At 40.9% G+C, this 144,179-nt stretch overlaps 1 protein-coding gene and 1 long non-coding RNA gene across 2 annotated transcripts; one reads left to right on the top strand and one right to left on the bottom strand.

Annotated features, from left to right (window-relative positions):
* Window positions 1–34,016: 34,016 nt before the first annotated feature.
* Window positions 34,017–131,695, top strand: LOC109027949 (uncharacterized). The gene is made up of 3 exons (XR_008667991.2): window positions 34,017–34,112; window positions 123,837–123,971; window positions 131,445–131,695. It is a non-coding gene; the product is annotated as an uncharacterized lncRNA (long non-coding RNA).
* Window positions 127,843–128,970, bottom strand: POU5F1B (POU class 5 homeobox 1B). The gene is given in 1 exon segment (XM_019039405.4): window positions 127,843–128,970. A coding segment is annotated over 1 exon segment (1,080 nt). The 5' UTR covers window positions 128,938–128,970; the 3' UTR covers window positions 127,843–127,857.
* Window positions 131,696–144,179: the final 12,484 nt, after the last annotated feature.

Genomic DNA, 144,179 nt, shown 5'->3' with positions numbered 1-144,179 from the left:
TCCTTTTGCCCTTTCATCTCAAAAATTCTGATGGAGGACTTCATTCTCTGGGGGTGGAAATGAGGACTGAGAAGGACAGGGGAAAAGGTTGCTACCTGTTCAGCCTCATCATCGTTCTTATCTGAGTGACTGGTTCAACGTCCCCATAGAATGGATTAAAGTGACAGCTCATTGGAACCAATATAGCACTGACTCCTTCAGAGGATGGTATGGGACTGACTCCTCGGACAGCAAACTTTCTCAGGATGGCTCTATATGCAATGTCTGCTTTTATTTTACTGATGGTTTTAGCTTTATTAATGACTTCCAGAATACAGGAACAATATTGCTATAGTTTTTCCTGCAAATGGATGTTTGATTGTGAATATTATTTGGTTAATTTTCAAACTCTTTTTAGTATTTAGTTATGGCTAATTAGAAAAGTTAATAATATATTCTTAGTCTGGGATATGTAGTTATCCTAGATATATAGAAGGTACTTTACCAATATAAAGTAACGCCTTATATTACCGTGGTCATATAGAGCAGGAGTCAGCAAACTTTTTCTCTAAAGGGCAAGATGGTAAATATTTCAGGCTTGCAGACCATGTGGTCTCTGTCACATTACTCAACTTTAGTATGGCAGCGTAAAAGCAGACATAGACTACATATAAACAAATGAGCATGGCAGTGTTCCAATGAAACTTTATTTACAAAATTAACCAGCAGAATGAATTTGGCACTCAGGCTATAGTTTGCCAAACCTTGCACTAGAATGTGTTTATTTTTCTAACCTTTCCTCTATGCCACATGCACACACATACTCACATTCTCATTGACTTTGTGTAGGAAGCAAGATTGCCTAGTCTTTAAGGAGGGCTTGGACTGGGATAAGACCTTTCTGTGTACTCAACCTGATGTCCTGTGAATCATAAAATGAATTAAAATTTTGTGCCTTTTAGAACTCATAAGAATTAAATAAGATACAAATGTAATGTACCTGACATATGGTAACTACTCAGTAGGTATTATATTCCAAGCTCTAATCCGCATCCCACCCCCTTTCCCACCAACGTAATATCAAACCAGAATTGTAGAATTTATGTCTCCCTCACAAATTCCTTGTAGAACAGCTCTTTCCACCCTACGTGAGCCTGGGTCGCGCAGACACAATTTTCTCAGGTGGCGTGTGTGGCTATTCTTGGCTTTCTGGCTTGCTCCTCTGAGTCTAGGGTGTGGAGAAAATCAAGCAGCCTCTTCCAGGAATTCAGTGGAAAAGAATTTCTAGGCAGATTGCCTAAAAGCTACACTGTATTCTTAGAAAGTGGCTTTTGTATCTGTTAAGAGTTGACTATGTGATACCATTGGCAGGAGTTGTTCTTTGAGGACTGACCCTGGGTCTTAGTGCTCCAAGGGCTGTGAATAACAACAGCACCACCATTTCCATGACCAAAGACCCATACCGCCACCCAAAAAGTCCTGGGATGGGGTGCTTCTGCCACTTCCTACAATCTGGGGACACATTAGTTCTGCCCAATCTAAAGCTAAAAACAGTGGAAGAGAAACAGCAAAGAAGATAGGACTTCAGCAGGTGACGTGGGCTTCCTTTCTTCAGCTCTGCCTCAGAAGGGCCCTGTGTTAGACCAGCTGAATTCCATTGCCTCCCTGCCATGTTGGTACAAGACCTCCAGAAAGCTCACTCCCTTGGAGTCATCGAAAGGTAGAGCTGAAATGCAGCCTTTGAAAATGCTCTAGTCTAAATTCCTCATTTTCTAGCACTGGAGGTGGGGCAGGGGCAGGGGGTTATGTCACTTCCTAAAAATCACACAGATGTGATATTAAAACCAGATCTCCTGGATTTTTCAGTTCAGGGCTATAGTCACAGTGAGATATTTGAATTTGAGAATCTTCCTGTGATTTAGAAGGAATGCTTCTCTTTTCTTATTTTATAACCCAAATTACCAACCAGCCCCCTATACCTGTATATGTCTATAATTAATATACATTTTATAGAGGCATATGTGTCTATGTGCATATATAATATATATCTACCTCTGTGTGTGTATGTAGAGGTATATAAATACATAATTTATATATTTACATATATAATTTATATATATATATAAAATTTACTTTATTCATAAACTTATTTTTCATCTACTTTGTAAATATTGAGTGACTTCTATGTTTCGAGTACTATAATTATGACCCTGGTAGTATGTGTGCATATACATGCACATGCATTCATGTGTGTGGTGGGGAGTATGCCACAATAGTAAGCAATTCACAGTACTGGCTCTCAAGGAATTTATAGTCTCATGGTTTCTGTAGGTAAGAACTTTAAAAGGGATTAGCTGGGCTGATCTTGCTTGTGGCCTCTCACTGGATTGTGGTCAGATGTTGGCTGAAGCTTCATTCTTCTGAAGACTTCATCAGGACTGGAGGACACCTTCCAAGTTGGCTCATTCACAGAGCTAGAAAGCTGGTGCCAGCTATTTGTTGGGGTCCTTAGCTCCTCTCTACAAGGACACATGAATGTCCTCAGGGCATGGTGTCTGGTTTCCCTAGAGTGGGCAATTTATGAACCCCAGGTGGAAGACACAACACCTTTTATGACCTAACCTTGGGAGTCACATATCTTCATTTTTGCCATATTTTATTGATCACATAGCACTGGCCATACATTCACATGGGAAGTGTCTCCAAAAATCATGAATACCAGTAGGTGGGAATCATTGGGGAACATATTGTGAACTGGCCACCACATATTCTAAGTGGGAAATGTATGGATAATTATAATTATGTGTGGTAAATACCATGAAAGCAGAAGTATACAGTGTAAGACAGTTAATCATGGGTATAAATAACCTTATCTGAGATTGGGGAAGGTGGCGGTAGTGGTGTCATTAAAGACTTTTTGGAGAAAGTAGTATTCATGCTGAGACATGATAGTTGAGTAGAAATTGGACAGTTTGGTAGTGGATGGTGTGGGAAGAGTATTCCAAGCAAAGGAAAGAACATTCTTTGGGTTGCAGCTAGAATGACATTTCTTCCAAAACTCTAATCCCAGGAGATGCAGGACAAAAAAGAGCCCTGGGCTTAAGTAAGTTGGGAAAATGCCCATGCCTATGTCCTGAATGGTATTGCCTAGGTTTTCTTGTCTAAAACACTAAAAGCAATGGCAACACAAGCCAAAATTGACAAATGGGATCTAATTAAACTAAAGAGCTTCTGCACAGCAAAAGAAACTACCATCAGAGTGAACAGGCAACCTACAGAATGGGAGAAAACTTTTGCCATCTACTCATCTGACAAAGGGCTAATATCCAGAATCTACAATGAACTCAAACAAATTTACAAGAAAAAAACAAACAACCCCATTAAAAAGTGGGCAAAGGATATGAACAGACACTCCTCAAAAGAAGACATTTATGCAGCCAAAAGACACATGAAAAAATGCTCATCATCACTGGCCATCAGAGAAATGCAAATCAAAACCACAATGAGATACCGTCTCAGACCAGTTGGAATGGCAATCATTAAAAAGTCAGGAAACAACAGGTGCTGGAGAGGATGTGGAGAAATAGGAACACTTCTACACTGTTGGTGGGACTGTAAACTAGTTCAACCATTGTGGAAGTCAGTGTGGCGATTCCTCAAGGATCTAGAACTAGAAATACCATTTGACCCAGCAATCCCATTACTGGGTATATACCCAAAGGATTATAAATCATGCTACTATAAAGACGCATGCACACATATGTTTATTGCAGCACTATTCACAATCGCAAAGACTTGGAACCAAGCCAAATGTCCAACAATGATAGACTGGATTAAGAAAATGTGGCACATACACACCATGGAATACTATGCAGCCATAAAAAATGATGAGTTCATGTCCTTTGTAGGGACATGGATGAAGCTGGAAACCATCATTCTCAGCAAACTATCGCAAGGACAGAAGACCAAACACCACATGTTCTCACTCACAGGTGGGAATTGAACAATGAGAACACTTGGACACAGGAAGGGGAACATCACACACTGGGGCCTGTTGTGGGGTGGGGGGAGGGGGGAGGGATAGCATTAGGGGATATATGTAAGGTAAATGACGAGTTAATGGGTGCAGCACAGCAACATGGCACACGTATACATACGTAACAAACCTGCACGTTGTGCACATGTACCCTAAAACTTAAAGTATAATAAAAAAAAAGATTTGTATTCCCCATTCTATTAATAAAATTGTGATTTTAAAAGAAAAAAAAGTTGGGAAAATGTCGTATACTGCAGCTCTTATGAGAGATTAACAGTTCTCACTGATATCAATATCAAAAAGCTCGAGAAATTTTGCGCTAAAGATAGCTTTTAAACAAGTTAACCCTAAACTTACTTGGACATGGACAAATTTAATGTTCTGTGGAGCACATCATGGGAAAATTGCATTAGACAAATGTCAGCACTATCGGTTATTGCCAGATCCTTTTTAGTCTTTCTCGGTAACTTGGAGGGATAAGGGAAGAAGCTATGCTTGTTTTCTTAAGTTTTCTTACTTGAAGAGAAGGGAGCAAAGAATTCATTTATTTATCCAGTGTGGTAGTGAACAGTCTTTTAACTGCAAGAGAGAAAATCTGATTTAAATAGGCTGAAATCAAAAATGGAGGATGAGGCCGGGCACGGTGGCTCACGCCTGTAATCTCAGCACCTTGGGAGGCTGAGGCAGGTGGATCATGAGGTCAGAAGATTGAGACCATCCTGGCTAACACGGTGAAAGCCCATCTCTAGTAAAAAAAAAAAAAAATAGCCAGGCATGGTGGCGGGTGCCTGTAGTCCCAGGTACTCGGGAGGCTGAGGCAGCAGAATGGCGTGAACCCGGGAAGCAGAGCTTGCAGTGAGCCTAGATCGCATCACTGCACTCCAGACTGGGCGACGGAGCAAGACTCTGTCGCAAAACAAAAACAAAACAAAACAAAACAAAGATGGAGGATGATTATCCCACATAATAAAAAGGTCAGGGGTAGATCTTCAGTCTCAACTGGATCCAGGTATTCAAACCAGATCAGCAGGATTCTGAGTTGATCTTGTTTCCAGCCAGTCTCTCCCCAGCTGGTGGCTAAGAAGACCACCAGCACCTCTAATTTGCCATATGCTAGCTTAACAGCCATGGGCAAGAATGACGGCTGATTGTTCCAGCAAAAGGCCAATGATGGACATTGATTGTCCTGGCCTGTGTCCTAGGCAAGGAGAATACAGTTTCACATATTAGCCTGATCTTGGGCAGGTGCCACTTTTTGCTTCCAAGAGTTTGAGGCAGCTCCACCCAGACAACATGGATTTAGAGAGAGGATGGAGGAGTGGTTCACCAAATGGTAGAGAAGGCTCTTTGGAAGAAGAGATCCAGGTAAATACAAACAAAGGTACCTACTACCACTCTCATTAATTACTTGATTACTTATTAAGTATCAGTTCTTGGCTATACACAGGGAAAGCACCGACTGATGTTAAACCTTCTTTCAAAGGACATGGAGTCATGAATGCCAAAGAGTGACCCAGGCTTCATCACTAGCTGATGACTTTACCTCTACACCCAGTCTTCCAATTCAAGAGTTCCAATTCATGCCTCAGAGAAGCTGCAAATGACATCTGACTCTCATACAGACAAAATGACAAGGGTCTTCCTGCAGGTACTAAGGGTCTGATAAGATTATAGTGAAATAGTCTAACAAAGTATGAAGGCTGTACCAAGGGCAGAGAGAAGGAGGTAATTCCTTTTTTCCTGACCAGTGGTTATCAACCCTCTCTAGATACCAGAACCATCTAGGGAAATTAAATAAACATTGGTGCCCTTCCATCACAGATTTTGTTAATTAGTCTGGGTTGGGGGCACTGGGAATGGGTCTTTTTAGAAGTGTTCTAGGCTACTGAGATGTGCAGCCAGATGGAGATCCACTGCTCTAAAGACCATCGGCTGCTCATGGACAGGAGCTGTGGTTTGTTCACCATTGAATCCTCAGTCTCCAGCACAATGCTTGTCAAACAGTAAGTGCTCAAAAATTATTTTTGAACAAATAAATGAATGAAGAACATATATAAGCACAATTCAATGCCAAACTTTGGTTTCTCCCTCTCCTGCATACACCCTTTGCATCCTGACACTCAAGGGACAGGTTTTCTCTGACGGGGATGATGTATCTTCCAAGTGCAGTGTGCAGGAATCTTGTGAATTCTCACAGCACTGTGGTGAGGAAGGTTTTTTCTTTTTTTCCCTTTTCCCCACTTAACTAACAGGGCACTCAATCAGAGAGCACACAAATGATTTGCCTTAGGGCCTCCGAGAGGAATAATGATAGGTTTGTGGGGTCTCTGATGCAATTATAAGTAAGCTGATGGAAAGAGATTAAGGCTGCAATTTGGAAATGTAAAAGGTTAATACAGGCTAGATGTTTTTGTCCCAAATTTGATTTCTGGGACAGCTGACCAATGCTAGATTCACATTACCTCCAGTTTAGAAATGTCCTTTGTGTCAGGACTGCCTGGAGCTGCTGTCAGACTTTCTCAGCTGCTCTCACCCACCCCAGCTGTTCCTCTGGAGCATCCAGTGAGATGTAGATGATTCTAGTTCTTTCTGGATCTAGAGAGGCCACTGTTTGACAGTCCTGGTTTCAGAAACTGGTGGGTTTAGAATTAAGCTCCTTGTTGCACTATTTCTGAGGGGCTGGCTGTGGGGTCCAGGCCAAATAGCCACAACAAAAGGTACTGGCCCCCAAATTGGGGAAGGGGGTACTTCTGTTAGCTCCTTTCTGCTGGACTGCATAGGTCCTTGGGAATTGACCATTTACCTCTTCCCAAGGAACTGGTTCTCATGGCTTCTGGAGCCAGACTCCCTGGTTTTTGCTCTAGCTCCATTCCTACTAGTTATGTGACTTTTGACAGCTACTTAACCTGAGTCTTCATTTTCTCATCTGTTAAATGGGGATAAAGATCCTTCTTGAGTATAATGGCTAGGTTGGAACTTGATTGCATTTACCCTGTTGCTCAGGGATGTGGTCTCCAACCAGGTGCCATCTCCTGCTGCTGCAACTGTGGCCATAAGCTTCATTTCAGCAAATTTTCTCCCATTTGCACCCACTCCCCCTTTACTCCTAATACTTTATCAACAGCAGTGCTTTGAAGAATTGCTTGTTAGTGTTTGTCTTCATGGTCACACTATAAGCTCCCTGAGGGCTGGGCCCATGCCTGTCTTCTGAGCTCTGTGTTTTCTATGCCAAGCTCAGTGCCTGGCATATGAAAGATCTCACTCAATTCATATTTATTAAATTGTCCTAATTCTTTGATGGGTGTTGTGGTCAATCCTGACTACTCACATTGCCATCTATGCATTGGGTACAAATAATACTGTCAGAAGGAGGAAAAAACAACAGTAGTTAAAATTAGAACAATTCAAACTCATATGTAATTGTTACTGAAGTTCACGCAATCACTGAAATTGTATCTCATGGATCCCTCTTGGGGTGGGTACCTACAGAAAGATGTAATGACTCTGTGAATTTGTTCTTACTCACCTGAGGGCCCTCAACATCCAAAGATTTAACAGTCTAAATAGCAAAGCTTAATCAAGACTTGAAGACTTTACTCTCTGATCCAGATTCATGGGGCCTCAGTTCAGATCTCTGGGTGTTTTAGGGCAACTGTCTAGGATGGGAACTCTATACTGATGTTGAAAATGACTCTCTCACAGAGTTAGGAAAGACTAATAAAAATGCTGTGTTTAAGGAACAGAGCATAATTTCTGGCACTCAATGAATACTCCACTTCTTCACATTGATGAACATGCCTTTCACTTAGTGTCATTCCTCATGTTGTATTTATTTGCTTATTCATTCACTTGGGCTCTGTTATCCAAATTCTACCACTATCTGTGTAAGTTTGGACAAGTTACTTGATTTCTTTGCCCAATTTCCATATCTGTGACATAGAAATGGTAATGATATCCCTTTTGAGAGTTGTGGAGAGAATTCAATAAGATAACACACATGACTGAAACATCATAAGTACTTTATAAGAGTTATTAATTAGTAATTGTCATTTTATTTGTTAGGTACTAAGTATAGAGTGTTAAATGTCTCAGAGCACAAGTGTGGACTAAGACTTGAGAACAGAATTAAGTGGTTACATGAGCGAGAGTTGACACACTTTGAGCATTTCCAGTATTCTCAAAAGTTTTAATTGGAGCCTAAAAGAATGCTAGTCCTTAGATAATTTCACATTCAAGTTGACAAAAAAGTGGGGTTGATCTTTGTGGGATGTGGCAAGAGAGATGAAAGCATGGATGTGTAGGCTGAACCTGGATCATAAAGTTAGGGTTGATGAGAGACAGGGGTCAGAACCATGGAGAGCTTTAAGAAGGGGTGGGGAGGGGCTCCACACACTGGGAGAAAAGAGTCTTGTGGGATTAGAGGCTGTTGCCTCACTCTTTTCTTCACATTGACATCTGTATTTCCAATAGTGAGTCCTCAATGGAAACAATCTTTTCCTTGAAGGAAATATCTGCTTTTCCTTTGTTCCGGAGATGCTGTAGAACATTGTTCTTCCATCACATAAAACCTTTTATTGGAAGTTTCTCATGAAAATTTTTATTTAGAGGTATGTTCAAGGAAAACACCTATCTCTTTTTGCCCTATGGATAATAAAAGATATACCTTCTGTCTGTATTTTCTATTAATTTCTGGCCCACAGGGAGCTCAGAACACAAATCTCAGCTCAACTGCAGCTAATGGTAAAAACCTTATGATTGTTGTTTGCAGTCTCTTTCTCTCCCAAATCTATTAATTCTTTTATCTATCTTTTGTAATCTCCACCTATACTAATTTATATTTTTCTCTAGTCCAGGTTTTAGAATTTATATTTAACAATTTTATTTTGTATTTTTTTTTCTGTTAGCATCTTCAGATCTGTCATGGGAAAAGTTGGGCTCTAAAAAATTAGCTAACTGAATAAGCAAACATGTTCCTTCTTACAGGAGGACTTGATGAGTAAAAGAAGCGAGGCGAGAGACGAATGGAGAGTGTGGCTAGATAAAAAACCTCAGCAGGCACGTTATCACATGGACCAGAACTGTATGTGTGATTATTTACAACTCTCCAAATTACTCTTATTTCTGACTACAGAGTTCTCTTTCACATAACTTGCACCTGTGACTTTTACCAGACTTAACAATTTGCTTAATTATTCTGATAAAACTTTTGGATTCTTCCTATGTCTTTTCATTTAATTTCTGTTACTGACCCATTTCCAGCTCCTGGTCCTCATCTTTGTAGTCTATATTGAATACATGTTCATTCATCCATCTTCGTTTAACTTCCATGATTGATTCCTGGGTTGTTTCCACCTCTGACCCTCATCTGTACCTGCTAATACCATTCTGTCCAAGGTTCTAAGGTTGAGCTTCACTCTTGGCCATAATTCTCCGGGCTACATGTTCAAATCCATACCACCATGGCAGCTTGACACCTGCTTTAAAGAAGAAACTAGGAAAGGATGGTTATTTAGCTCAAGGGGATGTGCCTGGTCTTTGGGAGTCCTTAAGATCCACTCCAATTCTGAGGTTCTATATTAGAATAGCAAAGAATAGGTAACATGCATTGCCTCAGTGCATCACCCACAGCAAGCACTCAGTGAACATTCATTCTAAAAATAATAAAAGAACTTACAGTTTTAGAATATTTATATTTTTTTAAAAAAATTGATCCACATATGTAGTATTTGCAGTTCCATGTCATGGATGAGAAAGGCTGAGTCTCAGATACCTTAACTGATTTACTCAAAGTCAACAGTAGTAGGAAGTGAAGATTCCTTTGCACATGAGCACAGATATTCTGTTTCCAAAGTTCATTCTCCTCACATTGATTACATGGACACATTTGAAGAGAAGTAAGAAAAGAGATATTTTGGAAGGCAGGAGGGTGAACCACTTCATGTATTCCCTAAAATGTAAGAGAATCTTTAAAATATCGTATAGTTTCTCAAGAATGGGTACTGCATGAATACACCACTTGAAAGGGGGAAAATCTGCATAGTCTGAGGATGAGAAGCCTTGCTTACAGAAAAACATTCTTGCTCTTCTTTAATTATGCCATTTCCAAAAAAAGGATAAGTATATATTATTACGCTTTTACCAATCCTGACAATTAAGATTTTAATCTGGATGACTACTAGAGCTTGTAATGAGATTGTATCCCCTATTAAAAGAATGATCCAGTAGTGTAATAAAAAACATTTCAGTTCTACTTAGTATGCTACTGGTCTTAGAGGAAAGTGCTAATGGCATTGACATGCATTCTAAGTGAGGAAGAGCCACAACAGAATGTTTATGGTGCTTGTAAGGTGTAAAGTACTTAGAATTAAAACCTCATGGGGTTTATTTTGTATATTTTTCTCCAATCCAGTTGTTCCAGATTTGGAAATTTTAATTGTCTTTTCTTCTTTGTTAGTATATTTCTGAAAGAAAGTACTATAATTTTAAAAAAAAAAAAAAGAGCAGAACCAGTAGAGAAATGTGCCAGCTTTTGATACATTGAAGGCTATTGGTAAATTCTCTAAGTAACATTACAATGAAAGACATCTTTATTATTATCTTGTATGTTTATTTTAACCCCTTATGGTAAGTGAGATATCTTTTTTGATTTCTTCTGAATCTAAAGATTTTCAGTTGTTTTCAAAATACATTGGTCTAAAAACTTTGCTGATAGTGACCTATTGTCTGGGAGTTGCTTCTCATTTTATGCCTGAATTTTCTTCCTGTACAGGTAGCCACAAGAGGAATTCTTTGGGGGTTGGGGAGCAGATAACAATAGACCTATCTCAAACTGACTGGCTAAAAAAAAAAAATAGATCAAAAGATCACAGGTGATAATGAAATCTTGGAGTGTAACTACTCTGAGGGACAGCTATATCTAAAGGCTCTCTTGATCATGTCCTTGAGTCTTTCTCTCTCTCTCACTCTTACTTTCTACCCTCTTAGCTACACCACACAGAGAGAGAGCAAGCCTTCCTTAATTGTTTCTGCAAAAATTCTAATGAGGAGCCTCTTTCCATAATTTAGATCACATGCTCATCTTGGGGCCATTCTCTGAGACTTTTTCCTGTGCAGGCTGAAGCCACAGGACCACCCTTGGTGCAGGAGAGAAGAGCCTTGATTCCATCTGAATCAAGTAACTGACAGAAGGAGGCTTTGGTTCCCTGAAGAACAATCAGGATGGGGTAACAATCAGGACATTACTAGAAGAAGCAAGCTGAGAGGACAGCAGTGAAAATCTCTAGATGTCCTTCATGGTAGCTGTCCATTATCTCCCTAGGCGCTGTCTTGATGAGCTTCTACCTCCTGCGGAATGTTAATTTTTGGATAACAATGAGTCTCAGAAAATTATTTCTGCCATTCAGGCAAAATCATTCTGAACTTCTACTCTTTGTTCCAGTTTAAAGCTTTGGGACCATATAGAACACACCTAGTACTTTTTTTCACATGATAATGTCCTTGATACATGGGAACAACAGCCTTGCCTCCCTGTAGTCTTTTTTTGTTTGTTTGTTTAATGCCAAACTTCCCTTGTTCCTCAATCCTTTCTCTTATTTGAAGCTAGAGTCATCTTGGATGTCTTTTCCTCTACATTCCCCATCATACTTATCCAGTCGGTGAGTTCTCATGATTCTACCTTCTAAACTAGCTCTCAGAATATCTTTTCTTCTCGATTTTCATCACCCCTACTTTAGTTTGTGATGTTATCATTTTTCACGGAAATTACTGCAAGGGTTCCCAGTGGCTTTCTTTTACTTTTAGTCTCACTCTCTTATTTCCATTATTTATTCTGCCATTAGAGTTATTTTTTCTAAAACATACCTCTGTAAAGGCACAAAACAGCACTATCAACTCAGAAGCTGCTTCTTTATACTTGGTGCTTGCATAACTCTTAGCTATGCAACAGTCCCACTATTCAATATAGCCCTGTGTCTATTGCCATGATATTCTATTGCACACTGGCTCCCTCTACTAGAATGTAAGTTTCTAGAGGGAAGCGTCAATGTGGCATCCAACTCCGTCTCTACAGCTCCTGGAACATAGGAGTCAACATGTTCAGTAACGTTTCTTGAATCACTGTGGAATAGAGTGGACCTGGTCTGTTGGCCTCTCCTCATTCTGGCTGCTCTCCTTTGCACCATTACTCTTGAAATGAGGTTCCCAGAACTAGGTCTAGTATACTTGGTGTGTTGTGATGCATGCAGCATAAGGTATAAGGATTCTTCCACCTTTCTGGTTTCTTTGCTTTAATGAAAGCAACATGAAGTCAAATTGATGTTTATGTCAGATTCATTATGCAGTTACCTTAACTGAGATAATTCTATGTTAAACCTAAGGGTTCCTTCCCCCCTCATGTACTGTAACTTTCAGACTTTTTTTGCATAATTGATCTGTAGTTGTTTTAGAGTAGTTTCTAGAGTGCAACAGCCTATTTATTTTATTTTATTTTATTTTTAGGGAAAAGAACTGAGACTGAGAAAGAAAGTATATGTTAATTTTGGAAGTATATTATTTTCCATAGACCGGTCTTTAGTAATTTTATTTAAGTCTACCCTGTGGTTTTCAACTGTGCGTGTTTGGGAGGGGGCAGGGCACTGTTACCCACCTAGGGGACATTTGGAAATGTCTGGAGACAGTTTTGTTGTCACAGTCTATGTTTACGGGTGGGTGCTACTGGCATTTAGTGGGCAGAGACCGGGAATCCTGCTAAATATCCTACAGTGCACAAGACAGCCTGCACAACAAACAATTATCTGGTCCAAACTGTCAATGCTGCCAAGGCTAAGAATCCGATTTAAGAGCTAAAACCCACACCATTACCCCAACACATTGACCAGGAGAAATAAAACAAATACTTAAAATGACACGCTTGTTGGTGGTGGAACAGAACTCTCAGTCTTTCAGTTTCTAATTGTTGTTGTTTTTCTAATAATGTTGTATCATGGGAATTATTCTCAGTTCATGTTTCGGGACGTTAAAAAGAACACATATCTTTTGATTTTGTTTTTTTCATCCTTCTTTCTCTCTTTTTTTTTTGTTGTTGTTTATTTGTTTGTTTTGTTTGTTTGTTTTGTCTCACTCTGTCACCCCATCTGGAGTGCAGTGGTGTGATCATAGCTCACTGCAGCCTCAAACTCCCAGGCTCAAGCAATCCTCCCACTTTAGCCTCCTGAGTAGTTGGGACCACAGGTGCCTACCACCATGCCTGGCTAATATATATAATATTATATATTTGTGGAGACAGAGTCTTGCTGTGTTGCCCAGGCTGGTCTCAAGTTTCTGGACTCAAGCAATCTTTCTGTCTTGGCCTCCCAAAATGTTAGGATTACATTAGGCATGAGCCACTGCACCTAGCCTCATCCTTCTCTCTTTCACCAAGAGCACGTAAATACGGACTGCTTTATCTTTTCTAAACTTGTCACTACACACTCTGGATTATTGGCTTCTCAATAAGTATTAACCTTCAATTATTGTGTTGAACAAGTTGTATTATTGTGTTGAACAAGTTGTATTATTGTGTTGAACAAGCATTGACCAAGGACCCAATTAATATGTGCCATATGCTGCCCATAGATATTGAGTGAGTCAACAAAGAGAACCATATATCTATTCTATTCCCAAGTCATGCACAAAATGTTATATTATCATTTTGCCAACTATGTCTTGTAATGTTCATCAAACATTCTAGTTCCCTGCATAGAAATAAGGGATTGAGATCTAATATTTTGAAAAATTTGGGGAAGATGATGATATCTAAGGCTTTATATTTTTCCTCAAGGAGTTCACACTTCAGTGGTAGAGACGTGCAAACAGACTAATTTCAACACAGCAAGAATTTCTGTGAAAGCAGTATGCACCAACTCTTACGATAATTCAGCAAAAGGGGATCTAACCCAGCCTGGGGGGTCAGGAAGGATTCTTTTATGAAGTAATATTTGAACTGAGTCTTGGCAAGGTGAAAAATGGGCAAGAAGAAGATTTGGAGAGAGAAAACTGTATAATCAAAGACATGGAGGAATGAGATGCTTGTCTTGGCTCCTTACACTAGAACAGAAGCTTGGTTCAGAGAAAAGCCATTCCCTGTCTCATCTCTGCCCTGGGGAATTTAATCCTGCTGTAGATGCAGGTACTAAGAGAGCCTACTCCCGTTCTTCTCTAATGGGTCAAGGTTCTCAGGAAAACCTTATTCTATTTTTTTTTGTCTATCTGATTCAGTCAGAAGTTATTAAACATTTCTGGCTTTTTTTTTTAATCAGCCAGACACTCTGCTAGCTATTTCATATCCATGCTCTCCGTGTACTCTCCTAACAAAGCTTTGAGCTATATCTTGGATTAGAGACAGCTAGGCGTTTTCTGATTTCCACTTCCCACTTCTTTTTTTTTTTTTTTTTCTTTGAGACGGAGTCTTGCTCTGTCACCGAGGCTGGAGTGCAGTGGTGCAATCTCTGCTCATTGCAAGCTCTGCCTCCCGGGTTCATGCCATTCTCCTGCCTCAGCCTCCCGAGTAGCTGGGACTACAGGCAACTGCCACCAGGCCTGGCTAATTTTTTTGTATTTTTTTTAGTAGAGACGGGGTTTCCCTGTGTTAGCCCGGATGGTCTCGATCTCCTGACCTCGTGATCCACCCTCCTCGGCCTCCCAAAATGCTGGATTACAGGCATGAGCCACCGTGCCAGGCATCCACTCACCACTTCTTATTAGTGATAAAATCCCTTCTGCTGGACACATGGCAGTCCAGAATAACACTACATTTTCCCACCTCCCTTGCAGCTAGATGTGGCCATATGACTAGCTTCTCCAGTGGGATGTAAGATGAAGTGTTGTGTGGAAACTTCCAGATACTTTCCTTAACAGAGATCTGGTGTAGATGCTTTTCCCCTGTTTCTTTATACATTTGTTCCTGCTGGTTTGAACTTGGGCATGAAGGCTAGGATTTGAGAAGTCTTTTTAGACTATAGCATGGAGGAAAAACAACATAGAAGGAACCTAGGCTCTGAAATTTCTGTGGAGCAGAGCTGCTGTGAGTTCTTGACTGTCTACCTTTGGATTTTTTGCAAGTTACAAAAATAAACTCCTGTCTTGCTTAGTCCTCTCTTACTTTTGGGCTTCTTTTACTTGCAGCTGAACTGATCATATCCATTTTATAGATGAGAAAAATGAAGCCCAGAAAAATTAGATTATCTTTCACTAGTTTCCACAGTAGTAAATGTTTAGAGCATAGGTATTCTGATTTTAAGACAAAGGCTTTTGTCACTCTTCCAGGCTGTTTCACTTGGTATGATTTTTTTTCTCTCTCTTGCTTTAATTAAATTATGATTGCCTGTGGCTGGCCCTCAACATAGTTTGACCCAGAAGTCCTTTAATGTTGATCTGATTTAACTCTAATTTTCAGGAAATGGCTCTCGGGGATCTTTACTTCAGAAATTAAGGAGCTGAAAGATTGGTAGGGCAATAGGTAAAGAATGCTCATTAGACACCATGACAGTAAATTTTGCTATCTTCATTTTGTAGTACAATCCATTGTTTATCCAATCATCTTTTAATTAATTAGCAATTAAGCTTGCTAAGGATATGAAGATGCCCATTAATAAAGCTTGGTAAATTGCTCTCATGGTCTGAGGAAAAATGAGTTTTAGTCATCTATTATTTTAAAGTCAAAATAAGTTACCTTTCTTATTATAAGTTATTTATTTTTGCCAGGAGTCCTCAATGTGGCAAATACTCCGAACAAAGAACATGTTGTCATCCCAGCTATGTCTTTGTGAGCTCGAGTAACATGCTAATCCTAATTGCTAGTTAAGATGACACCCCAAATAACTGGATAGTAAAATGAGATATGATTATTTCATCTTGTCTTAGGACAAAATCATATATGCACAGAATAACAAGGACCTAACAGTTTGTTATCTCCAATATCCTCATTTTGGAAAATGCCAAATTAAACAAGCAAAACATACGAAGAAAGAAAACCAAAATGAGTGCCAAATAACTGGGTATTTGACAACCCAAATTGACCTATATTTTGGTTAAACCGCATAGGCATAACTCCATTTTCCACTTTATAGAAACAAGCTTTAAAATGCATCTGTTACAGGCTAATAAAAGCAATACACTATAACGAATGAGATTAAAGCCTGTTCCTTAAGATGTCGGCAGGTGTCCTTATGCAAATTATGTTGATCATAGTACAGATGTTTCATCTCTTCAACTATCTTTGCTCAGCAATATGGACCCTAATATCACCAATTAGTTTGTGCCAGTTTTGATCCAATTCTGGATCATAACTAGGTAAGCTAGAGTCTTTGCCATCCTCTTCTTTATCTTCCTGTCCCACAAAACAAGCTTTTCTCGGGAGCTTGGCTTGTGTGGTTTTCTCCAAATGTAAAAGCTTCCAGCCTCTCCTGATCCCAATCTTCCTCTTGTTCTAAGGGTCACTAGTCTCATCTCTGCACAAATATTTGCCCTTTTTGTCAAAACCTTTTGAGAATCCAGAAGGTACTGGATTAATATTTACTGATGAAACAAATGGAAAGTAGGTGGCTGTGTTATTCTAAGCTCATGTTCACTTTCTTGGCTCTAGATATGGCCAAAATGTGTCTATTTTATTGGGCAGAGATTCTGTGTTGGTTTATAATGCCATTGAAACAAACTGAGTAGAAAGTGTGATAAATACCAGCTGATAATATATTAAACAATGGGCCGGGCATGGTGGCTCACACCTATAATCCCAGCACTTTGGGAGGCTGAGGCGGGTGGATCATGAGGTCAGGAGTTCAAGACCATCCTGGCCAATATGGTGAAACCCCATCTCTACTAAAAATACAAAAATTAGCCGGGCTTGGTGGCACGCACCTGTAGTCCCAGCTACTCGGGAGGCTGAGGCAGAAGAATCGCTTGAACCAGGGAGACAGAGGTTGCAGTGAGCCGAGATCGCACCATTGCACTCTAGCCTGGGCCACAGAGTGAGACTCCATCTCAAAAAAAAAAAAAAATATATATATATACACACACACACACACATATACACATAATATATGCACAAATATATATACATATATATACACACATGTATACATATATATGCACAAATACATATACACATATATATGTATACACACATATATATACACACATATATATATAACAATGGAAAGAAATACTGTTCAAAATGTAGTGGTTAGGGTCTTATTACTATTTGGGATTACTGCTGCTCTCTATGTGACTGCTTAACACCAAGTCATAGCTGAGATTTTCCAGGTTGATCTTCAAATCCTTGGGATTCCTAAAAAGAGAAGGTACTCACCTTCTCTTAGAATGGCAAAATCCAAAGCACCAACAACAGCAAATGCTGATGGAGATGTGGAGCAACACAAACTCTCATGCATTGCTGGTGGGGATGCAAAATGGTACAGCCACTTTAAAAGACAATTTGGCAGTTTCTTACAAAACTAAACTGATTCTTATCATGCAATCTAGCCATTGCACTCCTTGCTATTTACCCAATGAGTTGAAAATTTATGTCTACGCAAAAACTTGCACATGTATGTGTATAGCGGCTTTATTAAAAGTGCCAAGTCTTGAAAATAACCAAGATGTTTTTCAACTGGTGAACAGATAAGTCAACTGTGGTATATCCAGACAGTGGACTATTATTCCACTCTAAAAAGCAATGAGCTATCATGCCATGCAAACACGCAGAAGAATCTTAAACGCATATTACTAGGTGAAAGAAACCAGTCTGAAAAGGCTACATGATGTATAATTTCAACTATATTACATTCTGGGAAAGGCAAAATATAGAGACAGTAAAAAGATCAGTGGTTTCCAGGAATTAGGGTAGAGGGATGGATAAATACATAGGGCACAGAGAGTTTTTGAGGTAATAAAACGACTCTATTTGATACTATAATGGTGGATATATGCCATTATACATTTGTTCAAACCCATACAATGTGCAATGCCAAGAATGAACCCTGATGGAAACTATGAAAATGACGTGTCAACATAGACCCAGTTGTACCAAATGCACCACTCTAGTGGGAAATGTTGGTAATGAGGGAGGCTGTGAATGTGTGGGGGTAGGGGATATATACGAGCTCTTTGTACTGTCTGCTCAATTTTCCTGTGAAGATAAATTTTCCCTAAAAAATAAGGTCTATTTTTAAAAAGAGAAAGAATGGATATTTTTGCACCTACAATGTGCCAGGCATTCTGGTGGGCACTTTGATTAAACGATCACATCTATCCATTCAAAAGCTGTGGGCTGAGCGTGGTGGCTCAAGCCTGTAATCCCAGCACTTTGGGAACTTCAGGCAGATGGATCACTTGAGCTCAGGAGTTTGAGATCAGCCTGGGCAATATGGCAAAACCCCATTTCTACCCAAAATACAAAGTTAGCGGGGCGTGGTAGCGCACACCTGTGGTTCCAACTACCTGGGAGACTGACTTAGGAGGATCACTTGAGTCTGGGATGTGGTGGTTGCAGTGAGCCGAGATTTCACCCCTGCACTCCAACCTGGGGAGTGACAGAGTGAGACCCCACCTCAAAACAACAACCACAACAACAACAACAACGAGCAGCAGATTAGAGAACTCAGGCTCAGAAAGCTTAAGCAACTTTTCCAAGATCATAGGCGAAATAAGCAACAGGAAAGAGATAAGAATTCACACCTGTCAGGTTCTGAAGTCCTGTTTGTCTTTATTCAACCATGGCACCCCTCAAACCTACAAAGTTTGGAAAAACGTCCCCCAGCCCTCCACTCTTCTCCCTGGCAGATCCACTCTATGAGCAAGCTGGGCCCATTGTCCATATGACTCATGGACAGAAGCCGGAAACTCTACCTGAGAAGTCCTATAAAAAACAGTCTGGCTTTCTGCCTTTCTCATTACTGCACCTGGGATAATTATACCAGCCCTTTGTCTGTGGAAACTGACATCAAAGGTCCTGATGAAGAGTATCTCTGGTGGGAACTATGATTATCCCTATTTTATGGCTGGAGAAGCTGAGGAATGGATTCGTTAAGTGGCTTGCCCAAGGTCAGCTGGTGAGTCAGGGAATTGACTCTGCATCTGTTGGACTCCCATGCTACGTGTAAGCTCTTGCACCATAATTCTGCTCTTAGCCTCAAATACCTGCCATGTTCATTAGACTATTACCATTCCCTGGGTAAAACATTAAGGGATTAAATCCAGCAAACCATAGCATCTGTATCATTCTGAGGTCTGCAGGAAAGACACCTCTGTTTCTGGGAACAAGGTCAGCAGTCTCAGTGTTTTGACTGAGTTTCTGGAGTAGGGATCTTGGGAATGAAATTGCACCAGCTCTAGAAACCCTCAGCCCCATAATCAGTGGCCACATTCATCCCCCAGCGAAGTTCACTCTGCTGGTCATTGAGGAGCCTCAGTTCATTTTGCCTTTGGCTCACACTTGGGTTTTAAAGTACAGTGGCACATGATGATTCTGTAATTGAGGAGAGTTTGGGATGTAGAGAAGCCACAGGGGATAATGCAGTTTTCTGACCTAGGACAGTGGGGCCATATTACCCCCTTGTCTGAATGAGTGAAGTGCTGCCAGAATGGTTTCAGAACACTGGAGAAAGAGCCTCCTTGAGATGGAAGTTCAGACCTTGGGTTGAGGGACACAGCTAGCTCTAAATCAAAAACCCTGACTTTTCTGTCTTCCTGCTTCCAATCTGTGGCCACCTGGCAGTGAGGGAGATGTGGAGAGACCACTGATGTAGCCCACACTTGTCAGTCTCTTCGGCTGAGAACAGGTGGAGAAGGGGCAAGAATGGAGGTGGATGAGCACACAGAAGGTACCCAGTACATTACCTAATTTCCTGTGGTCCCACCTATAAGCCCTCCCCAATGTCTACACTCTAAGGAATGATGACAAGAATTCATAGTGGAGTGAATTAGACAGATTTAGACTATGCATGTATCCTTAGACAAATTACTTGATAGTTACTATCTCAGAACCTGTTTCCTCCTCTGCAAAATGGGGATAGAAATAAATATCTCATAGGATAGGTGTGAAGTCTCTATGAGAAAATATACGCGAAGTGTCCATGGTGGTGGCTGGCACCATAATAGGTGTTCACAGTTCATTTATTACTTTGCATTTGGCTTACTTACCCACCCCACCCCCTTTTTGCATTACAAGCCCTGCTTCAGTGAATGTTTCTGTGCATGGATTTCCCTCTTGTATTGTAGATTTTATTGTATTGTGTATTGGGTTTTATTCTTAAGACAGTTGTAGAATTGGACTCACTAGAAATATAGACTGGCATCTGCATCATTGTACCCTCCCTCCATTATCCTCTCCCATTTTGTAAGATAAGGATACGGCCTCATCAGAATTAAACATTTTGGTCAGCCTAAGTACAAATCTGACCTTGGTTTGGAAAAGGGTAGATTACAAAAATCTTAGTTTTTGCTCCTTGGATATTGGTTGGTTTTCCATAGGAAAAAGGACCGCAACCTGGAATTTTGTTTGATGGCTCCAGATTTAAGTATATGTGATTGCCCATTTAAATTGGTCTGAGCTGTTATGCTATCTGTTCGTTTTTTTCATATAATAAGCCATTTGATGCTTCTACAGACCCATGGGTCTGTAGGTAGGCATTTTACATGATTATACTTGGAAAGAGCTAAGGTCAATGGTTTGCCCAAAGTAGCACAGTTGCTGAATTATAGTAGTTAGTGTAGCACCCATTTCTTCTATTTCCCATGCACTGCGCTATGGCCATCATGTAAAACTGTCAGAAATTATTAACCTATGCTTAATAAATATAGGATTAAATGAGTTTACCCAGTACTAAAAATTCTGGCATAGACCTAACTTCAGGGTGCACATAAATCATCCTGTAAACTGGCAATTCTTCCCTCTGAGGACCTGTTGTGTATGGAAAGTACATTTCATTAGGCTCTCTAAAGCCCCATTTATTTAACAGCTTTCTTCCAATTTAATATCTTGCATCTAACGGCCCTGGTGGCATGATGATAGACATCATGGAAACACAAAGCGATGGGAAGAGGCGGATAAATACACTGGCTTATATGGGGTGAATTAGACATTAGAATTGCCCTTTCCCTATCTGCTTGTAAGTTCATTTCCTCATCTGATTCACCTGTTCAGCGTTATTTCATTTTAAGACCACCTTTTAAGGGGCAGGATGTTTGGATGGCTTGGTGCAGAATGGATTTTGGTAACAGGCTTATTTCTCCAAAATAGCATTTTCCTTTTAGAACACTGTGCTTTGAGGAATCATTATCAACATATAAATTGAAATTCCCAGAGCCTAGGGCAAAGGTGATTAGAGCTTATGTAGAACTCAGTAAAGAAGACATTAAGGTATTAATTCTCAAATAATTGACTCCAATGTGCACAATTATCTATTCTACTCTCTCCCTCTCCTTGTTCCTCATCAGCCACCCCTCCCCGACTTTCCTCTACCCTTTGCCCCCCACCTCTTTTTTTTTTTTGAGACAGAGTTTTGCTCTTGTTGCCCAGGCTGTAGTGAAATGGCGCAATCTCGACTCACTGCAACCTCCACCTCCCGGGTTCAAACGATTCTCCTGCCTCAGCCTCCCGAGTAGCTGGGATTACAGGTGCCTGCCATCACACCAGGCTATTTTTTTTGTATTTTTAGTAGAGACGGGGTTTCACTATGTTGGCCAGGCTGGTCTTGAACTCCTGACCTCAGGAGATCCAGCTGCCTCGGCCTCCCAAAGTGCTGAGATTACAGGCGTGAGCCACCGCACCTGGCCCCCATTTTTTTTTTTTTTTAAATATTCATTTATTTGAGAGGGAGTCTCTGTCGCCCAGGCTGGAGTGCAGTGGTGCGATCTAGGCTCACTGCAAGCTCCGCCTCCCGGGTTCACGCCATTCTCCTGCCTCAGCCTCCTGAGTAGCTGGGACTTACAGGCGCCCCCCACCACGCCCGGCTAATTTTTTTTCTTAATTTTTATTTTTAGTGGAGTCGGGGTTTCACCGTGTTAGCCAGGATGGTCTCGATCTCCTAACCTCGTGATCCACCTGCCTGAGCCTCCCAAAGGGCTGGGATTACAGGCGTGAGCCACCACACCCGGCCTGGCCCCCATTTTTCTTTGACCAAATTGTAAGCAAATGTAAAACTCTCTATTTTTATTTTACTATTTCTTTATAAGTTTGTCACCTATGTACAATTTCTTAAATGATATAAGGCTTAGTTCTGTCTGTTTGGGCTTTATGTGAACAGAATCATACCACATATGTTTTTCTGTGACTTGCTTCTTTCTCCTGCCATTGTGTTTTGAAATTGATCCATATTAATGTGCATAGCTGTATTCATTCCTTTTGACGAGTGAAGCAGTGGTCACCAGAAGTTGTTATCTGTTCTTGTGCTTGTCTGTAGGGGTTCACCTGCAGGACCTGGAGGACACTGTTTGTAGGGATGTTGGGGTAGAAAAGTCTATGGCAGCTCCAGACCTTGCCTGTTTGCCTCAAGAACTCAGATATTATAATTTTGTGGTATATCCACTGTACATGTTCACGTTTGTTGCTCAGTGCCAAAACATTCCACAAATGGCTGTGCCAATGTACTTTCTCACCAGCCATGTGTTATAGTTCTCATTGATCCACAATTTAACTGACACTTGGTGTTGTACACCTTTAAAATTTTTGCCATTCTGTCATGCATGAAATGGTAGCTGTCTGTTTGTGGGTTCAATATATATTTCCCTGGTTACCAAAGAGGCTAAGCATTATATGTTTTTGGACCATTTGTGTGTCCTTTTCTCTGTGCAATGCTTGTTTATAACTTTTTCCCAATCTATTTGGCTGTCTTTTTAAAACATTTGGTTTCTAGGAAATATTTATAGATGCTAGATACAAAGCCTTTATTGATTGTTTAAAAACGTCTTCACTCAGCTTGAGGCTTTTTGCTTCTTTATTGTGTCTTTTGATGAAGAAAATTCTTAACTTCAATGTAGTGAAATTTGTCTATTTTTTCTTTTAAGGTTTGTGTTTTTTTAAAAACATACTTCTACACCCCAAAACCACAAATATATTCTCTTATGTTCTTCTAGTAGCTTTATAGTTTGCTCCTTAACCTTCAAATCATTCCACTTGAAATAGATCTTTGGCTGGGATCAAATATCGATGTAATACTTATAAATAATCATTATTCCGGTGCAACTTATTAAAAAGTTATTTTTCCTGTGATCTGCAATGACCATTTTGTAAATAACAGTTTCCATTTTGGGTATATGTTTGTTCATAGGCACTCTATTTTTTTCCATTTGTCATTTTGTTAATTTCTGCACCAGCACCACGCTGGCTTAATCCCTAAATCTCTGTAACAATTATTGATATCCTACTGGGGATGTCCCGTAACTTTGATTTACATCCTCAGGAGCATCTTGACTATTCTTGAACTTTTGTACAAATTTTAGAATCAGTTAAGATATATGAAAACATGCTGTTAGGATTTTTGGTAAAATATCATTAAATTTATAGATCTATTTGGGGAAAATTCACATCTTTAAGATACTGTCTTACTTACAATATTATATAGCTTACCATTTATTTAGATTTCCTTTAATGTCTTTCCATTAAGTTTTACAATATAATCCATAAAAGGCTTACACTGTTTCTTATTGTGTGCATTATATTTAATAATACCACTATGAATATATCTCTTTAGAATTATATTTTCTATCTGATTTTTACTGGGAAAAATTGATTTATATTTTCTGTCTTTCTGACTCTTTTTGTTTATAAATTCTGACCCAAACTTTAACATTTCCACAATAAAAAAAATTTAATTTTAGTATATCACATGTAAACACCAATTACATTTTTTGAGGATGTATAAGTTTTTTTGATAAGCCAAGATTTCCATTTTAAAGTCATAAGAATCAATTGAGTCTGATTCTTAAAGATTCATTAAAAATTCTTTCTCGGAAAACTGCAAGAGGTATCTTGTGAAATATTAGGATACCTCAGTAAAATATTTGTACAAGTATTGCTTTTTTAAATTAACCTTTTCTTTTGAAATAATTGTAGATTTACATGGGGTTGAGAAATAATACAGAGAGATCCCATGTATTCTCTACTAACTTTCTGCTAATCCTAACATCTCTCAAAACGATAGTACATTATCACAGCCAGGATATTGATACTGATACAATCAAGATAAGAACATTTTCACCACGGAAGTTTCCCTTATGTTGCTATTTTGTAGCCACACTCCCTTCTCCTAACCCCCACCCTTTCCATAACCCCTAGCAACCACTGATCTTTTTTCTCCATTTCTATAATTTTATCATTTCAAGAATGTTATGTAAAGAGAATTTTACCGTGTGTAGCCTTTTAGGAGTCACTGTTTTTGCTCAGCATAATTCTCTGGAAGTTCATCCAAGTTGTTGTGTATGTCAATATTTTATTCCTTTCTATTGCTGAGTAGTATTCCATGGTGTGGATGTACCACAGTTGATTTAACCATTTACCTATTGGTTATTGTGAATACACACACACAAACACACACACAAACACACACCCTCTTTGGTGAAACATCTTTTCATGTACTTTGTCCATTTTCTAATTGTATTATTTGCATTTAATATTGAGTTTTGAGAGTTCTTTATATATTCTAGATATTGGTTGTTGCTTGGATAGGTGGATTGCAAATATTTCCTACAACTGTAGCTTATCTTTTTAACCCCTTAACAGGGTCTTTCAGAGAGCAAAATTCTTAATTTTAATAAGATCCATTTTTATGAGTGTTTCCTTTCCCTGTCCCTCTCTCTCTCCTGCCGCCTTGTGAAGAAGGTGTTGGCTTCTCCCTGCTTTCTACCATGGTTGTAAGTTTCCTGAGGCTTCACCAGCCATGCAGAACTGTGAGTCAATTAATTTTCTTTTATTTATAAATTATCCAGTCTCAGGTAGTATCTTTACAGCAGTGTGAAAACGGACTAATACAATGCCTCTGCCAATACCACAGTCTGGACTACTCTGGCCATATAGTAAGCCTTGGAATACCACTTCACTATTTTTTTTCCAATATTGTTTTAGCTATATTTACAAAAAAATCTTGCAGAGATTTTTATAAGAATTGCATTAAAGCTGTGTATCAATCTGGAGAGAATTGACTATGTTGAGTATTTCAATCCATGGACATGCTATGTTATTCCATTTATTTAGATCATTTTTAATCAGTATTTTATAGTTTTCACCTACAAGTACTGTGGGGGTTTTGTTAGATTTATGCCTAAGCATTTTATATTTTTAATAAACATAAATTATATTGTATTGTTAATTTTAATGTCCATATGTTTACTGTTGATACATTCAAATACAATTGATTTTCCTTTGTTTGTCTTATAGTTTACAACCTTACTGAACTAACTTATTAGTTTCAGAAATCTTTTTATATATTTATCTTGATTATCTGTGCTGATAATCATGTCATTTGCAAATAAAGACAGTTCAATTTCTTCCTTTCAACACATATGCCTTTTTATTTAACTTTTTCCTCTTAATTGCACTGGCTAGAACTTCTAGTACCCTTACATTGAATGAAGCTTCCCATTGTGTTCTCTGTTTTTTTTTTTTTCCTCTCAGATTTTCATGTATCTGTTTTCTTTTTCTGTTTTTCTTGTGGGTTAGTTAAACATGGTTTATAATTTCATGTTGACTTACCTATAATATTTTTGATGGTATCTTTTTGTATAGCTTTTTAAAATAGTTGCTACTATATATGTTAAATTGTATATACATAGCTTATCATAGTCTACTGGTATTGAAATTTTACTAGTTCAAGTGAAGTGTAAAAACATTCCTTCCTTTCTATCTTCATTTATAATATATTGTCTCAAGTATTTTCTGTACTTACATTCAGAACCACGTAAGACAATATTAAAAATGTTGCTTCGACTATCAAACATAAATTAGAAAACTCAAAAGGGGAAGCAAAATATATTTACCTGTAATTTTCCTCTTTCTGTTGTTCTTTCTTCCAGATGTCCTTGCTGTTTGGAGAAATTCCTTTAGTCATTTTTTTAGGGTAGTTCTGTTGACAAAATATTCTTGTTATTTTTCGTCTGAGAATGTCTTGATATCCCCCTCATTGCAGGGAAATTTTTTTTTTGGTTACAGAATTTTGAGTTGACATTTTTTTTCAGCACTTTAAATGTGTTATGTCACTTCTTTCTGGCTTTCATGGTTTCTGATGAGAAATCAGTCATTCATATTTTTTTCTCTATAAAAAGTCATTTTTTCCCACTGTTTTCAATTTTTTTATTTGTCCTTAATTTTCAGAAGTTTGTCTATAATGAACCTTGCCATAGATTTCTTTGGGTTTGTCCAGCTTGTGGTTTGCTGAGCTTTTTGAATCTATAAGCGTATATCAAGTCCTTTGCAGAGATATGGATGTTGATTTAGAATGTAATTGCTTTCTGATTTTGTCATTGTTCTCTTTTCATGTGTACATTCTTTGTCATTTTTCTAATCCATTAACTGTTGGTTGTTATTCTTTCAACATAAAGATTGAAGTTTATAAATATTACTTTATATCACTTAGCTGTTACCCAATACACTTGGCGACTTACTGTCAGTCATATATTTACAGGTCTCTCTGGGGCTGGCTGATACAGGTTTATAAATATAGCTCTGTATCAGTTAGCTGTTGCCACAAAATATGCTGTGTAAGGAACTACTATAAAACTCAGTGTCTCATTCTGATTCACACTGATTCACATGTGTGAATTGGCTGGGTTTGGCTGATCTAGGTGGGATTCTGCTGTTTGTTTTTTTTCCAAATTACAGGTTAAGCTCAGGTCTGTTCCATGTGTCTCTCACCCTTTTTAGACCATAGACTAGAACATGTTTTTCTCATCATTATGACAGAAGTATAAAAGGCCAAACCCCATTTTATATATATAAACACATTTAAGCCTTTGCTCCAATTATATCTATCCTTATACTGTGTTAGTCTGTTTTTGTATTGCTGTAAAGGAATACCTGAGACGGGGTAATGTATAAAGAAAAGAGATTTTATTTTGGCTCACAGTTCTGCTGGCTGTACATGAAACAGGGCCAGCTATGCTTCTGGTGAGGGACTCAGGAAGCTTCGACACATGGCAGAAGGCAAAGGAGGAGGCAGGGTATCATAGAGCAAGAATGGAAGCAAGAGAGAAAGGGGGAAGGTGCCACACTTTTTTAAACAACTGGATCTTGCGTGCAACACAGAGTGAGAATATGAAGCCATCAAGCCATTCCTGAGGGATTCATCTGAATGACCCAAACACCTCCCACCAGGCTCTACCTCCAACACTGGAGATCACATTTCCACATGAGACTTGGCAGGGACAAACATCCAAATCATATCATATACTGTTGGTTAAAACAAGTCACCTCAGTGGGTGGGGCACTTATCACACCCATGGTAGAACTGGCAAAAGGGTGAATATTTCTGAACAATAAACCAAACTGTCACAAAATCCAGGCACTGATTTGTTTGCCATCCTATTTTGTTGTTCAGTACCATTTATTTTGCTGTGTCTCTCTCTCTCTCTCACCCCATGCACACACAGAGGGAAGGCCATGTGAGCACACAGTGAGAAGGTGGCTCTCTGCAAACCAGGAAGAGTCCCTTCACCACAGCTTGGTCATACTGGAACCCTGATGTCAAATTTCCAGCCTCCAGAATTGCGAAAAGTAAACTTCTGTTGTTTAAGTCACCTAGTCTATGATATTCTGCTATGGCAGCTGGAGCAGACTAGGCACTGATATATTTGGATTTATTTGAAAAATTTGGTTATGTGCTTTCCACTTCGTCTGTCTTTTATGTTTCTTTTCTTTTCTTTTTTTTCTTTCTTGCCTTCATTGTGATTGATTTAGTTTTTTTCCATTTTTTCCCCCTCTACTTATTTGGCAATTATATGCTGTGTGACTATCATTTTAGTAGTTACCTACCTATTTTAACACACACACCATATTAACAAAGTTTAAATGTATTATCTTTTCTATACACTTGAACAATATAAAAATACATAATATTTTAACTGATTATTTTTCATCCAAACTCCCTTGCTATTGCTGCCCTATATTTTAATTCTATTGTGTCAACCTCTAGTTCCCACAAGTTACCCCTCTTTGTGCATACAACTGAAGATTGAGCGTGGTTTTCTCTTAGCTGGTTGATGATATTACTTCACTATCCTAATTCACAATGGTTTGACTTAGATGTTTGGACTTCATGATGGTGTATAAGTGATATTCATGCAGTAGAAAGTGTACTTTCAGCATTCAATAAATTACATAAGACATTCAACACTTTATTATACAATAAGCTTTGTGGTAGATTTTCCTCAACTGTAGACAAATATAAGTGCTCTGAGCATGTTTAAAGTAGGCTAGGCTAAGCTGTGGTCTTCAGGAAGTGAGGTGTATTAAATGTTTTTTAACTTAAGATAGAGTTATTGGAACATACTCTCATTATAAGCTAAGAAGCATCTGAATGTCCTGGGTTCCCATTTTTTGCTATTTAGAAGTTAGATAAGAATGCAATTTTTATTCTCTCTTAAGCAGCCTTTTTTTATTTACACAAATAACTATGCAAAATAACTACATAATATTTTGTTGAATTTATGTTGTCTTTAATCTATTTTTGGATTTGTCCTTGTATCTATCTACATCTACCTAATATTTAGTCACTAAATTATGATCATACTGATATTTAATATTATTTATTCACTACTTTTATTTAAAATTATATCAAGAGCAAGCCTTGTTATTAAATATTCTTCTCTTTCTAAACATTTAGTCTTCTTTCCTCTTCTTCTTCTTTTTCCTTCTTCCTCTCCTCTTTCCTCCTCCTTCTCCTTTTATTCTTCTTTCGATACTATATAAATAATAGTGTGACAAACATTTCTATAGATAAATCCTTGTCTATGGCTCTCCTATTTCTATATTGAAGGCTTTTAGGGGTAGAATTATTGAGTCAAACTACACAGATCATTCAAGGCTTGTAGTAGTGCTGAAAAGTGGCTTTCCAGAAAGGCTAGTAAATGTCCATTCTGACTAACTGTGCCTGAATTGCTTCATCTCACGACACCCAAACAATCATAGGATGCTATTAGTTTAAAAATCTTTTACAACTCGGTAGTGAATAATGCTTTAGTCTGCATTTGTGTTTATACAACTATGTATTGTTTGAACATTGGTTTGCTCAAAGGCTTATTGGTAATTTCAAATTCCTCTTCTCTGAGTTGTTCTTTCAATCCTTTGGCAATTGTACTTTTTCAGTTTTGTCGGTCTATGTAAGCTTTCTTTATATTAATACTGCTTTGTCTTATGCAGGTTTATAGACTTAAAATCTGCCTATATCATGTATTAAATTAATTAGCTCAATAATTTATCTAAACATTCAACAAAATTTCCTGAATATCTACTCTATGCCAATTAAGAAATCTGTAGAAAATCTTAAATAGTAATTATTTTATTTTATGGATGCCATTTCTTCAAACATTTCTTTTAGCGTATTATGACTTTCATGTTGTAGGATTATTATTTTTGTTTTTAAAGCACACCATACTTTACTAAATAAATGGCCTGGGAACTCATCTTGAGCATTAAGCTATGCATAATTTTAATAATAGGGTATATTGAGTACACATTAAATACTGTGCTTAGCATTTAGAATATATTACCTATTCATTAGAATATATTACCCATTTTATAGATGAGAAAATGAGGCTTAGGAAAGTTTAGCATGTGCCCTAAGGTCACCCAGGAGGTATGGCTTGGGACCCAGTTTTCGACCCACATTTATCTGCCTACAAGACCCATACTTTCCTTTTTGATGACGCTACCTCTCAGCAGCAATGAGTCCTTTTTGGGCTTCTGTGCATGTCAAACCGCAACTGGGTCCTGTTCTCTCTTCCATGACACTCTGAAGTTTTAGGAGCAAAAATAAAAAATTGTCCTTCTTGGTCAAGTGGTGCCATTAGCAGAAGGTCCCATCAGGAGAGAGAGCTTTGGCACTGTCCCACATGGGCATCCTTCCCATGGCAATTCTTTTTATATCAATCACTTCCTAGTCCTCTTTTCCTCTAAGGTGGAGAAGATATCAATCAAGTTTTTGGAGGTGAGAGAACAACACAAACCCTGATCCACTGTGTAAACCCAAATCAAGAAATTATCTTGCTCTTTCCATCCTCTCCTGAATATCTTGATTGTTTTCTTTCTTGCTTGATAAATATTGGCTATCCAGATTACGTTTGGAGAAGATACAGGTCTGGGAAATGTGAAACATGGCACAGATACAGGCACGGTTTCTTTTGTAGGCAGATGTCCCAGGGCTGGGGGTCAATTTAGGGGGATTATTCAAGGGTGTTTCATGTGCCGTCATTCTTTTCTCTTGTCCAGCTGCTTCTCCCCAATGGCTGCTAGGACGATGACTATGAGTGGTAACCTTGACTTGCCTGAAATGGAAAGGTCATTGAAAGTTCTGCCATGACCAGTCTTAAGCTCTGCCCCCCTCATTCATGCAGGGGAGGAAAAGCTGGAATCTCAACTAACAGTCTGATCAATGGAGACATTTGTGACCCAGTTCTGACTATGTCTTTCCTGGATGCCAAATCCTTCAAAGGCTTACTACTTCGAATGGATAAAGTCCAAGTTCCTTAGCATAGCATAGAAAACCTTTCATTTCCTCCCTCCATCTTTTGCTTCATTTCTGTTTGCATCCACAGTTGGCTTCTAGGTGCCACTCACTTTGAACTACATTAGGCCTTTGCACTTGCTGTACATAGAAAGCAGCTTCATCTCCTTCCTCAGCATCATGATCTTTTCTTCCTTGCTGGGAACCCTTCCTATGGACCCTTTTCCTGACAGCCTACTTCTTCTCAAGCTGAGTGGTTTCCTCCCTACTTTGCTTTATGTGTGAACTTGGCACTGCCGTTTGCATCCCATCTTTCCTTCTAGTCTATCGGCCTTAATCTCCCTCATCTCTGGATTCCTCTGGCACAACAGGCACTAAATATATTTTTTTCATTGAGTAAGTGAATGAGTGATGTCAGACCTTTGTAAAATATTTTATTTATTTAATATATTTTTTCTCTATTATCTAAATTTTACGTTCATAATAAGCCCACAGGTGGGATTATTTACCCCATTTTGGACATTAGAAATTTAAAGACCACAGTGGCATTGTGACTCTCTAATTTGGCAGACTGGTGACCAGCATACAGTTCTTAAGTCTTAGGCAGTTGAAGCCAGAAGAGAGCTTGGTTGATTAAACATGCCAGTAGTGTTCTTATTGTTCATGTGCCACATTGATTGACACTGTCGAGTTCTTTGATTGGTTTTGAATTATGCTTATGTAGAGAAAAATTTTAGGCTATTTGCATGGATCCTTACTGCCTGCAGAGAAAGTTCTAACACCTTAGCAAGGCATTCAAAATTCTGGCCCTGATACAGAATGTCAGCTTTATCTTTAGCCACTTAGCATCCATATTGCAATACTCCTTTACTATAGACTAGGGTGGCAAACCTTTTCTGTCAAGGGCTAGATAGTTAATATTTTGGGTTTTGTGAGCTAGATAATCTTTCTTGCAACAACCCTGCAACTATGGTTTGAAAGCAGGCATAGATATTACTTAAATGAATAGGTGTGGCTGTGATTTAACAAAGGTTTATTTATAGAAACAGTATACTGAATTTGGCTCAGGGTCATAGTTTACCAATCCCTGTTATAAATCATTTCTGAAAATATCATGGATTATTTCCTTTTTCCCTTTCCTCAGTTCCCTGTCCTTATCTATGTTTCTCACATCTATCTCCTTTCCTTCCTACCTTTCTTTCATCTTTTTAAGGTGTGTTCAACAGGTATCCATCCGTATGAGTCATCCTTAAATCACTGCACCTGCCCTGTTGCTGGTTCTAGGCATCATACAAAGGGAAACTCCATTAAGGAATCTCATTGTTCATGGTCTTAGTTTCAAATCTTTTGCCCCAAATCAATCTTCACACTGTATTCCACTTTGTTTTTAATTTTCTTTCTGATGTCCTGGCTCATTTTTCTTCTATCAGTTTGGCCTCCTTCATCCTTTAGAATTGATGGCTCTTCTAACCTTCACAGTGATGATTCTGAGTTCCCCTTTGTAGGATCAGAGTCAGGCCCCTCTGGCTCTGCTGCCTGGGGCCACCTCAGGTGAATCTCTGCTTAGTTTTATCTGGTGCTGTGATGCCCTAATTTGGTGCCATTTTTTCACCATTTTCTAGGTAACCTGTCTGCCTGATTGCCATGGCCTTGCCAGTTGAAATCAAACACTGTGCCTGATCCCATGCCAAATTCCAAGAGGATAGAGGGGTTGACATAGTCTGTGTTCTTATTCTGTAGCCCAGTCTAGCAAATAAGTGATACAACTAATTCTAATATCATATGAGAAGGGAGCATCTCTGGGGAGCCATATTTGAGAGTGATGACTCCAAGATGAAAGGGTATGGTAGAAGATGGTTTCAGTTCCAACATCTGAGTTTTACTTCCTTGTTGAAAAAATTGCTACAGTTCCTGTTGTCTCCTATGCCACTTCCAGCTTCCACCACCTCTCCTTCAATGTCTTCAGTTGCCTCTCATTGGTTTGCTAGACCATTGAATTATACTTCTCAATAGTCCCCAATGTAAATTTCTTCCTCAGGTACCTGAGCCATTTTAGTGTTCCCTGCATACAGCGTGCCAGTTGCTACCTACATGCCCAACACCCAGCATCTTGTGTCACCTCGAAATGTCATGTAACCAGCCTGAATTTAAAAAACTTTAAATATTTGGCTGGGCACAGTGGCTCACGCCTGTAATCCCAGCACTTTGGGAGGCCGAGGCAGGCGGATCACAAGGTCAGGAGATCGAGACCATCCTGGCTAACACAGTGAAACCCCGTCTCTACTAAAAAATACAAAAAATTAGCCGGACGTGGTGGCGGCCGCCTGTAGTCCTGGCTACTCGGGAGGCTGAGGCAGGAGAATGGTGTGAACCCGGGAGGAAGAGCTTGCAGTGAGCCGAGACTGCGCCACTGCACTCCAGCCTGGGCGACAGAGTGAGACTCCGTCTCAAAAAAACACAAAAACAAAAACAAAAACAAAACTTTAAATATTTACTAAAACACCATATCTAAAACTTTTTGTCTTGTTCTTGCCACTTAATAAGTCCTTGATAAATACCCATTTCTTCCTGCTCACAACTCTTTTCTTTCTTTCTACCTGTCTAAATCCTAACCATGCTCCAAGACAAGATTAACTTTTTCTTCCTTCGTGAAGATTTCTAGCCAATGTAGCCAACACTGACTTTTCTTCCTGTTCTTAAGAAGCTACGAAACAAAGGCTTAAAGCATAATACATCTAATTCTTGACTATATTCTGCTGTGTATGCTATTTTATTGCTTCCTATTTAGACAGACTTGCTCTGTCCGTGGGTAGCTATGTGATCTTGGAGAAGTTATGTAATTTCTCTGAGCCTCTAATGCCTCATTGATGAGACCAATAAGTTTTCTCCTACCTAACACAGAGTTCACCTTTCAGTCACTTTCTGTCACATGTTAGAAAATGCGTTATCATGTTCTCACTCATAGGTGGGAGTTGAACAATGAGAACACTTGGACACAGGAAGGGGAACATCACACACCGGGGCCTGTCATGGGGTGGGGGGAGGGGGAGGGATAGCATTAGGAGATATACCTAATGTAAATGACAAGTTAATGGGTGCAGCACACCAACATGGCACACGTATACATATGAAACAAACCTGCACATTGTGCACATGTTCCCTAGAACTTAAAGTATAACAAACCTGCACATTGTGCACATGTACCCTAGAACTTAAAGTATAATTAAAAAAAAAAAAGAAAAAGAAAATGTGTTATCTAGTGCGGTTACTTTTTTTTTTTTTTTTGTCTGTTGTCTTTCTTCTCCCACCAGCAAACAATAATTGACATGAGACTGAAGATCTCGTCTGGTGTGTTCAGTGCTATATCCCCAGTGCCTAGAAGGTGTTATTAAATATTAGTTGAATAAAAGATGGTAAGTCACTTGCAGGTGAGTTTTGAAGATTAACTGAGATGTAGTTAAATGATTGGCCAGTACATGGTCATTGATGAGATTTCAATAAATGTGAATTTCCATAACACAACCATTGCTACCTATTTCTGTCACCACCATTGCTACTAATATTACTACTGTTGACTAAGGCAGATGGAACACTCTCCCCTTCTAAGGCAATGATGCTGATAAGAGCAAATCTACCTACAGTGGAAGTGATCTCCTTGGAGCTGCCAGACTCTGAGAGTGAGCTGTGTGGGCCTCTCAGTGAATAAAAATACTAATAAACAAATGCAAACACCAACAAATGATGTGATTGAACAGCATCTGGAAGGATAAGGAGAGTTAGAGTAGTCATGATTTCATTCAGTGAGTTTCTACCTTCTTATTTCTCTGTTCTTCATTATTCTGAGACTAAATGACCATTTGGATGTAAATTCGAATTGATTGCTCAGCAAATTGGCCAAAAGGTTAGACCCTCCTCTTATCCTACCAGTTGATACCATCTTCTGTTTTTTCCTTCTTATCACTTTGTAGCAATGAATCAGTGTTGCTAAAAGTACATGTTGCAAATTCCTTTCATGTCTTTATTAATTCATTGTTGACACAATTAATCAAATATTTCCTCCTAGCTTTTTATTGCCTAATCTTGACTTTGTTATTAATATGTAAGGTAGACAAAATACTCCCACTTTCTAAATGAAGAAATAGATGCTTGCTGAAGTGTCCATGATTTCAAGGGCACAGAGTGGTGGGGCTGGAATACTTCAAGCTTCAATTCTTGCCTCCTTCCACTTCCTCACAGTTTCCTTCCAACCAGATTTTCCCCTGAGATTTACCATCTCCAGCAAACACTTGTTGAATGTCTACTACATGTCAGACACTCTGATAGGTGCCTGGAGAAAACAGAAAAGAGTTAGACATCATGCCTGTCCATTCAACTATCCAGACTGGTTGGAGAAACAGAGAAGAACATAGAGTATGTCAACAGAATGTAACATGTGCTATATTAATAATGCATACAAAGAGTTACAGTTGCAAAGCAAAAAGAGTGGCTTCCTGACACTAAAAAAACACTTTGGAGAAATTGTTACACATGAACTGACATTAATAGCTAAGTATGGCACATGGATAGGGGTTTTCCAGGTGGAGAAAGTGGGAGTGGCACACCAGGAAGCAGGAAGTGGAATTATAAGCAAGCCCAGGTATATGGTGAGTAATGTACTGAGCGTCTCATATTGGTGGGACACTGAAAAGCAGGAGTTGACACAGAAAGATTGCCCCAGTGAATGGGGACCAGGGCACAGATATGTCACACTAAGGATGTGAACTTTATTTCTAAGGGCCAAGGCAAATGACTTCATTTCTTCTCCCATTTCCATGGTGACTTCCTCATCAAAGGGAAGTCCTTTTGCCAGACTTGTCATGGTGACTGCTACAGTTCACCCTATGGACATGCTTGGCTCAAGTGGGCCATAACAGCGGGCGTCTACTCTACCACAACATGGAGACCTCCTGCATATGTAGGCAGAATACTGTGTACATACGTGTGCGGCACACCCAGATATCCTTTGTCATTCAGGAGCTTACCATCCCAGCGGCCTGTGAGTGTAGATGACAAACAGCATGGGCCACGGGGACCTGGGAGCATGACCCCAGAGAGAAGCCAGAATTCTTCAGAACTGCCAACAAAGGGCTGCATATTCTTGATCAATTGTTCTTTGTCTAGTTCATTTACTGAACTTGATAAAATTGACAACCCTCACAGTGCTACTTCCTTCCCCTATCAGGATAGCTGTGTTTTAATCTCAAAGCTGCCTTTGACCTGAGCTCCTGGAAGGAGCACTCTTCAGGGACAGCATTCAACTTGTGTCCTCATTTCCTTTACCCTTGGCTGCACCATCCTTGAGCTAAGGAGAAATGTTACTGTCTGTGCATGGAAAGGATTTCCTGGCTGCTGTTTGCTTTGGAACAGATCTGGAGTTTTCTGTGGTTATCTCAGTTTAAGTCTGTCAAATGACATTATTTTATTTTTAATGACAATGTGGTAGTAGAAAGAGCCCTGGAGTAAAAATCAGAAAGAGGGGGTAAGGGGAGAAAATAAAAAAGAAAAAGAAAAATCCCGCCCTTGTTTCAGGCCTGCTGCTCTCCTCACAGGCTGTGTGTTCCAGGTCTCAGGTGACTTGACATCCCTTGCTGGAATTCACTGAAACTGAGCTAGTCCTGATGACACTGGAAATTACAGAATTTTGATGAATATTAAAGAAGATCACATAGTGAGAATGACTTCTAAGTTTTAAAGTGTTTTTTACATTTGATCAACTTTCACTGTTTTTAATTTTTATTGAACACAGTTATAAATTATAATGGCTTTTCTCCCCCCTCTAGGAAGTGACTCTCAGCTATCCCAGTCCTTATGATATATTCTTTCTCTGAGCTGATAAGAAGATAAAACTTCATATTACATAATACTTCTTTTGTTATTTCTATATTTATGTATTTCACGCATAGGATGAGGTCCTGGCAGGTATCCGGTAGGTCTTTATTTTTCTTTCTGCTTGGCACAGTGCTGAGCACAAAGTAGACACTCTGTATTATCCAGTTAAACTGAATTTCCATTTGTACGCTTACTTGAACTAAGAGAGAGTACATAGCTCTGAGAAAATTTATTAATTGAGGTCATGTTTATTCTAAGATTATCAACTAACATAATACATTTGTTTAAACTCAGGGATCAGTAGTTTATGTTGGTCATTAATGCATCTCAGTGAGATATGGTTGTTTATAGCACTTTGCAAGAATATATGAGTTTTCCATTCTAAGGAAACCAAAGGATGATAATCAGCAAAAGGAAGTTCCTCCAGAGCCATGGATGGATGTGTGGCGTAGACTGTGGGTTCTCAGCCTTATCCACCATTGCCTGCATGCTTCCCAGCTTTCCTGCAGTGAGTGGGGCCGTGAGTCTGAGTCTTGACCAGTGAACAGTGTGTGGCCACAGGAAGGGCATGCATCAGGTCCAGCTGGTGACAAACCTCTCGTGTGAGCCCTCTTACTTTCTCTTTTTTCTCATTGGCCAATAGAAACATGAAATCCAGTGAGAGACTCCAAGGAGAGCTGAGGGCAAGGGTCAGCAAACTGTTCCAGCAAACGGCCAGATAGTAAATGTTGTAGACCTTATGGATGATACAGTCTCTGCATCTGTTGCAATTATTCAACTCTGCTGTTGTAATATGAAACCCCCATAGATAATACATAAACAAATGAGCATGACTGTGTCCCAATAAAAAATGTGTTTACAAAGACAGGCAGTGGCTGGATTTGGCCCACAAGCAGTGCTGGATTTGGTCCACAGGCAGTAGTTTGATGACCCCTGACCTAGAGTAGGCCGATGCCACAAGATGCAGGGATTTTGAATCCCTGAGTCACTTCTTTGAAGGCTGCTGGCCAAACACGCAATTGGACCATCATGGGTGAGAAATAAAACTTATTATTAAGCTGCTGTGATAGTTAGTTGGTTTGTGAAACCAGTTGATATTAAGTATTATGACTAATTGTGGAATATTCTAGAATTTTAAAAAACTCCCTAGTTCAATCAATCATGAATCCTGTCAATTTTGTCTTTAATTTTTGTTTTTTTTTTTTAAAGACAGTGTCTCACTCTGTTGCCTAAGCTGGAGCATGGTGGCATGATCTTGGTCTTGGCTCACTGCAACCTCCGCCTCCCAGGTTCCAGAGATTCTCCCGCCTCAGTCTTTTGAGTAGCTGGGATTACAGGTGCCTGCCACCACGCCCGGCTAATTTTTGTATTTTTTAGTAGAGATGGGGGGGGGTTTCACCATATGGGCCAGGCTGGTTTCGAACTCCTGGCCTCAAATTATCTGCCTGCCTCGGCCTCTCAAAGGGCTGGGATTACAGGCGTGAGTCATTGCCCCCAGCCTAAATAGTTTTAGTATCTTCTATGTCCCTACTCCCACTGCTTAAGTGCAGACCCTTGTCATTTATCATCAATACAACTGCAGCAGCCTCCGGACGTCTGTGGCCTCTCGCCAGCCCATCTTCTACACCATGGACAGGGAAATCGCTGGAGTGATGCTCCACACACAGAGGTCAAGGCTGACTGTCTCTTGAGCCTCAGCTCCATCATCCTGTCCTTTGAAAAATCCCCTGCTTGAGGCGTGATGTCAGGCTAGTTAAAACCCAGCCTCAGAGTCAGAATGTCTGGATTCAAATAGTAACTCTGGCAGGGCGGAGTGCACTTTGGGAGTCTAAGGTGAGAGGATTGCTTGAAGCCAGACATTTGAGACCAGCCTGGGCAACACAGTGAGACCCAATCTCTCTAAAAAAAAAAAAAAAAGAAAAAGAAAAAGAAAAAAGAGAGAGAGTAATTAAAATATAAATAAATAAAATAAATAATAAAATAAATAAACAATAACTGCCACATTCAATGGCAACTTGGCTTTGCTTGCATTTGTTCATTTCATTGAGGGTCATGAATCCTTCCTCACCCGCCTGTTGTGGAGATAGCAGCTGACTGTGTTTGTAAAGCAGCTTCTAGCATGGGACTGTCATCTTCCATTGCCCTCTGCTATTGTGATATCCTGCACTTCTTTCTCAGGAGGTGAGAATAGGAGATGATTTTGCTCCCCAGGATACATTTGGCAATGTCTGGGGACACAGTTAATTGTCACCACTATGGGGGTGCTACTGGTATCTAGTGTGCAGAGTCCAGAGATCTTGCTAAACATCCTACAATGAACATATCAGTGCCCACCCCCCAACCCAAAAATAATTATCTGACTCCAAATGTCAATATTGCTGGAGATGAGAAACTCTGCTCTAAGGAGACCTGTGTGAGATTTTGAAAATTCACTACCCCGGGGGTATTTATCTGCTAGTCATGAAATGTAAAATGTTTCTGAAATTGAGGGTGTTTCAGGTGGCCCTGGACTCTCTGGTTTTTCACAAGCCACCCACCTCCTTTGTCATGATAGGTATTGATGGTATCTGCTGGACCCAGAAGGCATTTAAATTTGTTATTTGTTACCCCTAGTGGATTTTCACTTCCCCTAACAGACAGTAATTTACTCAAGGCAGGAACTTTCTCTTTCCAAATTAACGTGTGTGTAGTTGAATGGATAATGACCCCTTGAGAGGCCATTTCCCACGCATGTATGCCAAGATCTATGCTCAGGGTCTACTTCTTTCTCAGTGTTCTTTACTGAACTCGTCCTTCTCTGATGTCCTTTGGATTTAATGTCTGAACAGCTCAACTGTGATCAATTATGTGCAGGAAACTGCAGAGTTACATATGCCTGATTTATGAACATCTGCATAGAGGGATGCTGTCAAGCTCTCTTGGGGATCCTAGAGAGGGAAGTGGAGTTTTTAAGGTACCTGAGACCTTGTTTTTGCATCATAAGCCTTCACTGACCCCCTAAGGGCCCATGGTGGTCTTCCTATTATGTTCCTAGGTTCTCTGTGTTTCTTTTTCACCAACTGCCTGATTCTTGATGGGCCTGTGGGAAGATAACTAGAGGGACAAAATGTTCCCTGGGTTACCTCTTTTTCTTTATGACAGAGGGAAACATCTTTTTGTATTTTCTCAACAGAAAGCGTGTGGGCTTATTACTTAATATAGCCCAAATATGGAAAAATGGAAGAATTCCTGGGTCCAGGGCCAGGGGTGTGTAGGAGAAACATACAAGATCTTCTTGATGGCTGGTCAGAGAGAAAGGTGGAACAAGTACTGGACGTTGCCTGAAATCAGAAGCTAGTGAAGGGGTGGGTGGGTTAATTAGAGGTGAGGGATTGGGAAGTTGCAGGGGAGAGCACAGGAATGGAAAAGAGAATTGTCTTTTTAGAATCTGATTCTTATCTCTAGTTTTTGTGTCCTCACCAATGCTTTCGGGTATGCTATAAGGAGTGCAATAAAAATGTTGCGGGCTGTCACTTTTTCTGTGATGCCTATCCAAATCTCCTATACTTGAAGAAATCGTATCCCATTCTGTGACCACATTGTCCTCTGTTCGTACCCCCAGGGTGACCCTCATCACTTATTTTTTTTTTGTCTCTGCTGGTTCCCCTCTTTGCACCCACGTCCTCAAGGCAGGTTCCAGGTTGTATGTGATTTGTGCCCTGAGCATCTCCTGGGTTGGCTTATGAGTGGATGTGAGTAGACAGCTGCTCATCCCTATCGCGGGTGGCCAGGTCTGCATCCTCAGCTTCCTGCTCTTGACTCCTCCCTCCAATAGCTCCAACAATAGACAAATCCTATTAATTCTACTTCTGCATTGCTCTGTTAATTTATCAGCTCATCTCTACTTGCACTGCCTCTCCCCTGGCCCAGCCTCATTACCAGTCAGCTGTGGGGGGATCAATCTCCTTACAGGGTCTCCCTGCTTTCAGACTTGCTCCCTGCTGGGCCCCCTCCTGCCTATTTCCAGCGGCAGAGCTAAAAGCTTTTTTATTACACAATGCTGTCAACATGGGGAGAATATCCTCATGGTGATGCATGTGTCAGATACAGTTCAAAGTGCCCAACATATACTCACTCATTGAATAGGCATCACAACTCTAGGTACAGCTGTTTTTATTTCTCTTACATCTTCTATTTTAGAAGAGAAAACACGTGCAGAGAATTTAAGACTTGTCTAGAATCATGGAGTAAATGGTGAAACTAGGATTTGGAATCACTTCTTGAAGGTTTTCTTCATCCTTTGATGATTTAGGGTAGACGGGTCAAGGAGGCACTGCACTTAGTAATGTACTGAAGAACAACAGCATTTCTGTGATTTTGGGTTCCACTTAAGCTTGAATTTGTTTTATTCATTCATTCAGGAATGCATTAAAAACATATGAATTGATATTGCCAACGTCCTAGGTACTGGGGATACAGCTTTAAATTGTCAAGATCCTTAGTCTCTTATGGGTTTTGCTTTCTTACAGAGGGAAACAGACTGTAAAGAACAATATACTTCAAAGTTAGGAATAAATCTCTTAAGAAATATTTTTTAAAATTTAAATTTAAATTTTTATTTTGGGTTTGGGCGTATATGTGCAAGTTTGTTATATTGGTATATTGTGTGATGCTGAGGTTTTGGGTATGATTGACCCTGTCACCCAGTTACTAACCATAGTAACCAGTAGATAGTTTTTCAGCCGTTTCCCCACTCCCTTCCTCCTTCTTAGGAATAAATCTTAAACAGAGAATTGAACTAGATGGACCCTGGAGATCCTATTTGTGGTCAAGAGCTGAAAGCTTATCAAGAACAAACTAAAAGAAGATTGTAAGTGAGAATGGGGAGCCTTTTTTTAAAAAAAAATTATTATACTTTAAATTCTGGTATACATGTGCAGAGTGTGTAGGTTTGTTACATAGGTATACATGTGACATGGTGGTTTGCTGCACCCATCAACCCGTCATCTACATTAGGTATTTCTCCTAATGCTATCCCTTCCCTAACCCCCCACCCCCAACAGGCCCTCGTGTGTGATGTTCCCCTCCCTGTGTCCATGTGTTCTCATTGCTCAGCTCCCACTTATGAGTGAGAACATGCGGCATTTGATTTTCTGTTCCTGTGTTGGTTTGCTGAGAATGATGGTTTCCAGATTCTTCCATGTCCCTGGAAAGGACATGAACTCATCCTTTTTTATGGCTGCATAGTATTCCATGATGTATATGTGTCACATTTTCTTTATCCAGTCTATCATGGATGGGCACTTGGGCTGGTTCCAAGTCTTTGTTATAGTGAACAGTGCTGCAAGTTTCATACGTGTGCATGTGTCTTTATAGTAGAATGATTTATAATCGTTTGGGTATATACCCCGTAATGGGATTGCTGGGTCAAATGGTATTTCTGGTTCTAGATCCTTGAGGAGTTGCCACACTGTCTTCCACAATGGTTGAACTAATTTACACTCAGGTGGGGAGCCTTTTTGGCAGACAGAGTTGTCAGTGCAAGGGTCCCAAGGTAGGAACAAGCTAGGTAGGTTTGCAAACAGCATGGCTAGAACATAGAAAAGGAGACAAGTAGCTCAAGGGGGTGTCAGGAAGGAAGCTCAAGTCCAACAGCCCTTTGCATGCCAATGTGGAGAGTTCTAAGTTATTTTAAGCAGGGGAGTGATGTGTGATCTCAATTCTGTTTCTGTAAGCTCACTCTGGCTACCAGTGGAGAATGGAAGAGAGGGGGCAAGGGTAGAAGCCAGCAGTGCAGGAGAGAGGTGAGGGAGACTAGGCCCTTGAACACGAGTAGTGAGAATAGAAATAGAGAGAGGCAGAACTGTATTTTAAAGCCTTGCTAAAAAGAAGTATTGTGCTTAGAAGACTGTAGTTGTACATTAGGGCAAGGGGCAGAAAGTAAGTGTCCAGAGAAATGACGCTCCTCGTTCCATACATTGTTGCTCTTGCTGGGCTCGCTGAGCTCAAAGAATGGCTGTTTTCTGTTGCAAAGGTTTAGACTATAAAGTACTGGCACTAACTCATGTTAATAGACAACCAGAGACAGAGCCATAAACCAGAGTGGGCCACGTGGAGCAGAAGGGTCCAGATCTTCACTTCAAAATGAACATCCCCTGATGGACTGATGGGGCCTGCAACGTTCCATCACTCACTAAAACCTCTGCAAGCCATATGAAATGCCCAGCCTGAGCATATCTGTATTCTCCACTCATCCACACTCGGCCCCATCTCTTTATCTTCTTTGGTCCCATAGGAAATGTGTTGGAGATTTCAGAAACATGCTTATTTATAAGTCGCAACTAATTGAGAAAGCTGGCTATGGAGACACAGACAAAGTGACCGCACAAGGAGCTTCTAGGTCTGTTCATCCCTTTAGATTCCAGCTTCACTTGAATAACCATGGCTGTGGGTTTCTGCTGCTGTGCACCTGCAAATCTTGCCTGTCTTGCGATATTCCTGACAATGCCATTCCCCCCAGCCTGTGTTTCTTGAATAATCTGCACTAAAGAAGCATATGGGACTTTGAGCATGTCTGCTGTGCAGCTGTAGGGTTGGGGAAGGCAAGTTCAAGTGTATAATATGGCTTTGGAATATGACTCAGGGCTAAACGTCTGCTCTAATGGTGTGCAGTGGGTAGCTCACAGCCGAGATCCCCACACCCAAGCTGCTCAGACTCAGTGACCTCCTTATGTTAGGACTTGGGTTTTTAAGCTGGACTCTGTGAATAGTTTTATTTTTCATTTTTTCCTGATTATCCATTAACAACTGATCATTGTGGAAAATTTAAAGAATTCAGAAAAAACTGAATGGGGCAGAAAAATGATTTCCTCATTACTCTATTATTCAGAGGCAAACCACTCTGTGTTTTGTGTATTTCCTTCTGGGCTTAAATTCTTTTTCTCTCCTACGTATTTCTTGCTTTTTTATGGAGCTGGGTTTATACCATATGAGCAAATTTGTATCCTACATTTTTCCACCTACCTTTTTCTCAAAATTCCTTTTGCATTGTATTAAACATTCTTGGTGATGCATTCCTTTATTCTCCAAATGTATACAAACAGTGATAACTACTTGGCATTACAGATACAGTGGCGACCAATCCAAACACCATCCTTGTTCTAAGGGCGTTTTCAGTCTGGCAACAATATGAAAATTTATTTTTATTTGTTCTTTCTTTCTTGTTTTTATTTTCAGTAAGTCTTACTTTTATCAGCCATCAGAATGCCACTAAGCATGTATAAATGTGCATTGTAGGAATATGCCTCAGTGGGTTTATGTAACCTTTTATCTTGGTGTCTTAAAGTTAAGCAGAAACCACTATGCCCTTTTTACAGATGAAGAAATGGCCACAGAAAAGGAATCAGTTTTGATGGTGAAGTATGAGTCAAGATCTTCTCATTTTGAGTCAAACTGTCATTCTTTCTTCAAATAATATTACTTGAGCAACAATCATGTACAAAATGTTCTGCTAGAGTATATGGGCCTAGCCATCATAATTGCAAAGAACTTGGGCAACTCGTTCTTGCCAAGCGTTGGCTCATAACAATTTAAGCCTTAAGCAGCTTCCAATTTCAAAAACTTCCCCACCTGCAACATCAAAACATTGGGGAGGAGCTCCTCAAGCTTCCTTTAATCTGGAATATCTCTGATTCATACATTATCAATTTTCTTCTTACCCTAACCCAGAGTATTGGCTAAGGGCCTGGACTTTGAATTTAGGCCACTTGGATTCAAACCCAGGCACCACTATTTAACTAGCCATGGGGATTTGGGCCATATCACTTTATCTCTGAGCCTGTGTCCTCACCTCTAAAATGGAGATGGTAATAATGCCTGTCTCCTAGGTTTGTTGTGAAAATTAGAAGCAATAAGACTTGTAAAGTGCTTAGCACAGTCTCTAGCACATGACAAGCATGCACAAACATGTAAACTCACAAGGTTGTCCACATTATACCACCACTGGAGAGTTTAACAGTCTCCACTTATTGGTTGATGCCACTGAGACTTTACATACTCAAAAGAAGCTGATCCTTCTTCTTTGTAACTTTAAATGGAAGTGTGTATTCTTACTTTAATATATGAGGGAAGTGGAATACAGAGAGATGGCCCACCTGTCCCTGATAGAAACCAGACCTGTTTTAGGCATTATACCGTTTTTGAGGGGTGGAGCAGATTGAGAGTATAAATGTTTATGTTTTCTCCCCTAATGCATGCATGTCTGGGTAATGTGGAGAACAGAAAGATCCTATGGTTTACCAGATGTTCCCACCAGAAATCCTTGGCTCCAGTGGGCTGAGGAACCAGTGCCGGAAAGGTTGCTGCAGACCAATGCCATCCCAACAAAGCCAGGTTTCAGTGACAGCAATGGACTGGTGATGTCTTGCATTGGATGGTCTGATCCTACGGTCACCCAGAGACTTCTGCAATCCACTTAGGGATATATTTTAGAAGAGTAACTCAAGGATGTGTCAGCAAGTTAATAGCTGCTGTGATTGTGTGCTTTTACAATTATGAGGGCCATCAGGTACCATTACTGGGGAGAAAGTAAGGGTAAAATTGGCGCCTTTTCCCCATGACCGAAATTACCATCAGGACAGAGCAGCCTGAGGGCAGGGCTATCAAGAGGGGAGAGCCCCAAGTTGTCTGATTGGTGATGATGGCAGGTTGGTGATGCTTCTTACCACGTTGGTATCCTAAGCAGCAAGTGGTCCCGCCTCAGATTTGCCTCTACCATCCCTGCCAGGAAACCAGATGGCAGGAAGAGCCCATGAATCACCTCCCTGGGATAAGCAGAACAGTACTTGTGTATTCTTGCCTTTGTGGTTGCTTATTCTTTCGCAGTTCCAATAAGCAGGCCGGTGTCAATTGCCTGCTGGAGAATGCACTTGATTCTTCTGTGTACAGTATTAGAATATGATTTTTAGTTTTAATGGTAAGAAATACGAATAGTATTCACTCTTTTCCTCATTCCCACAGCTGTGACTGGACTTTTGGCCTCTGATGATCAACATAAATCCCACCTCCATCCCACTGATGCTTTTTAACTTTAAGAGGCTCTTCAGTACCACCGGAGTTTTCAGGGGATAGAGTGGATCCCTAGAAACCGATTGAGGGCCAATCTGCAGTGAGTTACCCAGGAGTTTAGAGATTCCCTTTGTTTAGGTCTGTTGAGTTTAATCAATATTTATTATCTGAGCACATCCTTTGTGAACATCCCTCTGCTAGAGTCAGGAAATTAGAGATGAAACACTCATGGCCTGTGCCTTAGAGGAACTCTCCATTGAGCAGCGGAGACAGGAGAAAATGGAGAAGGAGAATGTGCTCTGCTGGACCCAGAGGAGAGACTTGGGGAGCCCTCAGCAGAGGCCCTTAACTCCTTTTTAGAAACAGGGAAAACTTCCTGGAAAAGGAGACGTTTTCATCTAATCATTCATCATGTCATATATTCATTCAATAAACATTTATTGAGCCCTTGCTATATGCCAAGCTCAGCACTACGTTCAAGGGACTCAGGAGCCAATGAGTCAGACAGTGTCCTGCCTTCATGGAGCTTTATATGATCTTGAGGAAATCCAGAAGGAATTCCAAGGACAAAATAAGTGATGGGATGGAGAAGAGGGAATGACATTTAGATAGAGCAACAAGGACAAAATAATAATATGCTCTGCTTCACTTGTGCAGAGAACTAGAGTGACTTTCAGTTAATACTTATGGATTGAAATACCAGTAGTCTCTGACTATAGAAGGTAGGCAAACGCAGAACCTTCAACCCCTCTAGATGAGGTTAGAGAATTTACTGTTTTACCACAGATGTCCGTGTGTTAAAATCTAGCACTTCATTAGTAGGTAGTCAATGGATTCTAGCACTCAGCACCTAGTAGATGGTCAATAAATTTTTGTTGAAACATTAAGTGAATTAATGTTGGGCCAAACTGAACCCTTTGGATACATGATACTTGTTTCAACTCCCATAGAGAGCAAAGGAAAAAAATATTTAATCATTAATGAATTTCAGAGATGAACACTGAATTAGAGCTGATCTTAGCCACATGGCTGACACTCTCTATTTACATCTTAAGTGCTAAATGCCAGCATAGATTTGCAAATTCTGAGTTGATTTTCATGGCTGATGCAGTTGAATGGGGCTGTGAGTAATTTTCAGTTCAGCTGTCCAGCAATTTTTAGTGGTTTAACAAGAATTTATTGACCACACACTAGGTGCTAAGTACTGTTCTGAGATATCCCCTAGTCCAGAATATTCAGAAAATGGGGAAAAACCCTGTGTATTGATATCATTCATTCATTTATTTAGCCAACATTTTCAGAGCCCAGTTGTGACAGATGCTGTAGTAGATGCTGGGTCATGGAGATTAACAAGGTGAGGTCCTGACCCTTGAGGTGCCATCTCTTTGGGAAGCTTCTTTGGACCTCTTATTCTTCCCAACAGAGAAAACCCCAACATCTCTGTGCTTCATGTCTGTAATGAATCTCTCTTGTTCTGTGTCCATCCCTGAACTGTGGGCTGCTCCAGTGTAGATATTCCATGTTGTTCAACTTTGATTCTTCTGTGGTTTGGTAAAGACTCTGCAACAAGAAACTGAATTCAACTGAGAACTCACAACCTGCTGGGGAAACAGACGTGGGACACAACAGTGCATCAGCATCTTTCAGAGTCTGTGGACAGGGCATTGTGGGGTTAAGAGCTTGAATAACTGGGATTACTTGGGCAATGAGTGTTGCAAAAACATCACAGAAGAGACAGCATTTGAGCTGGGCCTCAGAGATGATAAGGATTTTGCTGGGAAGAAAAGAATCCTGTGAAATGGAAGGAAGTTTTTGAAGGAGCACTGGCATACTTATTGTACTCCTGTAGGGTTCACTCCATCCATTATCCTATAGGTCTAGCGTATGTGCTCACATACCCTAGGATGTGCTCACACTCCAGGATTGTGCTGGAAGTAGCTGACCTGATGTTGAGATTGTTTCTTACTCTTCATTATTTCTGACTGCCCATTTTACAGGTGGGAACCCTGGTTCCCAGAGTGGGAAATACATAGTTGAAGCAGAGGTGGCTGAAAATTCTTGATTTCTATGCTCCTGTCTTTAAACCTAGCCGCTTCTTATTCCCTGTGTTCTCTTGCCAGCTGTAGTCTTGGAGTTTCCTGTAGGCTTGGAGAGGATTTCCTTTTGGATGGTGTTCAGATGGAGCAGACACGTTACTTCCTTATCTGCTGCTGTTGTTGAAGAGTGGCCAGCTGCATCTTTGGGTTTCCAAGATACAGCTGAACAGCCAGAGAAGACCTACTCTCCTCTAACTCTCTTTCAGATTTATGTTAATATGGGACAATCCTAGACTGAGTGAGTACAGCTTTAGTATATGGTCAAAGAGACTGGGAATGAGGAGGTTAAGGATGGCTGTAACTGGAGGAATTGTGTCTTCTAGCCAGTTGTTTATCAGGGTCATGGTTGTCCTCTTCCCAAAGCCATACCTTATATCCCATACACAGGTACACACACAAAAAATACTGCATCAGGATTTGGTCCAGGGTTCATCTTGGAAAGTGAATTAATATGCAAATTAAAATGCAAATTGAATTATGTAAACAGATATGAAAATGAGATAGTAAGAAATAATTTAGCCTCCTTTCACTTTATTGTATCACACACAGTAACATGAGCAAAGTTCTTGGAGTCTTATTAAACTCCAAACAAGAATCTTATTTTCAAATCATTTTTTATATAGTCACTGCCCAGTCTTCCCCGCTAGGGGCAGGGCAGCGAGGGAAAGCCCTCACTCACTGAGCACTTATTTGCCAGGCCTTGTGGTAGGCAACTTGACAATAGTTACCCAGTTCAACACTCACCACGGCACTATAAGGAGTAAGCGATTGATCCCTATTTTACAGATGAGGAAACAAAAGCTCAGAGAAGTTAATGGCCACACCCAAGCTCACTCAGTCTTGAAAGTGCAGAGCTGGAATTTGTATGTGACTTGATTTAAAGCTAAATTGATATGAAAAAAAATCCATTTCTCTTTCTAGTTTTAATTCTGCTTTCATGAAGTGAGGATTCGTCTTCTCTCCCTCACTCAAAACTCTTAAGTCTACTGTTGATAGCTTTAGTGGCTTTAACTATTATTGTTCACATCCAGTGGGGAAGATAAATTTGCCCATGGAAGATGACGAGAACTTGTGTTTTGCAGAAGTTCTCACAAATGTCTCACTGACACTGATTGTTTCATGTGATGATTGGCTAAAGCTCATGTTTGAGAATGAGGATGGGGACAGGATGATGTTCCCACGTGGAAATCAGGATCTCATTAAGAGAAATGGAAGAATTCCTGCTGTGCAGGCAACCACAGATGTCTGCTATATGGTGTCTGGAAGATACTGGTTGTGAAAGTAAATTTTGGGAAATAAACCAAAAAAATTAGAGGCTAACAGAGCCATTAAGCTTGTACAGTGACACCATATAAATCCTCAATAACATAATTAACCTAATGTAAATAAATTAAGCCCCACTTTGCTAATATATTGGGTTTCTTAGCTTACAAAATGTTTTCTAAACACTTTGAGCCTCAAGGTATTACTTTGATGTAGGTTTTATTATTTTCATTTCATATGGTAAGGAAAAAAAGACTTGAAGATGTAAAGTCAAGAAACAATGTGGTAGGAACTTGAATTGAGGGCTTTATATGCATTTTCTTGGAGGTCTTTTCACTATCACACTCCCAAGTTTGAATACTAGAACCACTTTCCAATCAATGCAGAACCATTACAACTGGCAGGTAGATTATAAAATAAGCTGGTGTGAAGCAGTTTACACCGCCCACCCACAATTCCTGAGAATGTTCAGGGCATTCAAGGAGTCAGTGTTACATGACACAGTTCTGGATTCACAATGCCTTGGGTCCTGGCTCCAACACACATTGGCTGTGTGACTTGGGCAAGTTATTGGATCACTCGGAACTGAGTTTCCTCACCTCATCAAGTGGAAATAACCCTACCTCATCTATATTTCCAAATGAATAAGTAGAACATTGTAAATAAAGAGCTCAGAACAGTGCCTGGCATATTGTAGACATTCAGAGAAATATGGACATTTGGGATGGATGACTGTCTCAGTTTTCTTGGGACTGAGGAAGTTCCTGGCATGAGGAACTTTCCGTGTTCAAAAAGGGAAGGCCTCAGATAAATTAGAGCTAGGTGTTCCCTTTGGGTGACATCAATAATTGTAATTCTGAGAATGAGATGGCTCAAAAGGAATACTCTTATGCTTTGGTTGAATTATTTGGTTTAAACTAAGATATGATAAGTCCAAACACACTGGGATTTCCCATCTAGATGTTAACTGCTGTACTACTGGTCAGAGTCGCTGCCCTCAGGATTGAGTTTGACACATTAGGTAAACATAGCCCTGCTGGAGGAGTGTCAATAACTGGAAGGTCATGTGCAGAGGTGAAGGTGCTCTGAATTGGGAGCTGGGACTCTAGATGGTCACCAGGCTGCTGCTCTGGGTAAGTCCTGCACCTCTGTTTCCATTTTGGGAAAAGGGGCAACCTAGATAGCAAAAATCAATATGCATTCCTCTAGTTATTTACAGTTCACAGGTACATTTTCTTGCCACTATCTCGTGACCCTCACTACAATGCAGTGAAGATGATGTCACCCTCAGTATTTGCTGCCCCCAATTTACAGATGTGGAAAATGAGGCTCAAATGAGACAGAGCATCTTTCCCAAGGCCTCACAGCCAGGAGGTGCCCCCGACGGAACTCAAGCCTAATTCTAGAGCACATATCTTTTTCTTGTTACCTCTCTGCCTGGCTGAACACAGAGGTCCCTTCCTCTTTCATGATCTCATGACACTGAAACTCAAAATTGTGGCCTTTTAGTCTAAGGGGTAAAAGTCAAAGACTTGAGCTAAAGTTCCTTTGGCTAAACATCTTTTTGGAGTATTATTTCATCATCTCTCTGACCTTTGCAGGCATGGGAGAAAATGGGCAAGGGTTTCTTTCTCCATTAGAAGAAAAGAACTTCTATGACCTCTGTGGAATAAGAAAACGTGATGGTTTCATGGGCAGTGATTGCTCCGAGCAGAAGTTAGCAGAATAGAACAGATTATCTAAGTGCAGACCGTGACTTGGGAAAATTTTTAATTTAGCAGAAACCTAATTACTCATTTATATGTAGTACACTTTCTCTCTTTTCTCCAGAACATATGTGTGTGCGCACACACATAAAGCTAATTATGATCCAAAGGTTCCTCTGGAAAGGGTAGTTAATTGGTTCTAAGAATACCTCCATCAACAAAAACAGTGACACCCTTGTCCTGGGTTCTGTGGAGTCAGCAGGAAGCCTTGCCTATGAATTCTCAGTTGCAAAGTAAACCTTTATTTCAGTACAACATGTTTTATGGTGCCATAAAAGAGGAGGAAAGTCAATAGTTCTATCTAATATCAACGGAACCAAGAAAATACTTTACTGATTCTCTACTGTTTAAAGGGCAAAAGAATATGAATAGTTACACTTAACAAAGTATTTGAAAATCTTAGAGGTTTGACTTCAGCTTTTGCTCAAGCAATTGAGGCTGCCATATTGAGGTAGATAATGCATGATTACTTCCCCCATGAATGTGTGAAACCTAGGAACCAAGACAAAATTTCTTTGCTAGAGAATTTGGAGGTGGCTTGCATCTCTAATTGTATTCAACTGTCGAACTATTGAGACTCATTAATTGAACAAATATATTGAGACTCATTAATTGAACAAATATTTATTTGTGCAGGGCTGTATTCTGGGCCCTAATGGTTTGGTTTGCAAAGGGAAAGGAGACCAGGGTTAGACAGGAATTTCCAGTAATGAGACTCCAAACTCGACCCGTGAGAATTGCCTGGCTATATCTTTAATACATACATTTCTTACCCTTGCCACTATCATAGCCCCAACTCAAGATCATTGCTTCCTGAGGCAGCTTCCTGTCTTCAGATCTGCCTTTCATTCTCTCTAAGCATTCAGAGAGACTGCTCCAAAATGAGCACATGGTCTTGACCCTCCTTCTGGCTTGAATCCTTTCCTGGTTCCTTATTGTCCTTAGAATAACACACAAGCTTCTATGCAGCCTGCGCAACATGGCCCCCTGCTTACCCTCCCTGCCTAATATCTTCCCTCCCGCCCTCACCTCCCTCTGCACTTGATCTCTCTCCTTCTTGATCTCCCTTTCATTTTGGAAACATATTCTCCCCTCTCTTGCTTCCAGGTCTTTGCATGTGCTTCTTCTAAGGAAATGTTCCAGCGTTGCCAGTGCAGGTTATGCATGTATGAACTTTAAGTGGCCAAACAGAAAGATTTGGTGATTGCAACCATGAACTTGTGATGAGGAACAGGGCAAGTGACACTCTTTTCTTGTCAAATGACTTTAAGCCAATATTCTCCCCCTTCTTCTATGGTATTTATTGGTTCATATAATTATGGAGGCAGCTAAAGTCATGCATAGAATAGCTCAGGACTTTCACTGGAGGGACTGTATCATTTTTGGCTTTTGAAGGTGAAAGGAAAATCCATTAATGATCCTCTCAGGACAATAGGTGTAAACTGAGATAATCCAAGGCTGCTCCCACAAGGTGGCCACAATCTCCCCCAGCCACTTGTTGATTACTGTGGCTGGAGTGAGGGGTGCTCTGATTGGCCAGGCCTGAGCCCCATGTCTACCCCTGGAATCACCCCACCTGAATGCCAAAAACTGTGAGTTGGGGTGGGGTTGTTCCCCAAACTGGAAATTAGGTGCTTGTGTGCCATTTGAAGGAAGGGTTCCTGGGTGGTCAACACAATAAAGGTGTACATACCTTTGGTAGCTGTAGTTTTGGATTAGCAGTGAGGAACAGAAACGGCATAATAACTTTACAAAAGAAAGAGTGTACATTTTGATGACTTCTACAAAATGGGAGATTATTTTGTTCCAGATTAAATGCCTTACGGTTACATCAAAAAGCCAGCAACTGTTAACTATAAGGGAAACCTGATGTGGGGTATATGAGAATTCTGTACTGTCGTTGAGATTTTTCTGCAAATATGAAGCTGTTTTAAAATAAGAAAAGTTTACTTACAAAAAGACCGGCTACCAATGTAACACATATCTTATTACAGACAATAAATACTTTCAATTCAAAGTCATATCACACAGCTTTCAGGTAAACAAAATAAAATTCTGTATTTTTCAGGGGACAGAGAGAGTGACTTCATCTTTGATGGTGACAATAAGCATATAGCAAACATTTTTGCAGAGGGTAGTGGAAATGGAAAGAACTTTAAAAATTCGATTCAGTTTACCTTGGTTTAAGAAATGCTCTCTTCTTTTTCTGAATGTCTGTGTTTGTCAGAAAAGGAAAAGTAGGGACCCAGGACTTATTCTGTATTTTGGTTTTATTTGTACATACATTTGTTTGTCTCAGCTGTACTATATCTTGTAGTTATAGCACTTAATTATTATACAAACTGATGAAATATGAGTGCAAAAGGAGAGTCGATGAAGTATAAGATAAATGCTCCACACAGGCTTGATAAAGACAACTTACTAACAAAATTAATGTTGAATTAGGTGTGAGGAAGACAACTGTAAAAGTTCGAGGAAAACGTCATAGGAATCTACTGGGGTCTTAGTCAGATTTCGTTCCAAGTGTTTTAAGTAATCAGTCCCCTCCAGTGAAAAACCAGGAGTTATGGCTTACAGAAGAAACATGATTTGAATGTCAATGACCAAACCCATCATCAAAGAGAAGATCTGAGCCTTAAAATAAAAGATTTGTGATGACATAAATATTTACATATTTTTCAGCTAAATAGATGTTAACGCATTGCAACAAATTTTCCAATTAAACAACAAACTTTGAATCCATTCATATTGAATAGAAAGGTTTTATTCTATTGATGAATTGTAATAAATAAGAAAAATCTAGTTGTTGACTTCTTTTCTAGCTTGTAAAAGCTGTTCTACACGTGATGTGTTTTTCCTGAACGCCATTAACCTAAGAACCAGAGTTATTTCTGATAGTACAAAGCAGAGCTTTGGAGAGATGTACAGTTTTGGTTTGGAGGCAATACATTTCCACAGTTGTTTATCTTTCCTCTATCCTTATTACTGGAGAGTGCGTTATTCTTGTCAAATGAGTCAATTGAAATGAGAAAAATAAATTATTTGAGCTCATTTATATGTCATAGGGGTACGTAACTTCACAAAAATCCCACAGTGTTTATATTTTTAGAAACTTCCTGCCATAGATTTGGTTCTAGATTTGAGACTTTGTGTCCAAAATTTGCGGATTATTTACACTGCAGATCACTCATTATGGATTCCTCTTAGGCCATTCCCTTGCCCTTATGACTAATAATTGTGCTGACTCTCTTACCACCTCTTTCTTACTATCAGTGAGAGGTCCTTAGATAAGGTATAATTCTTTGAAGATAGGCCTGAATTTGCTACTGTTTAAATAGTAGCCCCATAATAACATTGTTTCCTGTGTGTATAGTACTTGTTTGGCTTACAAGTGTTTTTACATGCATTTTCTTATTTGAGCCACATAATAAACCTCTTTACATCCTTGTTATAATTGAGAAATCTGAAATTCAAATACTGCAAGTAATTCATTTGATATTCCTTAATTAATCATTGGTAGACCTAGTATTCAGATTAGGAACTTCTGAATTTAAAGCCAAAGCTCTTTTCTGAAACACCAATACAAACATAAAGTAATTCAAGTTTATTTGTTCCTTTTGGTTTACTCATGTCACAAAAATCTTTTGTTACCTTCTGTGAATGCATTTAACAAAGAGTTTATAGAGCATTAATTATACACTAGACAATTGGTTAAAATAGATATACATTGTTAAAAAGCAGAAGCCTTATTCTGGGGATGTTTGGGGACGGAGATTGGACCACAAACAACACTCATACGCTGAAGTTCATACTTGAAATTCCCTATGCTTGGTTTTCACATGCATCGCACGTAGCATGCAAAACTCAGGGAAACACAAATATCCATTTTAGCACACTGCCATTGGTTAACTGCACAGTTATCAGTAAGCAATATGATGGTGTGAATATGTGCTCTTAATAATTGCCACCATTTCCCATGGAGTGAGCATGTATTTATTTACTACATTATTACTGAAAAAAAAAGTCTGTGACTTTCTGGTAACTATGTAATTAACTTGTACCTCACTATGTTATTGTAGCTTAAACTGCATCTGGTGACTTCTAAAGAGCTGTTAGGAACAATGCAGACCATGCTTTGTGGTTCTGTCCAAGAGAATGCTTATGTGTTGAGCATATTTGTAGTTGATTATTTTTGAGCCAACTGTTGGTGTCAATTTCAATTTATTGTGGGCTTGTGCCAGAGAATACATGCTTCAGCAGAAAATATCCCTTCTTTCTCTACTTATTTCTTGCACTTTTTTTCTACTGACTCTATTACTCTTCTCATTCAAATATCTGCTAGATTTGTTCAACAAAGCAACCCCAATGCCTGTCCTTTATATACTTCATAAACTGTGAAGTTTACGATGTAGTTTTATGAATGAGCAGCATAGCCATCCTGAAATGGATCTCTTTGCTTTTCTTGTCTGAGTGGCTGAATACTTTTTGTTAATCTAATTTATATGTTTAATATAATCTTGCTATCATATAGAACACTGAAATAGAAGAGAATTGCTTTATCCCTCTTTCTGCTTCGCTAACTCAGTGCATATTAACATCTGTCATATTTTCTTTCAGTGTTTTTTCTTGCATATCTGTGATTTAAAAAATACATGCATAGTAGTAACCATAGTTTGCAGATTTTTTTTTTTTTTCAGACCATGTGTCTGTCGCCCAGGCTGGAGTGCAGTGGCATTATCTTGGCTCACTGCAACCTCTACCTCCCAGGTCCATCAGTTCTCATCTCTTAGCCTCCCGAGTAGCTAGGATTACAGACGTGCACCACCATGCCCAGCTAATTATTTGTATTTTTAGTAGAGATGCGATTTTGCATGTAGTATGCAGAACATTTTATATCATTTTTCTTCCCTTAATATTATAACTTTATTTTTCTGTGCTCCAACATCGTCTTACAAACATCTTTTGAAATGTAATGGATGGATATTTTTTCCCATTCTTTTGGATAAGTAAAGCTAAAAACTTTGGATATTATGTATAATATAAGCACGAGAAGACATTGAAAGGTGGAGAAAAGAAGGCAACTTGTTGGAGGCCTCAGGACTCAGAGTATGACATGACAATGGGATTCCTGGGTTTTCTTTTGGTCTCATCTATCCCAGGACTGGCCTCTTGAGGAGTTGGCAACCTGGAAGTGTCAATGAATGCAAGTGAAAAGAGTCCCAAGACAAGATTGCTTACAGCCAGAGGACCAGGAAAGGGCAGCCCAGCAAGAAAAAAAAACTTTCAGACATCAACTACCAAACACCATTGTAAAAACAGTAGCCCATTCCATCTTATCAGCCAGGGCTGTGCAGGAAGCTTTGACTTTCACCCTCACCAAGATGTAAGGAGGTGCCCAACCCCCTTGCCTGGGTGGCATCAGAAAAGGTAAAGTAGGACCTTGAGAATTTCATCCTCGATGGTCAGCAGGGAGTCCAACTCCCCCACACCCCTCACCTCCCTACCACCATCCACCCCACTACCAGCCAGAGTGGTACCAGCAGAGGCCTGGCAGGGGCCTGAATTCCCACTTCCGCCCAGCAGTCATGAGGAATCCTCCCCCTTTCTGAGTCTCAACGGAGGCTGAGTGGAGTATCTGGACATCTACCTTCGCCTGATAGTGTCAACATAGTGCCATTCTTTTCCCTCTGGCTTGGTATCAGAGGAAGCCCTCTAAAACAAGGACTTTAAAGGAAATCTAGAGTTTCATAATCCAAATGTCTAGGATTCCATTAAAAAATCACTTATTATATAAGAAATCAGAAATTTTGAATAAGAAAATATAATTAAAGAACACCATTACCTTGATGACAGAGATTCTAGAATTGTCTGGCAATGATTTTAAAGCAGCCATTACAAAAATGCTTCAGTGAGAAATTATGAACATGTTTGGAAAAAAAGAGAAAAAAGTAGAAAGTATTGGCAAAGAAGATATAAAGAACTGAATAAAAATTTTAGAGCTGAAAAATACAATAAACTGAAATAAACAACTCATTAGATGGTCTCAATAACAAAGTGGAAGGACACAGTAAAAAATATCAGTGAAACAGAAGACAAAATAATGGAGAATTTTCAAATCTGAATAACAGAAAAAAAAATTGGAAAAGAATTGAACAGAGCCTTAGAGAGCTTTGGGACTACTACAAAAGACTGAATATTAGTATTGTTGAATTCCCAGAAGAAGAGAAAGAAGGCATGGCTGAAATGTCTTTAAAGAAATAATTGCTGCATTTCTTAAATTTGACAAAACACATAAACCTACAGATTCAAGATACTGAGTGAACCTCAAACATGATAAACCCAAGAAATCTGAACACGATAAGCCCAAAGAAATCCAAAGTACAATAGTACAAGACATAACAGATAGCCAAGACACACCATAGCAAAACATTTAAAAACTAAAGACAAAAATTCTAGAAATCAGTGAATTAGAAACAACATTTTATTTACAGAGAAAAAACTATACAAATGACAACACACTTCTCATCAGAAACCATGGAGGCCAAAAGAAAATGGCATATTTTTTAAGTGCTGAAAGACAAGAACTATGTCTTTCCAAAATTAGTCTATATCCAGAGACAATATCCTTCTAGGATGAAGGTGTAATAAAGATATTCTCCGATGAAGTAAAACTAAGAGAATATGTTGCTAGCAAGGGAGGTGCTCAGAAAGAATTCCTCTAAAAAGAAAGTAAATGACAAAAGAAGTCTTGGGTCATCAGGAAGGAAGAACAACAGAAAGAGTAAAAATACCAGCAAATACTGAAGACTTTTTTCTCTTGATATTTCTAGATCATGTTTGATGATTGGAGAAAAAAAATATAACACTGTCTAATGGGGTTAAAAAAGTATATCAAAGCAGGAAATGTCTAAAATAATTACATTATTGTTGGGAGAAAGCAAACAGAAATAAGCATGGGGGTGTGTAGCTGTAAAGGAGTAGCATAATAATCTTTGTGGGAGGTAATACTTCTGTATCTTGCAGAAGCACTTACAGAAATCTACACAAGTGATAAAATGACATAGAACTACACATGCACACCCGTGCAAATTTGTGCATGTGCATGCCTGTCCCCCCCACCCCCAACACTGTACCTCTGTCAATTCCTGATTTTGATATTGTATGATAGTTGTATAAGGTGGAACCATAGAAGGAACCTTGGTGAAGCGTATACAAGACCTCTCAGTGCTATCTTTCAAATCTATAATTTAGATAACTAATAATTATGCACTGAAAATCAATAATTATATCAAAATAAAATGAATCGTTAATAGATAAACAAATTTTGTTGCATCCATACAGTAGAATGTTACCCAATAACAACATGGATAAATCTCATATGCATCATGCTAGGTGAAAAAAGGCATACACAAAAGTTTGTGTACTGTATGATTTCATTTATACAATGACCTAGAAGATGCAAAACCGTAGGGAAATAACTATACCAGCGGATTCCCTGGGGCAGGAAGTGAGTATTGACTATTTGAAGGAAATTTCGAGATGATGCAAGTTTTATATATCTTTTCTTAAATTAAAAAATAATTTAGAGATAAAGTCTCATTATGTTGTCCAGGCTGGAGTGCAGTGGCTATTCGCAGGCATGATTACAGTGCACTGCAGCCTGGAACTCCCGGGCTCACGTGCTCCTCCTGCCTCACTCTTCCCAGTAGCTGGGACTCCAGGCAAGCGTTACATACCTTGATGACAATGGTTACATGACTGTATACATTTCTAAAAATTTACGTTTTTAAAATGTATAAAACTCTATGCAAATTATATGTCTACACACCAAGTTTAATAAAAATGAAAAAAAAGCATCTTGAAATCCTAAACTATACCCACAATAATTATGTATGTTGTTTTTTATTTTTTACCATAAAACATTATGTGGTCATAAACACCTATGAGCAAAATAACATTGTTTCCCCAGGATCTTTGTATTACTTCTGTAGACTGCACTCCCAGAAGTTGTATTACAGAGGTGGATGGAGAAGAGTAGAGGAATAAATTTTAGGCACATTTTTACAGGAATATTTGCATATGCAAGTATGCAAAATTACTTTCCAGAAGTATATATATTTTTAGCCAGTTTATAATGCCACTAAAGTTTTGAAAGTACTTCTTTCCCCCACACCCTTGTGGGCAATAGAATTTTGATTGCTACTGTCAGTTGGTTCCACTTGGCTCAGATATCTCTTCCTGATAATTGAAGGGTTTGCACTTATTTGAGACCTTGTAATTATGGCATATAGGATTAGCAGAGCAGAACTGAACCCACACTATTTACAGTTTACTAAACATCCCCTTGAACATTCACACACACATATGACAAGCTACAAACACTCTTCATTGATAACTATAGTGTCATTCTGGTAATTATCATTAATTTTATTTACCAGAATATTGGTGATGTCTGCAGACAGGAGAATTAGTGGGGTATCTTATTTCGGTTCTGGAGTAAGTCCCCTCTTTTAATTTTTATTCTTTGTCCTCTGCCTCTCTGTTATTTTCACATTGTCTCCTTGTCCTATTCAATTGTGTCTATCATTCCATTTTGCATTTAAATGATATCTTGATTTTGCTTTGGGTTAATTCTCACTCTGTCATAAATGTGACTTGATCTGTCACAAACTGCCCAAAATACACATTTTAGGATCTTGCATCTTCATCTACTATTTTCCTATATTTGCAATGATGTCTTTTTCTATTTTCTGTTATTGGATACCTGTGGCACTTTACTCCAAGGAGATGTAGTTTTCTCCAATTTTTTTTTTGCAAAATATGCCTACTGTAGTAGACACATTTGGAGGTGCTTTGTCTTTGGTCTACAATGATGAGCTGTGTTTTATAGTCGCTCCCGGCTTTTGCTTGAATATTAATAATTCTGGGGTAAGCATCTCCCTAAAAGAATTATCCGCTACTCAGGAGAATCCTTCTACTTCCTTTTTGCTTCCTCCCTTGACCTAATACATGAGCATGTTTTCACTTGCTTTACCTCATTTAACTTTCAGATTACTCTCAGAAGGAGATTCAAATACTCCCATTTTGCATGTGAGACAGCCAGATGGGAAAGAGTCCACAGAGAAACTCCAACCAGCCTGCATACTGGGAGGAGTGCACACTGGGGTGGAGCCACAGAAGTTCTCACCATTTGCAGTGGGGAAGAGCCTGGCCCTTCCTATTCCTGGGTGGTAGCTGGGATTCAATTGTGAGGCAGGAAGCACATACTAGGAAGACTCTGGCTCTGCTGAGTCCCTGTTCTGCCCCCATTTTTCCTTTTGCTCAATAAATCCCATTATTCTCACCCTTCAAATTGTCTGCGAGCCTAATCTTTCATGGCCTTGTGACAGGGAGCTTGTCTTTAGCTGAACTAAGGAAGAGTCCCACACCACATGCACACAATATAATGACAAAGCCCTCCCCACCAGCACTACTACTACTGCCAAGAACTGTCCTCTAAACAGTGTGACCCAGCTTTGTGGAGAGTTGGCCAGGTGGGCGTCACCTGAGCTGAGCTCAAGGACAATCTCCTCTGCTCTGGTCTTGCCTCATTCCCAAGCTGGATTTGATCCCAGGTCTCTTGATTTCCCTTCCTTCCTCTCTACTTATTCCCATGCTGGATTTGAGCCCAGGTCTCTTGACTTCCCTTCTTTCCTTCCTTTCTTCCTTCCTTCCTTCCTTCCTTCCTTCCTTCCTTCCTTCCTTCCTTCCTCCCTCCCTCCCTCCCTCCGTCCCTCCCTCCCTCCCTTCTTTCCTTCCTTCCTTCCTTTCTTCCTCTAATGTCTATTGAGCACATATTAAATGCCAGCTTCCTTCTAGGATTTGGAGTTTTTCAATGAAAAAAAAAAGTGGGTTCCTGCTTTTGTGATATTTGTATTCTAGTGAGTGGACACAGACAGACTACAAACATAAATGTTATAAAGTGGTGAGGGGTGGTTGCTGTAGACAAAAAAGTATAAGGGAGTGTAGGGGATATCAGGAGTTCTGGGGCATGATGGGATTGCAATTTCAAATGCAGAGGTTAAGATAGACCTCATTGAAAAGGTGACATTAGAGCAGAGGCTTGATGTCTATGTGAAGAGCATTCTGGACACATGGAGCAGCTGGTGCAGAGGACTGAAAGTGGAACATGGGTTGATTGTGGTTTAGCAATGAGGGGCAGTGCAGACAGAGGTGCAAAGAGGCATCAGGGGGGCCTAGTCAGGAGAGGCTCTGCAGATCATGGTTGGAATTAGATCTGGTGCTGTCCCTCTATGTTGTGGTCAGCAAGATGATTTCACCAGCAGCTTATTCAATACGCTTTCTAAGAAAATCATCATTTAACCAGTTAGTGTGGATTCTCCTGGCCAAATCCTAGTGTGCAAATATGCTGGAAACATTCAATCTTGTTTCCAGCAAGGCTTGGGATAATTTAGAAACTGTTCAATCAACTCAGTAAATATGAATTAAACATTTACAGTTGTATTAAATATTTGAAAGATAGGAACCAAAACAGTCTATCAAGTAATTGTACATATTTGTGCATTTACAAAATGCATATTCATGAGAGCTATGTAAATATATATTTAGTCATTTCCTCTTTCATGTGAAGTGCTATGGCTGAACTACAGATGGTAACTTTCTTGCGTCTGATTATGAAAATGGCACAGTAAAGCATTCTGACATTGTCCTTAGAAAAAGATCATTGTTTGGCCATTACCATGAGTTCAGTGTTCTTGGAACTGGGGAGAAGAAAGTTCTAGAACATGTCTGTTTTTGTGGCAGGCATCTAGGGAGGAAAGGCAGTTATTTCTAAGATACGTGGCTCTCATACTTTTTCCACCAAGAGTCACAAAAAGGAGGAGGTTTATGTGTAGGACATGCTGAAGTCCTGTGGGCTCTGTATTCCAGCCACAGTGCCACCCTTTCTTTCTCTGTCAGGAAAGCATATTGGGAGGGTAGGGAGTGAGCATAACGACATTTTGGGTTAATATTTAATTCATTCTAATTTATTCAAAAACGTGTCTAACTTCTCATGATATCTATTAATACTAACATGACTGGCAACCCCTCACAACTGCCTCTGACAACTCTTGTGGGTCCTTCTGCCACATCTAAGGACTCTCTGGATAAGGAGATGGTGAGAGAACACACATTATAATTTTGTCTTTCTGTGAAGGTCTTATGTGAAAATCCTTCTGGGAATTAGAGTTTTCTAAAGGAATCTCTATTTCCTAAGGTCCTGATACTCTTACTAGCATTTGCCAGTTAATTCTGTGAGACCCAACTGTGTGCAGGGCCTGGACATTTTATCTCATACTAGGTCTCTTCCTTAACCATCCACTATTCCCCAAATATTTACACAGGTGGACTGCGTAGTTAGACTGATATTTGTGTCAGCCTTGAAAACTCAGGATGACTCTCGAAGCCAACTGCGCATGAAGTATCGTTGCTTGGATCTCCTCTTTTGGAGACTAAGGGAGCTAGACTGTGTGCAAGTTAGCAATAAGGACTGACTACTGGATTAGGTGGACCACGTGGATATCATCTTGTGGTGGCCTTTTGGGATCTTCTGATCTCACTCAGAGTAAAAACCGAAGTCCTCACTATGACTTAGAAAGCCCTTTGTCATCTGTGCCCCCAGGTCTATGACTTCACCTCTAACTAATCCCCCTCACTTGCTTAACCTCCTTCCTCAATGGCATCTCTGCTGGCTCCTTGAACCACCCCAGGCCCTTTGCACCTGCTATTCCCTCTCCTCAGTGTGCTCTGCCCCAGACAATTGCAATGCTAACTTCTTACTTCCTTCAGGTTTCACTCAGAAATGACTTTCTCAGTGGGGTCTCCCATGACCATTTTATTTAAGATTTCAACTACTTTGCCAGCATTTCACTTCTCCTCCCTTGATCTTTTCTTCCAAGCACTCACTGCCTTCTTGCACACTGTATCTTTTACTTATTTATCTTGTTCAGTTTCTGCCTGCCTCACCACAGTGTACATTTCACGAGGGCAGGGATTTTGTCTGTTTTGTTGATTGCTGTAGCCCTGGCATCTTGGGCAGTGCCAGCACCTGTTAGCATTACATACATATTTACTGAATGAATGAGTGGCTTCATGCTTAAAAGCAAGAAGAGAGACCTTCATAGAGAAGTAGGAAAATGAATTGTTGCACAAATAAAGGGCCATGTAATGAGAGAGAGAGAGAGAGCAAGAGAAAGAGGTGAGATGCTGATAGATTTTCCAAAAACATTCCAGTTCCTACTTCCCATCTTTCATGAACCAAGATTTTTACTTCCTATCCATGGGCTATCCCTAAAAATTCCATTTTCTCAGGCTACTGTAATTGGGCTTGTCTTTATCGCTACCAAAAATCTCTAAGCAAAAAAAAAAAAAAGAGTCAAACTAGAAGATGCTAATTGTTTTCTCAACATCCAGCATGTCTTTGGAGAATGGGGTTCTCATGTAGCAAACAGTTTTGTGGGTTCTCTTCCGTGTTTCCTTTCTTGGATAACTAGGTCACAGACAGCTGGTGTTTCCCATGTGGCAAAGGGAGCATGCACAGAAATCCCCGCCTCCTCTCTCTTTGCTTTTCAAGCCCTGCTGAATGCCTCCTAATGATTTCATCTGCTCAGAGGTCTGCTGGCTTTTCCACTCTCGTAGAAGCTGGTGGCGCCGGGGGCTGATGCACGCTCTGACTACTGACTTGAAACATGCTTTGATGAATTAGTGCAACTCGGCCAGCCATTTACTTTAAATTTTACCCTTGATTCTTCCTCTTGCAAACAATTAAGGAGCAGCAGTGGCTTCCTGTAGGGGAGACCAATGCCTTCTGTCCTCAGCGGAAACAGCTTGGCATTCTTCCAATTGATGAATGGCATGGACCAGGAGCACTAGTTATCTTCAGCTTCTGAGCATCCGAATAAATAAACATACAAATGCATAACATAAAATAAATTCAAATTACAAATGAGAAAACCAATCTAGGTTACCAGCAAGTCCTATGACTTGATGTGGAGGCCTGGAAGTGCATCCTTGAACCTTGCAATGCAGTGAGCCAAGGAGCAATGAGAGGCCACATGAATAACCGGGCCAGTGACAAGACACATGTCCTCCTCCTTGCTGGGTGAGTAGCCCAGTCCAACCCCAAAAGCTCCTGAGTAAGAGGAAAATGTCTCTTTAACAGTATTAAGGGACAATTTATTATGTGTATCCATCCAGGGAAGCACAATGTCAGTAAAGGCCCATTGCATTTGCATTATTTCCAGACAACAGCAGCAGCAGAAAGGGACACTGATTTATTTCAGAGCAAGCACAGGTGAATTTAGTGTCTGTTGGGAATGAGCCAGGGAGAACTTAACCCGTTCTGAGTCTTTCTAATGCTTTAGGGGGAACCATAGGTTTTTGGAGTAGTTCTATTGGCTTCTTTGGTCAAATTCAGTGTCCCTGAGCCTGTGTTTCTCAATCGCTTGGTAATAAAAGCTCTTACAGGGTGGAGGGCAGAGAAAAAAATATGTTTAAAAACAGAAAATCTGGTTTTATGCCGTGGCCACATTAATTTCTTTCCGTGTGACCTGGGCAAATAATTTAATCCTTTTACAACTCAGTTATCTCTTTTGAAAAACGAGTGTAATAATGCTCCCTGCAGGATTTTAATGAAAATCAACTAAGCAAATGTATTAATGAGTGACTTATATAATGAATTGTATAAATGACATTGTTTTGGTGTGACATCAATTTGGGATTTCTGGGACACAAACAGAACTTTAGGTATTATCTTCAGGTATGGTGTCTTGGCTAGTTTAGCTAGCAGAGAGCTTTTTCATCAGAAGAATCATTCAGTGGGAGGTAAAACAGTCACTCTTTGAATTCTGGAATTAGAGAGTTATGAAATTCAAAAGGTCATGGTAGAAAGTGTCTTGGAGACATCTCTTCCGAGCTTCTGTTTTGGCAGAGGGAAAAACTGAAGCTTAGGGAAGCAAAGTAGACTGTAAACATCTCGGAGGGTGAGGTCAATCTTAATTATCTTTGGTTGTTGTTTCTTATCAGTATACACCAGAATGCCATGCATCCAGCGAATGCTCAAAAAGTGTTGGTGGAAGTGACAGAATTCCATCACCATTAAACACAACCAGTGTTACGGTTGACAATGGTGGGTTGGAGTACTTTCTCTTCTGATCCAGATTAGATCAGAATTTGATACTATTTTAATATTAAACCTTGAAATTCGGAATGTGTTTACTGGTCAACTGAGGCATCTTGGAAAGGGACATGACCCCTATAGAGCCAGAAACATCCTGGTAAATCCTCTAGTGTCAACTTTTGACAGAAACTCCTTGAAGTCTTAAAGAACAATTCCTTTTATTAAACCTTCATACAATTTTAACTTACACAGTAGCACACAATTACAAAATGTTACCCAATACATTACCTTATTTAATTCTCCTAATGATCTGGTGAAGTAGGCATTATTATTTCCATTTCTCAGAGTAAGAAATTGAGGCTCTGAGAGTCTGAGTGATGACCCAAGGATGTATAGGCACTGTCAGGACTGGAACTTGAACCCAGAACTCTTGATTTAAGTGTATTTCATTAACACTACCTTGTAAAGTACCAAGTAGATATCCCTTGCGCCTGTTTCTTCCTTCCTCCTTTTTCTCTCCCCTTCTCTCCCTTGTTCCTCTCTAGGCACTGAAGCAGGTGAAAAATCAATACAGCAGCTTCTGTCTTTGAAGAGTTTGCAGCCTCTTGAAGAGGGTTTAGAGGTAAAAAAAGGTAATTCTAAATGCAGAGGATCTTTATTATGCACTAACCCTGATTGAACACAGCCCAAAAGGGTTAACTGACCTGCCTGGGAGATGGGAAAGAGAGATAAACCACAGTCCAAGATACAGTTGCTGCTGGAAAAAGAAATCGCTGAAATCCCAAAACACCCCTTTCAAAATATCTAGGCTTTCAAAGCCGTGTCTTTCCTTCTCCCCTCTCTTAGATGTGATGAATGAGAGATGTGTGTGTGTGACACATCCAACTGGAATCTGCAAATCACTGATCCTTTAAAACCTATTTTTGTAAATACCAATAAAACAAGTCTTGACGCTTGTTCCTGAGTTCAGGGAATTCATTCAACCTGGAGCCCTGGAGGAGGAAAGCTATTCCCTAGGAGTTTTTCCCCTTTCAGGTATCTCACCTGAAACTGAAACTTGTCTCTCACTCTTCCATTTTTCTGCCTTTCTTTGATTCAGAGCCTGTAATCCCTTCTGGTTTTTCTCCTTTGTCTGCCTTCACTTTGTCTAAGCAACAGAATAGTTTAGTTTGCCAAATGAATAATACCACAAAGTGTTGAAGTCCGGAAATAATGCCTCATGGGCACTCCATAACTATTTGTTTAATGAATAAATGAATCGGTGAATAAATGAATGAATAATGGCCAAGTTTAAATACTGGCTCTATCATTTACCAGTTGCCCAGCTTTAAGACAGATATTTAACCTGTTTGTGCCTCAATTTCTTATCCTTCCATATTATGTATAGGAGATTATAAAAATGTATATACAAGCATAACTTGAGATATTGTGGGTTTGGTTACAGACCACTGCAATAAAGCAAATATTGCCATAAAGCAAGTCACGTGAAGTTTTTGGTTTTCCAGTGCATATAAAAGTTATGTTTACACTGCTGTAGTCTACTGTGTGTGAAATAGCATTATGTCTAAAGCATGTACACATCTTATTTTATTTTTTTAATTTTTTTGAGACTGAGTCTCAGTCTGTCACCCAGGCTGGAGTGCAGTGATGCGATCTCAGCTCACTGCAACCTCCACCTTCCAGGTTCAAGTGATTCTCCTGCCTCGGCCTCCCAAGTAGCTGAGATGACAGAGGTGCATGCCACCACACTCAGCTAATTTTTAAAAACTTTTTTTTTTTAGTAGAGGCAGGGTTTCACCATGTTGGTCAGGCTGATCTCAAACTCCTGACCTCAAGTGATCCTCCCGTCTCGGCCTCCCAAAGTGCTGGGATTACAGGTGTGAGCCACCATGCCCATTCTTAAATGTACACATCCTAATTAAAAAATATTTTATTGCTGGCTGGGCGTGGTGGCTCATCCCCGTAATCCCAGCATTTTGGAAGACTGAGGCAGGAGGATCACCAGAAGTCAGGAGTTCTAGCCTGGCCAATATGGTGAAACTTTGTCTCTACTAAAAATACAAAAATTAGCCAGGTGTGGTGGTGGGCGCCTGTAGTTCCAGCTACTAGGGAGGCTGAGACAGGAGAATCCCTTGAACACGGGAAGCAGAGGTTACAGTGAGCCGAGATCATGCCACTGGATTCCTGCCTGGGCAACAGAGCGAGACTCCATCTCAAAAACAAACAAACAAACAAACAAAAAAACTTTATTGCTAAATAATAAACCTGGGCCTTCAGCAAATCATAATCTGTTTTTGCTGGTGGAGGGTCTTGTCTCAATGTTGATGGCTGCTGACTGATCAGGGTGGTGGTTGCTGAAGGTTAGGTAGCTATGACAATTTCCTAAAATAAGACAAGAATGAAATTTAGTGCATTGATTGACTCTTCTTTTTACGAAAGATTTCTCTGTAGCTTGCAATGCTGTTTAACAGCACTTTACCCATAGTATTATAGATCTTTCATAATTGAAGTCAATCTTCTCAAGCCCTACTGCTGCTTTATCAACTAAGTTGATTGTAGTGAATCTTTTGTTGTCATTTCAACAATGCTCACAGCATCTTCACTGGGAGTGGATCCCATCTCAAGAAACTGTTTTTTTGTTTTTGTTTTTGTTTTTTGCTCATAAGAAGCAACTTCTCATCCACTGAAGTTTTATCACGAGATTGTAACAATTCTGTCACATCTTCAGGCTCCACTTCTAATTCTGGCTATCTTGCTGTTTCTACCACATCCACAGTTCTTGCCTCCACTAAAGCTTTCAAAGTCGTCCATGAGGGTTAGAATCCACTTCTTTTAAACTCCTATTAATGCTGATATTTTGACTTCTTCCCATGCATCACAAATAGTCTTAATGACCTCTAAAATGCTGAATTCTTTCCAGAAAGTTTTCAATTTAATTTGCTCAGATTCATCAGAAGACTCACTATCTATGGCAACTGTAGCCTTATAACATACATTTCTTAAATTATGAGGTTTGAAAGTCAAATTATTTCTCAATCCATGGGCTATGGCAGGAATGCTGTGTTCATAGGCACAAAATAACATTAATCTCCTTGCACATCTTCATCAAAACTCTTGGATAACTAAAAGCATTATCAAGACTCTTGGGTAGCTATATTATTGAAAGGAATCTTTGATTTTCAGCAGCAGGTCTCAAGCAAGGGCTTAAAATATTCAGCAAACCATTCTGTAATCAGATGTGCTGTCACCTAGGCTTTGTTGTTCTATTTACAGAACACATACAGAGTAGATTTAGCATGATTCTAAAGGGCCCTAAGAATTTAAGAATAGTAAATGATCTAGAACTAGAAATACCATTTGACCCAGCAATCCCATTACTGGGTATACACCCAAAGGATTATAAATCAACTGCTATAAAGGCACATGCACACGTATGTTTATTGTGGCACTATTCACAATAGCAAAGACTTGGAACCAACCCAAATGTCCATCAATGATAGACTGGATTAAGAAAATATGGCACATATACACCATGGAATACCATGCAGCCATAAAAAATGATGAGTTCATGTCCTTTGTAGGGACATGGATGAAGCTGGAAATCATCATTCTCAGCAAACTATTGCAAGGCCAAAAAAACCAAACACCACATGTTCTCACTCATAGGTGGGAATCGAACAATGAGAACACATGGACACAGGAAGGGGAACATCACACACCGGGGCCTGTTGTGGGGTGGGGAAGGGGGAGGGATAGCATTAGGAGATATACCTAATGTTAAATGATGAGTTAATGGGTGCAGCACACTAACATGGCACATGGATACATATGTAACTAACCTGCACGTTGTGCACTTGCACCCTAAAACTTAAAGTATAATAATAAAAAGAAAAAAAAAAGAATGGTAAATGAGCATTGACTTTAACCTAAAGTCTCCATCTGCATTGGCCCCTAACAAGAGAGTTACCCTGCCTGGTGAAGCTTTAAAGCCAGGCATTGACTTCTCCTCTGTAGCTACGAAAGTCCTAGATGGCATCTTCTTGCAATATAAGGCTGCTTGATCTAAAATGAAATTCTGTTGCTTAGTGTAGCTACTTTTTTCAATTATCTTAACTAGAATTTCTGGATAACTTATCTTAACTAGATCTTCTGGTTAACTTACTGCAGCCTCTCCATCAGCACTTGCTACTTCACCTTTCACTTTTATGTTATGGTGATGGCTTCTTTCCTTAAACTTCATGAACCAGCCTCTGCTAGCTTCAAACTCATTTTCTGCAGCTTCCTCATCTTTCTCAAACTTCACAGAATTGAAGCGAGTTAGGGGCTTGCTCTGAATTAGCCTTTGACTTAAGGGAATGTTGTGGCTAGTTTGATCTATCCAGACTACTAAAACTTTATCCATATCACAAAAAGATTGTTTTGCTTCTTCTCATTAATACGTTCACGGGAATAGCACTTTTAGTTTCCTTTAAGAACTTTGCCTTTGCATTCACAACTTGGCTGTTTGGTACAAGAGGCTGAGCTTTTGACATGCCATACTCACTAAGCTTAATCATTTCTAGTTTTTTGTTTTTTTGTTTTTTTTAGACAGAGTCTTACTCTGTCATCCAGGCTGGAGTGCAGTGGTGCGATCTCGGCTCACTGAATCATTTCTAGTATTTTATTTACAATGAAAGACTTGTGACCCTTCCTCTTACGTGAATACTTAGAGTTCATTGTAAGATTATTAATTTACATAATTTCAATCTTTTTTTCTGACTCAAGGAATAGAAAGGCCAGAGGAGATGGGGAGAGATGGGGGACATGGCTGGTTGGAGTGGAGCAGTCAGAACACACACATTTACCAGTTTACTGTCTGATATGGGTGCAGTGTGTGGCACCCCAAAGCAATTACAATAGTAATATCAAAGATCACTGATCACAGATCACCATAACAGATAGAATAATAACAATAAACTTGAACTTATGAAAGAATTAACAAAATGGGACACAGTGAAATGAAATAAGCCTACACTGTTGGAAAATTGGCACTGATAGATTTCCTAGATGCAGGGTTGCCACAAATCTTCAGTTTGTAAAAAAAAATGCAATATCTCTGCAAAGCACAGTAAAGAGAAGTACAATAAAAAGAGATATGTCTGAATTTATGTAATACATAAAGCACTTGAGATTCATTCTGGTACTGAAAAATGATTGTTTTTATTATTATTGTCAAAGAGACATGTGTGTGACTTGGGAGCCACAGGAGGAATGTTCTTGAAAGCCTGGGAGGCTTGGGAGGATGGTCTTTTGTTAGCTGTGAGGAGTTTAGGTTTTAAATACACATAGGAAAGGATGCAGGAGAGGGCATTTCAGGCAGTAATACTAGGGTAAAGGAGCAAGGTCTGGAATTTTCTGAAGGTAAGAGAGATAGAATGAAAAGTGAGGAGTCAGAAAATGCTGTAGAAAGAGGTGAGGAGATGTGGGGAATGTGGATGGTCAAATGGATTCGTAAAACTAAATTGTTGATTATGTATTGCATGGCTATTATGTGCTGCTGATACAAAATGTGATACAGACTATGTGCCCAAGAAGGGAGCCTGAGATTCCACATCGTAAGAGTGATAAGGGTTACAGCAGAGGGATATTTCACATGCTGTTAGCCCAAAGGAAGGAGTATGTCATTCACTTAGGCTTCTAGAGGCCTCACAGTGAAGGCCTGCGCTCTCCAAGGATTCATTCATTCTCTTTCACTCTCTTGCTAACTAGCTTATTCACTCATTTAACATACATTCTTGAGCACTTGTTTATTTGCTAGGTGTTGATCTGGATGCTAGGGACAAGGCAGACACAATCATTGAGCACAGGGTCAGCAGGAGATCTCTCAGTGTTGATAGGGAGAAATCCTGTCCCAGGCAGACAGAATGACATGACAGAAAACCAAACCAAACCAAACCATGGAGCACTTAGAAGCAAGCATGGGCTTTCCACAGTAGCTCAACGGGAAAGGCATGGATGGTACGTGGTCCAAGAGTCACCTGGGGGTTGAGGCCATCATCATGTACCAGACATGGGAAGGGGATGGAAGATACCAAACAGGAGAGGGGGATGGCCAGATTTATAGTTCAGTATGAGACCACTGGTGGCAGGTGGAGTGGAGTGGTCTGAGTGAGCCCTCAGAGAAATACCGAAGGAGAGAGCAAGGAGCTCCCCATGGAGGCAAAGGGACAGTTGGAGCTAGAGAGGGAGATGAAAAGATGTTTCTTGAGGCAGAGTTCTCCCCACAGTGAGTCAGGGGTCAAGGAGAAAGCACCAGCTACTTGTCGGAGGGTGGGGAGGGGCAATGAGACCCTAAGTGCAGGAAAAGGGGGCCTGAGGGTGAGGAGGAGGTAAATGTTTCCTTCACAATGGCAGGGACCATAATTGTGGAGGAAAGACAGATGGTCCATTTCTGCCAGGTGCCATCCCTAGCAATTCCCCTCTGCAAGGACTCACCCTAGCCCTCTGGGAATAAGGAGTGGGTTTATTGGCATCAGTTCCATGCTTTTGTAGTGGGAAAACTATGATATCTGAGGATGAGTCAATCGGTCCAATCAGGACTGGTTGAAAACAACTTTGATGGAGAAGACTGGGAAAAAAAACATCAAATCCCTAAGAATTCCATGTGTCAAAACAAAACTAGCACATCTTGATTCATTGCAGTTCTTGTGAAGTCTCTCCTATCCAGCTAATGACTTCCCATGCCAAGGGAAGCAGCATGAGGAAAAGTCAACACAGCAAATTTTGCAAAGTCTCTGCTCTTACTTAAATTTCTTTTCCTCCCAGATTTTCCCATACCCCATTCTGAAGAACACAGGCAGAAATCCCTACCCCCACCAGCATTTTTTTTTTTCTATCAAGGGGTTCCTGTTGCTTTTTTTCCATAGCATGTTTTACATACCTCCCCAGTGGCACTTCCTCAGTTGAAGTCCCATCTCATCATCATCATCATTATTATTTTTACATAGAGACAGAACTGTTCATTTCCCTTTAGTTGTCCCATCATCTAGTATAGTGTCTGGCATGCAACTCAACAAATGAATGTTTGCTGAACAACTAAATTATCAGTGGCAGGCAATATGTGTTCTAGAATCTTGTAATACCTGACTTTGCAAAGGAGACTCATGGAGACCAGGAGTAGGCATAGGCACTCCTGTGCACTCCTCATATCACTGCTCAGTCTGCGTGCTTAAAAATAATTTGTTTTAGATGAAGCTGCATGTGGTCTCTTGCGGTGGCTCATAAATTCCAGTTGGCAAAAACAGCTGGGCTAGTTGCCTGAGAACCTCTAGAGACTGTGATTCAGTAGTTTCAGGGTGGGCCCCCAGAATGAAGAAAAAAATATATATATGCCTTTCTCTTTTCTCTTTCCTGCTTTGTCTCTTTCTCCATCCATCCATCCATCTATCCATCCAAAGGTTTAGGCAACACTGTTGAGAGGGAAAAGTAGTAGAACTGGAATTTGGAGACTTGGCTTAGTAACTTATTTTTTTAAGCTTCAGAGAACCCATCTTGAAAATGGTAACACTTATTTAATTCCCAGGGCTAATGAGGACATATGATTAAATAACATTTATAAACATGAGAGACACACAGTGGGTTCTCAGTAAATGTTAGTTTAATCTGAATATACTGACAATAGAAAGTGCAGTAAGTCTGAGGCTTCTGGGCTAGTTCATAACTAGGAGGGAAAAATAAAGGATTTGGATGTAGATAGAATGTAATGATGCATTTTTTTTTTTTTTTTGAGATGGAGTCTTGCTCTGTTGCCCAGGCTGCAGTGCAGTGGCATGATCTTGGCTCACTGCAAGCCCCACCTCCTGGGTTCACGCCATTCTCCTGCCTCAGCCTCCCTAGTAGCTGGGACTACAGGCGCCTGCCACCACACCCGGCTAATTTTTTATATTTTTAGTAGAGATGGGGTTTCACCATGTTAGCCAGGATTATCTTGATCTCTTGACCTCATGATCTGCCTACCTCGGCCTCCCAAAGGGCTGGGATTACAGGCATGAGCCACTGCGTCTGGCCAATGACTCATTTTTAAATTTGTCAGGTTGCAGCAGTGTAGAAAGAGTCACTGCCAGGAGGTCCATGTCCCAGAGGCGTGAGGAAATCCTTTGGCAGTTGTCAATCCAACCCACAAGGTAATAGAATTAACTTCCAGAGAAGTCATGAGCAGACACATTCATAGATCACCGTGTGAGAAACTTTCTTTGCTTGGGGAATGAGAGGGAGACCACTCCTGTAAATGCTGCCAAAGGGCACATCCAAGGTGGGGGTGGGGTAGGAGGCTGGAGGCCCAACTGGACTGGCTTGATGAGTTAATTAGACTCCTGGGTCCAGAAAGCAGCCCTAGCCTGTTTGTGCCCCCCACGTGGAGCTGCAAGGCTGGGTGTGATTATGTGCTTTATAAGGAACACATATTTTGTAAGATTAAGACAAAACTGATGTGACTCTATCAGCCAAAAACATTTATTGTGTGCTTTTAATGTGCAAATATGAGAGGAACCTGGAGCTTATTAATCTGGTTTGGGTGGCCCCTCTTGGCCCCTCTTGGCCCCTCTAGCTATTTTGGCCATAGCTCTAACTTCATTGAATAGAAATAATTTGAAGTTTTCTTCTCCATTATCCCAGTTTTTGGTTTTGGTTGTTTTTGTTTTGTTTTGTTTTGTTTCCCCCAGCACTGAACACTGTGCATAATAGCACATAGTAGATACTAACGATATTGAATCAAAGTGGTGTCGACAGAATTGGACTGTGCCTATTTGCCAGCACTTTTAAATCAGGCTTGTGCATCCTGATGGTATAGCTCTAGTTTGTTAGGAGTTCGTTTATGCTCCAGAGTCAACGTGAATGGTACCCTGAAGTCTCAACTGTTTTGGAAAGGTTGGTAAAGAAAAAAAAAGGCAAATAATTTAACTTGATTATTAGGAAATATATAGTAATGTTAAAACGAACCTCCATATATTATAGAGTAGGATGTTAAATTTGCATGAGTTTTAAGATAAAGCACACAAAGTCAAAGTCCTCCCTTTTCTCCTGTGCCTGCCCCGAATCTTTGGGTATGCAGCATCCCTTGGAATACATTGACAATCAAGCATAGTGAGCTACACGAAGGCAAGAACTGTGTTTTTGTTCCCTGTTGAATCTCTAGCATGAAGAGCACAGTGCCTGGCACGTAGAAAGTACTCAACAAGAGAGTGGGTTCTGGATTATTCTCTATATGCTCCACATGCTCCTCTTCTCTGTTCAAATAGAGTGTTGACTCCTGGAGGGCATGTCTTAGTTATCTTCGGATCTCTGATGCCTGGTGCATAATAAGTTCTTGCTACATCTTCATCTTGTGCTTCACTGTACGCTCATTGGGCCTAGCATAGTCTTCTGCAAATACCAGGCACTTTCTGCAGTTTTATCAATGATGCTGGCTTTGATGTTATGAATATCTGTGGTCAAATCTTTTCTCTGTCTATAAAGTGAGGATAACAATTTCTACTTCACAGGATGGATACCAAGGACCCACGATATCTTTAATATGAGACATTCGACACAACACATCTTCAACAAATGCCAGTCCTCTTTTCCCCCTTGTTTCAGTCTCATTTTTAGACAATTCCTTCTATGGCTTAGGATAAGATTTGAAAGGGCTAAGTTTTGATTCTAGTTCTCGGCTTTAACCCTGGTTCTGCAGAATAAGGTTGTTGATTTTTCTGATTCTGATCAAATCTCTTACTGCGTTTGAGGCTTAATGTTTCTATCAGCAAAATGGGTACAATACTTGCAACTACTCTCTACTAGTGATCTGGGAGGAAGAATGAGATAACGTCTGGAAGGAGCCTTGAGCTTCAGAGGTGAAAGGTGATGTATGAATTCAAAGACCAGAAGGTCTCTGCTATTATTCTTCAATGGTTTGTTGGCTTCTTTTAGAACAGGAGGCTGTTTGACTGACAAAGTCATCAGCTCTGTCTCCTTCCTAAAAACCCTTTGAAATCATTTGTAAACACCTCTGAGTGGTAATGATTTGCTTTCGCCACTCCCACCCCTCCTCTGCCTCATTTGTTTGCTCTAAGGTTAAAGGTAATTGCTTTTGGGGTGGGAGGAAAAGTGAAACAATCCCAGGGATAATTGCCCCAAGGTCAGCAAATCTGTGTTCAAGTCCTTACTCAGACTCTCACTAACATTGGGAAAATCACTGACCCTCTCTGGGTCTGATCTGGAAGCATCAAGATTGGACCAAATAATCTCCAAGCTTCTCCAACCAGCCTTGAGAATGTGGACCAGATGCGTGACGGAAGAGCATATTCCGTGTCAAAGTAGAACTAAAAATGGAGGCTGAGCACAATGGGAGGAAAGAATCTCTTCACTGAAGAGGAGGGCGTTGGTGAGCATGGATTGAATGGAGATGGAAAATACCATGAGCAATCAGATTAAGCAGGGCCCTGAAATCCAGGCAGAGAAGTTGAGTCTTGGTGCCACATGTTAACTTTCCTTCTACTGGGAGACAATATGGGGCAGAGAAAAGAGCCATATTGTGATTTTGGAGCCACGCAAACCTGGAAGACTTTAAAAACCTTTAAATTCTTGCTTTATCACGAATTACTTATACCTTTGGACACATTATTTCACCGTCAGAATCTTACTTTTCTCTACAATGGTGATAAAAATACTCACCTTTTGGGATTGTTATGAGGGTTAAATGATGTGGCACATGTAAGTAGAGTAGACCTTTATTATTCATGGATTCTATATTTGTGAACTCACCTACTTGCTAAAACATACTTAAATCCCCAAATCAATACTCATGGTGCTTTTACAGTGATTCTTGGACATGCTGAGAGTGGGTGGCAAAACATCTAAGTCAGTTGACACACATGATCCTAGCTGAGGGTAAACAAGGTGAGCCTCTGCTATCTCATTTCAGCTCTCACATTGTAACAAGTGTCCCTTTCAATCTACTTAGCTCCACATTTTCCCCATTTTTATGCTTTTTGATGAAGTGTTTTTTTGTTTGTTTTGTTTTATTTTTGTTTTGTTTTCTTTCTTGAGATGGAGACTCACGCTGTTGCCCAGGCTGAAGTAGAGTGGTGCAATCTTGTCTCACTGCGACCTCTGCCTCCTAGGTTCAAACGATTCTTCTGCCTCAGTCTCCCAAGTAGCTTGAACTACAGGTGTGCACCACCACTCCCAGCTAATTTTTGTTGGTGGTGATTTTTCTGTTTAAAACGGCCCCATTTCAGCATAGTGCTGAAGTGCTGTGTAGTGTTTTTGAGTGCAAGAAGACTGTGAAATGTCTTATGGAAAATATATACATGTTAGATAAGCCTCATTTAGGCATGAGCTATAATGCTGCTGGCCATGAGTTTAATTTTAATGAATCAACAAAATACATTGAATAAGGTGTCTTTACATAGAAACACAAAGCAAGATTACGTATTGCTTGGATGATGAAAATGTTTTGACCAGAGCTCATGGGAACCTAACCTTCTATTTTACCTAGGAACATTAGTTCAGTGTTCGCTAATTCAGTATCCATGGAAACTTCATAAAACATAACTACTGTGAACAGTGAGAATAGACGGTATCTGAAATATTATTTATAAGTCAGCCTTTGATAGGTTATGCTGCAGTAACAAACATCTTCCAAATTACAGTGGCTTACAATCTAAAAGTTTTATCTTTTATTCATTTTATATGTCCACTGTGTATGTCAACTCTAGATCAGCTCTGGTTTTGCCTCAGGTGCCTTCTCAATACCAGGTCAAAGGTGAAAGATCAACCTCTATCTCGCACATACCAATTTAATGCCAAAGAAAAAAAAAAGCAGGAGATAAATCAGAACCAGGCAATTGTTTCATGACTTCTGTTCAGACATGCACACATCGTATGCCCACTCACATTCTATTGGCCAAAGCAAGGCATGTGATAAATTCATTGTGAAGAAAAACAGATATACCCTCCCCGCCCATGGAGGCACTGTACGCACATGTCAGTGGGTGGGGATGGATAATCCTCTTGTAGATATGAAAGAAGGGGAGAGTAAATACTTGGAAAAATACAAATGCAACTTCACACAGTTACTTTTCTTGGCACTCTTAACTTCTTACTGTTGGCTTATGATTAGTCAAAGGACATGATAAGCAGTTGTCTAAAGAAAGAACATGTGACCAATTTCTCTGAGAGAAGAGGTCTTTATATACTGAGTGACAGTTAACACCATTAGATAGAGCTTGTCTGTATTTACCTGTATATGTTTCTTTGAGTGTGTATTTAAGGAATATATAAAGTTTAGTAAAAAATAAAGTATCAGACAAACTTTCAATAAATGACTTGAAAGGAACCTTTAAGACTAGACTTTTGGCCCAATACCCTTGTCTTATAGATAAGGAAATTAGTGCCTAGGAAAGTGAAGTGAATATATATAAAATATACGTTTACTTGATTACCTGTTTCATGTCAGGGCCAGAACAAGAAACTTTGTCTCATTTGACAAGCCCTTACTAATCCTTGACTATTTTTCAAGCATTGCAGTTGCTGCTAGGATGGTAGAGAGATGGTGAATGTCTAGATCCTTTTACTGAAAGGGTGGTGCTATCATTCATTTATATAGTGGATAGGGAAGGTGGTTTTTAGGATGGAGTTAGAGTGAAGTAGAGATGAATCATGATAGGGCAAAAAGACAAATTGGCTTTGATTCTAGACAGACTCTACTAAGATATTGCTGTGAGACCTTGGACAAATCATGCATACTCCTAGAGCCCCAGTTTCCTCATCTCTAGATATTAGCTACCTTAGATAATTGCTATGGAGATTAAAAATAATGTAAGAAAAGTATCTGGCACATATGAGGCATGAGGTAAGTGGTCGCTGTTACTTTGAATAAGATCGTGATTTTAGACCCTATTGCTTGGGCAATGAGATTCTTACTGTGACACTAACTCTGTACAGACCCATAACTTTTGGGAATTTTCCTAGTTCTGCATGGATAATGTGAAGAATTCTGCACTCAGAATTCTCTCTCCCAGCAAAAGATGAACTGGTGAGCACAAAAGGCTAACAGGTCAGTCTTCTCCCACAGTGGCAAATACAAGATGAAGGTGGTGCATCTTCCATGCACCGTCTCCCCATTCCCATGGTAGAGTATGTCCTCAAAAGCTGGCATCATAATCCACTTAAACCAACGTTCAAGCTGGCTCAAGGGCAGTCTGACTTTAAAATTTTTATGGAGGTTTTGTTTTCCCACGCTTCCTTTCAATCTTTTTCTCTCCCTTTTAATTTGATGTGAAAGGAGCACAGGTGGCTTATGATTCCTATTTCCTGTGCTTGCAAAATAGAGACACACTGACATAGGTTGTATTTACAGCTGGGGAAAAACTGGCTGGATGAAGGCATTGGCTATTTGATAAGACAGAGGACAAGGTTTCTTCTTTTGCTGTTGATGAAGACATTATCTTTGAAATACCTTTTTCATGCAGCGCACACTAGGGTGTTTTACTGTGTTAGTAGCCAAGGTGGTTTTTACCCCAAAATAAGATGATTAGTGTAAGCCAGTGAGTGAGTTCTAGGTGAATTGTGAGTCCATCCTTCTTAGATTTCCTACCGACTGTGAACAGTTTTTTTGCTTGCTATTATGAAAAAATGCAAACAGAACCCATTAAGTGGGTTTAGGGGAAAAAAGAATTTTTTGAAGAATATTAGTGCTTCACGTCTCCAAGATGGCTGGAGAGTCAGACTGGGAGGCTCTATGGAGAAGGATTACATCCATGCTATACAATGGGAATGCACCAGTACAGACTCCATCGATGCTATTGAGGACAGAGACCCCAGCTCACATTCTGGGCTCAGGATGTCAGAAATCCCACTTCCAGCCATCACTGCCATCTCTAGCCAAAAAATAGTTTCTACCCAGCATCAGCTCTCTCATCTTGCTCACTTTTCAGTGATACTCTCACTCATTGTGGTTGGTGTGGCTGAGGTGGAGCATTACAAAGGAGAATGGGAAAGTGAGTTTCTTGTTTCCACCTTGGGGATGTGAAAGGTTTCTTAGATGAGGGAAGGGTGTTTAAAAACTTCTGAGCAGTGGGAAAACTCCCAATGTCTACAATAGCTCTTTAATGCTGGATATTATTATATTAAAGGAAATCAGGGAAAGTATAACTGCTGCTTGGATCTGGCTATTAGATGTCGACTGTAGACCAGAGCATCTCAACCTCAGCACTTAGGTAATCGGGGACCAGATAATTCTTTGTTGTGAGCTGTCCTGTGCATTGTAGAATGGTTGGCAGCATTCCCCACTGGTGCCATTAGTACATCCCCCTTCTTGTGATACTAAAAATGTCTCCAGACATTGAGAAATGTCTTCTAGAGAGAAGGCAACATGGCCCCTGGTTGAGAACAACTACTGTCAACCATAACACATTTGATGCACTGTCTATATATGAGGGGCATGTGGGTGTGCTGCCTTGTGCAAAAAGTATTTTTGGTAAATTTGATCAAATCAGATATTGAAGGGTGCTAGAGAATAGGACTGGGGGGGGGAAGAAGGATTTCTCATTAGTCCTCCACTTGGATATAAACATCCCAAGTATAAGGATTTATCTGTTTTGTTCACAGCTCAGTTCCCAGTGCCTAGTGCATAACAAGGCTCCATGAATATTTGTTGAATGTATGAATAAATAAAAGAAACCCAAGATTATTTTTATGTCTGTCTTAATTCAGATATTTGGTCTTATTATTATACTAGAATTTCAGGTCTATAAGCGTAGCTACCCTACCCCTAAGTTATGTACTGGCCCGAGGTGGCAGCAGTCAGATGTAAGAAGCCCAAATGTCAAAACATCCTGGATGTTATACACTCATTACTCACAAGTTGCTTAATGATAGGCAAACCCTCACTCTGTTTCCACACAAAACACTCATGGTGTCCATCCTGATGCATCCCTTAGCTGAATTTGGACAACCTTGGTTAAGCAGGCTATTTGGCATTCATAGTAGAGTCAAGATTCTCAAGCTGCCTTTCATTGTTCATGTGCAAGCTGAACTGAAATTTTCTGGGGATTTTTGGGGTCTCTTTTACTTGTTGATCAAATATCTATTGAGCCAAATACGGAGAATTCAGTCATGAGCAAGATGGACCAAGTTCCTATCTTCATGGAGCCTATATTCAAATAGTAGATGGCAATGATACTCAAGTAACTGCATAAATAGCATCAGTTTCTGAAAGCTATAAAAAAGAACACTAGGATCAGTTGACAGAGAATGGGAATGATGATGAGGGGGCACTGAGGGAGGAAGACTGGCTACAGAAGTCCCAAGAGCAGTTGACTGCAAGGATGCAGCTCTCAACCTTTGCCTCTGTTTTCTTCCCTGAATGCTGGAGAGTAGGATGGTGTGTGTGTGTGTGTGTGTGTGTGTGTGTGTGTGTGTGTGTGTGTGTGTGTGTGTGTTTCTGTGTGTGTGTGTGTGTGTGTAGGAGAAGGAGGAGGAGGGTAGATCAGTACCAACTGACAGATTTCTGTGGTGCATCAGAGGGGACATGTCTGGGGATGTGCACATCTTTCTCCCGAAAGCCTTCATGTATCTCCCCTAGTTCATATCATTTTGAGTTGTGGCACTTAATATTTCTGAGTTCCAGATTTCTCAGAGAATCTGAAGTAAGTTACAGAAACTCTCCCCAGAAAAAAGCATCTTAAATATAAAATTTTAGTGCAATTTCAGGGTGACTATAACCCTGCTGAAGCCTTTCTACAGAGGGCTTTCTTTGTTCTACCACTAAGAAATTCTGGGGCAATACCGGTAATACTAGACATTTATTGAGAGTTTACGTCTCAACTACTTAAAGTGCTAACTACTTGACATCTATTGTCCCAGTCAAATCCTACAATGACTCCATGAGGTAGATGTCATCACCAACCCCATTGTATGGAAGAGGAAATTGAGGCACAGAGTGAGTGACAAATTTCCCCCCAAACAGAGAAATTTATGTTTGTCTGATTTCTCTCTCACTAGGTGGCTTGATAATCTACTAGAGAATATTTTGGCTGAAGGTTTAGTTCACCTAAAGACTTGGATAGCTCTTAATGCACTATTTTGGGATATTTTGATGGTAAATCTTCAGGATGAAGGTAGTGTCATCTACCACTGTATTTGCCTCAGCACCTATCCTAGTTACTGATAGCCCCTGAGAGCCCAGAGCGTTTGTGTCACTGATTGGCAGGCCATGCCTGCATACAATGCTGCTTGTGTTACCCCAAACCGACTGTACAGTGGAAGGGATGATGATGATGATGCCTTCCTGCTTGATAACCGATAATTTTATTGCTGTGGGTTGCAGATTGTGCTTGCAACTGCATGTAATGAGAGGGAATATTTATAGTGATTAAGATACACTAGATAAGGGAGCAGCAAACTTCTTTTGTAAAGAAATGGGTTGTACATATTTTAGGTTTGGACGGCCAAGAGGAAACATTGAGAATTTTATTGTATAACTATAGACATTCTTTAACTTATGATGGGGCTATGTCTTGATAAATTAATTTGAAGTTCAAAATATCATTTTAAGTCAAAAATACACTGAATACACCTAACCTATTGAACATCACAGCTTAGCCTAGCCTATCTTAAGAGCACTCAGAATACTTCTATTAGCTTATAGCTAGGGAAAATCATTTAACATAAAGCCTATTTTATAATAAACTTTGAATATCTCAATTTGTTCAAGGCTGTATTGAAAGTGAAAAACAGAATAGCTGTATGAGTACTTGAAGTATTGTTTCTTCAAAATGCATATCACTTTTTTACCATTGTAAAGTCAAAGAATTGTAAGTCAAACCATTGTGAGTCAGGGACTGTATTTAATATATATTTATAAAAACTTACATCAGTGTAGTGTGGGAAAACAGAAAGAAAGGTAGAAATTATTTTTAACTCGAGTCATACAATATACAATGTATGTATGTATACACGATGATACACAAGTCAGTGCATAAATAGGATCGGGTTCTGAGAGCTATAAAAACAGAACACTAGGATTAGTAACAGAGAAAGGGAGTGATGATGAGGCGGCCTTGAGGAGGAGAAGGCTGGCTACAGAAGTCTTCTCTATACAATATCTGATGAGCTGTATTTGGCCCACCAGCTGCACTTTCTTGACTTCTGCTCTGAGCTTAAATCCAGACTTGACATTGGCCTGAAGAATAATCTTGGTCAGGTTATTCAGCCTCTCTGTGCCTCAATTTCCTCATGCATAAAATGAAGATCATCATGGCGCCTACTTTGTAGGGTAAAAAATTTAGACAAGTTCCTGGCACTTCATAAAGATTATATCAGAGTTGCTTATTATAATTTCTTGATTGTTTGATAAAAGGTACATCCCAAGACATATGAGTGCTCTGGAATGCTTCCTTGTATGTGGAATTTAAGAACTAATGTAATATGATGCTGGATGACTTTTTAAGAAACGCCTCTAAATTCAGAGAGGAATATGCTAACACATACCCTTATCTATGCACAAAAGGAAAAATAAATCCAGGAGTAAGTGGGGAACTTGGCAGGAAAATTATTTTATGATAAAATAATCTTTCCGGTCAGTTACCCTCCCTGACTCCTTCCCTGCCCCCAACCCCTCCTATCCCCACCCAGCCCCCCTTGCTTTGAGAACTTTGGGGCAGGGCAGAAGAGATGTGGTGGGGGGTGGGAGCTATAAGTGGGAATGGCAGTAAGGATAAAGCTAATTGGGCACCTCTTACTTCTCAGAGTTCCACTAGGTGCTTAAATGTATATTATATAATCCCACTTCTCAATTATTGTGCCTAGCACCCAGGTGATATGGACTTAATTAAATCCATGTTACAGATGGAGAAGCAGAGGCACAAAAACGATTAATAACTTGACTAAAGTCACATAGCCAGCAAGTGGCAAAACTGATATTCAAATCTAGGCTTGTCTAACTTCAGAGAACCCAAGTCCATGCTTTTTCCCGACCACACTGCTCCTCCCCTGGCAGCATCTGCAGGAGTATAATCAGGGCAGGCAGTCATCTCTGGGTGCACTTAAGTTACTGGCTCTCTGTGGATACATCACTCACATCAAATTCTGCATACAGATCTTTTGATTATATATAAAACAGACTGTCATAACTATTTCTATGGCAAGTTGCTGTTTTATTGATGCAATTATTATTATTATAATTATTATTATTATTTTGAGACTGAGTCTTGCTCTGTTGCCCAAGCTAGAGTGCAGTGGCATGATCTCAGCTCACTGCAACCTCTGCCTCCCAGATTCACGCGATTCTCCCACCTCAGCCTCCTAAGTAGCTGGGATTACAGGCGCCCACCACCGTGCCTGGCTAACTTTTGTATTTTTAGTAGAGACAAGGTTTCACCATCTTGGCCAGGCTGGTCTCAAACTCCTCACTTCGTGATCCACCTGCCTCGGCCTCCCAAAGTGCTAGGATTACAGGCGTGAGCCACTGTGCCCAGCCTGATGCAATGTTTTTAATGCCTTCTACAAAACTACTTAGGGCAAACTGCTGTCCTGTGAACAAGGCCAAGGCCATGGTGGGAGGGGTTCCACGGCTGTTCCTCTCCCATCCCCACCCCATATACTGAGAGAGCCCTTTCTCCATGCTTTCTTTTTCTGCTTCGCTATCAAACATTCTTCCAGCAGCAATTGAAGGGACAGACAATAGTAAGTTTATTGGAACTTTTTTCTGAATAATATATATTATATATGCATTTTTCTGGCTATATAAGTCATGCACTTTCTTATATAAGAAAGCTTGGAAAAAATTGAGAAAAACATAAAGAACAAAATATAAATTAATTCTAGTTCCAATGTAGAGAAATAAACAGTGCTGGATTTTTTCATGACAAGCTTTTTTGATGACCTCGATGTCTTACTTTATGCTCTTAATATAATCTAGGACTTCATGTGTTCATGGATACTCAGAAAATCGCTACTCAATTAGCCATAGATAATTATTAGGACAAATACAGGCTTTACCTCTGGTCTTCAAATAATGTTAAGTGGAATGTAATTCATAACCCATGGTAAAACTTCCTAAACCTTTGTTTCTATTACTCTCCTACCTTTCCACACCCAAAATCTATATAATAGCTTCTGGATTCTCCAACCTACCCCAAATTATCCTCACCTCTTTATAAGTCTCCCATAACCCTTTCTTACCCTATTTTAAGCTTCTTTTAAATATAGTAAGGAAGAGTTTCTCTGGCCTTCTTTTTTTCCTCAAATTTTATTTTAGATTCAGGAGGTACATGTGAAGGTTTGTAACCGGGTATATTGCATGATGCTGAGGTTTGGAGTGCAGCTAATTCCACCATCCAGGTACTGAGCATAGTACTCAATAGTTTTTCAACTCTTTCCCCTCTAGCTCCCTCCATCCCCCATCTAGTAGTCCGCAGTTTCTATTGCTGCCATCTTTATGTCCATGAGTATCTGGTCTTCTTTTAAATTTGCTTTCTTCTTTGCTCATTATCTAGAATTTCCATAATAGAGGAGAACCTGAAACCACGCCCAATAAGAAAATTTTATCTAAAGTTTTACTACCTTTGCATTCCAGTCTTTCTCTACCCGTTCTCCTAATCTTGTCTCGTGAAATCATGGCTGCTGAGAATGAGATTTCTTTTGGAGGACAATGAAAAGGATGGGAGGACAGAAGCTACAAAGAAGGGAGAAAGGAAAAGAGAGCAACTGAAGACAAAAATGACTTTAGAAGGTGTAAGCACATACAAACAGGGCTGAGGTTATATGTTTCACTTTGAATGAATCTCATTTACTGAGATACCAGGAGCATTTTACTTAAGTCTTTGAGAACACGAGTTTTACTGGCTATATCATACTCTGTTGTAGAAATACACTGTAAAGTACTTTCACAATCCTCTTTTATTGGACATTTAGATCTAAATGAATTTTGTGCTAATATGAATATTGTATGATGAATATCTTTGACTATATTTTGTGCATTTTGTTATAGGCATGTATCTTGAAAATGGCAGAGGGAAGATTTTGCTTTGTTACCCATTTTGATAGGCCTTGCCTTTGGCCAGACATGTTACTGATGTTTTGGTATTGAACTGATGTATGTCTTCATTTATTTGTTTTTATTTATTTTTATTTTTTTGAATTTTTAAACTGTTTACTTGAACTATAGCAAATACGCAGAAAAGTGAACAAATCTTAAGTGAACAAGCCACTAAATTATGACAAACTGACCACAACCCAGGTCAAAGAAACAGAACATTGCTACCACTCTGGGAGCGCCTATATCACCCCATATCCAGCCCCTCCCCTCTCCCCAAAGGTAGCCAAGTTTGCTTGTCTTTTTTTTTTTTTTTTGGATTCCATATAAATCAAATCATACCTTAGGCATTTTCAAGTGTCTAGTTTCTTTTGTTCCACATTATGTCTTTGAGATTCATCCATATTGTTATATATAGTAGTAGTTTGTTTTCATTATTATGTAGCATTCCATTGTACAAATATACCAAAACTTGTTTATCCATCTACTATTGTTGAACTAGAACTATTGCTGTCACTGGATTGGGGCTATCATAACTAATACTGCTATAAACTTTTCTGTACATGTCTTTTGGTCCACATGTGCACACATTTCTGAGGATATATACCTAGAACTGCTGGGTCATAGTATTATATTAAATTTCAGTAGATAATACCAAATAGTTTTCTAAAATACTTGTGCCAGTTTACACTTTGACCAGAAGTATGACAGTTTTCATTGTTCCACATTCTGGCCCATACTTGGAATTTCTAATCTTTCACGTCTAAGTCAATTTTTAGAATGTGTAATAGTGTTTTTATTTTTCATCCCCAATTACTAATGAAATTAGCAATGAAACCCCTTTTCAAATATTATTTGGACATTTGGATGAATGTTCTCATTTATGGGCCGCATTTAAGAATGAAGCAAACACAAAATCCTCTGGTATTTTTCGGTGGAGGGGCCCTTAAAAATGGGATGATCTTTTATTCTCTATTCTCTGTGACAATATGGGGATATAATTCACTCTATTCCTTCAAGCTACAGACAAAATGACAGTAGAAAGGAAGAAAACGGAGCCTTGCAAAAGATACATAACAAATTTTCACCACTTGGCAATCCACACTGAGCCTAGAACTTTCTCCGTAATTTGTAAAACCACATGAATTTCAGGAGAGACTACTCTATTTTTGAGTCATTGGTACTTAACAAATAAAGATATGGTGTTGTAAGAGTTCAATAAGCTTTACAATCTTTTAAATGCTCTTCACTTAGAAGGAAAGGTGTGTTGAGACTAGTCGGTGGGTTGCAGAAGAGGAGAAGAGAAAGGTGGAGCCAGCGGAAGAGGATGTGGGTTTTTGCCACCCTGAAATTCAGCTGAGATCTGCAGAAAACTCAAGCAGGAAAATTGAAGTTAGGGGGTAATCTTTGAAAGAAACAAACAACCTGGGGTCCTTCAAAATTTAAATGTGCTCAAGCAGACAAATGGGATAAATCAGGAGAGCAAATGCTGGCCCAATGTCCTAGAGCTTTAAAAAAATCATGTGGTAGAGCATCTCCATTCCTTCCCCACCCCCAACTCCTTTTCATTCATAATTTCTTCATTTATTTAGTCAACATGTAGTTATTGAAGGGAGCTTTGTGCCAGGCTCTATTTTAAGAGCTGGGATTCCGCTATGAACATATCTGAGAAGGTTCCTCTTCTTGAGGAGCTTTTATTATGATAGAGAAGACAGGTAAATCAGTAAATAAATAAAATCTTTCCAGCAGTTAAAAGTGGATAAACATAATGAAACAGAGTAATGGGCTGAGTGTAGAGTTAGCTAGGGAATAAGTTCTGAGAAGGGGACATCTGGGCTGAGAGGCGGCATGATAGAGCCAACCATTGGAAGACCTGAGTAGAAATAGAATTTCTGGCTGAGAGAAAAAGAAGAGAAAATGTTCCGAGAGGGTGTTATAGTTGTCTATTGTTGTGTAATATGTTACTCCAAAATTGCATGGTTTAAAGCAATATTTTTTATCTCACAGTTTCTATGGGTCAGGAATCTGGGCCTGGCTTAGCTGAGTCTTCTGTCTCAGGGTCTCTCACAAGCTGTCATTAAAGTGTTGGCCAGGGATGTAGTCCTGTTATGGTTGGACTGGGGATAGAAGAGCTTCCAAGCTCACTCACATGATTGATGGCACAATTCAGTTTCTCCCAAACTGTTAGACTGAGGGCTTCACTTCCTTGTTGACTGTTGGCTGGAGGCCACTCTTAGTTCCTAGCAAGTAAACCTTCTCACAGGGCAGCTCACAACATGGAAACTTGCTTCATCTGAGTGAGAAAGTGAGAAGGAGAGAGAGAGAGAGAGAGAGCCAATAAGATGTAAGTTACAGTCTTTTGCAACCTAATAGTGGATGTGACATCCCATCACCTTTGCCATATTCTGTTCTTTAGAGGCAAAGCACTAGGTCCAGCCTACACAAAGGATGTGAATATGGAGAGGTGGGAATCACTGTGGGTGGGGTGGCCCTCTTAGGAGCCTGAATGCCAAAGAGAGGGGAAGCCTGGAATATCAAAGGAACAGGCAGAAAGTCAGAGAGGCTTGTAGATAAGGGGATAGTGGTGCAAGATCTGGTCAAAGAGAAAAATGGGGGCCAGATCATGTAAGGCCTGATTGGCCAAGGTAAGACATGATAGAAAGTTACTAGTAGGTTTTGGGAAAAGAAGTAAATACATTTGGTTCAAATTCTGAACAGATCGTTCAGACTGTCACATGCATATAGCAAGTAGGAGGGCCAGGGTAAGGAGGGGAAAGAAGCCAGTTAGAGGCTGCTCTGGCTGTTCATTTCAAGGTGGTGGTGGTTTGTCTCATGGTGGTGGCCATAAAAAGAGAGTGACAGTGGCCGGGCGCAGTGGCTCAAGCCTGTAATCCCAGCACTTTGGGAGGCCAAGGCGGGTGGATCAGGAGGTCAGGAGATCAAAACCATCGTGGCTAATACGGTGAAACCCCATCTCTACTAAAAATACAAAAAAAGCTGGGCGTGGTGGTGGGTGCCTGTAGTCCTAGCTACTCGGGAGGCCGAGGCACGAGAATGGCGTGAAACCGGGAGGCGGAGCTTGTGGTGAGCCGAGATCACGCCACTCCACTCCAGCCTAGGTGACAGAGCAAGACTCCGTCTCAAAAAAAAAAAAAAAAAAAAAAAAGGAGTGACAGAGTGGGATCTATTTTGGAGGAAGAGTTAGCAGAGTTTGCTGGTGGCTTAGATGAGGGTAATGAAGGAAAGCAAAATCAGCTGGTCATTATTTTGATTGCTTTTTATTGTATCTTGTGTTTATTGAAAACCTGAAAGCATGTGAGAGCTAGAAGAATCCTTGGGAATTATTTAATACAGTTTCCTTGTCATACTGATGGGGAAGCTGCAAGCCACTTCATCTTTCTAGTCCTCAGCTTCCAGTTTTGTAATAGGAGAAGCTGGGCTAGATTTTCTGTGAGCATTAAGGAATACTCTCTGAACAAAACCAAAGCTTGAGTCTGCACTGACTTCCAGTTTGTGCCTTTGTCCATTTCCTGTATGGAGAAGCTGAGAGGAAGGAAGGGTGGGTGGAGAGGGAGATCAGCCTGTGCAAAGGTATTGAGTCCAGAGCACACTTGATGGGTCAAAGGGGCTTTGGGTAGCCAATGGGCTTTTAAAACCACTATGGTACCAAGATTCTGTGGTCCATTTGCTGGTGGAAAACAGCCTGACCATGTGCTTTCTCAGAGTGCTTGGATGTAGGGCAAAGGTCTGCAGAAATATTTAACCAGGTGAGCAGATACATTATGAATAGTAATATCTACCTATTATGGAACACATACTCTGTGATGGACACTGTATAGCTGGAGAAAATATACATTCATTGTTCAGTTCTTTCTCACTCTTGCAGAGCTGCTTCTTCTATACTCCCATTCTTGTGAAAAGCAGTTACTCAGACCAAGAAAGTCGTAGCCCCATTCCTTCTCTCCCACTCACATAGAACTCATCAGCAAACCCTGTTGGCTCGATTTCAAAATAAAACCCAATTCCTACCATTTATCCATCTCAATGGCTACCATTGCAGCCCAAACCACCATCCTCTTTTCCTAGAGAACATTTAACATCTTCCTAACTGGCTTCCACACCCAATCCCTCCAGTCTAACACAACATAGCAGCTTGAGTGATCCTGGTAAAACTGAAGTCAGATCATGGCACTCCTACGTCAAAAGCCTCCAATGGCTCCCAATTACTCTTAGAGAAAACAATCTAAGTCCTTGTAATGGTCCCATAAAGCATTGCATAATTAGTGTCCCATCCTCGCACTATCAGTTACATCTCTGATCTTCCTCCTACTTCTTTCTCCCTCGCTCACTCCAGTGCAGCCACATGGCCTCCCTGTTCCTGGAACACAGAGGCACCACCCTCCCAGTGTCTTGCCTCTGGGCCTCTAAACTTGCTGTTTCCTCTTGCCTAGAAAGCTCTTCTTCCAGATACCTACAAAGCTTGCTCTTTCACTGCCCACTCCTCCCTTTATTTTTTGAGACAGGGTCTCACTCTGTTGCCCAAGCTGGAGTGCAGTGACACAATCTCAGCTCACTGCAACCTTGACCTCCTGGACTCAAGTGTTTCTCCCATCCCCACCTTCTGAGTAGCTGGAACTACAGGAGCCCACCACCATGCCTAGCTAATTTTTTTTGTATTTGTAGAGATGGGGTTTCGCCGTGTTACCCAGGCTGGCCTCCAACACCTTAGCTCAAGTGTTTGGCCTGCCTTGGCCTCTCAAAGTGCAAGGATTACAAGAGTAATCCTCCTCCAGTGCGCCTGGCCCCTCACTCCTTTTTGAAGTCTTCACTGCATGTTGCTTTCTCAATTGCAGTCTTTCCTGGTCATTCTGATTTGAACTGAACTCCTCCTTCCAATACTCTCTATTCTCTTTCCCTGTTTTATATTTCTTAGTATTTATCACCTTCAAATGCAATGTATTTTCTTTTCTGTCTCCCATAAGTAGAACATAGCTCCACAAAGGCTGAGGCTTTTGTTTTGTTCATTACTGTATCTCCAGAACTTAGAGCATAGTAGTTGCTGAATAAATGCTTGTAGAATGAATGAAGAATCTGCCGTATGAGGCAAGTACTCTTTCCCTCTAGTTATCACATGTGAACACTGAGATGCAGAAAAAATTTGCATTTTGCCTGAGGTCTCAAAGTTGGAGAATGGCAGAGTTAGGACTTAAAGCAGAGTTTGTTAGCTCCCAGTACAGCCACCAGATTTTGTGTGTTCTTGGAGGCATAATAGAATGGGTTAAGGCCATAACAATGGCTTTAACAGAACGTGAGCCTCAATTTCTTTATTTATAAACATGGAAAGAAATATTTACCCCACGAAGTTGTTGTAAGGGTCAAGTGGGATGCTAAGTGTGAAAGTGCATTGTAAGATATTAAATGTTTTCCTTGTATGGAAATTGTGCATACTATATATAGTATTGTGCATACTATATATCGTACTGTATTGAACAGCACAGATATAGAACAGTTGCATACTATATAGTATTGTGAATACTATATAGAACTACATGGGGACCTTGAACTTGGTATGTTCCCAATCAGAAAGCAGCACTGGGTCATAAAAGACACTAGTTGTAGAGACCTGTTGTAGAAGGCCTGGGTAGAAAAAAAAATAAGAAAATCTGGCTTTCACCAGTTTTGAGCTTGCTGACTCAAGTTGATCAAACTGGGGTTACTGAGCCTCAGCTTCGTCAGCCTTAGAATGAGGCTCACTCTATCCTGCTACACGACTGTAAAACCCACTTAGGATCGCGTGAGGGAGGCCTGCAGCAGGTCTTTTTCTCTGTCATTACAATTTACACTGTCCTGTCTGTGGGCACATTCAGAAGTAATTTCATGTTTCTCAGCTTTCACTGGGGACCTCAAGCATCTTAAGGAGCAGGCAAGCTGGCGACTTGTGGCAATCTTCTTTTACATCCATGTCATAATTCTTAGGGCCCAGCATGAAAGTCCAGGGTGGTATCATTTCTCACATCTGAGTGAGTTTTCTCATTTGCAATCATTTCCCAGACAAATCTTTCTGGGAGTACGCTTTTTTTTTTTTTTCTGGAATATAAGCCCATATTGGAATAGATCACTTCTCCCTTAGGGAATCTTTGAAATTTTGAATCTTTTGTAATTCTCTACTAACCTGTAAGCCAGAAAATACCCCTGATTCAAACTGCATAAATAAAGGATTTTTAAAAGCCTAAATAAAATGCAATACAAGGAAAGAATTTCAGCAATAACAGAATGGCTGGTTAATTTTCGAGTATAAGGCAGAGTTGCTTCTCCTGAAAATAGAAATATTTTCCTGAACACCAGAAGATATGAAAAACTCTTAGTAATGACTGAAGCAGAAAGCCAGGAATGGGATTTGAGTAACTGGCATTCGGTCTTGCTCCTGGGAATGAGGGCATCGTTATGGAGCAGGCTGCCCCAGGCCACCTGCCTGATTGCTCCTTCAGATGCACAAGTCCCCACTGCAGGCCAAGGACACACTTGAGATCCCTGCCTAGTGCACCTCAAGACAGGACAGGCAGAAACAGACTGGAGAGAGAAATCCGCTCCACAGCCCAAAGCACCAGATTATGCTCAGATTAAATGAGAAAGGAACAGACAGCAGGCTCCTGACTCCACCCTGCTAGGGAGCATCTTTCCAATGCTCAGATTAGATGAGAAAGGAACAGACAGTGGGCTCCTGACTCTACCCTGCTAGGGAGCATCTTTCCAGGCATTTCAGAAATGCTAATGGGATGGGGATCAGGAAGTGAGGCAGGTAGAAGACGCTTCTCTTAGCCTAGGACTCACCTGTGGGTTTACATGCCAGAATTTTTTCATTTTGCCAATTTCTACAGCCTCACACCGAAGTATTTATTGTGGCAATGAATTTTTAACTTGGCCTTACAAATAGGTTTCTTCCCTCCCTCCCTTTCTTCCTTCCCCCTCTCCCTTCCCCTTTCTCCTGCTTTTCCTCCTCCTCCTCTTCCTCCCCTTTCTTCCCCCGCCCCACTCCTCAGCTCTTTCTTTCTCTTTTCTCTTATTATATTTTTATTCTTCAAAACCTAGGCTATAATTATAAAATATTAAATTGGAAGGGGCACCAGAGATTATCTTGTGCAATATGTCGTTTTGCACAGGAAGAAACAGATCCAGAAAGGAGAAGTGACTTGCTTCTTCTAAATTTTGTCTGATCCTTAATTGGACAGTGGGCTCAGCTAGGAGAAAATTTTATTCCAGTGGAAAAGCCTAGGGAACCCCAGAAGCTGAGTACAAGTTATTCCCTAGAAAGAACCAACAGGTTATTAGTTGTTAAGGCACAGAGGGTATCTGAGAATGGGTGGGGGCATGTAAAGACAAGATCTGATCTGGCAGAGCTGGAATAAATCAAGGAGTGAGACCAAGGGCAAAAGAAAAAGGACTCTTAAGAAGTTCCTGGTCTCAAATCTGCTAACACTCCATTGTCTCACCTGCCACCACTCTGGACTTTGTCACCATTGCTTTTTTCTGGACCACTGCAGTTACCTGCCTGCTTCCCCTCTATTCCCACACTCTATTGTTCTTTACTGTAGCCATTTATTTATATGGTGTATTATTTCTGTCTGTCTCCCCTATTAGAACGTGACCTTCAGTATGACAGAAACTTTGTCTTTTTCACTGACAGAACCCCAGTGCCTCATCCCATGCTTGATACTTTTTAGAAACTCAGTAACATTTGTTAAGGAGATTAATGAATTTGATGAATTCCCCTGGTTTAAAGGCCTGGGATCAGGAAGCACATCACGAGGAGGAGGCTTCTGTATTAGCCTGTTCTCATGCTGCTAATAAAGACAAAGCCGAGACTGGGTAATTTATAAAAAGAAAAAGAGGTTTCATGGACTCACAGTTCCACATGGGAGCTGGGGAGGCGTCACAGTCATGGTGGAAGGTGAACGGCATGTCTTACATGGCAGCAGGCAAGAGAGAATAGAAGCCAAGTGGAAGGGGGAACTCCTTATAAAAACAGCAGATCTCATGAGACTTATTCATTACCATGAAAACAGTATAGGGGAAACTGGCCTCAAGATTCAATTATCTCTTACTGGGTCTCTCCCACAACATGGGAATTATGAGAACTACAATTCAAGATGAGAGTTGGGTGGGGACACAGCCAAACCATACTGGCTTCTAAGCACGCCGAAGCCACATAGCACACCCTGGCAATTGCAATGGCCTTAACTGCAGCTCTGCATTGTCTTCCAGCTCCTCCTCTCTCACCCACAAGTGTGTAGGTGGCAGACTAAGAGGACCAAGCCAGATAATTAGGGAAATAGGACATTTGAGCTAGAAAGTCAAGGCAGCTTTGGGAGGCCGCAGTAGGTGGATCACGAGGTCAGGAGATCAAGACCATCCTGGCCATCATGGTGAAACTCTGTGCCTACTAAAAATACAAAAATTAGCTGGGCGTGGTGGTGTGTGCCTGTAGTCCCAGCTACTCAGGAGGCTGAGGCAGGAGAATTGCTTAAACCAGGGAACAGGGGAGTCGGAAGTTGCAGTGAGCCAAGATCACGTCACTGCACTCCAGCCTGGTGACAGAGCGAGACTCCGTCTCAAGGAAAAAAAAAAAAAAAGAAAGAAAAGAAAAAGAAAGTCAAGGCAGCAAAGAGGTAAGAAGCCAGTGAGCCTGACACTGATGGTCACAGATGTCACAAGGCTGGGCAAATTTCTAGTCATTCGAGGGCAGTGACTGAGACTCCCGTAGAAAATTGAGAAGTGCATCAAGGTTAACAATCAGAAATAGTAACAATAACTAATAATGATAGCAAACATTTTTATATTGTCTTACATTCTTAAAAGCTACAAAGCCTTTCAACATCTGGTACACATTTGGGCCACAGATTACCTCATCCAATTCAAAAGTCACCATGGCAATGCTCCTGCTCAGTGCTTGGACACAGGAATGGGCCTTGCCTTTTTAAACCTCAACCAAAGGTGGGAGATACACATGGTAAAAGATATTATTCTAAAAGAGGCAATCACAATTTTAGAGGAATGCTCAGTTGCTATAGGATCACAGAAAAGATCAGCCTAACCAACTCTGGAGGAAAGAAAGGATCTGGAGCTGGTTTCTGGAGGAGGCAACAAATGAAATGAAGGAAAAGAAGCTTGTAGGGCTGCATGGAGCAATATGGTAACCACTGGTCTGTGTGGCTGTTTAAATTGAAAGGAATTAGTATTAACAAAATTTAAAAGTCCATTTCTCAGTCACATTAGCCACATTTCAAATGTTCAATAGCCACACGCAGGTAGTGGCTTACTGTATCGAACAGCACAGATATAGAACAGTTGCATCAACGCAGAAAGTTCTATGGGGCAGTGTAGCTGTAGAACTTGGCTTTTCTAAGGTCATTGTCCAGTTAGGAACCTCTTTTGTGCAAGTAACAGAGTATTTTAACTCAAACTGGATTAAATATTAATCTGAATTTATTGGTGCATATAACAGAATAGTCCAGAGGTAGTGGGTCCTTTAGATGAGAGTAGGTGAAGAATCTGGTTTCCCTTTATGATTCTCTCACCTTTTCCCTTCTATATATGATTGCTTTCATTCCCATTCTGGCTTTTCTCATGGTAATAAATGGTTGCAGCAGTTCCAGACTTTCTATTTGTATTCCACACCCTCCAAAGGAAAGAGGAATCATTTTCTCTCTCCGTGAATCAAAGTCATGAGCTTCACCCTGCCCCACATGTATATCCTGGAGCTAACCACTGTGGCCAGGGACATACAACCTATTTACTGGCTTAGGACTGAATTAAGTGTTCAATCACTGGGATCAGGGATATGAAATTATACTGATTTGCTTAATCCAGTTGAGACAGGGCCTGGTCCCAGGGCTGGGAGGGCAGTGCGAACCTCAAGCCTCTGGCTGAAACTCAGTAGGTAGGTGTTGGCAGATGCAGCCGATGCTGCAGTAGCAACCATTAGGTCCACTAGTCACTAAGCAAACTGAATCTTGGCTGGTCCACATTTTTTGTGCCTCAGTTTCCCATAAGCCATGTAAAGAGGCTAGGTTAGCTTTGGCTTTTGTTGATGGCTTCATGTGAGTTTTCTTAGCAGGGTCGATACTATAGTGAGGCAAGTGAGTCTCTCAGGGTACAAGATTTAAAGCAGCACTCACTTTCACGTTCTCCAAGTGCAGGGTCGGCACCTGAAATGGAGAGCCTCCTTACATTTTGTACCCTGAACACATTTGCCTTGCCCTAGTTCCTGCCCTGCTTCTCAGGAAATCAATTTGTCAGAAAAGGTGGCTTGGACCCTTCTCTTTGAATTCAAAGAAGAGTTTCCTCTTATCTGAAAGAGCAGTGATTTCCAGGCTTAAAAATGCACACAGCTTGTTACTAGGCACTGCTATTTGCACCAAGCCAATCCATCTCCCCAATGGTTGTTCTGATGAGTTGGATGATATTACAACACAATAGAAAAACATATTACCCATTACAAATGGCATTGCATTATAAACTATAAATAATTGATAGGCAATGATATAGAATAATAACTTTCCCTCAGAGCTATTTATCTGAGGCCTTAACAATTTCACTCGGTTGAGTCATAGACTAACCCCCAGAATAGCAGGTATAATGATACCACTGTAACAGAGCAGACCTGGAAAAGGGCTTTGGGGATGCAGGGGCTGAGTGGGAGGGGGAAGCTGGTTAGGGCTACCAGTTTTAGCAAATGAAAATACAGGACACATGAATATTGCATGGAGCATACTCATACTAGAAAATTATTTGATGTTTATCTGAAGTTCAAGTTGGACTGTGTGTTCTATACTTTATGTAGCAATCCTCATATATTAGCTTCCTATGATTTCCATAACAAATTATTGCACACTTGGTGGCTGAAAACAACACAAATTTATTATCATTAAAGTCCTGGAGGTCTGAAGCTGGAAATCAGCTTCACTGGGCTAAGATCAAGGTGTTCACAGGACTGCACTCCTTATGAGACTCTGGGAGAGAATCCATTTTGCTTCTCCAGCTTCTAGAGGCCATCTGCATTCCTTGACTTCTCGCCCATACCCCTACAAATTCTGCTTCCATCCTCACACCTCCTCTGGCTCTGACTCTCCTGCCTCCCTCTTATAAGGGCCCTTGTGATTCCATGCAGCCCTCCTGATTCATCCAGGAAAATCTCCCCAACTCAGGGCACTTAATTCAATCACATCTGCAAAGTCACTTTCATGGTGTAAGGTAATAGTCACAGGTTACAGGGGTTAAGATGTGGACATCTTTGGGGGAGCCATTATTCTACCTATCATACCCAGCCTAGGAAGAAATGCCTTGCCCTACGTTGTGGCCTCCGAATACCTCCTCTCCACAAACAGCACTGGATGGCACCTGTGCTGTTGCTCCGCCCCTGAACATTTCTTAAAATAGTTGGTGTTTGATAATCTGCACTCCTGTCTGAAGTGTGATAGTGTGATAGTTTAGTTTCTGGAGCTAGGATCAATCTGGATTGGAATTCTGACCCTTCCTCTTCCTCCCTGTGAAAACCTGGTAAATTGCCTCCTTCTTTGTTTCTTTGTATGTGGGGTATGAATAACAATACTGTCTCCTTTCCCTGAATTATTGGAAGGTTGAGAGTTATTTAGTGAAAGTGTGTAGCAGGCACTGTGCAGACACACAAGGGCCAGGATGCCAATGGTGCCAGTTGATGGGAGGCTGAGGCTGGTCATAAGCATGGTTTGGTTAGACCCTTTCTTTTTGGAAAAAAAGGCAAAGGTACAAAGTTATGGAGATGGCAGATTGCTCTCAAGGTGCCCACCTGATGATTCGTGCTAGGAATTTATGCAACTTTCTGTAACCCAGAGCAGGATATCTCAACCTCTGCACTATGGACATTTAGGGCTGGATAATTCTTTGTTGTGGGAACAGCTTTTCTTTTCAGACTCCATGTCTTCTCTCTGGCTCTGATATCCCCAGTGTGATAGGTCAATAATCGCAATGTCATCCCTTTGTCTCCAAATGCCCCTGAAAGTGGCCATTTTGCTGTCAGTCATTTACATCTTAGTGTAAATGAAGAGTCTGAGACTAGGATTTGATAGAATGGAAGAGAGCAAGGAGAGGTTTTGTAGGTAAAGATTGGGGAAGCAGCAATGTCACATCCCATCTTTACAATTTTCCTGACTTCTGACCCTGTTTCTGCACTTGTTCATAGAAAACTGTGCTGTTCAATTTTCAAATTATAGAGATTTATGAACACTCTAGACCCAATGAAAGGATTTCTTTGAATCAAGAGGTAGAATTACAAGTCTCCATTTTCCCTTTTATAAGCATTTATTTCACCTCTAATGAATTCACCATCAGATTGCCCAGGTACTGACCCCTTTTGAAGGGCAGCGTTGGGCCATCTTGGAGGTGGTCATAAAGCTCTCAGGCAGGGTGGACCCTGGAACTCCCACTGGCATGGTGGTTGGGAGAAATGAGTATTGTCTCTTGTTCTCCATTAACCAGATGTGTGGCCTTGGGCAAGTCTCTTTCCTATCTTGGGCCTCCTTTCCCACATCTCTACAGTGAAGGAGCTCAGTTAGATTGTGTCTGATGTCCGCTGTAGGCCTAAAGTCTTATGAATCTGGAACTCATCCATGATGGTGTTGAGGTTCCATTCTGCATTGGAAATAAAATAGCTCTTAAAGGCTGGGTGCGGTGGCTCATGCCTGTGATTCCAGCACTTTGGGAGGCTGAGGAAGGTGGATCATGAGACCAGGAGTTTGAGAGCAGCCTGGCCAACATGACAAAACCTCATATCTTCTAAAAATACAAAAATTAGCTGGGCGTGGTGGTGCATGCTTGTAATCCCAGCTATTAGGGAGGTTGAGACAGGAGAATCACCTGAACCCAGGAGGCAGAGGTTGCAGTGAGGCGAGATCGCCACTGCACTCCAGCCTGGGTGACAGAGTGTGACTCTGTCTCTAAATAAATAAATAAGAAAAAGAGCACAGTAAAATAGTTCTTAAGTTCTTCTCAGCAGTTTGGGTGAGTTAGAGACAACTGCTGTTGGCTAAAGTGAGAATCAGTATTTCCCTTTCCTCTATGGGAAAACCTCACAGATTCAACCCCTTATCAGCCATTCATGATATATGACAATTACATAGCCTGCAAAGCTGAACGGTGACTTCCTAATTGTTTCAGGTAAGACAATGATCATGAAAGAGTAAACTTCTCTTTTCCCTCATTTGGCTTTTACTTTATGTTCAATAATGCAGATGATGTGCAAACTCTAAGATAGGTATATCTTGCCTTAGGTACCCCTTATCTAGCAGCAAGAGAGTAAAATCCACCAAGAGAGTAAAATCTAGCAGCAAGTGTGTGTGTCTTTGTGTGTGTGTGTGTAACACTAATGAGCATTAAGTAAGAAGTTTTAGCACAGTGACTTGATAGAAGTGATTAGAGAATGAATTCAACAGATAGTTATAGTTACGTATGTGGACATATAGATATCTGTATCTTGTCAGATTTCGTAGACTCTGCTGGAGAAGAATTCCCCCATATCTGATTTAGATGATACTTAGATGATACTCTAGATTTACAAGTTGAAGTTGATGCTAGATGAATTAAGATTTTTGGAATTATTGGGATAGAATGAATACATTTTGTTATGTGCTTCAAATGCAGTGGTGGGACAGGCATAGGATGGATATTCCCATTCCAAAGGGGAAAAAATAGGAAAGAAGAAAGGAGTAATAGGTCTCACTCCTATTCAAAACCCAACAAGGCAAATAACACTCAAATATGGAGGACTGAAAATAATTTTATTTGACTCCATTCCTGACTTCTTGACACACTGGGATATGGGTTGGTCCCCACAAGACTCTGGGCAGCCTCATCCCCGTGGCTTTGCTAGGCGCGGCTTATGCTGCAGCTTTCACAGGTTGGAGTCACATACCCGTTATTCTTGCAGGCTGGCATTGCATGCTGGTGGCTGCACAGGCTGGGGGGTCTCAGGAGTGGCCCTGCCCCCACTAAGCATTGCCCTAGTAGGGGCTATCTGTGGTAGCCCTGCCACTGTGACAGTTCTCTGCCTACGCCCCAAGGCTCTCATAAGCATCCTTTTAAATCGAGGAGGAGGTAGCCATGCCTGCTTAGCTCACACACTCTGAGCATTTGCTCAGTTAGCACCACATGGATGCTGCCATGGTTTACCTCATGCTCTCCGGACTAGCGCTTTGAACCACACCTGGGTGCACTTGAGGATCTACAGCTGCAACAGACAAAGAGTGTTGGGCCAGAATGAGTGGAACAGAAGCCTGAGGCAGTCCTGGGTGGTGAAGCCTCAAGGTACCACCTATGAAATTGTTCTGCCTTCAAGGCCCTGGCACTCTGAGCCTGTTATGAGAGTGGTGGCTTCCAAGATCTTTGAAATGACTTTGGTGTCATTCTTCCATTGTCTTAATGGACTAGCATCTGGCTTCCTTCTAGGTATGCTAATTTATTTGTCAAAGAGTCACTTGGCCTCACCCTTAGGATTATTCTTTCCAAAACAGTACCCTTCCATTCTTTACATGGCTGGGCTGAGAATTGTCCAACGCTTTAAGTTCTGCTTCCCTTTTGATTATAAGCTGTGTCTTTAAGTTGTTTCTCCCTTCTCGTCTTTTCCTATAAACAGTCATGCAGCATTCTCAACACTTTGTTTACAGATTTCTTCTGCCAAATATCCTAGTATATCACTTATAACTTCTGCCTTTCACAAAACATTAGAACATGGGCACCATTTGCCAAGTTCTCTGCCAACTTATAACAAGGATGACGTTTCCTCCAGTTTCCAATGCCTTGTTCTTCATTTCCACCTAAGACCTCATCAAGATGGCCTTCACTGTCTGTATCTCCATGAACACTCTGTTTACAACCACTTAGTCTCTAGGAGAATTTAGGTTCTCTCTGCAGCTCTCTTCATTTGAGCCCTCGCCAGAATTACTTTAATCCTCTGTTAATGAAAATACAGGCTATTTCTTTAGTCTGATTCTGCAAACTCTTCCAGTCTCTACACATTACCCAATTTCAAGCCACTTCCACATTTTTCAGGTATTTGTTATAGGAACACCCCACTTCTTGGTACCAATTTCTGTCTTAGTTATCTGTGCTGCTATAATAAAATATCAGAGACTGGATAATTTATAAACAGTACGCATTCATTGTCCACAGTTATACGGTCTGGGAAGTCCAAGATTAGAGCACCAGTATATTCTGTGTATTCTGTGGCTGGTGAAAGCTACTCTCTCCTTCCAAGACAGAGCTTTCTTACTGTGCCCTCATTGCAGTGGAAGAGGACAAAAAAGGATGAACTCTGTGTATTCACATAAGAGAAGAGGTAGGACAGAAGGGCCTAGTTAGTTCCCTCTGGTCTTTTTATAAGGTTGCTAATCTCATCTATGAGGGCAGAGTCCTCATGGCCTAATCACACTCAAAAGGCCTCACATTTTATTAGTGTTGTGTAAGTTTCAAAATGAATTTTGGAGGGGCACATACATTCAAACCATAGCACTTTATATCAGGCACTACATTATATACTAAAGATAAGATTGTGTATGAGGCTTAGACTCTTCTCTTAAGGAGCTCATAACCAATCATGGGCTATAAATAAATTAACTAACAATCTTAATATCATGATAAGCATTATATTGAGGAAGCTTTGGAAACTATTGAAATGAACTTTTTGGCATCTTATGAAGCTCTTGTGAAGTAACCATGAAGCAGAGAGCTGAAGGATGATTAGAGTTAGGTAAATGGTAAATGGGTAGATGAGGTAAAAATCAGTTAGTCTAGGTTATGCTATGCTGTGTAACAAACAGCTCTCAGAACTTGAGATCATAATAAGATTTATTTCTTCCTTATTCCATGTCTGTTATGGGTAATTTGGGAGAGTGTTACTTTGTGTTTCTTCATGCCAGGACCCAGGCTGATAGGGCCGCTACCATTTGGAAAGTGACAAGAGGAATAGAGAGAATGAAACAAAAGTAAGCACTGGCTCTCAGCTTCTACCTGAAGAGACAAACATTGCTTTCACTTACATTTCACTGGCCAAATCAAGCCCATGGCAACAATTGAGTTCAAAAGCATAAGGAGGTATCTGGAAGGAAGAGAATCAGAAAATTTCTGATGAGCCTCACTGACTACCTTCAGGGCAAAAAGGAAGAGAGGCACTCCAGATCAGAGATCTGCATTGGAAACTCCTTGAGAACCAGAAGGGTATGCTGTATTTTTGTAACTGTGAGGAGCCCAGAAAGACTGAAGCCCAAATAAACTTCCTTTATTCAATATTAATTAACATACTTGTTAATTATTAATAAATTTAACTTAATGGCCAGACACGGTGGCTCACACCTGTAATCCCAGCACTTTGGGAGGCCAAGGTGGGTGGATCATGAGGTCAGGAGATCGAGACCATCCTGGTTAACACGGTGAAACCCCGTCTCTACTAAAAATACAAAAAATTAGCCGGGTGTGGTGGCAGGTGCCTGTAGTCCCAGCTACTCGGGAGGCTGAGGTAGGAGAATGGCTTGAACCAGGGAGGCGGAGCTTGCAGAGAGCTGAGATTGAGCCACTGCACTCCAGCCTGGGTGACAGAGCAAGACTCCATCTCAAAAACATAAAAATAAAAAAAAATAAAATAAAATAAAATAAATAAATTTAACTTAATTATTCTGAGCATTCAGTTATACAGTCTGTCATCTCCATCTCACCAATACCTAGCACTATGCTTGCCAAATAATTGTTGCAACCAAATTACTGAAACTAAACCATGGTTGATTACATCTGGGCCCCCAAATTGAGGTCTTGCCTTTTTACGGTGAGGCCAAAATTTTCACACAGGCCTTTTTTCCATCCCAGTGCTTACCCAAGTCAGGGAAAAAGGCATTTACTTTCTTGGCCAGTCAGGGTGGTGGAACATTATTATTTATTTAAAACCCATTACCTACAAACCTTTTGCATGGAACCAATTAAGAAATCTCTTAAAGAAAAAGATAATATTATACTTGGTGTAACACAGTTTTTGAGGGCCTTTTTAATGTGTTAGAAAGCCCCATAGGTCTTGACAATTTTTTTCATGTCTCCCTTTTAAAAGCAAGGCTGCTGCCAGGGAATTTGGACTCTGGTGGTAAGTGCTGGTTGTGGTTTTCCTCAGAATAAAATTATGGGCATGTTGAAGGTGGGGTGAGGCAGAGAGTGGGAAAACGCAGGGAATGTGGGCACTTATGTCGGTTAAGGTGTCAAATTTTACATGTCTGGGTTTTGTTTCCACCAGGCTCCACTCTCTGAAATCACCATTCTGTTATATATGCTTACTGGAAGGGCTGGCTCTGTTTCAAAGAAATCTCTCTGAAATGGGGACATCAGAATGTAAAAGTTGATGAGATGGTGGAAGGGCCAGTTTTAGATGGAGGCAGCAAAGGTGCTATAATTTGAAAGGGCAGTATGAAAAACAACCTTTCCTGAGAATCAACAGCCTGGAGTTAGAGCCCCAGAAAACAGTGGTGAGCATTTGGTCGTCCACTGTGTCATCTTGGGATGTCTCTAGCCTTTGCTTTCTCAGTAGCAGGCTGGATTCTATAACCTTTAAGGCTGTAAACTGTCTTTTGCATATAACCTGTTCTGAGTCTAAGATCCCTCTCCTGGATATATTAGTGTCACCATTCTTACACTGGAGATTCATTCCTGTGGATTATGTTCTCAATTTTTGTTTTATTTTTGGAGACAGAGTCTCGCTGTTGTCACCCAGGGTGGAGTGCAATGGCATGATCTCGGCTCACTGCAACCTCCGCCTCCCAGGTTCCAGCAATTCTCCTGGCTCAGCCTACCGAGTAGCTGAGATTATGGGTGCCCGCAACCATACCTGGCTAATTTGTGTATTTTTAGTTGTTGCTTTTAGAGAGAGTAGAATGTATTTCTAGGCTTTCCACAGCAGAGCTCCATGAAAAGATGTTTAAGCTCTGACTGGAGGGGAATAGAGAGTGTGGTCAAGCACATGTGCACACACAGCCTGTGACTGGCCAACTGCTCCTTCGGTTTCCAGAATTTTTAAAACATCTGCCAAAATGCAGGTGTCATCCCACTCCTCCCTGTCTTTCTAGTTCTTTTAAGCATATTTTCTATCATGAACAGGACACTGTGCCAAAGACAGGAGATACAATGCAACTCATTCCCACCTATTCAGAAGCTTACAGCCAGAAGAAGAGATGAGAATGTGCAAGGACTAGCACAACATAGTGATATTGTGATAGCATTTTTCAGTTCTGCATTATACTATGGAATATTGCATAACACTATGCAATAGTACTATTATTAAATTCTGCAACTACTATGCAATATTGCGTAGTAGTTTTAAGTTCTGGAGCCTGCCTGTGTTCAGAATCCAGCTCTCCCGTTTGCTAGCTGTCAGACCTGGGGCAAGGTACTATGACTTATTTTTGTCATCTGTAAAATGAGGAAACTAATATTACCTGACTCAGAGGTGTTGTGGGGAAAATATATATATATATATATATATATATATATATATATATATATATATATATATATATATATATATCTATGGCCTGACACAGGGCCCTTAATAAATACTAGTATACTCTCAATAAATAAAACGGTGTGCCTTCAATAAATATTAGTTAACATTTATTTTTAATTTCAACTTTTATTTTAGATACAGGGGATACATGTGCAGGTTTGTTACACGGGAATATTGCATGATGCTGAGGTTTGGGGTACAGATTCCATCAGCCAGGTATAGTGAGCATGGTAACCACAAGGTAGTTTTTCAACCCATGCTCCCTCCTTCCCTACCCCTTCTAGTGTCTACACTATTTATTATTCCCATATTTATGTCTATGTGTGCTCAATATTTACCTCCCACTTATAAGTGAGAACATGTGATATTTGGTTTTCTGTTCCTACGTTAATTTGCTTAGGTTTATGGCCTCCAACTGCATCCATGTTGCTGCAAAGGACATGATTTCATTCTTTTTTTATGACAGCATAGTATTCCATTGTGTGTGTATGGACCACATTTTCTTCATCCACTCTACCATTGGTGGCCACCTGGGTGGATTCCACGTCTTTGCTATTGTGATTAGTACAGGGATAAACATAAAAGTGCATGTGTCTTTTTGGTAGAATAATTTATTTTTCTTTGGGTGTATATGCAGTAATGCAATTGCTGGATCAAATGGCAGCTCTGTTTCAAGTTCTTTGGGAGATCTCCAGACTGCCTTCCACAGTGGCTGGACTAATACACATTCCCACCAAAAGTGTATAACCATTCACTTTTCTCCACAGCCTCACCAGCACCTGTTATTTTTTGACTTTTTAGTAATAGCCATTCTGACTGGTGAGAGACGGTATTTTATTGTGGTTTTGATTTGCATTTCTTCAGTTAATGATGTTGAGAATTTTTTTCATGTTTGTTGGCTGCTTGTATGTCTTCTTTTGAGAACTGTCTATTCATGTCCTTTGCCTATGTTTTAATGGGGTTGTTTTTTGCTTGTTGATTTGTTTAAGTTTCCTATAGATTCTGGATATTAGTCCTTTGTTGGATGCATAGTTTCTGAATATCTTCTCCTACCCTGTAGGTTATGTATTTACTCTATTAATAGTTTCTTTTGCTGTACAGAAACTGTTTAGTTTAATTAGGTCCCACTTGTCTATTTTTGTTTTTTGTTGCAATTGATTTTGGGAACTTAGTCAAAAATTCTTTGCCAAGGCTGATGTCAAGAGGAGTATTTTCCAAGTTGTCTTCTAGAATTTCTATAGTTTGAGGTTTTACATTTAAATCTTTGATCCATTTTGTATATGGTAAAAGGTGAGGTTCCAGCTTCAATCTTCTGCATATGGCTAGCTAGTTATCCCAGCACCATTTATTAAAGAGTGAGTCCTTTCTGAATTGTTGTTTTTGTCAGCTTTGTCAAAGATAAGATAGTAGTAGGTGTGCAGCCTTATATCTGGGCTCTCTGTTCTGTTCCATTGGTCTATGTGTCCATTTTTGTACCAGTAGCATGTTCTTTGGGTTACTGTAGCCCTGTAGTATAGTTTAAATGTTGGGTAATGTGGTGCCTCTGGCTTTGTTCTTTTTGCTTAGGATCGCCTTGGCTAGGGTCTTTTTTGGTTTTATATAGAAACCAGATTTTAGAATAGTTTTTTCTAGCTCTGTGAAGAATGATGTTGGTATTTGATGGGAATAGCACTGAATCTGTAAATTGCTTTGGGCAGTATGGCCATTTTTACAATATTGATTCTTCCAATTCATGATCATGGAATGGTTTTCCATTTATTTGTGCCATCTCTGATTTCTTTGAGCAGCATTTTGTAGTTCTCCTTGTGGAGATCTTTTACTCCCTTTGTTAGCTGAATTTTCAGGTATTTCATCCTTTTTGTGGCTATGATAAGTGGGATTGTGTTTTTGATTTCACTCTCAGTCTGGACATTGTTGGTGTATAGAAATGCTACTGATTTTTGTACATTGATTTTGTAACCTGAAACATCATTAAAATCGTTTATTAATTCTAGGAGCCTTTTGGTAGAGTGTTTAGAATTTTCTAGGTATAGAATCACATCATCAGTAAAAAGAGATAGTTTAATTGTTTTTTCTTATTTGAATGCCTTTTATTTCTTTCTCCTGCCTGATTGCTCTTGATAGGACTTCCAGTACTATGTTGAATAGGAGTGGTTAGAGTGGACATTCTTGTCTTGTTTCTATTCTCAAGGGAAATCCTTCCTGCTTTTGCCCATTTAATATGATACTGTTTGCTGATTTGTCATAGATGGCTCTTATTATTTTGAGGTATATTTTTTGATGCCTAGTCTGTTGAGAGTTTCTATCATGAAATATGTTAAATTTTATTGAAGGCTTTTTCTGTGTCAATTGAGATGGTCATATATTTTTTGCTTTTTAATTCTATTTATGTGGTGAATCACATTTATTGGTTTGTGTATGTTGAACCAACCTTGCATCCCAGGAATAAAGACTACTTGATTATGGTGTATTAACTTTATGATGTGTTGCTGGATTTGGTTAGCTAATATTTTGTTGAGGAATTTTGCATCTATGTTCATGAGGAATATTGGCCTGGAGTTTTCTTTTTTCATTGTGTCTTTGCCAGATTTTTGTATCAGGCTGATGCTGGCTTCACAGAATGAGTTAGGGAATAGTCCCTCCTCCTCAATTTTCTGGAATAGTTTCAGTAGAATCAGTATCAGTTCTTTGTATGCCTGGTAGAACTCAGCTGTGAATCTATCTGGTCCAGAGCTTTTTTGTTGTTGTTGTTAGGATCTTTATTACTGATTCAATTTCAGAAGTTGATATTAGTCTATTCAGGGTTTTAATCTCTTCCGAATTCAATCTTGGGAGATTGTGTGCTTCCAGAAATTTATCTGTTCCTTCTAGATTTTCTAATTTGTGTGCATAGAGTTGTTCATAAATTCATAAGTCTCTGAGGATCTTTTGCATATCTGTGGGATCAGCTGTAATATCATTTGTTGTTTCTGATTGTGCTCGTTAGGATCTTCTCTTTCATTTTTTTTTGTTAATTTAGCTAGCAGTCTATGTTTTCAAAGAATAAACTCTTGCTTTCATTGATTTTTTGTATTGATTTTTGCATCTCAACTTCCTTAAGTTCTCTAATTTAATTATTTTCTTCTATTTCATTTTAATGATTTATTTTCTTTGGGATTAGTTTGTTCTTTTTTTTTCTAATTCCTCTAGGTGCAAAGTTAGATTTTTAATTTGAGATGTTTCTAACTTTTTGATGAAGGCATTCAGGGTTATAAACTTTCTCTTATCACTGCTTTGGATGAAAACAGTAATAGTAAAAGACTTCAACATCCCACTGACGGTATTAGATAGATTATCAAGGCAGAAAACTAACAAAGAAACTCTAGATTTAAACCCAACACTTGACCAATTGGACCTCATAGACATCTACACAGCACTTTACCCAACAATGACAGAATATTCATTCTTCTCATCTGCACAAAAAAATGTATTCTAAGGTCCATTACATGCTTGATCATAAAGCAAGTCTCAATAAATTAAAAAATTGAAATAATACCAAGCACACTCTGGGATCACAGTGCAATAATAATAGTAATCAATATCAGGAAGAGCTCTTAAAACTATACAAATACTTTAAAATTAAACAATTTACTCCTGAATAACTCCTGGGCAAACATCAAAATTAAGGCAAAAATAAAATATTATTTGAAATTTTTCATGTGTGTCTGTGTGAAGAGACCACCAAACAGGCTTTGTGTGAGCAACATGGCTGTTTATTTCACATGGGTGCAGGCGGGCTGAGTCCGAAAAGAGAGTCAGCGAAGGGAGATAAGGGTGGGGCCGTTTTATAGGATTTGGGTAGGTAAAGGAAAATTACAGTCAAAGGGGGTTTGTTCTCTGGCGGGCAGGAGTGGGGGTCGCAAGGTGCTCAGTGGGGGTGCTTTTTGAGCCAGGATGAGCCAGGAAGAGGACTTTCACAAGGTAATGTCATCACTTAAGGCAAGGACCGGCCATTTTCACTTCTTTTGTGGTGGAATGTCATCAGTTAAGGTGGGGCAGGGCATATTCACTTCTTTTGTGATTCTTCAGTTACTTCAGGCCATCTGGGCACATATGTGCAAGTCACAGGGGATGGGATGGCTTGGCTTGGGCTCAGAGGCCTGACATTCCTGCCTTCTTATATTAATAAGAAAAATAAAACAAAATAGTGTTGAAGTGTTGGGGCGGCGAAAATTTTTGGGGGGTGATATAGAGAGAGAATGGGTGATGTTTCTCACGGATGCTTCAAGCAGGATTAGGGGCGGCGTGGGAACCTAGAGTGGGAGAGATTAAGCTGAGGGGAGGTCTTGTGGTCAGGGGTGATATTGTGGGGATGTTAGAAGAAACATTTGTCATATAGAATGATTGGTGATGGCCTGGATACGGTTTTGGATGAATTGAGAAACTAAATGGAATAACAGAAGGAGAAAAACAGGTATAAAAGGTCTAAGAATTGGGACGACTCAGGATATCCGATTAGAGAGTACCTAAGGAGATTCAGCATAGTCCTGCCAGCAAAGATTATTTATTTACTTCAAGAGTTAAGAGTGGCAGTTTGGGGATAGCACCAGGAGATATCAGCTGTGATGGCTTGGAGAAATGGTGTAAACCGGCAGTGTAAACAAGAGCAGGGCATGTATGAGTAGTTGAGAACGGTGAATAGAAGTATGACTAGACAGAAGATAGTAGGGATGACAAGTTTTTTGGGGGGCACAGTCTAAGTTGGTCTGGTGTCTGGAATGATACTGGGGCCTAATAAAAAGGAGCGTCTATACAGGAGCTTAAGTGGGCTGTACCCTGTAGCATTCCGAGGACAGGCCTGAATTCTGTGAAGGGAAAGTGGTAAAAGTATTGTCCAGTCCTTTTTGGTGGCTGAGCTTGGTGAGGTGTGTTTTTAAAAGACCTTTAGTCCATTCTACTTTTCTTGAAGACAGAGGACCGTAAGAGATACAAAGGTTTCACTGAATACTAAGAGCCTGAAAAACTGCTTGGCTTATTTGACTAATAAAGGCTCATCTGTTATCACACTGTACTGAGGTGGGAAGGCTTAACTGAGGAATTATGTCTGACAGAATGGAAGAAATGACTGCGGTGGCCTTCTCAGACCCTGTAGGAAAGGACTCTACCTATCCAGTGAAAGTATCTACCTAGACTAAGAGGTATTTTAGTTATCTGACTCAGGGCATGTTAGTAAAGCTAATTTGCCAGTCCTGGGTGGGGCAAATCCTTGAGCTTGATGTGTAGGGAAGGGAGGGGGCCTGAATAATCCCTGAGCAGTAGTAGAATAGCAGATGGAACACTGAGAAGTTATTTCCTTGAGGATAGATTTCCACGATGGAAAGGAAATGAGAGGTTCTAAGAGGCGGGCTAGTGGCTTGTACTATAGTATAACCTGCCTTTGCTGGTGTGTGGTGATTAGGCCTGGTGGAACCGCCATCAATAAATCAAGCGTGATCAGGGTGAGGAACAGGAAAGAAGGAAATTTGGGGAAATGGGGTGAATGTCAGGTGGATCAGAGAGATATAGTCATGGGGGTCAGGTGTGGTATCACGAATAATGTGGGAGGCCGGACTGAAGTCTGGGCCAGGAACAATGGTAATTGTGGGAGACTCAACAAAGAGTGAGTACAGCTGAAGGAGCCGGGAAGCAGAAAGTATATGCGTCAGGTATGAGGAAGAAAATAGATTTTGGAAGTTATGAGAACTGTAGAGAGTGAGTTGAGCATAGTTTGTGATTTTGAGGGCCTCTAAAACTATTAAAGCAGCAGCAGCCGCTGCATGCAGATATGAGGGCTAGGCTAAAACAGTAAGGTCAAGTTGTTTGGACAGAAAGGCTAAACGGTGTGGTCCTGGCTGTTGTGTAAGAATTCTGACCACGTTAACCATGCCTAGGAAGGAAAGGAGTTGTTGTTTTGTAGAAGGTGCTTGGGTTTGAGAGATTAGTCGGACATGATTGGCAGGGAGAGCACGTGTGTTTTTATGAGAATTATGCCAAGATAGGTAACAGATGAGGATAAAATTTGGGCTTGACTGAAGTAATGGGGGCTGTCTATGAAGTCTTGCGGCAGTACAGCCTAGGTAATTTGCTGAGCCTAATGGGTCTCAGGGTCAGTCTAAGTGAAAGCAAAGAGAGGCTGGGATGAGGGGTGCAGGGGAATAGTGAAAAAAGCATCTTTAAGATCAAGCACGGAATAGTGAGTTGTGGAGGAAGGTATTGAGGACAAAAGAGTGTACGGGGTTGGGCACCATGGGGTGGATAGGCAAAACAATTTGGTTGATAAGGTGCAGATCCTGAACTAACTTGTAAGGCTTGTCTGGTTTTAGGACAGGTAAAATGGGGGAATTGTAAGGAGAGTTTATAGGTTTTAAAAGGCCATGCTGTAGCAGGCGAGTGATAACAGGCTTTAATCTTTTTAAAGCGTGCTGCGGGATGGGATATTGGCATTGAGTGGGGTAAGGGTGATTAGGTTTTAATGAGATGGTAAGGGGTGCATGATCGGTCGCCAAGGAGGGAGTAGAGGTATCTTATACTTGTGGGTTAAGGTGGGGGGATACAAGAGGAGGACGCAAAGGAGGCTTTGGATTGGGAAGAAGGGCATCAGTGAGATGCGGCTGTAGTCCAGGAATAGTCAGGGAAGCAGATAATTTAGTTAAAGTGTCTCAGCCTAATAAGGGAACTGGGCAGGTGGGGATAACTAAAAAGGAGTGCTTGAAAGAGTATTGTCTAAGTTGGCACCAGAGTTGGGGAGTTTTAAGAGGTTTAGAAGCCTGGCCGTCAATACCCACAACAGTTATGGAGGCAAGGGAAACAGGCCCTTGAAAAGAAGGTAATGTGGAGTGGGTAGCCTCCATATTGATTAAGAAGGGGACGGGCTTACCTTCCACTGTGAGAGTTACCCGAAGCTCGGCGTCCATGATGGTCTAGGGGGCTTCTGAGGCAATCAGGCAGTGTCAGTCTTCAGCCGCTAAGCCGAGAAGATCTGGGAAGGAGTCAGTCAGAGAGCCTTGGGCCAGCGTTCCAGGGGCTCTGGGAGTGGCTGCCGGGTGAGTTGAACAGTCCGATTTTCAGTGGGGTCCCACACAGATGGGACACGGCTTAGGAGGAATCCCGGGCTGCGGGCATTCCTTGGCCCAGTGGCCAGATTTCCGGCACATGTAGCAAGCTCCTGGGGGAGGAGGTTCTGGAGGAATGCCTGGCTGCTGCGGTTCAGGCATTTGGAAGTTCTTGTGTGCTGGAGATGTGGCTGGGGTTTGTCTCACAGTGGAGGCAAGGAATTGCAACTTTTTTCTATTATTGTACACCTTGAAGGCGAGGTTAATTAAATCCTGTCGTGGGGTTTGAGGGCCGGAATTTAATTTTTGGAGTTTTATTTAATGTCGGGAGCAGATTGGGTAATAAAATGCATTTTGAGAAGACGGCCTTTTGACCTTTTAGGGTCTAGGGCTGTAAAGTATCTCAGGGTTGCTGCCAAACGAGCCATGAACTGGGCTGGATTTTTATATTTGATGAAAAAGAAGCTAAACGCTTCTGATTTGGGATAAAGAAAAAGGAGCATTAACCTTGACTATGCCTTTAGCTCCAGCCACCTTTTTAAGAGGAAATTGCTGGGCAGGTGGGGGAGGGCTAGTCACGGAACGAAACTGTAAGCCCGACCAGGTGTGAGGAGGGGAGGCGATAAAAAGATTATAAGGTGGAGGATCGGAGGCTGAGGAAGAATTGGGACCTAGCTCGGCCTGGCGAGGAGGTGAGAGGTCAGATGGGTCTGTAGAAAAGGAAGATTAGAAAGACTCAGCGATGCTTGGGGTTGGGACTGAGGGGACAGGCGGGAGGGAAAGAAGGAAGATTTGGGACGAGTTGCACTGGGCACAGAGACTAAGAAGGGACTGATGTGTAAAAGAATGCCCGGACGTCAGGCACCTCGGACTGTTTGCCTATTTTACAACAAGAATTATTTAGATCTTGCAGGATGGAAAAATTCAAAGTGCCATTTTCTGGCTATTTGGAACTACTGTCGAGTTTGTATTGGGGTCAAGCGGCATTGCAGAAGAAAATAAGGCATTTAGGTCTTAGGTCAGGTGTGAGTTGAAGAGGTTTTAAGTTTTTGAGAACACAGGCCAAGGGAGTAGAAGGAGGAATGGAGGGTGGAAGGTTGCCTATAGTGAAGGAAGCAAGCCTAGAGAAAAGAGAGAGTAGAGAAATGGAGGGAAGGGGTTCGGGGGTTATTACCTTCCAGAAAAGCGGGAAAAGGGGTGGGGCGCAGAGATAAGAGGTCGGGGTGTGGAAATAAGGGATTGGGGCACAGAAATAAGGGATTGGGACACAGAGATAAGAGGTCGGGGTGAGGAAATAAGCGATTGGGGGTTCTTGACCCCTAGGAAAGCGGGACTTGCTGCTAAGGGTGAAGGAGAAGGGGTTGAGGGGTACTTACCCCTGCCCCAGGAAAGTGGGACTTGCCACTAATGGTGAAGGAGAAGGGGTTGAGGGGTATTTGCCCCTGCCCCAGGAAAGCGGGACTTGCCGCTAAGGGTGAAGGAGAAGGGGTTGAGGGGTACTTGCCCCTGTCCCAGAAAAGCAGAGAAGGGGTAGAGACAAGGAGAGAAGGGGTTGGGGTACTTGCCCCTTCCCCAGAAAAGCGGGACTTGCTGCTAAGGGTGAAGGACCAAGGCAGGCGTCCCTGCGTGGTCTGACACCCTTGAAACGTGAGTGTATAATCAGAGAGGCGTCCCTGCAAGGATTAAACACCAAGGGAAGGCTGCCTTCCCAGTCCGTGACCGGCGCCAGAGTTTTGGGTCCACGGATAAAACGTGTCTCCTTTGTCGCTACCAGAAAATGAAAGGAATTGAAATTAAGGGAGACATTGAAGTGTGGCGCCAAGATTGAAAGGAGAAAGAGGTTGAGGGATAGTGAGGGAGGTTGGAGAAGAGAGTAAAAAGAGGCTGCTTACTGGATTTGAAATTGGTGAGATGTTTCTTGGGCTGGTCGGTCTGAGGACCTGAGGTCGTAGGTGGATGTTTCTCATGGAGCAAAGAGCAGGAGGAAGGGGGATTGATCTCCCAAGGGAGGTCCCCCAAGCCGAGTCACAGCACCAAATTTCATGCGCGTCCGTGTGAAGAGACCACCAAACAGGCTGTGTGTGAGCAACATGGCTGTTTATTTCACCTGGGTGCAGGCGGGCTGAGTCCGAAAAGAGAGTCAGCGAAGGGAGATAAGGGTGGGGCCGTTTTATAGGATTTGGGTAGGTAAAGAAAATTACAGTCAAAGGGGGTTTGTTCTCTGGCGGGCAGGAGTGGGGGTCGCAAGGTGCTCAGTGGGGGTGTTTTTGAGCCAGGATGAGCCAGGAAAAGGACTTTCACAAGGTAATGTCATCACTTAAGGCAAGGACCGGCCATTTTCACTTCTTTTGTGGTGGAATGTCATCAGTTAAGGTGGGGCAGGGCATATTCACTTCTTTTGTGATTCTTCAGTTACTTCAGGCCATCTGGGTATTCAAGTCACAGGGGATGCGATGGCTTGGCTTGGGCTCAGAGGCCTGACAAAATTAATGAAAATACACAACTTACCAAACTCTCTGTGATGCAGCCAAAGCCTTTTAACATATTAATTCATTTATTTCTCCTGGTAGTCTCTGAGTTGGTACTAGTATTATTTCTTATTTTATAGATGATAACACTAAGGCACAGAGCAGTTAAGTAACTTCCCTTAGATCACACAGTTAGTAGCTGAAAGCTTTGGGATATGACTCTAGGCAGTCAGGCTATAGAACCTGTGCCCTTCATCTCCTGCTCTGATAAATGGCTACTACTACAGCTAATACACATATTATGGTATTTGAATTTCATATCTCTAGAGAGTAGTTACTATAAGCCCTGCTTTCAATAATGGAGACACTGAAACTCGGAGAGGCTAAGTTACTAGGTCTACGACTCATGGTAAATAGCAAGATCAATGAGTTTTCCACTGTCTCTCAATTTCATGGACAACCCTATTAAATGAGTCAGGGTATGTTAAATGTCCAAACTTTCTATTTTATAGAATTAAGCTAAATATGAACCCTAGGACCAGGAACAAGAATATGTAATACTTATCACCTCACGGTGCTTTGTATGAAGGCAGGGACCTGGAATATTCATAGTTACCTGATGCAAAAAGCTAGACCTCTGCGGCCCATGCCATACCCAGAGAATCAGAACCTCTGAGGTGAGGCTTAGAAATCTGTGGCTGACAAGATTCTCACGTGTTTTTTGATGTGTAGCCAATTTGAAAACCACAGCAACAGCAGAGCTGAATGCAGATTGCTGAGTGGCATTTCTCCACGAAGTGCCCCAGAATGCGGTTGTGGGAGAAGCTTGGACAAGAGCCCCCAACTCTGATTTCAATTACTGACTCTGTCTCTCAGGACTTGTTGACAATAAGCAACCCACTCAACTTCACTCAGCTACATTTTCTTCATCTGCCATCACAAGGAACATAAGTGTTAACACATGTAAAAGCCTAAGTACAAAAGCTGATGCACAAAATGCAAGTCTTCTTTCCCTATGAAATTGTTCTGAAAGGACTTTTTCAATTATAGAGGACTATGCAGAAAGAATAGAATGATTTACTCTGAACAGTTCTACACACTCAACACCTGCCTTTTGTGTTGAAACATTTAATTTCTTGTGGGCATGCCTGAAATCATCATGGTTTCTAAATGCTCAAGTTTCTTGTTGATGCTAATCCTAAGATATTTCCAGTAGTCTCTGAAGCTAGTTGTCTGAAACTTAATTATCTACAGATAAAGTTTGTTTCTAGAACACCCAGGCCCTCAATTTCTCCTTCTTAAGTCTGAAATCAACATGGTGGTGGATTGCCTCCCAAAATATGCCAAAAAGAAAAGGGAAGCATAAATTAGTTCCTTTGGGCTATGTCTAGTGAAGCAAAAACCCCATGTCTGTGTGTTCATCATTTACTGGGCATCTTTTGCAGCCTAAAGAGGCTAATCTGGTAAGCTCTAGTGGGTGGTGTTACGTTTCCAGCAAAGGAGAGATTTGGATGCCTTGAAATACATGGACAATGTCATAACGTTACCCAGGTTGGAGAAATAACCCCATTAGTTATAAATGGCAATTTATGCTACCATGAGTCCTCTAACAGACTACCTCATAAGGAGCTCAATTATTTTCTGATTCCTGCAAAAGTAGCTTCTCATAGAGAGAAAATAAAAATAAAATGGTTTCCAATCATGACTTGGTTCCCCTGTGACTTGGCTTCAGGGAAGGAAACTCACCAACTCAGACCAACCTGAACCTTTTGTCTTCTTTCCCCCCATTGAAAATTAATAAACTGACACTCTGGTATATCTTCTAGCTGCACAGGCACGTTGGTTAGCCTGAGTCAGGCTGAATTCTGTGTGTTGAAAAGATGATTTTCTTTCCAAACATCCTCTCTTAAATGATGTCAAGGTCTTTGGCTCACAGTCTCTCACTCAAATGTTATCAGCCCTGAGCAGTTTGCATTGTGATGCCTGTTGGGGATACAAAAGCAGAACAAGGCACCCATCCCTGTCTTCAAGGGGTTTGCAGTATTGCTGGGAAACAAGCAATCAGATAAATTTCAGAATCATACAAGATGAGACATGATCAGAGGCTCAATGGAACACATTTAAATGGGGTTGGAGAGGTAAGTTGGAGCCTAGGAATGGGGTTCACGTAGAAGTGTGGTGGTCAGAGGGAGAAGTCGTTGTCTTCTGCAGTCTAAATGTTTCCTGTTGGATTGGCCCAAGTGGGATAGGTAGGCAGGGAGCAGAGAGGATAGCCTGCCATGCCAAGAAATGGCCTGGGCAGAGATTCTAGACCACTTTGGAACTTCTGTCATGGAGGTTCTGATCATTGAATCCATGGACTCACACAGAAGGTCATGTCGTCCCCACTCCAAGAGATAAGAGGGGAGGCAACATGCTTGCAAAATAAGTGTTCTCCAGGCCGGGTGCAGTGGCTCACGCCTGTAATCCCTGCACTTTGGGAGGCCAAGGCGGGTGGATCACCTGATGTCAGAAGTTCAAGACCAGGCTGGCCAACATGATGAAACCCTGTCTCTACTAAAAATACAAAAAATTAGCCGGACCTGTGGGCAGGCACCTGTATTCCCAGCTACATAGGAGGCTGAGGCAGGAAAATCACTTGAACCTGGGAGGTGGAGGTTGCAGTGAGCCGAGATTATGCCACTGCACTCCAGCCTGAGTGGCAAGAGCAAAACTCTGTCTAAAAAAAAAAAAAAGTCTCGAATCTGAATATGTCAGCAAATCTTTCCATATTGGCCAGATTCTCAAAAATACTGCTCCTCTACTCTAGCCCAGTATCACCTTCCCCAAGGAGCCTGGGGAGCAGTTTTCCCAAATTATACACAGGGATATGCTCTGTACTTTTCCACTCATAATTAAATAAATATTTGAATAATTACTTGTTTAATGACTGTCTCTCCTACCAGACAGTCAGCTTCATTAAATAAAAAGTACTTAGCATGGTGCTTGTCTCCTAGTAAGGACTCAATAAATGTTGTCTCTTTGTGCTACTTGCGTTTCATGAGAGCAAAGCCTGTTTCTCTCTAGTCATCAGTGTATTCCCAGTGCTAAGCAAGATGCCTGGCACAAGAGAGTCTCAGTAACATATTTATTCAATGAATGAACTCTTGGTTCCACCTCCCCATTCCCATCTCACCACCACAAAACTACTTTTCTTATAGCTTTCCCCAATTCAGTAAATGATAATTCTAATCTAGGAATTTTTCAGGTCAAAAACCTTACTGTCAGCCTTGACTCCTTTCTTTCACATCCAAGCCTATTCCAACAGCAACGGCAACCAACACTGTCCTCAAAATTTACCCTTAAATAATGTCTTATCATCAATTCTCTTATGGCCACTCTAGACCAAGCAACCATGGCTTTGCAGCTGATCTGTCACTGGAGACTCCTGATGCATCCCTTGCTTCTGCACTTGGCCTTCTAGTCTCTTCTCCATAGAGCAGCCAGAGTGATTCCTTTCTAACACAATTCAGAGCATGACACTCCTCTGTCCACACATCTCCAATGACTTCCCTTCTTCCTGAGAGGAAAACTAAAAATTCCTTAATCTGGTCCACAAAGTCCCAGGTGAGTGACCTCAGCTGATCCTCTGGCCTGCTCTCACTGTCCTTCTCTAGCATCTCGGCCTCCTCACTGTCCACAGCAGGCCAGGGAGCTTCCTCCCTTCAGCCTTTGACTTTGCTATTCTCCACCTGGAAGCCTCCTTCCCAGATATCCACAGAGCTGGCTGCATCTACAGTTGGCATGGCATGGGTGTGAAGGAAGGAGTCAAGGCTGACAGTGAGGTTTTTGAGCTGGAAAACTCCTAGAGTGGAATTATCATTTACTGAGCTTGGGAAGGCTATAGGAGAAATAGTTTGGTGGCAGTGTGTGGAGAGGAACCAAAACATGTGGTTTCTCCCTCCTTTCTTTCAGGTCTCCCTTCCATGCCACCCTCTCAGAGCCTTGCCCCGATGACCTTATTTAAATGGATTCCTTGGCCTCTCCAGCCTTCCTCATCTCTTTACTATGTTTTGTTGTCCTTCATAGCTCTTATTGACACTTGTCACAATACACATCTATTTATTTATTGTCCGTGTTCCACTCTAAAATATAGATGGGACTTTGACAATTTTATTTATTATTTACATATCCAACACCTAGATTAAGACCAGGCAGTTAGTAGGCAGGAGGTACTTGTTGAATGCATACATGCATGAATGAGTGAGTATACACACATACACCACACACACATACACACACCTCTATGTGTATACTTTCTAAAATCACTTGCTCTGTTCCAGGCACCATTGTAGGTGTAAACCTTTTACCAGCATGATGTTTATTAATTACAACAATCCAGTAAAGTAGGCACTATTATCTCCATTTTACAGAGGAGAACAAGAGGCTCACTGGATAAGCGGCCAATATCCCTGAGCTGGAAAGTGAAGAGACTTGAGAGTCCAACTCAGTTTGAATGACTCCAGGGACATTGACTTTCACTACACCAGAATGCCTTGTCCAGGCCCATAGACCTACTGACAACATATACAACTGCCTTGAGGTTTCTGGAGAGAGGTTTCAGAGAGTGATGTTGAAATAACAGGCTTGTGTGTCAGTCACGGGGAGTTAGGACAGAGCAGTATTTACTGTCGACAAGTCAAAACGGCTTACCCTGGGTGACTAAACTGAACGCCTTCAGATTTTCCCTTTAGGAGGAAAAGGGAAACAGAGCAGAGCATGCGGAAAAAAGTGAAAGGTTCCTCTGGCAGGTCACCAGGCTTTCCTGTCAGGGCACTTCTGACATGCCCCTTGCAGGACTTATTACTCATAGAAGGGAAGATGAATCTCATGGCACATTGTCTTGGGACATTTCCAAGGGAGGAGCTGGGGGAGGAGGGGACAGACTTAGCAATGGGTGGACCCAAAGTTAGCTTTGAGAATCCAGTTTTCTAATCACAGCTATCTTGGGAGGTTACAAGGCAACTGACTATTCACTAGGAATCAATTACATTGACTCACTAGGTTGGGATTTGACATCATCTTGCTGCCCTCAAGTTCTCAGAAATAAATGGGGTGGGGATTGAGGTTCTGGGAATGGTAAGATTCTGAGCCTGGATGATGGCTAAATGGAAGATCTGCTTGGGGTAGAATTCCAATATCAACAGTTGATAAAATTCTGAGCTGTAGTAAATGGCAGAATTCCATGCCCTAGTGAATAGTAGTATTCCATTATCACAGGCCATTGAGGACCCAGGCATGGAGGGCAAAATCTGGCAAAATGTGATGTGTATAAGAATGGCAGGTGTCCTTGAAATCTGCCTAGACTCTTTCTTCCCCCTTCCAGAATGGCAAGTGTCCTTGAAATCTGCCTGGCCTGTTTCTTCCCCCTTCCAGCTTGGTTCAGAAAGTTTTCTTAGGCCCGAGGACTAGAGATTTGCAAACTCCTGGATGCTGGCTCTGCAAGTGGAGCTATTTACGACTCCCAGGGCGGATCATGCATTCCTTCAACAAACCTACACAGTTTGGGTGCAGCAGACATTTTTGTTTGCCTACCAATAGTCATGCCGAAGTTGGTTTTTCCCTTACTTGACTCTACTTATGTAGGTTGAATGAGCCAGATGCATGCTTGCCTGCCTCCTTTGCAGCAGGGCAGCTATGTGAGCCAGCTCTGCCCAGTGAGATTTAAGGAGACTCCTGGTTATCTAGGATAGATTTATCTTCCTTCCTAAAAGAGAGATACATGGCAAGTGCTCTCTCTCTCTCTCTCTCTCTCTCTCTCTCTCTCTCTCTCTCTCTCTCTCTCCCCTTCTCTCTCTCCTCATGCTACACCACTCTCTCCATCTTGATTGCCTTGTGTTTCTTGCCTTTAAATGCAGTTATGTGAAATCGTGGTTCCTAAAGATAGGAATGCCAACCTGAGCCCATGAGGGAAAGACTGAGAGAAGGTGAGAGACATCAATCTAATGCTTTGACGTCACAAGCTATTCTATCAGCTTTAGAGCCCCCACTTCCAGACATCTTGCTAAATGTATATGTCTTTCCAGCAGCTTTAAGTCATTGGTCTGATTTATCTTACTTTTGGCATTTTCCTCCTCAGAAGCATCCTCATCTTCCATGTGAGGATTATTCAAATTATTTCTGAATGTGCAAGTTTCTACTGGGAACTGGTACAGGTTACAGGTTAGTGAATTTCCAGTTTGTAAATACTGAGTGGCTGGGAATCAACTCTCCAAGGGCCCATGTTAGGAAAGTATCATGTGTCTCAGACACAGACACAAACAAGGTTAGGAAGCATTGCAATTGGTCATCTGTTGGGTTCAATACAATTGGCAATATTTTTGTGTGGGGACCGTGCTTTATTCATTTCTGTATCCACAGGCCCTGAAACATTAATATGCACTCAGGAAATATTTACTAGTAGAAATTGGGCTGAGTACAGGAAGCTTTGACTTCTGGTTGTGGCTTTATTGTTAACATACTCTGTGACCTTGGTCAAGGCATATTATTCTTCTAGGCTTTAATTTCCTTCTCCAGGGTGGATTGAGAGTTTTGAATTAAATTTTCCCTGTTCTATGACTACAACCAATGGGCAATGGAGCTGGAATTAAGAGCCTCAAGCTTAGAGGCAGACGGTCATCTGCTCTGGACAGGTCCACACACTTTATTCTCTAAACCATGTAGAATATTAAAAGTCAAATTGAGCAAAAGATGAATCAATGCATTATAAGACACAAAATGAAAATATGAGAGCATAATGAATCTTCTTGAGAGTGTGACTGTTGCTCAAGAGACTTACAGGATAAACCCCCAAGAAAAAAATGGCAAATTTGGCAAATGAGGAAACTGAGGCATGATGAACCTGTTCAGTGTCACACAAATAGCAAATAAAAGGCCAAGATTCAACTACATGCACAAAGTTGAATCTTGTTTGTGCCCACGTAGTCTGCAGCCTACAGACTTTGCTGCAATTAATGTTGTATGGCATGTATTTTTTTCTCATTTTCTTTGGTTCAGAAGTTGCTGCAATTTTCTTCTTTTATTATGTGTTTTGGCCAAACTCACATGTGTGCTTATATGTATGTATTTGGTGTATATATAGTGTATGTGTGCTGGGTACTTGGTAGTTGCATTTGGTGGAGTACTTATTCTATGTGTAGGGTGAAAAAGAAAGAAAGAGTCCTTTAACTCTTTTAAAGTATTAATACTTAAAACAAACTTGTCTTCATTTTGTTGACAAGTTCTTGTTTTTATGGGAATAAGTGCAGTGGAATTAACGACATTTCTGGTATAGAATGCATATGCCATCTGAGATCAGATTGGAATGACTCGTATTAAGCAGGAAAGATCATGGGAGAGGTAGGAATTGAACTTGGTTAGTGGGACTTGGAGAATATTCTGGAAGAGAAGGTTTTATTTAAGAATACTTCTTAAATAAAAGGATTTAAGAATTATTGAGTAAAACTATGGACTGTTTTCCCAGAAAAGGCATTAGGGTCAAGATCTCTGAAGTTCAATCTTGGCTTTTCTACTTTCTGGTTGTGTGACCCTGGATAAAGAAATTAACCCTCAGTTTTTTTCATTTGTCAAATTAAATATCTCTTAGAGCTGTTTTGAAAACATTTAATTAATGTATGAAATGTGTTTAGATGAATGCCTGGTATATAAGTAAACACTCAGTCAATGTTAGCTATTGGTATTTTGGAGAGTTTTGAAGTTTGTGCTTGACTTGATGTCTATCTTTTCATAGTTAAATAGCTATTGAGATTTCTCACTTAGTCATTGCTATTGACTCTAAGTTGAAAAATCAGTTGATACTAAATGGCAGCAGGTATGCAGATAGTGGTGGTGGGTTTGGGAGTGAATCTTTATTTCTGATATTTCAAGATGGTTCATGAATATCTTGCTTAAATCCTAGCCAGGCAATATACCAGGGAACTCTGTAGATTTCTTCTTCCATGCTAGACCTTTACTGGAAGAATGCAGAAAATTAAACTTAAAGAATAAGCTTTTATATCTTCTAGACCAGGAGACTATGGACATACAATAGAAGAACTCACCCAAGAAAACCAGGATCAAAGGCAAAATATGTGGTAGAAGCAATGAATGCCAAAGACATGTTCTTATTTGTTACTATCTGGACCTCCTAGAAACTGAGCTTGTCATCCTAATTCCTGACACTGGCACTCCTATCTTAAACTCTTCAATGGTTGCCTCTTCAGACTTATAGGATAGATGCTTATCTCTGAGGAACAGCATAAAAACCATCTATGATTGGAACCTGCAAACGTCTCTAACTGCATCCCTGTGCTCCCTTTCACCCTCCACTTCCCTGGTGAGACGTGTGTGGTTTGTTGTCATGCTGTTCCAGCTCTCTGTGCTTTTGCTAATGCTGTTTCCACTGCCTGACTGCTTCTCCCAACATCTTTGGCTTTTATTCATCTTTCAAGTCTTAGCTAGGTGTCATTTCCTCCAAAAAGCCTTCCTGAGTCCACATTTGGCTTCATTGTCCTTTTCTTTATTCCCAGAGTAACTTGTGGGCTTTCTCTCTCAGCATGATCATCTGTTTGTACATCAGTTTTTCTTTGCAGCCTGGGACTCCTTGAGGATAGGGCAGAAGTACTCATCAAATATCTGTTGACTAGAGGTATTACCAGAGCAGCCCTTTGGAAGTATCCAGCTGAGCCAGTGGCGTGTTTTCCACCACTAGGGCAGAACATCTTTCCCAGTTGCTTCCATTTCAGCTGTTGCCAATCCTTTCACTAGTGCCAAGGTTGAAAACCTGGAAGGCATCCTGATTCTTCACTTTCCTTCACAGCCATGCCATAGCCATCAGCAGGTCCTGACAACTCCATTTTCAAGTGCATCCTTAATCTGACCACTTTCACCACCTCTGAGTCTACCCTTGTGGTCCAAGTCACTTCTGATCTCTCAATTTATCTCTCTGCTTCTACTCTTGTCAATTCTCCTCCTCCCCACCACTACACACACACACAAAGAGCCTATTCTGCATGTAGCAAATAGGGTGATCCTTGTAACAAAACAAAACAGATGATGGTTCTCTTCTGTTCACCCACCTACCTCCATAGCTTTATGTTACCCTTCAAACACAATTCAAACTCTTGATATCCTGGCCTGCAAACTCCACAGGCCATGAAAACCCCTCTGGCCACCTTTTACCTCATGTTCAATGTTGCTATTGCAGCCACATGGACTCATGGTGTTCTCGAATTTCCTGAAACCATCCTGATCTCAAGGCCTTTGCACAGGTTGAAATACTGTTCCTCCACTCTCTACCTGGATCACTCATCAGTCAGGGCTCTGAGGCTTAGGGGAATCTTTTCTGACCACTTCTCTAAAATAGCATGCCACTTGCTCATCTCAGAGCACTTTCTAAAATAGCAGCTGAATTTGATTTCCTTTACCCCACTTATTGCCAGCAGTAATTACCTTTTTATAAAAAATTTGATGATGTGTGCACTATCTGTCTACCCCAGGTAAGATCCTTGATGGCAGGAACAGAAGTTTCTTCACTGCTATGGACACACGGTCTCACATTCAGTGAATGACTAGATCAATGGAGTAATATCTATGATAATCTTATGGTGCTTGAAATTCTCTTTCCTTCACATTCTTATATTTGGATATTATAATGATGAGAAACAGTGCTGTAGAGTCGATCAGCAGGCTGAGAGCTTATGATATTTTACTTCTTGATGTAGGATTCAAATATATTGTTTTTAAATCTTGAAATAACATTTGTGTCAGTCCATTTTTATGTGAGTTCCCCAGGTTACTCAGGGAAAATTTACCTTCTTGGGGCTTGTTCTTTCTTCACATTTCTGGATCATTGGAAATGCTTATGAGGTGGAAAAAAGGCAAAGTCAACAGGTCAATAATTATTGAGTAGTGAATCTGCAGATTTACATAGCAATGCAAAAAGTCCCACTGTGTCTGTGTTCTCAGAGAGTATGTACTAACACTATAAAACTCACAGGCAGTACAGAAAAATCCACAGAGGTGTGAGTGGAAAGAGAGAGAGCTACAGTTTGAATACAGTGGAGATGTCGGTTCTAAATTTAGTGGATAAAGAAAACAGGGTATATAATCAAAATGACCCTTGGAATTTCTAACTGGGACTGTAAATCATCATGGAATGCATATTTTTGTTCACGTAATCCTTTTACAGTGATATTTACTATTAAATATATATGGTTATTTTTATATAAATAACAAGTGATATAAAAATCAATGTCCTTAAATGCTAGACTTATGTGCAGTTACTTATACATTACTTTATCGGTAATATAAGTAAAGTAAGTGATTACTGTGATAGGTGGAGGCAGCAGCAGTCCCTGTTTCCCATCTTACACTTTTTCAGAATAGATATTCCCATGGTAGAATCATGGGCTGACATTATCACATTATAAAATTTTCTCTGGTTCTGTCTCTTCCCCTCCGGAACACACATGGATGATTCTTATTCCTTAATGCCCACATTAAATAACTGTATACACCATGAACTGGAGGCCTTGTGTTTTGAGTGAAAAGCTTTGGATTTGAGTTTGTGTTTCCAAACACACTTCTGAGGTAGAAATTGTCAAGAGCTTTCCCAAACTCTTTTTTTAATCCTCCTGAGCTCACCATCTCTGGGACTGTCTTGCAATTGGACAGCCATGCAACTGAGCTTCAGCCAATGAAACATGAGTGGAGGGCGTGACACACAACCTGCCATGTTCAAGCCTCCACACTCTTTCCCTCCTCCAGCTTTGTGCTGATGAACATGGTCACTTTGAAAGGTGTGTTGAATATGGCAGAGCCAGAAAATGCAAGGAGCTTCTTCTCTGGATCACCACTTGAAGAAGAGCCACTTGCTCCTCAGGAACCCTATTTTGGACTGACGTAAGTAAAAAATTAATGTATCTTTACTTAAAATCACTGAGATATGGGGGTTTATTTGTTATAGAAACAAGCATTGCTTTAACTAATGCACTATTTGTATGACCTTGCACAAGCTACTTAACCTTTCCGTGTCTTAGTCATTGTTCCTCCCATAGTGGGGCCCCTCCCAACATAACCAGTTCAAACATTTAAAAGAGGCAATTGAGGAAAGTTCCATGAAGAGACTATTTACAAAGATGTGGGCAGAACTAAGGGAAACTCACAAGGGAGGGTGAAGCATCCCAGGGTTAGTGGCAGCAGAGACCCATTTTCACACTAAGCCTAGGACTCAGGGCACAGGGAGGAAGCATTTACTGAAGTCTGGGGAGATGCTAGAGCTGCAAGAAAGAGCTTTCTGAAGGGAGCTGCAACTTTCAAAGGAAGATTGCAGCCAATTTAAGCCCTAACAGGAAGGAATTTAAAGTAATAAAAAGTCAGATTCTCCTACCTTCCGATCTTCCTGCTAATAGGTCTCATTGACTAAACCCAACTAGGAGCCAGAAGGCAAGGAGCTCATTTACGTAGTTGATACAAGTCATCTTCCTAGGGTGTGTGCCAAGTACAGAAGGGTAGAGAAATGACAAACAAGGGACAAACAAGGAATTTCAAGCACAGTTTTTTAACCTACAAATTGCAATTCTTAGCCTCTACTTTATGGAGGCTGCTTGGAATTATGGGCCTCGATATACAAAACACCTAATAAGGAAATCAGAAGAAAATGAGTTCCAAATAAAATACAGCTTTTAATATTCCTCTTTGCCATCTGCTGTGAAACCACTGTCCATTGATTTTTTTTAACTTTTTTCCACTGATTATTTTTTTGTGTTTGTGTGTTGGTTTGTTTTAATCTCCCAGCTAACTGTTAATGCCAGGAGTTAAATTCCAGAATGAATTTAACTCTGGTGCTTCCTGGAGACTGGCATCTTTATTTCTCCATGATTTGTGTTTGTCCATAGGTGGGGCTTGAGAAAATATCTAGTTTCAGAGTCCTTGGAAGATTCTTCCTTCTTAGCTTCAGTCACTCATTGTTATTTTCAGGGTCATGTTGCCAGGAACTTCTCCCTGCTGCAGACAGCAGCCATGTCTAAACCACTCTGCTTTCTGCCTGCCTGAGTTTCGCTACTTCATATTTTATGCCTGCTTTGGGGTTTTTTATTGGATAGCATTACCTTATCATGAATGGGAGGAGTTGGTCTTTCCCAGTAAGTGATGAGAGATTGGCATCCTTGTGAGGCAGGCTTGGTATAATAAAGAGGATCCAGGGTTCTAATCCCTCCTTTGCCTTTTACTTACAGTGTGACCTTGAGAAATTCCTTCTCTGTCTTTGAGACTTAGATTCCTCATCTACAACATGCAAGGCTCACTGTGCCTGTCTTCCTGGGTAGATGTGGGGAGATGATGAAATACATATGCATAGAAGTCCAGGCATTTCCCTTCACACATGGCAGGCATTCAGAAAATCTTATCAAAAAATAAAAAATTTCTAAGGTCCAGTGGAGATCCTGACCTTTTGATTATACTAGAGCTAAAAATGAAGCTGATAAGGTGCCCCAGGTCCAAAAAAGTTCAGTCCTCCTAGGCAACAAAGTGTCCTTATTCTAATTGATGCCCTTTTAATTTTAAGTGTGACTGAAACATTTTTCTAGGGTAAATTGAGTTCACAGATGTCAAGTCTATTCCCTGTGATTCCTCAGTGGTAAGATGGGAGGAGAAAAAAAAATCACATTGAAACATACCTTTTGCATAGAGCAATGTAAAAAACACACATCCAAAGATGCAAATGCCAAGAACAGAAGAGCCTCAATTTCTGGGAATCCTTTGGCTGGATTCTGTTACTTTTTCTATTTTTCCATGTGCGACATACGGCACCCTCCTTTTTCTGAGTATTTCTGGAATAACTTGTCATTTGGGGAGTCTGGGATCCAGAATTACTTGGGTTAGAGCAGAACAGTCATGAGTCTAAACTCCAGCCCTCCCTTTTACTTTGGGGAGTTACTTGACAAATCTTTTGCACCTATGGAATAAACATCATAGTCACTTATCTCAGAGTTTGCTTAAAGATTAGAAAAATAATATAAATGAAGTCCTTAATAGATGTGCTTAAGAAAGAATGTTCACTAGTGGTATCAATTATTGTTGGAAAGGCACAATTATCACATCATTTTCGATCTAGGAAAAAGTCTAAGGCAATGTAATCCATTGCTTTCATTTCATGTCTAAAGAAACTGAGGCTTAGGAAGGGAGTTAGGACTAATCAAAGGTCACCCCATTAGTTTGTAGAACCCAGGTTTCTTGATCTCCACTGGGATTTCCTAGCCATGGAAACACCATTTTATATAAAAGTGTCACCAATGAGCAAATAGCAGAAAGCCAAGCCATGAATAAATTTATGACAGTCTTCTAACTTAGATGCCATCTGCAGAAAACTGGAAATTTGGGCAAGTCTCCTAACTACCACTGGTATGCCTAATCATTAATCCCTGTTGGGTTTCAGAATGCCCTGGAGATTTTGTTGTCATTTGATTCATCAGTCGGAAAATGAGTCTCAGTTTTTGGCGATGCAGTTTCATAGCAGATTTGGAAAGATGTGATTATTACCCTCTATTTCATGTCCTTCCAAGGAGCTGGTCCAGGGTAAATAGGTGCACATCTTTGAATCAAGAGTCATGAATAGGTGCATTATTACTGAGTGGACTCAAGTTCCTAATGTTCACTATGAATAATGAGTCTAATGTGAAATCTTAATGCATTTAAGGCAGATATGATGTTCTTTTAAAAATGAATTTTCAGGGCCGGGCGTGGTGGTTCACACCTACAATCCCAATACTTTGGGAGGCCAAGGCAGGCAGATCACCTGAGGTCAAGAGTTCGAGACCAGCCTGACCAGCATGGTGAAACCCCATCTCTACTAAAAATACAAAAATTAGCCGGGCGTGGTGGCGGGTGCTTGTAATCCCAGCTACTCAGGAGGTTGAGGCAGGAGAATTACTTGAACCTGGGAGGCAGAGGTTGCAGTGAGCCGAGATCACACCACTGCACTCCAGCCTGAGCTATAAAGGAAGGCACTACCTCAAAAAAAGAAAAAAAATTATCCGGGCCAGGTGCAATGGCTCATGCCTGTAATCCCAGTACTTTGGGAGGCCCAGGCAGGAGGATCCCTTGAGCTCAGGAGTTTGAGACCAGCCTAGACAATATGGCAAAACCCCATCTCTACCAAAAATACAAAAATTAGCCAGTCTCATAACCTGGTCTCAAAATAAGTAATTAAATAAATAATTCATTTTTTAATTTAATTTTTTAAAATTTTATCTGTATCATGGGGAATGGTTAATGCTCACATTTTTGTGGAATATGTGAGGGAATGGTGAGGGCCGGACTATGCCGTTAGCGGTCAAAAGAGGTTTTGTATCAGGACAAATAGGATGTCTTGAAGAAAAACTACAGCTACCATCAAGTAGCACTCTAGGAAAATGTAAAAAGGAGGAAAAAAAAACAAGTATTTATTGAATACCTACTATGTGCCACACATTTTACCACACTTAAAAAATTATTACTCAATTATGTTACTTTTCTTTTCTTTCTTTTTTTTTTTTTTTTTTACTGTGTCCCAGGCTTCTTTATTTAAGAAAAAAGTGATACATGATGTGGGATTAAAATCAAGAGCATCATTGAACTTCACCTTCCCTCCAACCAGTTGCCCCAAACTCCCCTGCCCCCACCCTTTGTGTTCCCAATTCCTTCCTTAGTGAATGAAGAACTTAATCCCAAAAGCCCTGGCACAAACTCCAGGTTCTCTTTCCCTAGCTCCTCCCCTCCCCTGTTCCCCATTCCTAGAAGGGCAGGCACCTCAGTTTGAATGCATGGGAGAGCCCAGAGTGATGACGGAGACTGGGGGAAAGACTTCCCCCTCAGGGAAAGGGACTGAGGAGTACAGTGCAGTGAAGTGAGGGCTCCCATAGCCTGGGGTACCAAAGTGGGGCCCTGGGGCCGGAGGAAAGGACACTGGTCCCCCTGAGAAAGGAGACCCAGCAGCCTCAAAATCCTCTCGTTGTGCATAGTCACTGCTTGATCGCTTGCCCTTCTGGCGCCGGTTACAGAACCACACTCGGACCACATCCTTCTCGAGCCCAAGCTGCTGGGCGATGTGGCTGATCTGCAGTGTGGGTTTCGGGCACTGCAGGAACAAATTCTCCAGGTTGCCTCTCACTCGGTTCTCGATACTGGTTCGCTTTCTCTTTCGGGCCTGCATGAGGCTTTCTGCTTTGCATATCTCCTGAAGATTTTCATTGTTGTCAGCTTCCTCCACTCACTTCTGCAGCAAGGGCCGCAGCTTACACATGTTCTTGAAGCTAAGCTGCAGAGCCTCAAAGCGGCAGATGGTCGTTTGGCTGAACACCTTCCCAAATAGAACCCCCAGGATGAGCCCCACATCGGCCTGTGTATATCCCAGGGTGATCCTCTTCTGCTTCAGGAGCTTGGCAAATTGCTCGAGTTCTTTCTGCAGAGCTTTGATGTCCTGGGACTCCTCCGGGTTTTGCTCTAGCTTCTCCTTCTCCAGCTTCACGGCACCAGGTGGGACAGTGCAGGGTTCCGGGGAGGCCCCATTGGAGTTGCTCTCCACCCCGACTCCTGCTTCGCCCTCAGGCTGAGAGGTCTCCAAGCCGCCTTGGGGCACTAGCCCCACTCCAACCTGAGGCCCACAGTACGCCATCCCCCTGCAGAACTCATACGGCGGGGGGCATGGGGGAATCCCCCACACCTCAGAGCCTGGCCCAGCACCCGGCCCGATTCCTGGCCCTCCAGGAGGGCCTTGGAAGCTTAGCCAGGTCAGAGGATCAACCCAGCCCGGCTCCGTCCCACCTGGCCCATCACCTCCACCCCCTGGAGGGGGCGAGAAGGCGAAATCCGAAGCCAGGTGTCCCGCCATGGGGAAGGAAGGCGCCCCAAGCCGGGGGCCTGGTGAAATGAGCAATTATGTTACTTTTCATTGAAAGCTCTGTGACCCTGTGGCTGTGTGTGTCATACTCTCGCTAGCAATGAACACAGTGCCTGAAGCATCATTAAATGTTTGTCGAATGAATGTGTTAGGAACTCTTCAAAAGTAATCTCTTTAAATCATAGTGACCTGTGAATTGGCAATTATTATCTTCACTTTCTGGATAAGAACGCCAAGATTTGGAAATGTTGAATAATGTGTCCATTGTGTCAGTGGCCGATCTGAAATTCCAGTGTAGGCACCATGATTCCTGAGTCCATTCTGCTTCTGCCATACCATGCTGCTAGATTCTTCGTGGGAGCCATCTACTTGTGTTCTGTGCTATGGAATGGTGTGTCCTTCTTTCCGATTCTTATTTCCTGCAGATTGTGGGGAAGTGGTTCTACCATTAACAACCAAAGGCAAAATGGGCTGCAACCAAAGAAACTCCCTGACCTAATTCTTTATAGTTGGTGGCAAGTGTGTAGTGAGGGAAAATAGCACTCTATGAAGATTTAATAGTCCAAATTCCACCCTCCTGACAACCCCTTTCTTCAGCACTGGATGGGTGTATTAGTTGTTTATCATTGTGTAATAGATCACCTCTAAACTTAATAGCTTAAAAACAACTAACACATAGCTCACAGTTTTGCAAAACAGCAATTGTGGTGTGGCTTAACTGGGTATTCTGGATAAGGGTATTTCATGAGGTTGGGGTCAAGATGAGAGCAGGGGATGTTGTCATCTGGGAGCCTAACAGGGGCTGGAGGATCCACTTTCCAAAATGGCTCACTTACTTGGCTGTTGGCAAAGGCCCCGGTTTCTTGTTGGCTGTTGGTAGGAGGCCTCGGTTGCTCACCATGTGGGACTTTCCATAAAGCTGCTTGAGTGTCCTCACAACATGTCAGCTGGATTCCCCCAGAGAGAATGATCTAGAGAGAATGATCTAAGAAAGAGAGAGCAGGGAAGAAGCCACTGCGTTCTTTATGACCTAGTCTCTGAAATCGCACACTTTTACTTGTGCCATATTTTATTCATTAGAAGTGAGTCACATTCTGTAGGAGGGTAATTAGCCTTCACCATTTGGCAGGACTATCAAATAATTGGTGGGCATATTGTAAAGCTATCATAATGGTTCTGGTAGGCCATGTTTTTGCCTCTGCCACTCAAATATTGGATGTCCATTTCTTAAAGGGATTGTGAAAAGAGAAGGGGCTTTAGAATAAGACAGGCAAATGTTTAAACATTGAGTAAATTTTTAATGTCCTTAACCCTTGTTTCTCAACGATAAAATGAGAATGATCATATCAAATCATCACAGTTTTGCAGGATGGGTTGCAGGTAATAAAGTCCTAGTGCAATGTCTGGCACAAGGTAAGTGTTTAAGCAGTGGGCTCCTTTCTGTTACATAATGTGGCAACCCTCTTCTCCCCTCTCTACCTCTCAAATATGTGTCTGAGTCAGAACACCAAAGTCACACACACACAGGTACAAAACAATTCCTGATTCTATTCCGTTTCCATCATGCCATGCTGCCAGTTTCTCCATGGGGCCATCTTTACTTCTGTAGTAAGGAATATAGTTACTTGTTACAGAAATTAGATTCCAGAATTGGGATATGAGTTGGAAAGGGAACTTAAACGTTCTCCTTCAGTCTTGCTCAAATTCTCATGCTTATTTGAAGTTCTTGAGTGTTTCCAATAAGATAGATATGACTTTACCTCTAGATTCTCCCACTTGTTATCCTGCCAACCTTAAGTCCCCTTTCTCAGGGTAATAACTTTCTGCTCAATTCTGTTGTGAGGTTTAAGTCAAGTAAGATGTGTGTAATTTTCTCATGAAACAGTAGCTATTATTTATTGTTTATCATTTTATCATTAACTTCTGTTCCTTTAGACCTGACTAAAATATTTATAGTGTCATTTGAAAATATTGTATTATATCGGGTGTTGTGTGTGTGTGTGTGTAAGTACCACCTTTTTTTAAGAAGCACAAAATGTGTTTGACCAGTTACTTAGATTATTTATTTCTCACAAAATGAAGTAAAGTCCATATTGTCTCATTTAGCAGAAAAGTGAAATAGAAGGTTAATGGGTTGGCCTAAGCCTCACAGCTGGTAAGTATAGCTACCTAGATTTGAACCATGAAAATCGTTTGAGATGATGCTCTGCTTTATTTAATCTGTTCAGACAATGGCATCGTGGTCTCATGGGGAGACAGGCTAGATTTTGTGACCTGAACGTCTACTCGTTTGACTATGTAGTACAACTAAAAATTGTGAATCCGCTAAATAAGTCTTTGTGTTTAATTTAGTTTAGTGCAATACTAATTTCTAGGGATATTACAGGCCAGGCACTGGGATAGATAATGAGGTACAGCTAGGTGAAGGGGGTAGGATGGAAATGCTGAGGTACAGAAGGGTCATAAAGCCCATTGTAATGTTCCATTTTTGTCTCTAGATAATGACAAGCAGACAGTAACACACTGGTAGCAAACGTTGAAGACTGGTGGCCCAGGGGCTCTGATGTTGATGAAATTCCTGATGAAATTGAGTTTGGTAATTATACAGCTGACCTGCTTGAAAGAAAGATATCACAGTAGAACAATTTCCTTGGTTCTGCCATTTCATTTATCACCATTGTTTGTCTTTGTTGTCAGTATTAACATCAATTATTAATCTTAATGCTCATTTTCCTTCCTAGCCTTCTTTCCTGTCTGACATGTGGAATCTCTTGCTATTAAATTGAGAGGCAGGTGGAAACATTAGTCCTTCTTACGTCATTGGTCATTGTTTCTTCTGAACCAAGAGCTTTTTTCAGTGGGGGCAGGACAATTGGAAAAATCCATTCCAAGTGGCATAAAGACTGGTTTCTTTGCTCTGTACAAAGTATCCCAGTATCACTTAAGTAGCTATTTCTCTGAGGTTGGACCTCAACTAGAACCATGATGGTTGGATGCAGAGAAACTGGCAAATAGGTTAAATCGAAAGCAGGTAGAAATCACAACACTTGGGATGGCAAAAACAGCTAGCTGCCTCCCAAGATCTGCTCTCCCTTTCTGTCTTAGTAACCTAACCTCATTTTATATAAGATAGCAGGCCATCCAGCTAAAAGACTATATTTACTAGTCTTCCATGGCACTAAGTTGTGACCAATAAGAATCAGCAAAAATACAATGTGAAACTTTTGGGAAGGCTGTTTAAAGGAAGCTGAGTTAACAGGAACTCTCCCTTCCTCTTCAGGCCATTGCCCTTTTCCTTCTAGCCTACAACATGGATGTAACGGTAGCACTCCAGAAGCCATCTTGAACTGTAAGTCAACATTAGGCAGAAGCTGCAAGCGAGATGGTGAGGCAGAATGAAGAAGCTTGGACCCCTGATGACCCTTATATCATGCTCAGACTTCCCACCTCTGATCTTCTAGTATGAGAGAGATATTTATATACCCAAGTTATTTAAATCATTGATTTTTTTAGAGTTTCTGTTACATGAAGCTGGTTCTCACCATAAAAGATAAGACTGGAAGTGGCTAGGTGGGGTAGAGGGGTTTGGAGATGTTGAGAAAGAGAAAAAAATCAAAGAAGACTCTTGGGTTATTTGGGTGGTGGTCTGATTCACTGAGAAATAATACACAAAAGGAAAAACAAGATTAGAAGAGAAGAGAATTAACATAGTTTTGGAAATTTTAGGGTAGAGGGAGCTGCAGGACATTTAGGAGTGGGAGTCTTAGAGTCAGCTGGATATATGTGTTAGATGCTATAACGAAATATTAAGGAAGGAGATACAGGTTTGGCCATAACTATCATGTGTGTGATATGTAAAGCTACTGTAGTGGACTAAATTACCCAAGAAGACTTAGATGGTGTTGAAAATTAACATAGAGAAGCTGGGTGAGCTTACTATGGGACAACTGAGGGTGGTATACATCTAGGTAAGCAAATAATTATGATTCCAGTCAGGATGTGGTAAATACACCATTAATGATCCACTTAATTATTCTTCCCCTAGGTAGTCATATTTTGATAGGATGGCAAATAAACAAAATTTTAAGGAATTAGTTTCTCTCTTTCCAAGGGATCTAAGGCAGAGACTACTGCCAAACAGAGGCACAAATCACCAAGAGATAACTAGCATTGCCCCGTAAATTGATAGAATTTCAGGCACATCAAAGCTTTGTGATGTCTGAACCTATGTGTTCTAATCATAGGCGTGTAAGTTATTTCCACAGGAGTTGTACATTATTGCAGTGGACTAATGAATTTCCCCTAACATCTTCAAGGAATAACAAAGGAGCAGACAAAGCATGGGTCTAGAAATTAGTTAAGACTGAGTATGTTTGTTCTAACAGTTTCTACCTATACTATCCCACCTTAACCATCTCAGTCCCATTTTCTCATAGGAAAATGCAGTCATGTCTCTACTTCATGGTTCTACTGTGAGAAATACGGGATGATATATTTTAAGTATTGGAATAGTACCTGGCACATCAGACACCCATAATTCCTCACCTTATTTGGTTAACGAAAGTCTAAAGCCCCAGGAATCTGGGGTTCATTTTATAGATGCTTTCAGTTTGAAGATTCTATTATCATACGGTTTTCTTGTCCAGAAGAGAAAGAACTTTAATGAAAAAACTTAAAAAGGAAAGAAATGGGGGTAGGGCTGGCATATTGCACAGCTCCATGGGATGCCATTTACATTATATTGATGCAAACCGCTGCCTTGGAATTGGGCAGTGTGCCCCCTGTATAACTGTAGGCAGTGACCCTGTTTGGAAGCTACCTCTTAAAATGTTCTTAGTAATAATGTCTGTTATCTATTAAAATAAGAAAAGGTATGTCACCATGGGTTTTGTCTTTTGTTGTCTGTAGTTGAGGTTGGACTTCTCAAGGCCTCTTAAGACCCTCACTTTCCCTACTCTCTGACATACACTTAGTACTTTTCTCTTTGCTAATTTTTGCTTCCTTTTTTTCTGCACATGCTACTCCCTTCTTCTGGAATTCTATCCTAATTTGGATTTCTCGTGTATCTCTATTTTTTTTTTTTTTTTTTTTAAGAATCAGCTCAAATGTTGCTCTTCTGGTTGTCTTCCCTGCCAGCTCTGGGTAATATTAAGTGTTCCCTCTCTCTACTGTCATGATGGTGTGGCCGTATCTTTGCCATTGCCCTTGTTTTAAAACTCAGGGTCCTTAGCCTGTTCTAGGAGGCTCAGTACAGTAATTATTTCTTCAGTTGCGTCTCTAGTCACTTTCCTCCCATGGTCCACCCAGAGTCAACACACTCTGTTCATATTGACTTTGGGCTTAATTTGAGCCAGGAAGAGAACTTCTTGCCATGGACTGGGGCCTATTTCTGGAGAAGAGCATGTGTAATCCTGCTCGTGGGTAGATAGTATGAACACCCCATCTTAGCCATGTTCTATGCTTCATGTTTTAAAACCTCTAGACTTGTGATATCAAGTCGCCACATGTGGCTATTTACATTTAAATTAATTAAAATTTAATAAAAATTTAAAATTCAGTACCTCAGTTGCCCTAGCCACATTTCAAGTGCTCAGTAGGCACACGTTGCTGCTCGTTACCATATTGGAAAACACAGACATAGTAAATTTCCATCAGTGCAGAAAGTCCTTTTTTTGAAACAGTCCTGCTCTGTCACGGAGGCTGAAGTGCAGTGGCATGATCTCTTTTCACTACAACCTCTGCCTCACAGGCTCAAGCAATTCTCATCCCTCAGCTTCCCGAGTAAATAGGACTACAGGTGTGTGCCACGGTGCCCAGCTAATTTTCGTATGTTTAGTAGAGACGAGGTTTCGTCACATTGGCCAGGCTGGTCTCGAACTCCTGGCCTCAAGTGATCTGCCTGCCTCAGCCTCCCAAAGTTCTGGGATTACAGGCGTGAACTACTGTACTCAGTGCAGAAAGTTCTATTAGACAGTGCTGCACTGGGCTTTTTAAGTTTTTGAGAGAAAAGGTACCTTTTTGCTCCTGTTACTCAAAATGTTGTCCCAGGACCAGCAGCAGCTCTATCCACTGGTTGCTTTTATAAAACTGCAGGATCTCTCACCTACTAAGTCAGAACTACTGAGTCAGAACCTGCATTGTAACAAGATCCTCAGATGATTTGCACCTGAAGGATTCACATTCTTGAAAGTCATGCATTACTACCTTAAGGATCACTAATTTCAGCTACCTCTCTCCAGATATTTTCAAGGTTTTCAACTATGCCTGCAAATTGAAAGCTCCTGAAGGGCCTTAAAAACTGTGGATATTTGGTTTTGCCCTCAGAGTTTGTGATATAATGGTTTGATGCATAGTTTTGGTACTGGGAGCTTGAAAATCTTCCCAGGTGATTCTAATGTGTAGCCAGGCTTGAGAACCACTGATTTAGAAACAAGACAGAAAGGCTCAGAGAAGGAAAGTGATGGATATAGATCACTAGTAATAGCCTCCCTTATTTCCTAACTCAGAGTATAGTGCTCATTCTGCTACACCATATAGTCTCATCCTCAGTGGCCTGAATTCTAGAGAAGCACTCTGGACTGATCAAATTTTTTCCCCCATCTTTCTCCACTTGAAGCAATCACTCTGATATCCCCTAGTGGAGCTAACACAGGGACTGCATTGTAATTGCTTGTTAATGTCAAACTGGTAGCTGATGGATTTATCATCTGCAGAAGCCTGCTTTTAATGGCCAATGCTGGGTGTACAGGGCTTGAAACTCTTCTGGTGGAGATCAATACTCTATTATGGAAGCAACCGGCTGGCAGACACCACGGGGGCCTCACCTTTTGCCTTTAGGTGCCCTGGCTCTGCGAAGAATTCCAGTCAGAGTTGTGAAGGCTGTGGGTGAGGGAGCCACTGATGAGTCCAGCAGAGCCCCACAGTGCCACTATGACAAGTCTGCGTACAGGGGGACAGCAGCACTGGCCATTGCCCTGCATATTAAGAAGGCCCGCAGGCCAGGCATGGTGCATCATAGGGACAGGATGCACCATGTCCCTATGATGTCCAGTCAGTTACATCTTCCACTGCAGTCAGCCTCAAACGTGCCCTATAAGAAACTGCTGGAAAAGCAAAAGAAAAGAGAATTCACAGACACTATCCATTCCCTCTGCCCACCCTCCTTTTCTCTCTCTGAATTGTCCTCACTGCAGGTAAAGTGGAGCAGAGGGCAGAAAAGCAGCATTTATAACAATGATAATAACCAGTAGCCTATATTTATTGAGAGCATAGAATGTTCCCGGAAGTTGGCTAAGTTCTTTCGTTCATTTTATTACTTAATTCTCACAACAACACTATATGTTGGAGGTAGATTTTACCAAGGAGGAAACTCAGGCTCAGAGAAGTTATATGACTTGTTCAAGGTCACACATCTAAGAAGTGATAGAGCTAGAATTTGAGCTACATCTGTCACTCGGCAAAGCCCATGCTCTTTACAACCATGTAGTTCAGTTCCCCAAAACACATGCATAAGGCTCTCAGGGCATTACTCCTGTGGAGAAGAAAACTGCTGGAAGGACAGCATTTCAATCACTATGCATGTTTCACTGTAGCATTTCCTGTTCTATTTTTAAATGTTAGGATCTAATTTATAAACATGCATTGCACCAATTTTATAGATGCCACTTGATGATTTTTCTCTTGCAGGTATATATATATATATATATATATATATATATATATATATCCATGCAACCACAACTGAGTCAAAAATATAAAGCATTTCTGCCATCCCGGAAGTGTCCTCAATGGTCCTTCCAACTCAGTCTCCACATCAAGAGATAACTAATATAATTTCTATCAACAGAATTTAGTTTGCTTGGTCTTGAATTTCATGGAAATTGAATTATGCAGTATATATCTGTGTCTGGTTTCATTGGCTTAATTTATTTTTAAGATTTACCCATATTGCAGCATGCCTGAGTAATTTATTCCCTTTATTGTTGTATACTACTCATTATATGGATATATCACCATTTATTTTCCACTCTCCTGTTGATGAGCCTCTGGGTTGGTTCTCCATTAGAATCAACTGCTCCCTCCCTTCAGGGTAACCTTGGCCAAAGCTCTCAGTTCCTTCTCTACCTGGCTCTCTGACTCCAGGTTCCAGTGAATATTCTCTCCATTTGTCCCTTCTAGCCTTGAGGTATACATCTATAATGAACCCTGGGGTACTGCAATATTCTTAAGGTCTCCTGAGGTCCTGTTCACTTGGTAAATAGTGTCTTTTCTTTCCTTTTTATCTTTCTTTTTTCTGTAAATTCCCACTGGGCAGGACAAGATTTTTATCTGATATGGTATTACCAACTCTCCAAATCCTAACACTCCTCACCTCTTCTTTCCACTCATTTGCTAGCAAAGTATCTTGCAGAAGGAGGGTTACAAAAATGTTGGCTGATAGATGGACTTGCTGAATGAGACACTAGCGTCTTATTAAAGTATCTGAAACTAAAGCTGATGAGTTTCCTACAAGTAGCTCCTCAGAGAAATCATTGTTTTCAATTTATTTCCCCCAAGGCAAGCCCTAGGAAGTAGACCTAGGCCATTGGCATTTATGGCACAGAACCCAGGGACAAGTTTTCACTGAGCTTTGTGAACTAAGATGGGCAAAGAGATTGCTGTGTTTCCTCATCTGGAAAATGAGTATAATACTACCTGGCCAGCCCCAATCCACAGATGTGTTGTAGAGTAGTGGATGTTAAAGCAAAATTCCCCTTAAATCATAGAGGATCTTTGCCATTCATTAGGATTATAAACAAAATTCTGAAATCTGCTATTACAGTTGAATTACCCCAAAAACGTTCTTTGAGAATCTCACTGCATATGTCTACCATCACATCAGCCTGAGAACTGCTGCTGAATAGGTGCAGCTCTTGGTACAACCCAGTGCACATTAACTAGGATGTCATAGAATGTAAGGGTTCTCAGGAACGCATTTGAGCTGTGTATCTTCCATTCAGTTCTCTGATGCCATTTCCACTCTCCTCTACCTTGCTCTATTCCCCAGGAGACTGACCTGTATGGACCAAATCAACAGGTTCTCATGTCTCTGATGTCTGCCTGGGTTCAGACAAGGGTGAGCACTAACAGAAGACTGAAGGGAGTAGGTGAGTGGAGTTGGAAAGATGACTCACATGCTCCCTCCCTGCAGGGTAACCTTGACCAAAGCTCTAGGTTCCTTTCTCCCCCGGGCCCTCTTTGACTCCAGGTTTCAGTAAATACTCTATCCACTTTCCCCTTCTAGCCTTGATGTATAAATCTATAATGAACCCTGGGGTACTGCAATATTCTTAAGATTTCCTGGGGTCCTGTTCACACTTGGTAAATAGTGCCTTTTCTTTTCCCTTCCCTTCCCTTCCCCTTCCTCTTCCCCTTCCCCATCCCCGTCCCCTTCCTTCCCCTTCCCCCTTTCCCCCTTCCCCTTCCTTCCCTTCCCTTCCTTCCCCTTCCCCTTTTCCCCCTCCCCTCCCCTCCCCTCCCCTTCCTTCTTTCATCTCACTCTGTTGCTCAGGCTAGAGTGCAGTGGTTCCCTTCAAAGAGCCCTAATTTGGGTGTGCTCCTATTGCCTGCTAAGAGCCTGACTGACACATCAATCTGACCAGCTTTCCAAAGCCCTGTGTCCAAACATATCCAGTGATAATCTCCCTCTCCTTCATTTTTCTTTCTTATTACCTAGGAGAATCCTATGGAATTTATGAGGAATCCTGAGGTTTATGCTTTTTTTTTTTCTATACACCAACTCCAATGCTTTTGAACCCAGTTTTTTTTTTCTTTTTTTCTAGAATGTTTGAATGCTACACACATAAGACAACTGTTTCTATTTTACTAAAATGCAAGATAAAAGCTGACCACGGAACTGTCCAAAGGTTCTGTTTGGAGATGGCCCACCTAGGTCAGGGATGAAGTCTCTACAAAGTACTCGTCCTGAGTGAGTTGGAATTTAAAACCTTGGCCTCAGGATCGTAACCTTGGTGCTCCAGGATTAGATTAGGCTTTTCTGAGTGGAATACTACCATTTCAACCATTCTAAGGAGTCAACGTTCTTATGTGATTAACTACAGAAATGACTTTCAGGCGCTGGTGTGATCGGTCTAACCCTCTTGTTTAATGACCAAATCACTTTTACTATTTAATTCTGCTCTTCTGGGGGTGAGTTAAATGATAAAATATCTTAAGAAGGAAATCTTATTGAACAAATATTAACTTGACAAAACATTTGTCACAAATAGGTGAGTTTATCCTGGCTTCTTAGGGAAAGGAGGCTTGGAATATATTTAATTGTGTTAAGATAAACTATTTTGCTTCTTTTCCGTTTCTACTGTATTCCCATTTGTAAATTTGGTCCCCAAACCATGCAGCTTTTACATTCAAAGTATACATATTTCACTCTCCTTTTTCCCCCTTTTGCTAGTGGCCTAAGTCAGGATCCTATCATCTCTCATTCTGATCTATAGAAAAACTTTTTAATTAATCTCTCAGCAACCACTGTCTCCCTCCTCTAATTCATACTCCATAATTCACCAAGTATTCTTCTAAACCATAGAAACACTTATGCCACACACCTTTTCTGAAATTGGCATTCTAGAGTTTATAACAAGTCCCTCTATTCCTCAAGGCCCCTGTCCCTGGAATGCTGCTGTCCTAGAAAGAATCCCAGCATTTTTCAGTCATTAAATAGAGGGTGCATCTTTATCCTGCAACATCTTATTTTAGGATAGAAGAAAACAGCCCCACATAGTGGGGTAAGAAACAGTGACATGATGCAATGGTCCTATTCATGGGGTTACGCAGGAGGCAATGGTGCCTAATGGTACTCATGAAATGTTCTCAGAGTTATTTTGCAATTAGGGTAGATGTCACTCAAGGCTGGATCTGCACAGGGAAAGCCTAATCCAAATAAATATTTAATGGGGTGAGGATATTGCCACCACATAATATCCCTATTTTATGGAGAATATTATTCCTGCATTTCATTGATGAGGAAACTGATGTAAAGAGAGGGTAAATAATTCATGGCTTTGTGGTCACCCACCCTCTAATGATGTCAAATGAACTTAGATTTTCATAAGATGGACACAAAGGGGTGAGAGGCAGAGAACTGTTCTTTGGTTCCATTCCCTGCTTCCCTTAGATCTGCTGCTTGATTTCCATTCCATCTGGCTAGTGCCTATTTTCATGTCAGTTTTATAATGTGTGGATTCTTGGCCCAGCTTAAGAACTGTTGAGCCGTATGCATGCTGGGCTGGCAGATCCAGGAAGGAGGAACTCTACTCAGATATTTACCCTCCAACTTTGTGCACAGACACAGATACTTGTGGAATGTGGATGGGAAATTCCTGATGGAGATATCCGTGCTGGCTTGAGCCGTCCAGTTAGAACCAACATTTAAAGCCACCTGAAGTTCAAAAAGTTCAGACAAAGCTGGTTTAAAGAAATCAGAGATAACATACTTTTTTCCTAGGCAAAGAAAGGGAAACATTTTCTGTATAACTTCCTGCTCTTATATGGCTTCTTCATTCACCATGTATTGAATGCCTAATGAATGTCCAGCTGAGTTCTGGGGCATGGAGATAAAAATGTCTGTTTTCATGTCACTGAGGAACTTACTAGCAGTCTAGTGAAAAGGACACAGATGATTGCAGTACGGTGTGATTAGCACTATAATTGGTGGGCATATAGGATTTTTCTGGAGAACAGAGGAAGCAGGAAGGAGGGGAAGTAGAGTAGCAATTCTTGAGTGGTACTGAGTAGCAATGCTGTGCTGTTGTTATATATGTTCTTGTTTAATCTTCCATGACTGCTGGAGGGACAGTATACTTTTCCGTTGATTCTCAGAAAAGTAAAGCAATCTTCCCAGGGTCCCAAACCTAGGACTAAGGGCTCTTACCAAAGTTGCATCTGCAGGGTTCTAAGGCAGTGGTCCTTTTCACCCGGCCTTGCTGGAGGGCTGCGATCGTGTTCTTCACACGTAGGCTGTGTGCTGAAGGGAGACTTGGAATGTACCAGCCTGGGAGGAATGAAGGACATTCCAGGAAGCACGCGTCTAAGCCTTGAGAAGTCAAAGAGTCCAGGGATCATGGGATCATTTAAAAATGACCAGCCCTTTTTATGTCTAAAGAGAGGGTCAGAAAGAAGGGGTGATAGAGGGAACTAGCAATGCAGGTGGTGTCAGCTTTTTATATGACATAGTGTCATTTTTGTGCTAGAAAACAGGCTATCAATTTGGAATTTTCATTTGTTTGCTTTGTGTTAGCAATTTACTTTTTAGATTTTCTTCCTAACATTTAACAAACTGAAGTATATAATGAATGCCCGCAGGCCAATGGGAGCAAGAGAGGCAATAAAAGAGGAGAGGGCACCCCAGATTTGGATTCATAGACTAGCCTTGTTTCTTTGATCCACCATTTACACGTACATAAACTTCAGGCTGTTATTTGACTCCTTTGAGGTTTACTGTCCTCACTTGTGCAGTGGTGGCAATTTTTTTAGTCTTACTAATCAAGCCTGGGTATCAAACACCATCATAGATATGGGCTCATCACGTGAACTCTAATGTGTTGGGCAAACACTAGTTTCTCAGCTTTGGGCATAATAGTAGCATACAGAATCAAAGGAGCACTCTTCTCCTTGATTGGATTTCAACCAGAAAAAGAATAAAAATTGCTTTTGTGTCTCATCCTTGTTTTTTCTGCAACGGCTTTGCCAAAGTTTTTCTTCTGTTCCTCAGGCCAGTTGTAAATGGCCTTGTGCATCCTTTGAAAGAAGACCAGGCCGGGGAAGCCAAACTGGTTCTGATGTGGTAGAATCACTTGAAATAGGGGGAGAGATATGAACTTGTATGTGCCTCTCTTGTCCTGTGAAGAAGGTATGAGTATCCCCGGTTCATAGATAAGGAAACTGAGACTCAGCGATGAAGTCATGTATCTGATATCACATGATGAGCAAGTCCTAGAGCCAGAGGCGAGCCTGGATCTCCTGGGTTCCAATGCGTGTGTTCTTTCCACCCCTTTCTGTTGCCTGCAGCAAAAAAGCTCCTTTAGAGCAAACTGATAGGGCTGTCAGCTAAGTTCAAGCCAGGGTTGAGGCGGAAGTCAACACAGGGCTATGAATGTTCTAGCTAAGACTTTGTGGAGGCTTTTACCAGCCAATCTTCAGAATAAAACCCCCACCCAGAGCCAGATGAGATCAACCTGGGCTGTAATGAACTAACAACTTCCAGAGTGAGAATGCCTCTCTTGTTGGCTCCAGTAGACAGCAGGAAAGCAAGTCAGACATGAGGAACGAGAAAGCCACTGAGAGAAGATTTTGCTACTTGGACCATTTCCTGGAATATTACTGTCAAATAAGTAAAAGCCTGATAATGTTTTCAGGTGCGTGTGTGTATACAGTTTTAGAGGAAGTCTTATTAAAGAATATCAGATTCAAGACTCATACAAGAAATGCCTTCTGTTTGGCGAGACCATAATTTGCAGCCGGGGGGTGCTTTCACTGTTGGAGGTGTCTGCAGGTAGTGCACCTATCCAGTGGGAATGCTCTGTCAAGATGCACTAGTGTCTTCTGGGCTGATCTTGCCCACGGCTCTCTTCCCAGAGGAGAACACGGGAAGCTGAACACCTGCAGGTTATCTTGGGAATGGCATTCAAAAAGCTACAGCTGTCCCAGCTGAGCCAGGAGCCTGGCAAGCACTTGGAGCACACATTATTTATGTAAGCAATCTCTGTCAGCGCCACATCTGGGGATAAAGGATCAAACCCCAACAAATTTAATTAAGGCTCATCACGTAGATGAAATTGAGATGCTAGACTAGGCAATTTGTAATGGTTAGAAAATGCCCTTCTAAGCTTCATCTAATGCATTGGCTTTTTGGCATCTCCCAGAGAAAGCTCTCACCAGATACACCCCAGAGAGATGACACCTTTTAGAAGTTCAGGGACCACATAAAGGTTGGTGATGGATGTTTTCCTCAGGGGTGATTATGGCTCTTTAGTCTAATAGCTCTCCTATTCATACCATATTAAGGGCTTAATATGAACTGAAATGGTGCTGCTGGTGGCTTTAAAAGCTGACGTAAACTTAAGGGCTCTTTAGAAAACATAATATCCATGGGAAAATAGATGGCATAAAACCATAAACAAAACACAGCTCACCAATGCATTGATATAGGCCAAACTGGTATTACAGCCTGCTGGGAAAGTGGGCTTATTCCTTGTACATTTGTACATTTTGGGGGTAGGTCAGGAATCAGGAGACACAGAATGCCTTCTTGTTGGGACTTGCTGGTAGAACTTACGTAGGGCATGCCAAACCCTTCCCTTATTAACTATTTGACTCTTCCTACAGGCCCAAACATATTACCTGGGCAGTTGAGAAACGAGAACAGTTGTGGGACAAAGAACACATTGTTAAATTGCAGAGTTGCACAGTTATTGCCTGGAGCGCCAGGTTAAAGGAAACTGAACTGTGGGGTTGGCTGGCACTGTCTGTATACACAGCCCAGTCTAAGGCCCCAATCCTGAGAAACTTGCTGGGTTCCTGCCCTTTGATTCAGAGAAAGCAGCTTTCCAGCTGGGGCCGGCTCCCTCCCCCACATAAAATAAAATAAAGTCAATAGCACATAAAAATTCTTTGTACTTTTCTCAGTGCCTTTCATCTGCTGAGCTCAAAGGACGATGAGGGTATTAACTCTGGCTACACCTCTTAGTGGTAGGAGGAGAGTTTATTCGTCCCTCTGTTTTATGGATAGAGAGCTGAGATAGGGAGAGGTTAAGCAATTTGACCAGGGTCAGGCAATTGGTCAGAGGTGGAGCTGGAAGGGAAATCAGGTTTTCTAATTCCCAGTCTAGTGCCCTCTGCAGGCTCTATGGAGCGATGCAGCTGCTAAAAAATGCTGGAGGGCTGTGGAAGTGGAATCATGCAATAAGAGCAGGAAAAGAAGCTTGTAATCATTTGGACGACGCCTTCATTTCCCAGATGCAGAGAACGAGGCTGGGAAAGTTGATGGTGATTTTTCCAAATTCAAATAGGTAGTTAATTACAGAGTAGAGTCTAGAATTTTGGCTCTTGACTTCCAGTCCAAGGTGGTTTCCTCTTAGCTCTTGGGGAGTCTCTGTTGATACCTCCCTCTTGGTGTCTATACCAGTTTTGCAAACTTTAGCATACCTAGCAATTTAATTGGTGTTCAAGAAATGTCTGAT

The sequence above is a fragment of the Gorilla gorilla genome, chromosome 7 (assembly GCF_029281585.2).
Source record: "Gorilla gorilla gorilla isolate KB3781 chromosome 7, NHGRI_mGorGor1-v2.1_pri, whole genome shotgun sequence".
Taxonomy (NCBI): domain Eukaryota; kingdom Metazoa; phylum Chordata; class Mammalia; order Primates; family Hominidae; genus Gorilla; species Gorilla gorilla.
The sequence above is the reverse complement of the archived record's forward strand: the minus strand, read 5'-3'. Positions and strand labels throughout refer to the sequence as shown.